This window comes from Mastigoproctus giganteus, chromosome 8 (assembly GCF_048544385.1).
Source record: "Mastigoproctus giganteus isolate SK-2022 chromosome 8, ASM4854438v1, whole genome shotgun sequence".
NCBI classification, from domain to species: Eukaryota; Metazoa; Arthropoda; class Arachnida; order Uropygi; family Thelyphonidae; genus Mastigoproctus; species Mastigoproctus giganteus.
Window position 1 is genome coordinate 143,181,632 of NC_143582.1, and position 144,179 is coordinate 143,325,810.

The 144,179-nt window shown below is 36.6% G+C and overlaps 1 protein-coding gene across 2 annotated transcripts; it reads left to right on the plus strand.

Annotated features, from left to right (window-relative positions):
* Positions 1 to 15,504: 15,504 nt before the first annotated feature.
* On the plus strand, positions 15,505 to 100,428 carry LOC150081878 (ubiquitin-like protein 7). 2 transcript variants are annotated; one of them, XM_090379786.1, is made up of 8 exons: positions 15,505 to 15,654; positions 40,736 to 40,858; positions 41,954 to 42,033; positions 50,903 to 50,984; positions 62,679 to 62,736; positions 74,571 to 74,742; positions 86,062 to 86,373; positions 100,228 to 100,427. In XM_090379786.1, the coding sequence occupies exons 1-8, from the start codon at positions 15,507 to 15,509 to the stop codon at positions 100,366 to 100,368; spliced, it is 1,116 nt and encodes a 371-aa protein (XP_090235912.1). In that variant the 5' UTR covers positions 15,505 to 15,506; the 3' UTR covers positions 100,369 to 100,427. The 2 variants fall into 2 exon arrangements, with proteins under 2 accessions (XP_090235912.1, XP_090235913.1); XM_090379787.1 differs by lacking the exon at positions 15,505 to 15,654 and adding an exon at positions 27,273 to 27,298 and having other exon boundaries at positions 100,228 to 100,428.
* The last annotated feature ends 43,751 nt before the right edge of the window (positions 100,429 to 144,179 follow it).

The following is a 144,179-nucleotide window of genomic DNA, read 5'->3' on the forward strand; positions in this document are numbered from 1 at the left end:
ACATCGAACCCTGGGGGACTCCACTAATAACATTAGTCCACGAACAGCAACGTCCGTTGATTACCAAAGGGCCGCCGTAGCCTAGTGGTCAGGCGCGCGGGTGCATAAGTACACGTGCCTTGAGTGACCGGGGTTCAAGCCCGTGAGTACTGAATACGGTGCTGCTTCTTGTATTCTGTCTATCTTGTGAACTCCTCTGACCGATTGGTCGTCCCGGAGTATAAACAGAAAATTTATTTACCATTGTCTTCTCCCACTCAACTACCCTTTTATTCATTGTAGCAGCTTAATGTTTTTTTTTTTTTTTTTTTGGTTTTTAAGGCCATATTGCTCCGGGGATATGCGGTGGTCATTCCCTGATCTTTCCGTATTTGGTGGTCACGGGCTCGAACCCCAGTCTAATCAAGAAGCGTGTGCTACGTACTGCTACTCCTGCCCACTTGGCTACGGAGGTGCCAGCAACTTAATGATGGTTGTTCATTATCGCATAGTGAATTGGGAAGGGGTAGTCAGTGTTCCCAACTAGATGATTTCCCTATTACAGAATCAGTTGCAAAAATAGTAATGCCATATTGTAACAGCAATTAGCAACAGTACCCAATTTTATATATTCCAAATATTGAAAGGAATATTTATTATTGTTTTAAGAAAAAGTTGTGTTATTAAAAATATTGCAAGTTAGTTTGTTTTTATAAATTACAATTCAAATTTCCATTTCAATAAAATTTATCACCTTGTTCATTTTCAAGTAAGAAAATATAGTAATCCTAAATATTATTAATTAATGTCGTAAATAGTTTCCAAATAATAATAAAAAAAGATATACGAGAAAAAAAAATTAACTGAGAACTGATTAGTAATGAACCGGAATGGCACCACTATTTGTTGTAATAGGCGTTATCGTATTTTCGAATTTCGTTGTGAAAGTGATTGTCATGCAGAATATTATTATTATTAGCCATATGGTGCAAAGAAGCCAGAGGCTTATGCTGCACCAGCCAAAAAAAAAAAAAAAAAAAAAAACTATTTCTGAATTACCGTGAGAAAGAGAGAGAGAGAGAGAAAATAAGAGTCAGAAGTAGAAAGCAATCACCAAGAAAGAGAAGAATGATGATATCCAGCTCAGGACCCTGGATTTGCCAAGCCCATACTCACAAGATATGACCCCCGGGGTTAAACTGTGTTTAAAGAAAAAGTAATTGAAAGTGAATGGTATCCCTATAATTATTTATTTAATTATTATTATTTTTTTTTTTACTCATCTGTATAACTCTGAAACCGACTTTGTTTTTAATTTCTCCCCTGGTCTACAAAAGAAGGAATCTAGAGCAGTGACGCGTTATCGTATAGTCAAAAAAGACATCTCCCTAGGGGCCCCGATCAGAGGGGAGGGTCCCAAAATCAGTTTCAAAATTCATTGTTATTTTTCACTAATATCTTTTAAATGATTTTTATGGGAAACTGAATTTTCTACCTGCCAGGGTCAAGGAACTTTACTTACTTGAAGATTAATTGGAGGATTACGTTTTTAAAAAATGGTTTTACCGATTTTGTTTTGTTGCCACAATAAAATGAACTTGAAAATGTTCTTTATTAGAATATTTTCAATTTCAAATTCCATTTTGCCCGGGCCCCATGAAGGTATAGATGAGGCCCCCCAAATTCCGTTTTGCCTTGGATCCCATGAAGGTATAGATGGGGCCTCCAAATTCCGTTCTGCCTTGGGTCCCATGAAAGTATAACGCACCACTGATCTAGAGTCACATTTTCTTTTCCTTGATCGACAATGATGGACAATATTTTTTTTTTTTTGCGGTTCCAAAATTTTATGATCAAAACTTCGATGACCAATTTTTTTAAAATTATATATTTGCTATAATTACATTACCCTTTTATTTCCAAAGTGGAAATAAAAGGGTAATGTAATGTAATTTTATTTCCAAAGTGAAAATAAAATTCTCCTGATTATCACAGCTACTAAAAATAAGTGAAATAAATTACAATATAAGAATATGTCACTTATTTTTACTCAACTTAATAAATTTATCTTGCGATTTTAATTGTATAAGGGGAAATCGATAAATTCGCGTATAGGTGCGAGACCAAGATTTTTCACTTGTGGTGGGAGGAGAAAGGACTAGAGCTGCTGCTTTAATCTAGAAAATATGATTCGGTTTTCGTTTGGATCGAATCTCTTTCAAAGAGGCCGAAGCTCGCAGTTAACTGCTCCCCCCACCTTGATATATTCATGCAGAATTTCGCCATCTGTTTGGAAAGTTTGGGTTCGAATTCCGTCACAGACTGGAAGACTTTCTAAAGAGCTTATCCCCCATATCCCCGGACTATAGTTAGCTAATCTCGGGTGAAGGGAACAGGATTTATCGACCGTGAGGTATTCCAAACTTTTCAGTCCGGGCAATATGCGAATCAACATGTGAATACGGAACGCGAAATCTGCATATTTAGATTGCATACTGCATATCATTGCTAAATATTTGCGTTCCTCCAGATTGCCTGATTAGGGGTATGAACGCTAGTTACACTGCCTCAGTCAATACTCTCATTCCAGTAAAAATAAAATTTCTAACTCTGTGGCATCACTATCCAATAAAGTAAAAATAACAAAAATTATTCTTTTTTATTTTACGAAGTTGTCGATGACTGGAGAAATCTCTATGGGAGTTTTCACAACGTGGCTGAGTTAATCAGGCTCAAGCAGAATGGTTTTTTCTCCTGGAAACTCGGATATTTCATTCAGCAAACAGAAAATCTAACTCAGGACACACGCAATGCACAGACAATATACACGTACATTGTCTGTGCATTGTATGGACTTAATCGCTGAAGCTCCTGAAACCCAACAACAACTAGAGCATTACTTTGGTTCTAGTTCATCTATCCTTATTACAAAAATATTTCCTTGACATAGTGTTTGGGGGTGAAGCACTATGTCAAATTTGATTGACACTGGAATTGCGCAATAAAACATATCCATCTGAACCAGAAGTCTCCACTTGAACATTATCTATTGAGGCCTGAATCCAAAGTGAGCCACCTGACAGGTGTGCTCGTGGGCAGAACAGTGCGTATAATCACCGTCCTCACCACAATGAGTTGAAAAGACCTGAGTTCGAATTCCTTAAATAACGCGCGAGGAATTTTTATGGACCTATTTCACAATATGGCTGAGTTAGTCGGTCTCAGACGAGGGTAACATGGTCTTTCTTGAAAATCGGCTATTTAGTCTGGCAAAGAGCAATCGACCACAGAACACTCTCAATTTGGTCATATTATATATGGAGCAATATGGCCTAAGTTGCTGATGTGCCTAAAACCTTACAACAACCAACCTGGAAGGTTATTAGATAGTGTGTTTAGGGTTTAACGGCACCAGGGGTTTCCCCATCTCCGCGTAGTATACATTGTGGTGTGATAAAGAACACTGTAGAGGCCAGAGGTTTAAAAGTGTATGGATATTGTGGTTATTAGATAATTGAATCTGTAATAAGTACCCAATTTTATTTGTTTCTAAATCATCGACTGGCTTCTTCAGCGATTTAGTTTCATCTGGTAATGCACCAAGTTTTTGTTTTTAGTTGTCAGTCGCTACACCCGTTACATCTACCACAACAAGGCAGTCATCGGTTGAACTAGGATTGTCCACTATACTGACTTGGAATACACGCTGTAAGCTGTACAAGAGATGAATTCTTAACGCACGTGGAACTACCATTACCCAGGGCCATTATCGTGCGCATAATTATATCGTTGGATGAAGTATTTGAAGCGGATATGGCAGCCAACGTACTTATGGTACACGATTTTAACTTACAAAATTTTACAAGGCTAGGAACTGCAGCCATTATTGCTTGCCCTCATGGGTAACATGAGGGCAAGCAATTGGTAGGTAGGATCGCTGTTCTCCCCACACTGGATACAAAAGACCTGAGTCCGGGTCTCTTCGATGACGGGAAGAATTTTTATGGTCTTTTTCACAACATGGCTGAGTCAGTCGGTCTCTGATGAGGGTAGCATGGCTTTTCTCCCGAAAACTCGGGTTTTTCGTCCAGCAAACAGAAAATTGACCTGAGAACCCACGCAATTTACCGCCAATATGGTGCACTATGGCAACAGATGCTGATGCGCCTAATAAATCCCCAAACAAACAAATACCGACAATATACACGGGACAATATGGCCTTACTCGTTGATGCTCCTAAAACCCTATAACAAGAATATTGTTCTGGCTCATTTACTCATTGTATGGGATGGTAAGGAAGAGTTCCATAGGATCGTTTTGTGCATGCATGGGTAATTCGCTATATCTTCAATGTGTTGTTGTTGAAGGGTTTGCCACAAGGGCTACAGCGGCCATATTGCGCCTTTCAAATTCTACCGAGTAGACAGAAATCATGGAATGCCTACCTAGTAACGGGTAAGCCCACCTTTCGTCCGGATAAGGCCAGTCACACGGAGAGGCATTTAGTTCATGAAAGTGTTCCACAGGTATTTCCATCCATGCTTGATGCACCACTGTCCATAATTCATTCGCATTCCTGAGTGGAGGATCGAAAGCTCGAACGGAACTTTTCACAGCATCCCAAAGATGCATCACGGGGAGGCCATTCCATGGTGATAAAATCTGCGGAATGCTCTTCGAACTATAATATTGTCACCACGGCTCTGTGAGGAGGCTCATTGTCCTGTTGGAAGAGTCCATTGCCCTGTGGATGCACAATGTCCATAAAGGGATGCAGATGGTCTGGAAAGATGAACACATAACCTGGACCGTTCAGAGATGCATCTAGACGTACCAGAGGTCCCAAGGTGTGACAGTTGAACATATTCCAGACCATTACCGACCGTTCACCTGCCTGAACAGTTCCTTGTTGACATGACGGGTGCATAGCTTCGTGTGGTTTCCGCCAGATACGCACACTCCCATATGATCGAAATAACTGGAAACAGGACTCATCAAAACAAAAGACCCGTCTCCAGTCATCCACAGTCCAGTGCCGATGTTCTTTCTCCCAGTTGAGGCGTAGAGTCCTATGTCCTGGTGTTAGCAATGGCATTCTGGTGGATTGGCGGCTCCCATAACCTATTGCAGCTAATGATCGCCTGATGGTCTTGGTGGAGACGTTTTTGGCACTACTCTCGTTGAAGTCGGCGGTGATTTGTGCCACTACCGCTCTATGGTTGGCTTAACCAATGCGAGACAGACGTCGTCGGCCATGTTCATCCATCACCTTTCTCCGTGTCCACAATGAGATGTTATTCCGAAAATGGCATATTCCCGATACACTCTTGATACTGTCGAACGGAACAGTGCAATTTCTGTTTGATTTCCGCGATAGAATGACCCATACGTCGGGCACCCACTATCATCCCTCTTTCAAAGTCGGTTAACTCAGGACGTTTATCCATGCTGACATCGAATTATCGTCTACGTGAATGCAGTGTACCTGTATACCTAACAAGCACGTGTTCCTCCACTAGCGAGAAGGGTGACAGCGTAGCGTTGCCCAGGAACCAAGTTACCCATGAATTCTGTCCTTTCAGTGTATTAATCACTGGTGTGCAAAACTTAAGGACCAGTCAGGTTTTAACCTGTAGTTCCTCATACGAGTGGCCTGGATATGGGAAAAGCATAACAAAGGAACCTCGTGAGGTACAGAAATGATGAAGAAAACAACACCGACACAACAACGGAAACAAAACGGTACAGAGGGACTTTATTCAAAAATGGCAAAATAACCCTGGCTGCCATGATACAGCTGCATCACTGCCAAAGATGGAACAAAGGGAAGAGGTGGTCCTCAGTAGGAGATATGGCCACCCTTAATGTCGATGCAGGCTTTGCACTGCCTGTTGTTGATAAGTTCTTGCGATAATGTCGTTCATTCCTCTGTCAGCACCATCTTCAGCTGGTGAACATTTTCTAGTGGCTGTGGACGTGCCGCTAGGCGTCTCCCCAGAGCGTCCCATGTGTGTTCGATGGGATTTGAATCGGTAGAACGGGCAGGCCAATCAATACCAACAATGTCTTCGCTTTCCAAAAGTATACCAACAGCCGCAGTGTGATGGGGTGTGGCGTTATCATCCATAAACACGAACTCGGGGCCAATGTCACCTCGGAACAGACGCACATGGGGAAGAATTACCTCAGTACAGTAGCGTGCACCAGTTACAGTACCGCCTTCCAGTATCTGGAGTTTTGTACATCAATTCAAGATAACGCCTCCCCAGACGAGAACACATCGACCGCCATATCGATCCCTTTCAGTGAAAGTTGGGGGGTGATACCGTGTGCCAACCTCTCGCCAGATTAGCTGATGTTCAGAATCGCTGCTGAGACTGAATCTACTCTCATTAGTAAACAGTACCTTACCCCATTGCGCTGCTGTCCAGTCCTTGTGTTTGATGCACCATTCTAATCGATATCTCCGATGCGCAGGTGTTAAAGAGACACAACGTACTGGCCGTCGGGCAAACAGTCCACCTTTGTGGAGTCGCCTAGTCACAGCAAACCGCGATATCCTGCGTCCTGTGCAAATGGTTTGCAATGGATCCCGCTGTCCGGTGTCGGTCCCTCTTGGCCTGTAGGAGTATATAGCGGTCATCATCGGGCATTGTTTTTTGTGGACGACCACCACTGCTCCTTCTAACAGCTGTACCTGTCGTTCTGAAGGCCGATCACGCACGTGAGACGATGCTATGGGCGATATGGAACTCTGCAGCCACCCTTCTTGCACTTTGACCTTCCCAATTATTCGACCCCCGGGTAAAGTCATCCAGATGTTGTCTACTGGCCATTTCGTTGTCTGCAGCACTGTATGAAACCAATCGAACGTCTTTAACAATCGTGCTCACCATTCGGTAATTTGTACATAACTGCTGAACTTCTGCTTTTACCTGTTTATGTGGGTCGTGTCATCACGATTCAAATTTTTGCATGTGCACCAGCTTTCTACTGAACGGCCACAGTTATGTAAATCGCCACAGGCTGTTTCGTTTGATTTTGTGGTTGTAACCTTTAGAAATAGTGTTGGTTCTTAAGTTTTGCACACAAGTGTAATAATTTCAAGTTTGTATGCTTTTAGAGGTCAGAGAGCATCTTTATCTTCAGAAAAGAGAAATTTCATCTAGGTTTGCTTCATTTCCAAGATGCTTCATTGTTATGGCTCCTGTAAACTTTGGTGAGATATGAATATTTCTATTCTTTCTTGCTGATAATAGGAGCAGTCAAGTGAAATATGTGAAAGTCACTTTTAGACTGTAGCTTTAGTTGACTTTTTTCTATTGCATTAAGAATACGAAAACATTACATAGCATAAAAATTTTTACATCAGCTTTAAATGCAAAATGATGACAAATCAACAATAAACCAAATAAATGTAAATCTACAAGAAAATCAAAAAATACAAAAAGGTATTTAGTCCTGTTTGTTTTTTTAGTGATACTGCATCAGTTCTATGGCTCAATGTCACTTAATGACTTGTTGTTGCCTCTGCTTAAAAATGTGATGAACAGTGGCAAGCCAGGATTTCCTGATAGGAGGACGAAGTAGTGTCCTTGGGAATCACTGAACTTTAATCATCAGGTAGCAAATTATCGAATTCTTATATTAGGGTTCGGATAATTCATTACATAAATCAGTCTTTGTGTCTGTAAATTTCTTGTGTTTTCTGGTCGATTTGCCTGTTTTGCCGGGTGGAAAAAAACTCCAGTTTTTTTGTTGGGGCAAACCATGCTATCTACGTCTGAGACCGACTAACTCAGCTACGTAGTGAAAAATGCTCATTAAAGTTCTCCCGTCATCGACGGATTCGAACCCGGGCCTTTTCCAACCGGTGTGGGGGAGGGGGACAGTGACGAAACTACTGTGCTACGCGCGCAGACATCATCATGTAAAAAAAAAAAAAAAAAACTACTGTATTATATTTAGGCCACCCGAATAATTAAATTCATCTGCTGTGCAGTGTCTTATGTCTGTTAATTGCGTGTGTTCTATGGTCGATTTGTCTGTTGCTGGACGAAAACCCCCAGTTTCTGTGGAAAATAACCTTGCTATCTACGCCTGAGACTAACTTACTCAGCCACGGAGGACATCATCATGTAGAAATTAAAAAAAAAAAAAAAAAGCAATCCTCGTTATTTTAACATAAGAGAGACTGTAGCCTCTTTGGTCCTAACTGGGATCGCCACATTGTGCATGGACCTTCGAATTAAAGTGATGTTTTGCCTTAAATATTCGAGTGAATAGTCACTCAAATATTCTCAATAAGCACAATTATTTATGGGCATTTTACATAATGGGGAGAAAATAAAATATTAGATGCTTTTTTAAATCGATAATATGATTTAGTTTCAGGAATGAAAACAGCACAACACGGTGTCACATTGAACAGCTGTGATCATGCGGGAACATACATTTCGTATTGATGCTCTATTACACAGTCTCGCACTTCGACAATGTAAGATGTGAAATTCACACGTTTATATACAGTGTCTCAAAAATATTGGTACAAACGTTTAGGGGAGGTAGGTAACATCCAAAGGAATGTGAATCACATAGGAACCAATAACCGGAAACGTCACCATAAGTCGGTACACGGCGCTGTTCATCAGTTCACGAGAGGGAAAATTTCTGGTTTACTCATTCAAGCAGTAGTCGCCGCAAGAAGGGCATGCATCGATATGTAGACATGTAGACCTGTATAGTATCTTATGTAGGACGGCACCTGAACGAAAGTTCAACTCCGTCTTTGTACACTGTGATGGTTACAGAAAGCACTGTAACAGGCCAGAAATGTGTGTAACGTTATGTTCGTGCAGTGTGTGTGTTGTTGTGTTGTTTAGTTGTTTCTGGCCGTTTTGTCACCAGGCAGGCGATCACCTGGAAAGCCTGCCCAGTGTCCGTCTACACCACGGGGAGGTAGGCCACAACTGCGCAAGAACCATGGCCAACCTCAATAGTCACGTACTGAATGTCCAAAGAGGGTTTGGAGCCATTCAAAAGAACCCCGCGCCAGCAAGCCGGCAACAACACACACACACACACACACACACTCCCAGGAGACAGGACAGCAGAAGACGAAGAAATAAGGATGAGAATAGCATAAAGTAAAAAAAAAAGAAAAAAAAAAAGAAAAATAAAATCTTTATCCATTTCTTGCCCACATCTGTATGCAGTGCTGCCCAAAGTGGTCCACAAAGAGAAAAGGTGTATTGTCAAACAGAAGTTGTAATGTCATTCAATCATGATCGGCAGGAACAAGTTCTAGATATAATTCTGAATTCTGTTAAACTGGAGTGGTGTCAGAAGTCTCTGGTAGATGACGGTATCACTGAGCAGAGGTTTAGTTGAAGAGAGTCTTGATAAAGGATGAGTCAGAGAAGTGCAGCATCTGTTAAAATCTTTGCGTGTTCTTGAAAGCCACAACAATTTTGTATATGACGTCATCAGGACGACGAGGCAGCGCACAGTTGTATTATGATTTATGATGCATTTTCAGTTTCATTTCTTGAATTAACATTGAGGTTGAGAGCCTTCCTGCGATTAAAAGCAGCATTGCAGAAGGTTTGAAGGGCCTGGAAACTGTTGACAGAAATGAGTATCTTCTCACCTCCGGGACACAAGTTTGGTACTGTTGCCTTAAGAGCCGATCTTAGATCCTCGTAAATGGAGCATTCAAAAATTACGTGAGGAGAGTCTTCCGGTAGCCCACATCGACAGGAGACTGTATTGGAAAGTCTGAATTGGTAGAGTTTTGCGTTAAGCGAACCATGCCCAGTTAGTATGTAGGAGGTAAACAGTGAGGGTGAAAACCATTTTCTGGTGGATGATGAGAGTAGTGCAGTTACGTCGGGAACGAAGTTTTTGGTGATAGCTCCTTTTTCGGTAGAATTCCATCTATTCTGCCAGGTATTCACTAACAAATTCCAGCATCTGGTTCGCTCAGTTTTGGGATCAGTCTGATGGTTAACAATGATTCCCTGAAATTCCACAGAAATGCCTTTGCGGATGTAAAAGCAAAGCCCTCTAAACACAACATGCAAGTCAAGTGGTATGGTGCCTGCAAGAGTCTGTAAAGCTGGAGTTGATACTGTTCGGCAAACGTGAAGTAGGCTGAGGAGAAAGCAACGTTGAATAGTGGATAACTTGGTTTGTACTGTTTTGAGTGCAGTACGTCTAAACCAAAGGCTGGCAGCGTAGGTTGTAATTGGGATTGTGGCAGCATTATAAAATAGATGCATCGATATACGAACTGTGAGCTGGCAGACATGTACCTAGTGTATGGATTAGCAGAGGGCAATGGACGAGCCGCTCAACGAATTTATGGAGAACGCTTCCCAGACAGACATGTACCGGGCCACCGTTGGTTTCCGCGTATGCATCAAAATTTGTGCGATTATGGTTCATTTAGAGGTAACGGGAGTAGTGCGGGCAGACCACGTTCGACGCGAACGCCCACCATGGAAGAAATTGTGTTGAATGCCATCTAGAACAATCCTACTACCAGCACACGTGCTGTTGATTCTGCCTTAGGAGTGTCTCGTTGCAGTGTACAGCGTGTCTGGCACGACGATTCCTTACACCTCTTTCATCTCCAAGGGTTCAGTTACTGCTCCCTCAAGATCATCCTGCACGTATGGTTTTGCGCAGTGATTTCTCCAAGAAAGTGTTCAAGATTTGAATTTTCCAGTCTATGTTTTGTTCACGGATGAGGCTTATTTCACTCGGGAAGGCTTATTCAATCAGCACAACGCTCATGTGTGGGCTCACGACAGCCCACACGGTGTGCGCCCACATGCGGCACATTTTTCCATTTTTTTCTTGCGCCCACATGCGGCACAACATTGCTTCGCAATAAATGTGTGGGCAGGTACGGACGGTGACTGCTTAGGCGGCCCATACCTGTTACCATCCCGCATGAACTCCGCTAAATATCGGATCTTTCTTGAACAAATTCTACCAGGGTTACTTGACGATGTTCCAGCAAATGTGAGACGCCACATTTGGTTTCAACATAATGGGGCGCCTGCCCATTATGGAAGGTATTTTCATGACCATTTGAACAGGCGTTTTGGACGTCGATGGATTGGCTGTGGTGGACCCGTTTCCTGGGCCCCAAGCTCACCTGATTTATCGAGCCTTCATTTCTTTCTGTGGGGCCCTCAAATCTATCGTGTATGAATCACCTGTGGAGACAGAAATGGATCTCGTGGCAAGACTCGTCTGCGCTGCTGCTACTGTAAAAGAAACTCCAGGTGTGTTCAACCTTGTCCGCCAATCTATGCTGCGTCGGTGTCACGCATGCATCGAATATCAAGGTAGACCCTTCGAGCATCTGTTGTAACATCATGAAATGCATTCATCTCGTACTCCTTTGTTAATATTATGTCAAATAAATGTTTGCCACTAATAACTGTCTTGTGTCATTTCTGCTTCTTGTGCCTCTGCTACTACTTTCCCATGACGTTTCCGGTTATGGATTCCTATGCGATTCACATTCCTTTGAGACTGCTTCTACAGGGATGGGATACACTTAAATAGAAAGGGGGCTAAAACATTTTCTGATGCTATCGAGGCAGTGTTAGGTGGGTCGAAAAACTGCTAGCGTGGGGGTTACAAGGACTAATAGATTAACAGTAGTCACTGGCAGAGGTGAAAGTGATTATTGCACTGCTTCTATTGGAGTGAGCAGCAGCCTGGAAAACAAGATGCAGGATATTTCAGAGACTGCTGGGAGTCATTGTGGTACAAGTAAACACATGGGTTGTGTTAGGGTAGCTAAGAATAGGAACAGGTGCATGTATACTTGCATGTACACCAATGCTAGGAGTTTGGTAAATAAATTTGAACGAATTTGTGGTATTGCTCAAAACATCAAAGGCAGATATTGCTGGGACATCAGAGACGTGTCACACAGATATAAGGAATGCAGAACTGGAATTTGGGGAGTACAATGTGTACAGAAAGGATAGACAGTATAGGAAGGGAGGAGGGGGTTATGCTATTAGTTAAGAAACATATAAAATACAAGGAAGTGAAGCCAGTCGACATCGCTGGACAGTGCAGTGTCGAGTCAGTTTGGTGTGACATAAGCACAGGGAAATCAAAATTGAGAGTAGGAGTGTGCTATAGGCCTAATGACTCTGATGAGTATAATAAGATACTGTACAGGGAAATAGAGTGGGCCAGTAAATCAGAGTCTTATAATGGGGGATTTTAATTTCCCAGATATTGTCTAGAATTTGTGGGTTGGTCACTCACACACTAGCAAGGCTTTTGTGGATTTATTGGATGATTGTTTTCTACATTAGCATGTTCGGAAGGCAACTAGAGGGAGCAATACTCTTGATCTGATTATCAGTAGTGATTCTTCATACATCAAAAATCTGCAGATAAAGGAACCACTAGGTGGCAGTGATCACAGTGTGCTGAAGTGGGATTTACTCAAAGAGGTAACTACCATCAGAGGTAAAGGGAAGGGTTTTTGCTTTCGTAAAGGCGACTATGATGGTCTGAGATAGTATTTAAATTCTATACAGGGGGACCAACTGATGATGTTACCAACAGCAAATTCAAAATGGGAAGCATTCAAAGAACTAATCTTGGAAGCTACCAGGCTTTACATACCAACTAAGAAATATTGTTCAAGGTTCAGGCCTAAATGGATGTCAGATGAACTAATGAGACATATGGCAGAGAAGAAAAATGCATGGGATACATACAAATTAATGGGTGACATGGAAGCCTATGATAGATATAAGTTGGTCTGTAACCAAGTCACAAAGGAAATTAGGCAGGCAAAGGCAGATTATGAGAAATATTTGGCAAAGGATGCAAAGAAAAACAGCAAAGAGTTCTTTACTTATGTAAAATCTAGAAGGAAGGGGATGAATCAGATTGGTCCACTTGATATCGATGGTTCAACTGTTGATGATCCAGCTCAGGTAGCTAACAAACTAAATGAATATTTTGCATCGACATTCACACATGAAGAGATATTCAGCAAGGGGAATGCCAAAGGTGTTTTCGACTCTGGCAGTAAGCTAGATAATCTTATAATAACTGAGAGTAAAGTAGAAGATAAATTGTTGAAGATAAACAGAAGAAAGGCACCTGGGGTGGATGGGATCTATCCAGTTATATTAAAGGAGGCAGCAAAGGAATTGAGCAAACCCTTAGCCATAATTATGAGAGCTTCCTTGGACTCAGGGGAGGTACCCATAGACTGGAGATGTGCAAATATGACCCCAATTCACAAAGGAGGATCAAAGGCTGGCACAAGTAATTATAGACCTGTGAGTTTAACTTCAGTTCCAGGAAAATTAATGGAGGCACTGGTTAAAGGAGCACTGCAGGATCATCTAGACAAGACTTCGATTATAGCTCAAACACAGCATGGGTTTGTTAAGGGAAAGTCTTGCCTGACCAATTTCATTGGATACTATGATGCAGTCACAAAAGAACTGGATGCAGGGAATAACTTTGATATTATATATTTGGATCCTAGAAAGGCTTTTGATACTGTTGCACATGGAAGACGTCTGCACAAATTGGAGCAGTGTGGCATTGGAGGCAAATTGCTGCTATGGAAAAAGGGATTGTTGAGTGGCAGAAGACAAAGAGTGGTAATCAACGGGCACTGCTCATCGTGGACTAATGTTATTAGTGGAGTCCCTCAGGGTTCAGTGTTGGGTCCGTTGTTGTTTTCTGTATTTATAAATGATATTGATGATGGTATATCAAGTTTAATGTCCAAGTTTGCAGAAGATACAAAGGTTGGCAGGGTTGTTAAGGACACTACTGACACTATGCTGCTGCAACAGGATCTGGAAAGGTTGAGCAGATGGGCTGAGAGGTGGCAAGTGAAGTTTAACATTCACAAATGTAAATAAAGCACTACATATGGGAAACAGCAACTCCAGAGCAAAGTTTCGACTCTGTGGTAGTACACTGACAGTAGTAGAGAATGAAAAGGACCTCGGGGTAATTGTGCAGCCAGATGTGAAGTTCTGTGAGGAGTGCAGACGGGCTGCAAGAGTAGCTTATGGTGCCTTGTCAATGATATACAGGAATTTTTCTAGCAGGGATAAGGAGGTGATTATTCCCTTGTATAAGGCATTGGTCAGGCCACACCTTGAGTACTGTATACTGGTCTGGAGGCCTCATTTCAAGAAGGATGTAGAGCTGCTGGAACGAGTACAGAGAAGGGCAACAAGATTAGTGAATGGAACAAAGGGTTGCTCTTATGAAGAAAGGCTTAAACTTTGCAAATTACAGTGTCTGGGGACTAGACACCGGCGAGGTGACCTGATAGAGATGTATAAAGCCTTGAATGGTTTGAGCATGCTCAATGCCGATGGGATTCTTCCTCTTGCTCAGAATAATCGGCTGAGAGGGCATAAATTCAAATTGAGGAAAGACAGATGTAGGATAGTTGTAAGGAAATTTGGCTTTAGCCAGCGGTTAGTTAGTTGGTGGAACAGACGTCCATCGTTTGTTGTGGAAGTTAATAGCCTAAATAAATTTAAGGCTCAGCTGGACAGGTATTTCGAACGAACGGAGGGGTGAAAGGGAAGTGTTTTTTTTTTTTTTTTTTTTTTTGGCTGATGCTGAATAAGCTTGCTGTCTTGCATGTTATGCCTCTACTAATGATAATGCTAATGCTAATGCTTCTGCTACTACTTTCCCGTGACTTTTTCGGTTATAGGTTCCTATGCGATTCACATTCGTTTAGATGTTACCTACCTCCCCTAAACGTTTGTACCAATATTTTTGAGACATCCTGTATATTATGATAATATTAAGTTTAATGCTAAATTAATAACTGTCAACCCGCACTGGAAGAGCGTGGCAGTTTATGGTCCATTTTTCTCAATATGAGGAGGCTTCCATCCTGCAGTGGATTGATAATAGTTGCAGTTTACCTTTAAATTAACATTATACAGTATACAGTATATTCGTATTGCGACGCTAGAGATGAAATTCTTGGACCGTCGCAAGACGAACTACCTCGAAAGCATTTGCCAAGAATGTTTTCATTAATCAAGAACGAAAGTTAGAGGTTCGAAGGCGATCCGATACCGCCCTAGTTCTAACCATAAACGATGCCAACCAGCGATCCGCCTGAGTTCCTCAACTGACTTGGCGGGCAGCTTCCTGGAAACCAAAGTGTTTGGGTTCCGTGGGAAGTATAGTTGCAAAGCTGAAACATTATACAGTATATTATTAATTTAGCTGTTTATTTCATTCAGAAAAATATCGTCCCATAAAAAATTGGAAAAATCGGAACATCACTTTAAAATGGAATGTCTGATCGCCTCGCTACTCACTTTTTGAGTTATGTAATTTGAATGTGGCAATTACACTAATACATGTCTGAAACAAATTTACCACCAACTACCGTAATAATGGGTTGAAGTTTGTGCTCAATTTTTGTCGCGTTCGAACACTAGGTAGCGCGGAATTGTATTCAGAAGCAAGATTCATCATGGCAGCTGTTTATGTTGCTGTAAATCTTGATCCTCTTGTAAATAAAGCCGAACGACACAGGATTAGTGGTATTAATTTAGCGGGATCTGTTAAAGAATTACGGAAAAAAATAGGAGAAGAACTTAATTTACCAACCGATGACCTTGGTAAATTTAAATATTTAGAAAATAGCTGATTAACTACTAAAATAATTGATTTTTTTTCTCTCTCTCTACATTACCATAGCTACGGGTTGAAGGACCAGTTTCAAAATTCCCTAGTTGCTATTATATTTGTTTTTTGTATTTAAAATTAAATCATTACATTATAAATGTCCTTAATGACATAAGTTACATCATGTCTATACGCAGTAAATTAACCGACGTTATTATAATGGCATCGTTTCGTTAAAATCATATTGTGAATGTTTCACAACTAGTTGCCTATTTGGTTATAAACAGACAATTCCCAAATGGAGAAAGCTATTGTTACTTATTCTCTGTGGATACCATTACCCAGATGACCGTATTAGGGCTGTTTAGCCCTTCATCGGTGGGTGGGTATGCAGCCTGATGGTATACAAACGATAACCCAAAATATGAGAGATGCGAAATGGTGTTTAGTAACTGCTAGGAAAAAATAAACGCACAAGTAGTAGTGGTGTTTAGTAATTTAATACTTATTAGAAATCTGAGGCCCTTAATTTCTGTTAAATATGCCCTTAATGATTAAAAACAAGAAGAAGAAAAAAAAACAAACTAACAGCCTTGAGGGAGAGTCTGACCTCTCCACAACCACTGATTCATTGGAACTGCTAAATAGAATTGAAGGCTAAGAATAATTGAATTTATAATGTATTTTACTACTGTTAAACTACTGTTTTTAATAATAACTGTTATTAATAATAAATGTTGTTAATAATAATACCGTTATTTTTAAAATCGATTATTATAAAAGCCTGGCTCATATGAATGTACCATCATTTGGATAGTGATTATTTTTATAATTTAATTATATCATTAATATTATAATTTAATTCCATTTATGAAAATGAAGGCGCACTACTGATATTTGGTAATAAGTGTAAAAATCCCTTGTTAATCTTCTGGCTGTGAGCAAATAATTTATTGCAATATAGCTTGTGAGTTTACTGTAGAAACTTTCTTATTGTATGCATGATGAAAAATAACCTGGCGCCCGATGGACCCTGTCCTCTATTTAGTTATGTTCGGAACAAAGGTGGAATTAGCAATAGCAAAGGCACATGATACAAGAAAGCAAGCTTATATAGCATCAGCCAAAAAAAAAAAACACCCTTCTCATTTCACCCATTTACTCGCTCCAAATGTTTATCTAGTTCTGCCTTGAATCTATTTAATCTATCAACTTCTACAATTACAGATGGAAGTTTGTTCCAGCAATCAACCACCTGCTGGCTAAAGGCAAACTTCCGCACATCTATCTTAAAACTGTCTTTCCTCAATTTGAATTTATGCCCTCTCAGGCGATTATTCTGAGTAAGAAGAAGAATCTGATCAGCATTGAGCATGCTCAAACCATTCAAGGCTTTATACACCTCAATCAGATCGTCTCACAGGTGCCTAGTCTCCAGACACTGTAAACTTAAGCTTTTCTTCGTAAGAGCAACCCTTTTTTCCATTCACTAATCTTATTGCCCTTCTCTGTACTCGTTCCAACAGCTCTATATCCTTCTTAAAATGAGGCCTCCAGACCTGTATACAGTACCCAAGATGTGGCCTGACCATTGACAAGGGGATAAACACCTTATCCCTGCTAGAAAAATCCTGTATATCATTGACAAGACACCATGAGCTACTCTTGCAGACCGTCTGCACTGCTCAGAAAACTTCATATCTGCTTGCACAATTACCCCCATGTCCTTTTCACTCTCTACCACTGTCAGTGTAGTACCACACAGTTGATATGTTACTCTGGGGTTACTGCTGAAGTAATCAAAAAATTACTTCAGCATTTACTCCAATTTGCTGTATAGTTTATTATAAAACAGAGTGGCGCCTCCGTAGTCAGGTGGGAAGGAGCAGCAGTGCGTAGCACACGCTTCTTGATTAGACTGGGGTTCGAGCCCGTCACCACCAAATACGGAAGATGCAGAAAGGTCAGGGAATGACCACCGCATTTCCCGGAGCAATATGGCCTTAGTTGCTAATGCTCCTAAAAACCAAAACAAAACATAAAAAATAAAACAGAGTTACGATGCTCAATACAGTCTACATTTTATTTCAATATTTGTAGAAGAATAAGAGAAATTTGCCTCAATATGATATGTAGAACACATTCTAATGACATTCTCCAGAAAATAAACAAATATATAAAATTAATGCAATATTACAGTATTAAAATTAATTAAAAAAAATTAAAACAAGTTCATTGCAAACTTTGAAATAAGACTTTCCTTCCTAAGGAAGGAAAGTCTTTATTTCAAAGTCTTTATTGCATAAAGACTCCTTCCTAAGGAAGGAAAGTCTTTATGCAATATTACAGTAATTTTATTACTGTAATTATTGTTGGAGGCATATTTTAGCCCCAAAAGTTGGAGTGTGGTGGAGGTGGCTCATATGAGGCTCCTTGTTAAATTTTTGCTTAATTGTAATCGGTGATGCATTATCATTTGTAATGTTATTCTTAATTATTACATTACAGTGCATATTGTATTAAAATATTAAAGAAGATAACAAAGAAAAATATGAGTTTTTAGTGTAATATAGCAAGTGATAAATATATATAAAAATTTATATGCATGTTGCACAAAAGGTTATCTTTGCATTTTCTTTACTGATTTTAATCATTTAGATATATTTTAAAATGTATCTGAAATATTTAGTATTGAAATTATTTAAATTAATATGTGATCACTTTAAATGAGAATGCATGAAATTGCATATAATTTGTAACAGAGATTAAAGAATGTTACTTGTAATATTCTTTATTCTCCGACGTTGCTTAATTTTTCACAAAAAATGTTGAAAACAGTTGTTATCATGATTACTATTGAACTGAGCAGGACAAATCATGTTCAGAAATGCTGGCTGTAACATGTTGGTTGGGATGTTGGATATGTTGCTTTTCATTCTTCTGGAGGGTGTGGATTTTTTGTTGTAAGCATTGTTTTTCACTCAGCCCCCCAAAAAAAGCCCTATAATTTCTCAAGGTATATGGCCACCACATGGTGGCCATATACCTTGAGAAATTATGCAACCTCTGAGGAAGACAGATAACTCAACCATAGACATAAATGAAATGTGACTTATTGTAATATCTTACTGAAACCATACATTAATAGTGTCATCCTTGGTGAGGTGTCCTGGAATTTATGGACTATCTCTTGGGTTTTTATCAATGTGCTGCTGAGAGATTATGGTTTCTGTAAAAAAAGATAGGCCCAGCAGTCCTGCAGTGGGTCATTGCACACCACACTCCAATTTTCACAGTGTATGGGAGTTTCATGTGCTTTATGGGAATTTTCCTTACACCATAGAGTATTCTGAGAGTTTATATATTCAGTCAGATGAAACCAAGCCTCATCAGAGCAGAGAGTCTAGTCTAACATCAGAAAGTCTGCACCCATTGGTAACCATCCATAGTAACGAACGGTTACTTTTTTCACAGCTAGGTGGCAAAAGTTGATATATGACATGATTTTTATAGAAGCATTTCTTATTTCCAACCATCCCCTTCCTAACCTTTGCTTTTCAAATTGGATTAGGGTGTCATTAGGGGCAGATTACTATTATGGACAGGGGTTTGTCGGAGGAGGTTTGTGCAAGGCCTCTTGTTAAATTGTTTGGGGATTTGCACCTCTGATGTAGTCCCCATTAAACAAATTAGCTTGATAAAATTTAATAAACTTTTCCTTAGGTATTACCTTCAGCTGAAATTTTTCTTAAGCAAGCCCAATGTTAAAAATTGGTAGCACACCCCTGGCTATGGATAAAGGGAATGAAATGGTAGGTGAGACAGAGTGGTTATTAATGGTCACTGCTCTTCTCGGACGTTTGTTATTAATGGAGTTCATCAGAATTCAGTGTTGGGTCCCTCACTCTGGTCAGTATTAACAGTTTTGATGAAGGCATATCAAGTTTAATGTCTAAGTTGCAGAAGTTAGTCTAATACAGAGGTTAGCAGGGTGGTTGCTGACATCAAATCATACTATTGCAACATGACCTAGAAAAATTAAGTAAATAGATTGAGAAGTAGCAGTTAAGATCTGACATTGATAAATGCAAGTCATACCAATTTGGTATCACACTCGAGGTGACAGAGAACAAAAAAAGATATGGAGATAATTTTACAGTTCCACAGACAGTCTCTGAAAAGTGCAGATAGGCTACTAGGAGACAACTCCCAAGGTTCTATCAGTGATATACAAGAATTTTGCCAGCAGGGACAAGTACATGGTTATCCCATCGTATGAAGTAATGGAGAGGCTGCATCTTGTGTACTAGAGAGGTAATTATCCCACTATATATGCCAGTTGGAAAACTCCACTTGGAATATACAGTATTCATGTTTGCAGACCACATTTAAAGAAACACATCAAGCTTCTTGAGAGAGACAAGCAATTTGCTTGGTGAGATCTGCAGAAGGGCATCCACTGAGGAAGGACTGAATAGCAACCAAATACCGTAGAGGGGATCTTATTTGAGTATATTAGACTTTGAGATGGGCTGGTAAAATGGGGGACAACTTTTCCCTGCCGAGGTGCATTATTTTATTTTAGCTTTAACAATATATTATACACTTTCTTCTCAATTATCATTTATCAAAAAAAAATCATTTAATTCCTGGTAATATTAGTTCTAAATATGTTACTTTGTTGATCACAATGTACACTATGTGTATGTTATATACACATGTCATTTATAATACCAGAGCCCTACTTCATGGGTCAGACAGTTACTCCCCCAGTATCATTGATATGTGCTTTGATCTTCTGTTTATGCCTGTGTGGCATTATATTCTAAATATTTATGCCCCTTGAATTATTAGAGCATTCAAGGAGGATTGGAGTATTATTTCTATCCTATTTCTTCCCTCACTTTGCCTTTTTTTAGTCTCAGATTATTTCTTACTCACTGTTAGCTCCTACATCCTCTCTCATATAATGCATATAATTTGTGTATATCTTTGTTCAATCTGCTCCCTGTTTGGCTAACTGTTATTCTGCCACTATGCCCCTAAATTTTGGATAAATATTAATTTTTATTGCGTCTTTCAAACTCAGGCATTTTTGTATAATAGTGGGTCCTACTATTATTTGCAGGTAGCAGTGGCATATCCAGGTATCAACGTAAAGTGGGCATGGCGACCAGGTGTTTGAATGTTTTTTTTTTTTTTTTTGAGATAGATAGAAATACTTATACACGCACATAAATAATGTTTTATTGATTATTATCTTTATTTGAATATTAGGAAAGCATGTGAATAATAATAAGTATTAATCACAAAAAATGACAATAATATATTATTTCCAACCATTTGGCAATATAACACACTGCACAAACACGTTTATGAAATATATAAGAAAATTATAAAAGGAAAGAATAATAGAAGTACCTGCAGAGGCGGATTTACAGTGAAGCTAATGAAGCTTAAGCTTCAGGGCTGCTCACTTGCACAGGCCCTTTCAACCCTGGTAGGGCCCTAGCAGTATGTTCCCATGGTCATTTGTTTTTGTAAGATTTGCAAAAGTAAGATATTTTAACTACAATCGGTTAACACCGCTGTCTCTTTCCATTCTGATTTCTCCATCACACTGTCATGTTGGGTGGTATTGGAGTCATGGATGCTGGCAGGATATTTTGAAAGGTGGTGCATGTGGGAATAAATTTTTTGTTCACCAAATTTTCGAATACACACAATATTTTAATTAAGTCAAGTTTGGTTGATTTACGTGTACAGCCGAGCCAATGTTTCGTGATCGGTGGGAGAAAGTACTTGTATTTTGAAAGGATGAATTTTTATTGTTTTAGTGTTTCAATAAATTAATGAAAATATTAAAAATTATGTATTATTTCAAAATCCAAAGGTGGTGCACTTGCACCATGCTGCCGGCTCCATGGTTTGAGTGGCCATCAGCTTAAAGAAAAATACAAAGAAATTTTGCATTCTTTTTCTTAGAGGGCCTCAAAAATTATATAAGTTTCAGGCCCCACAAAACCTCCATCCCCTGCTGTGAAAAATGCTGTGCTGCTTTCTGCCATTGCACTTTCTGTATCACCAATTTTCTTGAATGGAAATACTCTCTGATGCAAAAAACTAAAGGGCTCTTTAGCTTTCTTGTGCTTCATTTATATTACGATGCCTTTCAATATCACTTAATTCGGCTGTTAGCATGCATTTACAATATTTACAAAAACATTTTAAATAATCATCGAGGCAGTTCTTATATTTAGCATCTTTGAGCCATTGATCATAAAATTGATCATGACTATATTTTTTGCTCATTTTTTTCAAAATGTGGCAAAATCACACACTATAGTTTAATATGAAAATTCATAAGTGAAAAAAAAAAAAAAAAAAAAAATTAGTTACCTATTCAAAGTAATTGAATCATCATAAACGTAAAAGAACAAGATTTCGTCAGCACTCTGTTAAACCTATTTAGAACAGTGGTTTTGCATGCAGAAACAATTTAAGTTACTGCATCTTTGTTTTGGGCAGTTTACTCCAGTAATTTGAAAAGTGAACCAGCATAAAGTGATGCTCTATATTAGGAAAGTTAGACTGCAGAAAGTTGAATTTCAAAGAAAGGAAGTTGAGTTCTGAGTGATTGGTGGAAATTCATATTATAATATTTTTCTGTGATCTGTAAATGATCCAACAATGAATGTTCAATAAAATAAAAATTAAAAAATTGCTGACATCAGAATAATAAAATTACAGATCGTTCTGTCAAATATAACAAAATGCAAAGCATAGTAAAAAAAAAAATAATAAATAAAAATATATCAATGGGTAACATACATTAATATCCCAAACTGTACAATGTTTGACGATTGCCACCGTCATGACCCGTTCATAATTTGTGGATGGTTCATTATGAAAACTGGAATAATAAATTTACTTACATTTTCAGCTCATCACATGTTAGAAAAGAATGGCTGTAATGGATGAATTTTTTTTGTGCAAATCACTACACTTGAAAATATAGAATCACAGAATAGTATGTGATACTTGATAAGAGCTGCAGAACTTTAAAATTTCTTATTGGCTGAATTTTTTTGTTTCATTTCCCATTCTCGTTTCCCCAGTTCCTCCTTCAAGTAACTTTGCAACAAATTTTCCTACCACAAGCAAAAACAGAATAGATACATATAAAATGGTTAAAAAATGTATTAAAAGCAACAAAGTCTAGTCTTGTTGGTTGTATAGAAAGAAAGCAATAGACAAGGGTAGAATGTTGTTGTGAAAATGGCAATGACCTCTAAACCATACATTTAATGAAACTGAATGCTTTGGAGTGACATGTTGGACAGACAACTTGTGTGATCGAGACCCACTAATTTTGGGGTGACTGAAGAAGACATTTTACTCTTCCTTGTCATTGTTTAATCCTTTGTCTGAGCACTACAGGATAAATGCTAATTACATGAAGGGTTCCTCCCAATGCACCAATAACTTACAGAACGTCATCGACATATATGAGGATCAGGCAATCATCGGCAATTTAGATGTGTCTCTAGTTATCGTAGTAATAACTCGTTCTTAGTCCTTAAAGTTTTTTGTTTCAGATGAACAAAAAAAAAAGGAAAGAAAAAAAGCCAAATCTAAAGCACTAAAATGACAACACTGGTCATAGCTGGACTGTTGTGACAAATTTGTGTATTGTTAATTAAAACTTATTGCCCTCCAACAACACTTAGTGTACCCACACACACAAAAAATGTAAAATAAATTCAACACTAGAATAAAATCAATGTGATGTATATCTATATTTGGCACTGGTTTTGCTGAATATTTCATGACTGTCTTTTATTTGTTACTATTTCTATAAGCGTGGTGCAGCCAAACCCCAGGGGCTCACATCTGGTGAGTATGGGCTTGGCACACCCAGAGTCCTGAGCTGGATATCATCATTCTTCTCTTTCTTGGTGATTCCCTTCTACTTTCTCTCTCTCTCACTCTCTCAGGATAATTCAGAATTTTTTTTTTTGCCTGATGCAGCATAAGCCTCAGGCTTCCTTGCACCATAAGGCTAATAATAATAATAAAACAATACTTGGATGGCTAGTCGTTGTGCTGATAAGAATGTGTTACATTTAATTTTAAAAAAATGTTCGTTTATTAATGAAATTCGTTAATTGTATTGAGAAATGAATCTGTCTTCCAAATTTCATGGGCCTTTTTCAAGCTCAGGCCCAAATGCAGCTGCATTGGCATAGTTATGCCACTAAACAAAATCATTGGTTTTTCTGGAGATTTTTGAAAGACAGCTAACTGTCTTTCAGTTAGCTCTTCGTACACTGAAAACCCCTTGAGGGAATAAAGAAGAAGCAAAACGCCTCCTGCGTTCTTTTTCTTTAATTTCGAATGTTTGGTAAAGGGAGGGCATATGTCTCCCCTGCAGGTAAAAAATCAACCATAAATCATAAAATTCAAGTAATAACTAGAATAGGTATAAACTGATGTTTTGCAAGTCGTAAATAAGCAACAAGAAGTGGCATTATAAGTCGTCATTAGTAGATTAGTGTGCCTATTATCTTGCAATCCCCACTGTCTTCACCCCTGGCTCAAAAAAAAAAAAAAAAAAAACCAGATGTTTAGCTTGTTTTAGTGTGTCACGTCTATTGTTGTGTTCCGTTGCACTGCAAAAGGACAAATTTTGTTTCGTCATTTATGTCAGGGATGTCAGAATTTTTTTTTTTATAGTAACTTTTTTTTTTTTTGTTAGAAATCACAAAAATGATGGGCAAACACAAGAGTTGTGCTTTCAATTAAACAAAACTTGAACCTATTCAAATGTTTGAAAACGGTGCATCCATTAAATCTTCAAAGAACCATTATAATGTTGGTGACTCAACCATACACGACATCATAAAAAATAAAGGGAAGCATCGTATTTGACACGCGAGTAGTGCGTGGTAAGTTCTTTATCGGCATACTTTTTACGTAGGTTGCTGAACATTTTTCGATAAGAAGTCCCCGACTTACATTATGTTATTAGATTCAGACATACATTATGTTATTTATAATTTTTTTATATGACTGAAGATTTTAAGTGAAGGGGACACACATTTCACTATAATGTAACAACTCACAGAATTCCAGCTATCGGTATTATCGCAAATGCAATAAGATTGAGTTTACTACCCATTTATAATTGCTTGCACTAACAGAAAAGCCCGGTAACCTGGAATGCGCTGATTGTTTTTATTGTTTTATGGCAATGACCTCCAGAAATGTGCTTCAGTAAAATGTGAGCTCGGGTGGAGTGATAATAGTGAGTTTTCACCCCCTGTGAAGTTATTTTCAAAAAATTTCATTTTGACTGTTATCATGGTGCCAACTAAGAGAATAAGTGACAGCGGTACTAGGTAAATCTATCAAAAAAAGGAAAGCGATCGAGTTGGATCAGAAAATTAAACTAATAAGGCTGTATGAAAATGGCCAAACATCAAGTATCACACGGGATTTGTCAGTGGTGAAACACAATGAAGGGAAAAGACAGAATACGAAAAGTGGTTGACACCAATGAAGGTCAGCTACAATAATAACCAAGGCTACGAAATACATATCAGTTTTTACAATTCAATAATATGCATTTTTTTTTCCTTTTATATTTTCTTTTCTTATGTGCCACTCTGGCTACTTTACCGCTGTCCCCAGATAAAGTTTTTAATTGAACTAATTAAATATATATAACTATTTTTCTTCACTCTTCTGAGATTATTATGTGTGGCTTTTGTAATTTTGGCATATCAGGGATATAGCAGCAATATTTTATTAATACATTCACAAGTTCGGAACAGGTGAATCGCCTAATCCGCGAAGGAAGATAGGAGTCAAGACATTTTATTAGTCATTCCCAAGTTACACAAATCTCGACTTACGTAAGAAGTTCTGGAACCTATCTCTTACGTATGTCGAGGACTTAAATGTTTTTTGAATTAACCAGGAATCCGGGAATATTTTGTTACCATCCATCCTGGAAAATCAAGAGTCTACTGTATTTGATATTGTATTATTATAATTTTTTTTTAGGCTTCTCTATTGTTTATAGCTTAGGCACACTTACCTTTACTTTCAGTATTAACTAGCCTGTTTTCCATGTTTTTTTTTTTATATATTTATAAAAAAATTATAAATATATAAATTTATAATTTTCTATATTCTATATATTCTAATAACACAATCTTATGTAGTATTTAATCATTTATTCTATGATATTAACAGAATAATTAAGTTTATTTTACGTATCTTTTTAATTTACTCTTAAGTTTTTAAGTTTACTTTATCATTCTTCATTTATATGCCTTTGCTCTATTTCTTGAACTTTTGTTTCATCATTTGTTTCAATTATATATATATATATACACGCACACACATACAAACACACATACACATACCAAGATTTTTTAGGAAAGAAGTCTGAATGTGAATGTACAAAATGAAATTTCAGTAAAATCTCATACAACATTCCATTTCTTTATATACATTGAATAGTTTCTGAACTCCATATTTGTAAGCAGAAGACTTGTTGTTATCCAAAGAATTCCACAAAATCATTTGAAAGCCTGCCATCCTGGTAGTTCTAACACATTTAAGCATTTTTCAACGCTTTCTTCTTGTAGAAGCACTGATTTGAGACCCCACAAAGATTTTCTCTTTCACATTTTTGGCACTGATCATTGGAAATTTCTCACTTAGGTAATGAAATCTTCTCGAATTTATCTTGCCCATTGCTTTCACAAAATACCAAGGTTGAGTTTAATGGCAAAATTAGGCTAGGGTCAATGTGGATGGGTGGAGCGAAAATTTTCATTGTGTAATGAACGTATTGCACACTACTTGTTCCTGGCTCATATGTGCATCTTTGAGGCCAGTCACGTTGGATCTAATGGTTTGTGATAAAAAAGACTGTCCCATGGGCATAGGAAACTACATTATTTTGTGAACCTTCCTTGCATTCTCATTACTTTACCACTGACTTTGAGTCACTGCAGATATTCCACTAATGAGTACTGTATTGAATTTTTTCAATTAATGTTTTCTTTCATGTCATCCTTTAGATGAACACATTGGGGATGGATGACTTTAAGTTGTTTCCATTATGCAAGAGAATAGCCTTCAAACTGATCAATGAAGAGTTAGCATTCAGATTTAATGTACTATATAATATCAGTGTAGTTACACCGTAGTTTACCCATAAATTTAAACTACGCATGTAGTGTAAAAGGCATAGTTTTAATTGTATTTGATATTTAATTGTATCTGGTATCTTGTTGTGGCTGCATTCACAACAAGATAACAGATATTGCACTACTTTGAATAAGTAACACTTCTCTAGTAGAGAAGACTGTTGTTATTTATTCTCAGTGGATATGAGATACAATTAAAACAATGTCTTTTACACTACATACATAGTTTAAATTTATGGGTAAACTATGGTGTAACTACACCGATATTATATAGTTAATTACTTAAAATCCATATATAATTATGCCTTTTGCATTTCATCTTTAAATAGAAGAAGAAATCTTTATTGTACAGTAAAGATACAATAATGTGCCCGCCACAGCCAGGAGAGCAGGGGCTTGACAAGGTTATGAGGTAATATAAAAACATGTACAGTAATTACAAATAGATAACATGACATGAAATTAAATTAAAAACGTGGCGTTAAACCATGCTATAGATATATCCAGATATATAGCTATATAAAACCGTAGCTACGGTTTTAACGCTTTTATTTCTGTTGGTTTTAACGCTTTTATCTCTGTATAATTTATTATATTTTATTGGTTTTAACGCTTTTATTACTGTATAATTTATTGTAAATTGTAAAGTTTTTGTAAATAGTATTTATTTTACATCATTTTATCCGAGTAATATTAAATTATTTAATTGGTTTTTTTGTGTTTATTTCATTTTATTTTAATTCAACATGCTTTAACACGGTTGGTGTCAACTGCTTAATTCACAATTTGGCATCTCTCATATTGTGGAATCGGCGCCTCCGTAGCCAGGTGGGAAGGAGCAGCAGTGCGTAGCACACGCTTCTTGATTAGACCGGGGTTCGAGCCCGTCACCACCAAATACGGAAAGGTCAGGGAATGACCACCACTATCCCGGAGCAATATGGCCTTAGTTGCTAATGCTCCTAAAAAAAAAAAAACAAATAACCAAATAAATAATATTGTGGAATCACTTTGCAACTGTGATGGCATGTTGCATTACCAGGGTACCTGCCCACCCACCAGTGATAGGCCAACAGCATTGAAACGGGGCTGTCTGGGTGGTGGTAACCACTGAGAATAAATAACACCAGTCTTCTCTACTAGAGAAGTGTTACTTATTCAAAGCAGTGCAATACCTGGTATCTCATTGTGAAGGCAGCCACAATATGAGATACAGTTAAAATGATGCATTTTACACTAGATACGTAGTTTAAATTTATGGGTAAACTATGGTGTAACTACACCGATATTATATAGTTAATTACTTAAAACCCATATATAATTATGCCTTGTGCATGTCATTTTTAAATACATTATCAGATTTAATATGTACTTTGACAATTCCTTAAAAACTCCACTGACATCATGGCAGTAGCAGAGAAGGCTATATACTATAAAGATTGTCGCCAAAAATTTGGTTTCCTTTTCGATAGTGAGACACTTTGGCATTTGTCTTTACCAAATGTTTCTGCTTCAGTCTCAGAGTTTGATGTTTTCTTTGGAGAGGATTAGATCTCTAACGAAGTCATTCAGCTCATCTCGGGTTAACACCTCTGGCTCTGATGTTTCTTCTTGATGTGTACTCAGGATTGCCCACAGTTCTTGGGTCTCCACCAGTTGCATTCCATTGAATCTTCTAAAAATATAGTCAGTGCTTTGAGGTGTTGGAACTAGAAAACTGTCATTATGAGGTATTAGTCTCACTGCCTAATCCACGTTTGCATAAACGATTGTGCTTGTTCTTTGCTGCAAATCCAGTGACATTCACGTTACAAACATAACAATCACATCATGGGCTTATGGCTCCCACCATATCATGGGAATGGCAAACAGCATTGACCTTATCCGTTTGTAAAACAAGTCATCAATTCGAACAAGTGGTACAAATAACGTGTGGTGTCCATGCCTTATTCTGGTTACTTAAAGGACAGCTAAAGTATGACATAAAATTTCTGAATATTTGAATATTTATCACGATCATACGCAGTTGTAATTCAGTTAGGAAAGAATACCCACACAGCAGAATTTGTTGCCGTGAATTTTATACTTTTGAGGAATGACAATAAATGTGTTTCAGTAATTCACCAGATCTTACCTGAAACTATAAGTAAATTATGAAATGAAATTACAAGGATATATATATATATTGAAACTTCTATTTATAAACAACAATAATAAATAAATATATTTATGCTGATTGGCTGAATAGGTATGTAAGCAGTATAATGTGTCATCATGTTTGTGTAATTAGTCTTATCACAGAAACTAGATGTGCTGATGGAAAATGGAAAAAGATTTAGATTCCAAAGCTGTTTTCAGTATCCAAAGATCAGAATGGCCACATTTTTTTCTAATGAAAAATACTTGTTGACTTTGTTATTTTAATTCTTTTAATATAATTAGATAGATTATATAAAGTCAATATTCAGTCTCTGGCTGACCTAAAGGAAGTATTAAAAGGTATATTCATAGCTGCCAACTGTCTGGATTTAATGACAGAGATCTTCCTTTTTGACCTGATTTCTCTGTTATATAGTTGGTACCATAAAGTTTCTCTGTATTTTTGGAAAAACTGTTTTTCTCCACCCTTTTTTTTTTTTTCACAAAAAAAGTAAAATACATTGAAATTAGAATTTCATCTTATCATTATTAATTTTTTAATGAATAATCACCTCAGTATAGTTTACTCTAAGTTTTCAGTTAATCATTAAAAAAAAAAAACTCTGTTATCTGCAGGGTTTTCATTTCCAGCATAACACCTGTGTTATAGCCTAGGGATGATACCCTATCTGTCTCTCAATTTACAAAGCATTAAAAATTAATAGAACTTAAAGTTGACTAAAACCAATATTAACTCAGCCGTAGTGTAATTTCTGCTGGCATGGCCAGCAGTAAAATATTTAATCTTGGCGACCCGTTGCTCCTTCCTAATAATAACTTCAGTCTTGTATATGCATTTTTTTTTTTTACATTCGTATTGTTTCTCTTTGTGAAAGCTGAATAACCCTATGAGAGTAGGCAATATAGTTTGTTACCCATTGTCTGGCCAAGTACAGTTTGTCATTGTCATGTAGTGAAATACAACTTTTCATCACAATGGCACGTTTTCCCATATGCAAATGCTTCTTATTGCCTATTTGAGAATTATCATGGAAAATTAGAGAAATTCTGTTATAGTTTGTAAAAGGCCAGAATGTTATTTTGACAGGTAGTGTACTGTACATCATGACAGTAAAATTGTTGCTTCAACAACTATAATATGTGTATACAGGCAATTCTTGCTTTAAGAGTTTTCGCTTTACCGGGTTTAAGAGTTTTTTTCCCCCAAATATCAAGTATCAACAAAATCGAAAATATGAACATTAATTGCAAAAAATGAATGTTAAACATTCCTAAATACCCCATTTCAAACCACGTGCATACCTATACAGTACCGTGTACCCAGCTTTACGATATTAATCCGTTCCAGAGACACCATCCTATCGTTAAAATATCGTAATGTGAATCCAATAACACATTGTTTTTTGGTAATTCGTTTCAAGATCTCGGATGTTGAAATTTTCGCTGTATAACTAAGCTATTTATCTCTCTAAAATGTAATTTTTAAAGTCACAAGCATGACCTTAAGGCCATATAGAAGGTCGTGAGCATGATTTGTAAATTGTATTAGTTACCAGTTCAAATCATTAAAATGCACTACACTTTCATCGTTATATGTTCTGTTATAAGAATCAATTTTAAATGCCTTTGTGATATTTTTCTAAAGCACATTTCAGGAGGTCATGACCATAAAACAATTTGCACTTTCCAGTTTATTGGGCTTTTCTGTTACTGCAAGCAATTATAAATGGGTAATAAACTCGATCTTCTTGCATTTGCTAAAATACCGATAGCTGGAATTGTGTGGTTTTTTACATTATTATGGTGAAATGTGTTTCCCCTTTACTGAAATCTTCAATCATATAAAAAACATAAATTTTCAGAATCTTCTCTTCATTCCTTTTTTTAAAGCTTCGTAAACTTGTTACTCCACGCGGATCATGTTAGTTTCAATTTGTGTGTGCCGTTAAAAAATGCTTATGCATGCAATTGTGAAATTTATAATTAAAAGAGAAGATTATCTTTGAAAAAATATGCCTCTTGAAATATTTCTGAAGAAGACGACTCCTTGTGCAACAAACCAGCGAGTGCTGAGCCAATAATGAGTGATCAACGAGTGTGCATTTAGTCGATGATGATGAAGAATAAACATTCTTTAACATTTGTAAGTTGTAAATAATTTCTCTATTATTTTAATTTGCTTGATTTTACAGGCTATGTTTTCATTTCTTTGGATAAATCAATCATTGTTTAAACATAAACTAATTAGCTAACTATTTTCAACATAGAGAATGTAACCCCTATTTTTAACCTTATGTCTATATGAAATAAATTCCTGCTTTACGAGTTTTTGCTTTACAAGCATGCGCTAGGAACGAATTAACTTGCAAAGTCGAGAACTACCTGTATATGGTGCCTTCGTAGCCAGGTGGGCAGGAGCAGCAGTGCATAGCACACGCTTCTTGATTAGACCGGGATTCGAGCCGATGACCACCAAATACGGGGGATGTGGAAAGGTCAGGGAATGACCACCGCATATCCCCGGAGCAATATGGCCTTAGTTGCTAATGCTCCTAAAAACCAAATAACAACAACAACTCTTAAGGTCATTTGAATCTATGCTCCGTCAGGTTCTTAATCTCATACAGTGAAAGTATCCCATCAGCATTGAGTCTGCTCAAACCATTCAGAGCCTTGTACACCTCAATCAGATAACCTCGCAGGTGCCTAGTCTGCTTAGATTTTGTGTTTCTTAACTAACAGCATAACACCTCATCCTTTCCTACCTTGTCTATCCTTTCTGTACACATTGTACTCCCCAAATTCCAGTTCTGCACTGCTTATATCTGTGTGACACAATGTCTATGATATCCCAGCAATATCTGCCTTTGATGTCTTGACCAGCACTTCAAACTCATCAAATTTATTACCTATACACCTAGCATTGGTGTACATGCAAATAAACATGCACCCTTTTCTACTCTTAGTTACCCTAACCCAGCCCATTTATTTATTTCTTCCATAACGACTCCCAGCAATCCTGGAAATCTCCAGCAGCTTGCTCTCTAGGCTGCTGCTTGTTACAATAGAAGCAGTACAAGAATCACTTTGGCCTCTGCCTGCGGCTACTGTTAATCTTTTAGTCTGTAAATCTCCCAAGCTAGCAGTTTTCTGACCCAACTAACACTGCCTCGATAGCATCAGAAAATATTCTTGCACCCTTTATATTTAAATGTATCTCATCCCTATAGAAGCAGTCTCTCCTGTTAGCAAACACAGACCACGCTGAAAAAAAATTCTACCCCATGAGCCTTGCACAATCTCTCCAGGGCCAAATTATTGACAAGGCTCTCATCATATACACCCTCCTATCGTGTCCTGGCAGAATTGCAGACACTTTCAAATTCAACCCTAGCTCGCGACTTTTTTTCATCATTGGCCTGTACTTGTTAAGTAAATCTACAGATCTCTTACTCTTAAGGTGAACAGGAGCAGCAGTGCGTAGCATATGCTTCTTGATTAGACCAGAGTTCGAGCCCGTGACCACCAAATACGGAGGATGTGGAAAGGCCAGGGAATGACCATTGCATATCCCCGGAGCAATATGGCCTTAGTTGCTAATGCTCCTAAAAACCAAATAACAACAACAACTCTTAAGGTCATTAGTGCCATAAAAGATGTCTGCTGTACGTCATTAACTTTTGCCCCCGGCAGACATGCCCAGGTCCTGTTCCACCTATCAAGTAAAAATTTTTTTTAAAATATTAAAGTTAAAATACACACATACTACTGATTTTTATAAGTTTTTTTTTATAAAATGTGTTTTTTTTATTTGTGCTTTTAGTGTATTATTAATTCTTCACATTTTACAAGTAGTTTGTTAGCAGTGATTATTAATTTTAGTTCATTTTTAATAATAATTGAAAATTTTTCAAATGTTGCATTTTTTTTTGTCCCTAAACGTATTCATTAGTTTTAATGGAATAAAAAGTTTATTAATTAAAATGTCTGGACAAAACAGAAATAAAACATTTAAACTCTGCCAAATATACGTATGTCGAGGCAGTAATTGTACGAAACTTCAACATTACTCCACAAAACAAATTAAACCAATATTCACAAAAAAACAAACTTGAAATTGATGTATTTAGTAAACCCCCAGCAATTTGCCCTCTTCACTCATCAGATCAATGCCTCCATAGCCAGGTGGGCAGGAGCAGCAGTGCGTAGCACTTGCTTCTTGATTAGACAGGGGTTCGAGCCCGTGACCACCAAATACGGAGGATGCAGAAAGGTCAGGGAATGACCACCACATATCCCTGGAGCAATATGGCTTTAGCATTAGCATTAGTAGAGGCACATGATGCAAGAAAGCAAGCTTATTCAGCATCAACCAAAAAAAAAAAAAAAAAAAAAAATACCACTCCCATTTCACCCCTCCATTTGTTCGAAATACCTGTCCAGCTGAACCTTAAATTTGTTTAGGCTATCAACTTCAACAACAAGTGATGGAAATCTGTTCCACCAACCAACCAACTACACGCTGGCTAAAGGCAAATTTCCGCACATCTATCCTACATCTGTCTTTCCTCAATTTGAATTTATGCCCTCTCAGGTGATTATTCTGAGCAAGAGGAAGAATCCCATCGGCATTGAGCATGCTCAAACCATTCAAGGCCTTATACACCTCTATCAGATCACCTCGCCGGTCTCCAGACCCTGTAATTTGCAAAACTTAAGCCTTTCTTCGTAAGAGCAACCCTTTGTTCCATTCACTAATCTCGTTGCCCTTCTCTGTACTCGTTCCAGCAGCTCTACATCCTTCTTGAAATGAGGCCTCCAGACCTGTATACAGTACTCAAGGTGTGGCCTGACCATTGCCTTATACAAGGGAATAATCACCTCCCTATCCCTGCTAGAAAAATTCCTCTATATCATTGACAAGACACCATGAGCTACTCTTGCAGCCTGTCTGCACTGCTCAGAGAACTTCATATCTCCCTGCACAATTATCCCCAGGTCCTTTTCATTCACTACCACTGTCAGTGGCGCCTCCGTAGCCAGGTGGGAAGGAGCAGCAGTGCGTGCACACGTTTCTTGATTAGACCCGGGTTCAAGCCCGTCACCACCAAATACGGAGGATGCAGAAAGGTCAGCGAATGACCACCGCATGTCCCGGAGCAATATGGCCTTAGTTGCTAATGCTACTAAAAACTAAATTAAATAACAAACAAACAAACAAACAAACAAACCACAGTCAGTGTAGTACCGCAGAGTTGATACTTTGCTCTGGGGTTACTGTTTCCCATATGTAGTACTTTACATTTGTGAATGTTAAACTTCATTTGCCACCTCTCAGCCCATCGGCTCAACCTTTCCAGATCCTGTTGCAGCAGCATAGCATCAGTAGTGTCCTTAACAACCCTGCCAACCTTTGTATCATCTGCAAACCTGGACATTAAGCTTGATATACCATCATCAATATCATTTATAAATACAGAAAACAACAACAGACCCAACACTGAACCCTGAGGAACTCCACTAATAACATTAGTCCACGTTGAGCAGTGTCCATTGATTACCACTCTCTGTCTTCTGCCACTCAACCATCCCTTTATCCATAGCAGTAATTTACCTCCAATGCTACACTGCTCCAGTTTGTGCAGCAGTCTTCCATGTGCAACAGTATCAAAAGCCTTTCTAAGATCCAAATATATAATATCAAAGTTATTGCCTGCATCCAGTTCTTTTGTGACTACATCATAGTATCCAATCAAATTGGTCAGGCAAGACCTTCCCTTAACAAAACCATGCTGTGTCTGAGCTATAACTGAATTCTTGTCTAGATGATCCTGCAGTGCTTCTTTAACCAGTGCCTCCATTAATTTTCCTGGAACAGAAGTTAAACTATCAGGTCTATAATTACTTGTGTCAGCCTTTGATCCTCCTTTGTGAATTGGGGTTACATTTGCACATCTCCAGTTTATGGGTACCTCCCCTGAGTCCAAAGAAGCTCTCATAATTATGGCTAGGAGTTTTCTTACTTCCTTTGCTGCCTCCTTTAATATAACTGGATAGATTCCATCCCCCCAGGTGCCTTTTTGACGTTTATCCTCAATTTCTTCTCCACTTTCCTCTCAGTTATTACAAAATCATCTAGCTCACTGCCAATGTTTACTTCACCTACGACATTCCCCTTCCTGAATAACTCCTCATGTGTGAATGTAGATGCAAAATACTCGTTTAGTTTGTTAGCCACCTGAGCAGGAGCCTCAACTGATGAACCATCAATATCCAGTGGAACAATCTGATTTATCCCTTTCCTTCTTGAGTTTAAATAGGTAAAGAACTCTTTTCTGTTTTTCTTTGCATCCTTTGCCAAGGATTTCTCATAATCTGCCTTTGCCTGCCTAATCTCCTTTGTGACTTGGTTACAGACCAACTTATATCTATCATAGGCTTCCATGTCACCCATTAATTTGTATGTATCCCATGCATTTTTCTTCTCTGCCATATGTCTCATTAGTTCATCTGACATCCATTTAGGCCTGAACCTTGAACAATATTTCTTAGTTGGTATGTAAAGCCTGGTAGCTTCCAAGATTAGTTCTTTGAATGCTTCCCATTTTGAATTTGCTGTTGGTAACATCATCAGTTGGCCCCCCTGTATAGAATTTAAATACTATCTCAGACCATCATAGTCACCTTTACGAAAGCAAAAACCCTTCCCTTTACCTCTGATGGTAGTTACCTCTTTGAGTAAATCCCACTTCAGCACACTGTGATCACTGCCACCTAGTGGTTCATTTATCTGCAGATTCTTAATGCATGAAGAATCACTACTGATAATCAGATCAAGAGTATTGCTCCCTCTAGTTGCCTCCTGAACATTCTGATGTAGAAAACAATCATGCAATAAATCCCCAAAAGCCTTGCTAGTGTGTGAGTGACCAACCCACAAATTCCAGTCAATATCTGGGAAATTAAAATCCCCCATTATAAGACTCTCTGATTTACTGGCCCATTCTAAATATATTTCCCTGTACAGTATCTTATTATACTCATCAGAGTCATTAGGCCTATAGTACACTCCTACTCTCAATTTTGATTTCCCTGTGCTTATATCACACCAAACTGACTCGACACTGCCCTGTCCATCAATGTCGACTGGCTTCACTTCCTTGGATTTTATGTGTTTCTTAACTAATAGCATAACCCCGTCCTCCTCTCCTGTCCTGTCTATACACATTGTATTCCCCAAATTCCAGTTCTGCATTCCTTATATCTGTGTAACACCACGTCTCTGATATCCCAACAATATCTGCCTTTGATGTTTTGAGCAATACCTCAAATTCATCAAATTTATTTACCAAACTCCTAGCATTGGTGTACATGCAAGTATACATGCACATGTTCTTATTCTTAGCTGCCCTAATACAACCCATGTGTTTACTTGTTCCGTGATGACTCCCAGCAGTCTCTGAAATATCCTGTATCTTGTATTCCAGGCTGCTGCTCATTTCAATAGAGGCAGTGCAAGAAATCACTTTCACCTCTGCCAGTGGCTACTGTTAATCTATTAGTCCTTGTATTCCCCCAAACTAGCAGTTTTCCGACCCACCTAACAGTGCCTCGACAGCATCAGCAAATATTCTTGCACCCTTTCTATTTAAGTGTATCCCATCCCTGTAGAAGCAGTCTCTCCTGTTAACAAGTACAGACCAGGCTGAAAAAAATTCTCCCGTTGGAGCCTTGCACAAACTTTCCAGGGCCGAATTGATCGACAAGGCTCTCATCATATACTCCCTCCTATCGTGTCTGGGCAGAATTGCAGACACTTTCAAATTCAACCCTACTTCACGGCTTTTTTTCAACAGTGACCTGTACTTGTTAAGTAATTCTGCCGGTCTCCTACTCTTAATATCATTAGTGCTAACGTGTACAACTATATCACCTTTTGTGCCCTTAAAAGATGATATCCGCTCTACAACGTCATCAACCTTTACCCCTGGCAGACATACCCTGGTCCTGTTCCACCTAACCTTTTTACAAAGCATGTTCCCCGTTTCCCTGACAATAGAGTCACCAACAACTACTAGTTCCTGTGGGACCAGCGCATTCTGCCTAGGTGGTTGCCTCTGTGTTGCATGATGACCAAGTGCAAGCTCTGGCGTTTATGTGGCCAGCTGAGAGCTTAATGGGCCCCTCAATTTATATCCTTCGAGGGCATCCGCCCTGTCCTTCAAGCTCTCATATAGGCCCATAACAACGCTGAGTTGTCGCCTGATTTCCTTACACTCCTTACATTGCGCACACACAAAGACATCCCCCATGGCAGTATCATGTCCTGTACCCGATTGTCCGCAAACATCAAGCAAGCAGTACATTTTAAAAGGCTGTGATTCAGAGGGCAACTGCCCCCCCCCTCAGTTCTCCCCTGAGCCACAGCACTCCCATTAGCTTGAGCCTTTTGCTTTGCTGCTTTAGTTGCTAATGCTTTTAAAAACCAAATAATAAACAAACTTATCAGATCGCTTCCTACCCTACCAGATGTTCGGATGAATCCAGGATTATCTCTACAGACTTTAAAAAAATTTGCTGTCAAGCAATGCTATTGACGTGGGATTCTTGGCTCCAAGCATCCCATGGCCCCCAATCACCCAGTCACTCACTGTCAGACTACGGACTGACAGCTGCATCTACCAATATCTAACCCCTTAACTAAAACAGGGACTGATGACCTCCGGAGACCCGCCATCACTAGACAGTGCAGTACAGACCATCACAACTGTCTAGAAATTAGTGAAATCGCCCCTGGTTGCTTCCTGTAAGAAATAGTCAGCGAAGGTCCGGACAGTGTGCAGATGAAAAGCCTTTTCTTCATCACATCCAATTGCAGCACTACCCTTCATTCACCACTTTGATACTTCTGTTAATTAATGAGCATAACAGGGAATAAGCCATGGGGATGTGCATCAACTGCCACTGTTCATGCTGTTCTCTCCAACAAACTGAAGACATTTATCAGTACTTTAAACCGTATATGTATCAATTGTCATTTTGTTCATTTAATTTTAATAATTTAATGTCATGTAACTCCATTTTTATTTAATATACAGGCATACCTCGAATAACGAATAGGATGCGTTCCACGAAATTACTTCGTTAAGCGAAACTTCGTTTTCAGAGGTAAAAATACTATGGCCAGAATAGGGATACGTTCCTACGTAAAGAAAATGAAAAGCTTTTTTTTCGAACAAAGAAAAGTTTTATTAAATAAACAGTCAACTTACATACAAAGTGAAATCACATTTTAAAATATGAGTCTAAAGTTGATTGCTTATGCTTTTTTTCTCTTTCATTTAACAATTGCCTATACGGAGTTATTGCATTTAACACTGATCGCTTAACAATAAAACTTCTTCCTAAATCAGGATCATTTTCACTAAAAAAATTTAAAACGTTTTCAATGTCATTTAAGCACCTTTTTAAATCTTTGGTTGTTAACACTTTTTCAGCAGGAACTTCTTTAACTTCGTCTTCATTATCTTTGTCTTCGTTGCTAACAAGGTTTTCTAAATCTTCCACTGAAAAACCATCATCTTCTGCATTCAATAAATTTCTAACATCCTCTTCATCGATATTTTCGAAACCTATTGATTGAGCCATCTGGATAACTTCATTTCTAATTTCTTGGATGTTATTTTCTTCTTCTAGTACAACTTCTGGCCATATTTTGCGCCAAACTCCATGTAAGCATTTCTTAGTGACTTCTTTCCAAGAACTATCAATGTTTTCAATTGCGTTTTTAATGGTGTAGTTTTTCCAAAAAGTTTTAACTGTCATTTCCTCTTTATCCTCTAGTTCAGTTAAACTGCTTAATGTTCGACGCAGATAATAAGCTTTAAATGATGCTATTACTCCCTGATCCAATGGTTGAATCAGGGAAGTTGTGTTTGCTGGAAGAAACACAACTTTGACAGGAATGCATGTGTCCAACGTGTTAAGATCAGTAGGATGTCCCGGAGCATTGTCTAACAACAAAAGAGCTTTTTCTTCAAAGTTGTTTTTTTGACAATACCGTTTTACTTCAGGACAAAAGTGGTTAACAAACCAATCAGTAAATAACCCCTTGGTAACCCACGCTTTTCTATTTGCTTTCCATATTACAGGTAAATTCATTTTTATGTTACCTTTTAACGGCCTCGGATTTTCTGAATGGTAAACTAATAACAATTTTAATTTATAATCGCCAGAGGCATTTGATCCAAAGAGTAACGTTAAACAGTCTTTGGCTGCTTTGAACCCAGCAGCTGATTTTTCTTCAATAGAAATGAAGCTTTTTGTTGGTAGCCGTTTCCAGAACAAACCGCTTTCGTCAACATTGAACACCAAATTTGGTGTAAAATTTTCACGTTCAATTATTTCCTTTACTTTTTCTGGAAACTTCTCCTGTTAATTTTACACTATGAATCCTGGCCTGTTTTTTAAATTTCTCGAACCAACCACGAGAAGCCCCAAAGGTTTCCGTAATTTCTTCAGTTTGTTTAGATTTCAGGTGATTAAACTGGAATATTTTTTATGTTAAATGGGGCTTGAAATTGCGGACTTCGTTATATCGAAGCTTCGTTATCAGAGGTAACGTTAACCGAGGTATGCCTGTAATTTGTTTTTGTTTTATTTAATATAATTTGTTTTTGTTTTATTTAATATAATTTGTTTATGTCATTGTATTTAATTTTTTAATGTCTTATGTCAGTTTCAGTTTATTTAATTCTTTAATGTATCTGGTTATCATCCTCTCTGTAAGTGTCAGTATAATCAGTACACCTCTTATCTGTTAATCCCTGGCCTTTTGACCATGAAGGGACATTGCAGCACTATCCAATCTTGTAACTGGTTACAGTTGAATGTTGTGCAGTAAAGATTCTCTCTATTTCAATCAAAATAATAATAAATTTCTATTAATTTTGTCTGTATATGTGAAAAATATTATAAACATGAAATCATTCATATCCTTTTTTCCAAGGTTCTTGTGACATTCATTACATAAATTATGCATGACTGAAATTCAGAAACAACTGCAGTATGTTTGTGTGCATATCTTTTATCACAATTATTTTTCTTATGAATAACCTTCATTTATTACCACGTGCCTATCACTTGCAAACTGATGCCAACTAAATTCATTAGGGAAGAAAAATCACCGTGGACCAGCATATAGTATTCCAGCTGATATATGTAGCACACAACTCATCCAACTGTCAGTCTCTCTCCCACCCTTTCATATAATTGCAGAATGTGACTTTGGGGGAGGGGAGCCACAGATTGTCACATTTAGCAATTCTATGAACGAATCAGCTACCATTTAGCTGAGTGCAAATTTCTACGTATGTGTTTTGTAGCCATCCTCTTTTTAATTTAAATTTATGTTTCCTTGTGTATAATGAGATTTGTTACTCATTTTTAGTATTCTTATTGTATCTTTGGTAGGCATAGGAGTAAAAGATTGAAAATTCCATATTTCATTTCATTTAAAAACTTTTCTCTGACATTTCATCTGATGGAGTTTGATAAACCTTATTTCCCTATAAATTTATAATTTTTCAGTAGAAAGCACTGAAAAGAATACACTGTTTTGCATGTCAAGATTTTAAAAATTTCCTGAAAAAAAAAATTGTTTTTATAATTTTTATTATTTTTTTCCTAGAATTAATATGTTTTGGGAAATGTCTCAAAACAGAAAAGACACTTGAATTTTATGGCATTAAACATGGAATGACAGTTCATGTTCTCCAGAGGCATTATCCTGATCATCCTCCAAAGCCACCCGGTGAGCAACTTTTTTCTCCTTTTGCCAAGTCACATGAAAATGCCTATTATATCATATTCTGTCTCATGATTTAAATTTTCTGTAACTTTTTAAATAGACCATTCAAAATACACTATTTAAGTTTTGTTATTTTCTGTGATAGAGCTGATTGATATTTAGGACCCGCTTAAAGATAAAGTGCTTTGAATTTCTGCAAAGTCTGATTCTCTAACATAAATTTTTTGCATCTATTTGCAATTAGAACTGTGTTGGTAATGCTAAGGATGTTTTTCATGTGCAAGGCTTAAAAATACAGTCGAACTTGATTATAACGAGCATCAAGGGACCGACAAAATTTCCTCATTATAACCATTACTCACTATATCAGTGATGAGTTAAATCTACCTCCTATTTTTTTAAATTCTCAATAACTTGATAAAAAGATAGATTCAAAAAGCAAAAAATATTAGAGAGAAAAAAAATAATATTGGTATATACCTACATATTGTTTGTATTAATATGCTTGTATTCAGTTTTCAAATCGATCCAGCCAACCGTTGTTACATACAAAATTGTCGCGTCCAAATTGTTTAGCAAATTTTTCCACTTCAGCCATCAAGTTCGGACAGTCTGTTGAAAATCCAGCACTTTGTATAGTGAACCATTCAAGCAATGCTTCATCAATGTTTGTAATCTTGCACTTGCAAAATTTTATTTATTTATTTTTTTTCAGTTATGTTCTTTAATGTTGATATGTAAACATGTGCTGATATGCAAACATGTTTATTCTTCTATCACGTTGTCAATAATTTTGACTTTTTCGTGATTCACCTGTTTTGAAAGTAGTCGCAACGGTGGCTGTATTTAAATTGGACAGTACTGATGACTACGCGGTTATATCTCTTTATGTAGAGATTTCTACGTTTTTTTATATATCATATCAAATGTATATGATATAGAAAAAAAAAGAATTAACACTTAAGTAATTAGTATCAGTTTGGTTATTATTTTGTGAATATTAAAATGTGGTATGAAAAGTTTATTTGCAAAGTTTAATTTTCACAATTTTAATTTAGACCCATCAACTCAGTGTCTGAAAAATATTTTTGCTTGCAGAAGGACTAAACCAAGCAGAGATTCAACAGCTTGTGATTGCACTGCGAACTGCCTTGCTGAATCCGGCATTTCGAAACATGGTATGATGATGATTCTTTATTAATTTAGATCATATCAGTTGATAAAAATTAAAAAAGCATTGGACTTTATAAGAAATAATTTTTTTTCTATTTTATCTTATTTAATAATATAGATTCATGATAGTTACTCATGTTAGTTACTCATTATATTGTCTTTAGTATAAGTATACATGTTTGTTGAGTTAAAAAGAAATAAAGATGGATGACTTTTATATAACTTCTTTAAATGTTGAAAGATTATCTTGAGGATTTTGCTTGTTATAATGACCACATTTTTTTTTTCCGAGTTAGTTAAATGGTTATTTCAGTAATAGTTTTTTTTTTATTATAGAATAATTAACTACAGCATCCCCTGATTTGCATGGGGATAATGTTCTGGGGAAACACTATGCAGTCCAAATCTGCGCAATGCGAAACAGTTTATATGACATAATGGGGGTTCCATACCTGTACACAAAAAAAAAAGTGTGGAAAAAATTGTCTTCATTTGGAAAGAAAAAAATTAGAAACATGTCCATAAAATTAAACTTGCTAATACTTATGTCTAGATTTTTAATCTAAATTCATTGCTGTTTTCCTGTGATAAACTTGCAACAGTATCCAGCACTTTTTGAAAAAAATTAGTTAAAATTGTTTGCTTAGAAACACGCTGTTTTTCTCTATAAATTTCTTCATAAGGACTAAAGCTAATGATAAAGTTCTGCAAAAATTTAACCTCCTCTCCAAATAAGGATCAATATCCAGAGCTTCTTGGTTCTTGGCTCTGGATATTGATTCTGGATTAAGATTTGCAAGTCTTAAAAACTCAGCTAGTCTCTTTGCGGTCAAATTTTTGTGTGCATCTTCTTCATTTTTATTATTTTTGTAATTTTTGTTATCTTCTTCGTTTTTATCATTTTTGCCATTTTTGTTATCTTCTTCATGTTGCGAAAAAATATTGTCCACTGATAATTGTTCTCTATGAGATTCAATGACCTCTGATATTTGTTGGTTCCATTTCTTCAAATCCCTTTCCGCTAATCATTTTGCCAATTCTCACAATCTCAACTACCTCTGCCATTTTGACCGTGTCTCCTTTAGTGCAGCTTTGTGGCCACAGCTTTTTCCACACTGCATTCATTGTTGAGTTCTTAACTTCGCCCAACATGAATTCATTATTTTTTACAGCATCTGGAATGTTATTATTCTGCCAATAGTATCGAATTGAAAGACTGCCTATTCCATCAGTAACTTCTACCAATTGTAAAAAAAAAAGATCTTCTTAGGTAATAAAGTTTAAAGGAAGCTATAACACATTGGTCCATTGGCTGAATTAACAAACTTGTATTTGTTGGGAGAAAGGTAACTTTCACATTTGGGTGCAGATCAGACAAATGTGCAGGATGACTGGGCACATTGTCAAGAATGAGCAAGATTTTGAATACTATGTTCTTCTTCAGGCAAATATCTTTTTGTTTGGATGTAAAAGCAATTTAAAAACCAATCCTCAAAAATTTTAGCTGTCATCCAGGCTTTTTTGTTTGATTTCCAATGAACTGGTAAGGAGCTTTTTGAATATTCCTTTAAAAGCACGAGGACTTTGTGATATATAAATTAGAAGCGGTTTACACTTAAAGTTACCCTCTGCATTGCCACATAACAAAAGTGTTAACCTACCTTTTGCAGCTTTGAAACCTGGGGTGGTTTTTTCTTCTTTTGAAATGATTGTTCGACTTGGCATACATTTCCAAAATAAACCAGTCTCATCAGCGTTAAACACTTGACTTGCTAGAGAGCCCTCAGTTGCAGTAACATCCTTTAAAGTTTTTGGATACAAAGAAGCAGCTTCCATATCTACACTAAAATTAATGGGCTGTTTTGCCCATTAATTTTAGTTTGTGAAGTCTTTGACATTTTTAAAAATTTTCAAATCAACCCTTACTGGCCTGAAAGACATCTGAATTGGATGGACTGGCTCCTTCTTCTTGTAAATGATTAAAAATTTGCAGAGCTTTGGCATGAATAATATCTCAACTAAGAGGCATTCCTTTTTGATTAAGATCGTCTATCCAGAAAGAAAATAATTTTTCAGTTTTCTCTATTAGAGGATTTCTCACTTTTGTAGTGCTTTTTTGCAGCTTTGGAACAGGTAACTGAACGATGTGGAACAGATAACTGAACTTTTAATTTTCTCAACATTTTCCCTAATTTGTTGAATGCTAGATTCATTTATGCTGTATTTCTTGGCCAATGTCAAAACCTTTTCTAACTCCTTAATGGTTTTTAATTTTTCCTCTAAATTAAAAATTTTTTTTGTTGTAGCTTTCTTCATTTTAGGCACTAATTAAACACACACTTTATACAGACAAGAAATATTAAATCAGCAAAAGCAGTGCTCACCGATTAAAACACTTTACATTGCATGAGCCAGAAAAAGATTCTGTCTGAACACCTAACGTAGGATAACTGATGAAGGGGTCCTGAATGAGGAAGTTGTTTCAAAAATAACTGGACAAACACACCACTGTTCATTGCTATGTTTGATTATAAGAATCAGTTTTGAATGCCTTTGTGATATTTTTCTAAAGCACATTTCTGGAGGTCACAACCATAAATAATAAAAACAATTTGCACTTTCCAGTGTATTGGGATTTTCTGTTAATGCAATCTAATTATAAACTCGTAGTAAACTTGATTTTATTGCATTTGCAATAATACAAACAGCTGGAATTCTCTGGGATTTTATGTTATTATGGTGAAATGTTTTTCTACTTCGGTGAAATCTTCAATCAAGTAAAAAACATAAATTTTCAAAATCTGCTCTTCATTTCTATTCTTGAAGCTTCATAAACAAAAATCGTGCAGGTAGCAAAACTTGCCACGCAATTTAAAATTTTGGTAGTAAATACCTGACCGTGCAATAAAAAAAATGCACAAATCGAGGGATGACTGTACTTTAAAGTTGAAGGCAGTAGCACAGCTCCTTTAAATGCCCACAGAAGGTCTGTTTTTTTAATATTTTCTTAAATTTTTTTACAAGAAAATTATATTTTGCCAATGCTAATTACCAAAGCACCATCATAAAAATTCAATTTTTTAAAATCATTTTCACACAAATGAATTTGACTTGCTCCTTTAAATGCTCACAGGTCTGTTTTTTTTTTTTTTAATGTTTTTAGTTTTTATACAAGAAAATTATATTTTACCAATGCCAATTAAAATAGCACCATTGTAGTAATTCAATTTTTTTTTCTTCTTTTTAATCATTTTCAATGAATGAATTTAACTGTTTTCATAATGGAACCTTTAAATTTGTAGCATTTCCAATACAGAATTTCAAATTACTATTTTTTGTTTAGTTAATAAGGATATGTTCACAATAAAAATAAATCACATTCATAATCCTAAGTACCGTATTTATCGGCTTATAAGACACACTTTTTTTCCTTATAAATACCTTAAAAAATTGCACTCCATCTTAGAAGCCGAAAGTGGCACTGCAGCATATGTGCAAAACCAAGAGTTAACGTAAAGTAGTTAATGGATAGTTAACTACTATACGTTAGTACACTTTCAGTAATTACCAGGCTGTTGTTGGAGTAACAAGTGAATTCCAGGTATACATTTAGGCCCTAATCAATGGCAGATGTGTCAAGAAGGCAAAATTTACTATTGGATTTAAGCTGAAAGTAGTACAGTATGCCAAAGAATGTGGGAACAGAGCAGCAGAACAAAATTTCGGAGACTGAGAAGATGATTCATCAATGGAGGAAGCAGAAGTTTTATTACAAGAAGCTGATAAAACAAAGCACGACCTTCTTAAAATTCCAACTAAATGGCCAAATTTGGAAGAAAACTTGTGTATTGGATAATGGAACTTAGAAACATGGGTATAATAATAATAATAAAATTCTTTATTCACAAAATTTTACAAGGATATGATTACTGTTACAGGCATCCAGAGGAATCTAATTGGAGACATTATATTTACTTACATAAAAACTGCATAGAATACATAGAACATCCATATAGTACATAGAACATCCATATAGTACATAGCATAGAAGATCCATATAATACATAGATCACAGCGAATACATTGCTTTCTCCAACATAAAATTAACCTAAATAGCTTTGAGTTATAGATAATTGCATTTGAACTGGTTCTTCTGAGATACTGATGATTTAGGGCCATACATGGAATACGATGTGGGGTATAACCCGATTGAACAGATTGAGCCAGTCTGGACATCTTTCAGTTAGAGTCAGTATTAGTTTTAATGACAGTTGCAGGAATTCTGATGGCACGTGAATATGGATTTTCTCCATTTTTTTTTTTTTTTCTATAGGCCGAATCACTGGACCACAAATCAAAATCAATGTCGGCGGAGCTCAGTGTGCCAATGATGCTGTTGGGAAAGTGCCACTTGAAGGTCGAGAATTTCTGCTGGTATTGTAGTGAGTACTAAAATGATAATAGTAGAAGCATGGAAACACAGTTACACGACTTTAAAACAAACTAAATCTTGGTGTTATCGCTTCATGAAAAGAAACGGGTTAAGTTTATGCACAAGAACTAGAATAGCCCAGAGAATGCCTGCTGAGTGTGAACAGAAAATAATAGATTTCCATAAATTTGACATTAATGCTAGAAAACAAAGCAACTACTAACTTAAACAAATCGGGAATATGAATGAAATTCCGTTGACTTTTGATATGCCATCCAATAAAATCATAAATCTGAGAGGGAAAAAAGTTATCACTATTAAAACCACTGGACATGAAAAGACACACTACATCACAGTTTTAACTTGTGCTGATGGGACCAAATTTCCGCCAATGTTAATTTTCAAAAGGAAAAATCTTTACCGAAAGATAACTGCCAAATGGAATTCATGTACTTGTTCAAACGAAGGGATGGATAGATAAAGATTGTATCAAGGATTGGTTTGTAAAAGTGTAGTCCAAGTGTCCTGGTGGATGCTTGAATCAAATTTATTGTATGAAAATTTGTTGTATGAGTGTGACAATGATACTAATGATACTAGTGAAGAGGATGATTATGTTGAGGATAATAATGATCAAGACAGTAATGAATCGGAAGTCGAATAATACTAAAATAATAAGAGTAATAATCCTTTCGGGTTTTATTTTTATAGAATTTTAAATTTCCATTTTATTAACAATGCATTTTTTTTCAAAAGGTTTTTTTCTTATATTTACTGTTCCAAAATTAGGGTGTGTCTTCCACGCCGCAGCATCTTATAAGCCGACAAATACAATAAATTTTTTTTTTGATTGATTAGTGATTCTGTGGACTTTGTGAAAATAAAATGCCACTTTTACTGTTACAGTAATTTTATTTTAAAATATATTTTTAAAGACAGAAATTTCCAAATATTTAAATGTGGAGTATTTATTTATTTTTTTAAAATTGTATTTTACACTATTGTGACACTTTGTATGTATATAGTGCTGTTAATAAAGTGGGTATCAGAATTTTGTGGCGCCTCCGTAGCCAGGTGGGCAGGAGCAGCAGTGCGTAGCACACATTTCTTGATTAGACCGGGGTTCGAGCCCGTGACCACCAAATACGGAGGATGCGGAAAGGTCAAAGAATGACCACTGCATATCTCCAGAGCAATATGGCCTTAGTTGCTAATGCTCCTTAAAACCAAACAACAACAACATCAGAATTTTGCCAGAAGGTGCATGGGATTGCCTTGGGTTATGGCTTCTATTTCTCTTTAAAAAAAAAAAAAAATGACTGTGAAGTATGCCAGGACTTCATTTTAGGAACAACTTGAAATAACAAGCGTTTTAAAAAGGACTAAAATGAGAAAGGGTTGTGCAAAATTAAGAATTATTTCTAAGGTTTGGATTTTGTGATGATCTATTCAAAAGTAAAATTTTGATACCATGTCTCAAATTTTAATTTTGAGATAACCAAAATCCCTAACTGTTATTACATTCTCCTTTCTAGACATAAGATAGATTGTTTTAATTTATCATGGTATGCCATGATCACAAGTGATTCTCAATCAGGGTTGTGAAGGACCTTCTTGTTGAGGATTGCTGTCTTGTTGAAATGCCTGAATTTCATTTGGAGAAACTGAGGATAGAGAAACTGTTTTGCAAATTTTTTTTTGCATCATGTCTAAGTTAGTTTGTTATGAGCAAGGGTTTAGTGATTTTTACCTCATGGAAACCTTAGTTTTTAATTCCACATAATGTGCAAACTGACTACAGAATACATACAATTTGCAGACTGTACTAGTGCTTTATTGTCTTTTAACTGTCTTGGCACTTACTCTTAACCTCAAAACATTAGAATTCAACATCCAGCATGTGGTTCCTTATTTCCGAATTCTAATGGAATGGCTTACTGCTTAGTAATGTATGGAAATGAGCATGACCATTAGTGGATTTGGATAGGGCAGGTACTTTTTTTTTCTAGCCCGCCTTTTGCTTGTCACTGTGAATTATTTATTATAGATGTATGGTACCTGCCCCAGTATGTGTTATCAGTAAGCTCACTGTCATATAACAATAAATGATGGAATATTCCATTTATATTTCAGGTCAGTAATTTGCCTGTTGTGGGATGTCTGACTAATATTTTAGTATGGCAATGTACATTGCAGACTGATAATCCTGCAGTAGGCGTGGAAAAAAAAAAGAACAAACTTCACATTCTGGTTGAAAAAGGTGAGAAGCAAATTAAAAGGTATATACTGAATAAGAATCTTATTGGGTAATAGTGACAATACATATTTTCAACAGTCTTGTTATACAATTTTTTTTACTGGGATACTTCACTTGTAATCCATAGAATTGTGGAGTGAGCAAAATGGAAGCAGAAACCAAACTCTCTGGGGGAAAATTACACATGGGCAGGTGCATGGCCAAATTTGTACACCAAAGTGGATTTTTAATGCATAAACTTTTCCAAATCAAAACATGGTCAGCAATGCAGATTGAAGTTGAAATGATTATTCATAGTGACATAATTTTAATATGTTTTAATATTAAAAGTTAATTTAAGGAGGTGTTGTTGATAGCATGAAATAGAGTGCCCACTCAGTTTAAATATTAATAGTCTGCAGTGTACACTTTAAAAGATGGACATAATGATTTGTAATGCTGTGAGGACAACTGTACTGATTGACATATTCATTTTCCATGGTTGACGTCATACCTTATTCACCTGTAATTGCTTAGGGATGTTTATAGTAGGTTCTTTGTCATACAACGAGAATTCAGTAAGAGTGTAGCACTTCTGATGAACGTTAATGGAAGCAACCAAGTATTATGGTAACACCACTTGTAGAAGACTATGTCATTAGCATAATAAATCACAGAATGGATGTACTCATAATTTTGGGTTAGAAGAAAGGAGTAGGAAGGATTTGGGACACATAATGTGTACCAGTGATATTTAGTATATTTTAGTTAACTTATTGAGCAAAGTAACTATTAAAATACACTGTCCAGTCAAAACATTACAACCACTGCTGTATTTTAACAGTTAACCGTTTCTCCCTGCCTGATAGTACACGTTGCAACAAAAACTGGTAAATGTGATATTGTAGGTTCATGGCATGCTGTTGCATACAGAATACTTGATTGACATAGGCAAGGAATTTGACATGACAGACTTCAAAAAAGGGATGATTATCAGGTGTTGGTTTAAGGATGGCAGTATTATGGAAACTGCAAATCATGTGGGCTGTTTTCAAAGTGCTGTAGTTAAGATCCTATCAGGAGTAGAAGGAAGTGAACAAAACAGCATTCACTAGGCCAATGGTGGGTGCCCACACTTCATTGATGGTCGTAATAAATAGGCTGTCCCACCTTATGCGAGTCAATAGATGGAAATGGTGGAGTGGCTGACTATGGTGTTTAACCAGTGGTGTTTCCAAGAACATGATCCAATGAATCCTCCGTACGGGCCTGCAGGTAGGCATCTGGTCACGATACCAATGCTCACGACCACCATCGGTTGCCATGAGCAACCAAAGTTTGCATAAGAATGGCATCATTGGACTGTTGAAGACTGGAAAAATTATTGCCTTTTATGTGAATTATATTTCATACTGTGCTGTGTGGATGGTAGATGGAGGGTAAAGTGACAAACTGAGGAGAGGAATCATTCTGATTTTCTGGTCCAACTGAAACAGGCAGGTGGCAGCAGTATTTTGACATGGTGGCTGTTTTCCTAGGAATTTTGGCACCTCTGTAGCCAGGTGGGCAGGAGCAGCAGTGCGTAGCACATGTTTCTTGATTAGACCGGGGTTCAAGCCCGTGACCACCAAATATGGAGGATGTGGAAAGGTCAGGGAATGACCACCACATATCCCCGGAGCAATATGGCCTTAATCGCTAATGCTCATAAAAACCAAATAACAAACAAACCTAGGAATTTCTTGGAGCCTTTATATTCCTAGATTGCACTCTGAATGTTAAAAATTATCTGTTCAGTTTGGCTAATCAGGTACATCCTTTTAATGGTGACTGTCTTCACAGGTGGTTACAAAGGATAGTGCACCCTGTCATTCCCAGTATTCAAGAATGGTTTGCCGAACACAAAAGTGACTTCCAGGTGCTACCTTCTCTGCTGAATTCACTGGCATCACAGATTATGTGGATTGACTGATCTGGCATTCGGATCCTCTACCATGGATTGTTGCAGATCTGCAAATGCAATGTTTTGCAGCATATCTCCTGTAGCATTCAGAGGCCTTATAGAGGCCTTGCTTCACTGTGTGACAGTGGTACTGGTGGCAAGAAGAGGATATATCCACTGATTGGTAGGTGGTTATAATGTTTTAACTGGACAGTGTAATATAATGTATTCTTGTGCTATAAAATTCCTTTGTCTTTTTTAAAGGTACAACAACTTAGTAAACCTGAAGCCTTAGAAAATATTATTGCTGCAACACCAGGATTAGCTAGTGATCCAGTTGCTCTTGGTATGCTCTTTTCTTATAAAATATATGCAAATTTATGTAATATTTTAGTATGGTATTGTATGTTATGTTGCAGACTGATAATTCTGCTCATAGGGGGAGAAAAGTGCAGTTGTTCTGTTACATCGCATGCAGCTTGATATTTTTGAGAAAAAAGCGAAAAGTAAGTTAATATGAAGTATCGGATAATAACAACAAATTTTTCAATAATAGCTGGACTTCTTTTTTTTCAAAATTTTTCAGTTAATACAATGAAATTAATCACATTTCAAGGTGCTCTTCTTTCAGAAAAAAAAAAATTGTAGTATTCTAGGATTTTTCCTATTCCAGTTTTGAAGAAACCTTTCAATTGATGTTGTTAACTGTATTTTTTACCTCATCATTTGACCTAGATTTCAGAGATATATGTATGATTAAATGATATATCATTAGATCAGTGTGAACTGGTTTCCTCCTAAATACATTTTCCCTGACATAAACCAGTGTCACAGGGTGGCAAATCAGGACTATAACAAGGATGGGAAAAGAATATCCCACCCAAATTTAGTCAGTACATTCACAATCAGATTAGCTATTTGTGGGGTTGGGCATTATCAAAAAGCAGACACTTTTTCAGAAGATCTGATCACTTCTTTTGTAGAGATGGTTTCAGAATATTTTTAGGAGCTAGTAGTAACCAGCATTAATCATATGACTTTGTTCTAGGAATGATCAGTGAGTAGTTCTCCCTTTCTTCCTTCATAATTAACACTATTGCCACTCATAACACAGGTATGTCATTTTTAGCATAAATATCTTTTCTTTATTCCTCCCTTTCCACTTTCTCCTTTCTTCAAAAATCCATTCTCCTACATTACATAGGTAATCTGCCCCTTGATGGTTTTGATTGTCATTTCCCTAGCCATAGCTGTGTATAGCCTCAATGTCAGTCACATGTGTATGTGAGGAAATTAAAAGTGTTTTCTTTGAAATAATGAATGAAAACAAAACTTAATTATTTTATAATTTCAATTAACTCAAAACATATATTAGAATGTTAAAATGCAATGCACAAAAAGTATTAATTTTGCATAAAAATGTTATGAAGTAGAAATAATAATTATAATAGCAGGAGTAAGATTTCTGTTAACCAAGCCGGCTGACCAAAGCAAAAAATGAAACGAGGAAAAAAGACATTTGGATACCAAGATTAGTTGTATATCTGCTCAAATTTTTAATTGTATCTAGATGGCTGAGAGAGAGAGAGAGATTGAGACATCTTTCATGGGTGTCCACTCCTATAAGTTTTGATGATTACTTCTGATAGTATAGAAGAGACTTTACCAAATAGTTAAATTAGACAGATACATGAACCACATTCACATGGTGATGCTAAACTTTCTCAAATGTATATAGATGGCTCTAAAAAAGATTCTGCAGTAGGAGCAGCTGTTGTGCATTCCTCCTTTACAACTTCAGTCTCACTTTCAGATGAATATAGTAATCTGTCTGCAGAATTATATGCAATATCTGAAGCCATTGGATGCATGGAAAATAGTGAAACAGCCAAAACATATAATTTACACTGATTAAGTGCAATATGAGCCTTACAGGCTAAGAAGATGTTCTGTCATCTGCTGTTGAGCGAAATTAAAAATAAACTTTCTAAGGCTCAGCAAAACCACTATTACATCACAATCATGAAAATAACACACCACTTTTACACCACTACAGTCAGTCCTCGTATAACACGTGTTTTTTACACCACTACAGTCAGTCCTCGTATAACACGTGTTTACACTACACGAATTCGATCATACATGATTTATAAATAGGGGAACGATATCGTAAATAACACAAACCAAATTCGCTTATGCACAGTTCGCCTTTGTGTTTACAAGAAATGGCAGTCGAATGCGGAATCACCCCAAACTGAACGCAATACGATAGCAATGAAGAGAAGATTCTGAAAAGGTATTTGTTTTTTATGTCAGTGAAGGGGAAACGCATTTCACCATAATAACGTAAAAACCCACACAATTCCAGCTATTGGTATTATTGCAAATGCAATTAGATCGAGTTCACTACTCGTTTATAACAGATTCTACTAACAGAAACCCATTTGGAAATTGTTTTTATTGTTTTATGGTAGTAACCCCCAGAAATGTGCTTTAGTAAAATGTGAGCTAGTAAGGTGTTAATGGTGTGTCTCTGCATTTATGGTGTTGTTTATTCAGTTTCTACACGCATGCAGCTTTGTTTATGTGTGTCAAGCGTGCCTCCTCATTTTGTAATTGTGCTTTATTCCCTAAAAATGAGTAAAATACTTAAAAGGTGTGAAGAGGAAGTATCTTGGTGAAGACACTACAGGTTCAGAGAGAAAAAGAAAAGCAATATCGATAGGCAGAGGCGGACTGGATCAAAAATTCTTACCGAGAAAAATTCGTATCAGCCTCATACTGGCGTTTATGGCCAAAATCACACTTCTGGCCTCTGGCCCACCTGGATTTCCCTGGTAAGGCTTATGGCCAGTCCGCCTCTGTTAGAGAAACAATATGAAATCGTGAAACACTTTGAGCGAAATGAAAGACCATATGATATTACACATGCTACAGGCCTAAATGAGGCAATGCCGAGAATTAGAAAGAAGGCAGAGAAAATAAAAACTTTCATAGCAGGAACAACTCAAAGTGTAATAAAATCCATTAGATCAAGACACAAAGAATTAGAAGAGATGGAACGACTGTCATCTGTTTGGATAGAAAATCAAACAAAGAAAAAGTTTGCTTATGATAGAAGCAAATGCATTAGCAATATTTTATTACGTAACAGTCGTAATAAAATACGTAAGTATTTTATTATGATTATTTATTGTGTATGGTAATGATTTGGTTACAAATGTGCGTTCAATCTTGGGTGATTGGCACCTAACCCTATTTTTCTCATAGGACCTGTTTATTTATATTGCACGATTTTGCATTGCACGAGGGTTTGTAGAAACACAACTATCGTGCTATACGAGGACTGACTGTACTTACAGAAAATGCACCACAATGTACTACAGAATCTATATATGACAGATATGGTAATTAAAATGGCAGAATATATGAAATGAACACCCATTAAATGAATTAATGCAATCAAAAAGCAACCGTCTCTGTGGCATTTCAGCTCTTGGTGAAGTGGACAAGAAGTTATATTAGGCAGACTATGTATAGGGCACACATGCTTTACACAACACTACTTACAGGAAAAAATGCACCGTAATGTACTACATGCAATACTGATTTTACAATAAAACATATACTGGACTGCACACTTTATTGGAAGGAATGGCAGAATGTTTTTAGCTCTATATCCAAAGTACAAGAACTTATTCATATCACATCACTGGAGATCGTATAAATTTATCTTGAACTGAATGAGATTAGCACACCTAATCTCACTAATATAGAAAAATTGCATAACATGTGATCTGATAGGCACAATATGTTCACAGTAGCCTTTGTGCCAATAATAAACATATCAATACCAAATACTGGCTTCAGTTATGGTAAATTTCAGTTAACATCTATGAATGGTCATCTTAGATGCACATGGATCACATGTTGAATGTTTTTACTTGAATAGTAACCCCTCCCATGACACTAAACTTGCCATTGCCAACATAATACATCAACAGTTAGTTAATGTATGCAGTGTGTTACATTTCAGGGGCTTTAGTAGATAGTTAATAATTCACAGTTGACATGAAAATTTGTTACAATGATTCCTAAGATTTTCTAAATAAGTATTGAGATTCTGACATGGATCAGAGCTTCTTTTTCCAAATTTAGAGTAATATTTCTGTAGGGGAGCTGGGGTGGGAATGCTATGAAATGAGAATTGAACTTAGAACCATCCTGGGGCCAACAGAATATATGTTAAAAATTTGATAGCAGACTGTATTTTTCTTGTCAGTTATTGAGAAAACATACTTTCTTTTATGATGATTTTTGAGGGATGCGGTGGTGAGGGCTGTGGAACTGGACCCGAAATTTTTTCAAGAACCAAGAACATAGGTTGAAAATTTGACCTTGAACCGACTTTTCTTTCTAGAGTAACATGCAAAGCATACTTCCATTTTTTTTAATAGATTTCTGTGGTTGGTGGGGAGGGGTAGCCATGATTGATCTTAAAAGCTTTTCTGGGATCAACAAAACACACTGAAAATGCAATATCAATTGAACTCTTTCTTGTTAAGTAATGTCTAAACATCCGACAACATACTTCCATTACAAGTTAGGTAATGTATGCAGTGCATTACATTTCAGATGCATTAGATTTTTTTCAAAAATTAATTTAATTTTTTTTTCTGTGATTAACTGAAGTGAAAAGTAAATGTAGTTATCTCCTTAAGAATTAATTATTAAGGTTATAACTTTATAGAACACTTAATAAAAATCTATAGTTTTATGTTCTTGAAATTTAGCTCTTCAGTTTAATTACATGTTTAATGTTTATTACTCTTTTCCCATATACTGATTGAGGTGTATAAAGTCTTGAATGGTTTGAGCATGCTCAATGCCGATGGGATTCTTTCTCTTGCTCAGAATAATCACCTGAGAGGGTATAAATTCAGATTGAGGAAAGACTGATGTAGGATAGATGTGCAGAAATTTGCCTTTAGCCAGCGGGTGGTTGATTGCTGGAACAAACTTCCATCTGTCGTAGAAGTTGATAGCTTAAATAGATTCAAGGCAGAACTTGATAAGCATTTGGACGAGTGGATGGGTAAAATAAGGGGTTTTTTTTTTTTTTTTTTGGTTGATGCTATGTAAGCTTGCTTTCTTGTATCATGTGCCTATGCTGATGCTAATATCTTTAACCATTTATCATACTCGTTTTTTTTTTTTTTTAAGTCTCTTTTCTCTCCATATACAGGGTGAGTGGGAAGTCACTCCCTATTTTAAAAATGTTATTGTTATGGGAGTTTAATGGCACATAAGCTACTATGGCTATAATGCTAAAAATGTTATAAAAAATAGCACTACACATTTTTTTTTCTGATTTGTAGCTTATTGTTTGCCATTAGTTCCCTGAAAGTTACAATTCGATGAGACCTCCAGCATTTTCCACACATTTTTTAAACGGGCAGGTACATTTTCTGCAGCCCTCCTTAAGAATTGGACAGGAACACCGGATATGACCTGATGGAACTTGTTTTCAAGTTCATCAGTATTCTTAGGTTTACTCCTATACACTTCTTCCTTGGCCCACCCACATAAAAAGTAATCACATGGGGTTAGGTTTGAATTTCATGCAGGCCATTCTGTGGGTCCCCGACGGCCTATCCAGTGTCCTGGGAAATGCTCATTGAACCACTCCTTAACAGTCAAGGCAAAATGCGGGGGGAGCACCGTCTTGCATAAACATCAACTCTTGAGCATTTCTCCATGCAGAAATTGTAGGCCACAAAATTTTGCGACATTTCTAAGTATTGTTCATGGTGTTGCGTATCAGATATGGTCCAATGATGTGAGAAGTTATACTGCACCATACTGTCACTTTCGGCTTGTTCTGCATTCTTTTAGCCGTCTCCTGGGGATCTTTATCTGCCCAATAATGACTGTTATTAATCCCAGGGACTCACATCTTGGGCTTGGCATACCCAGGAGCTGGATATCATCATTCTTCTCTTTCTTGGTGATTCCTCTCTCTCTCTCTCAGGGTAACTCGGAAATTTTTTTTTGGCTGGTGCAGCATAAGCCTCAAGCTTCCTTGCACTATATGGCTAATAATAATAATGTCAATTAATGAACCCCCCCTACATGAAATACAGCCTCATCTGTCCAAAGAAAGTTTTTGAACAGGTTTGGAAAATCTTCCTCCCATGCAAGCATCATTTCACAAAATTCAACACGTTGAACAATTGTTGCACATAATGTGGTTTCCATGGTCGATATTGTAAGTCTTTATGGAGAACAACACGCACAGCATGATGCATTAAACCACTCTCTCTTGAGGCCTGCCCTTCGGATTTCGAAGGGCTTCAATCGAAAATCTCTTTCAGTTGATTCACATTTTCCTTAGACCTTGATGTCGAAGGTCTACTGGATCTCTTGCTGTCCACTACTTTACCATCATCATCAGCCATTATTAATCCACTACAGGATGAAGGCCTCTCCAGCAACTTTCCAGTTCCTTTCTACTCTACCAGTCATGAATAACTTTTTGTGACAGTTTTTGATTGTTTTTGGATCCAAAACGGCATGCCTGCTATGTTGACTCCTCAACCTCCGTTGCACTTGGACAACTGACTGCCACACCGCATACCTGGTGGAAATTTTAGCTCTTTCCTCAATGGATAGTACACTGGCCATTTCTATTGTGATTTCACAGGGATCTAAAAAATGAAAACAGCATAAGTAATGGCATACAAGACACAATAAAACAACATACAGTTAATTCCAGTACATGCATTACTTTACCGAATATAACAATTTAAAAATAGTGAATGACTTCCCACCCACCCTGTACATATCTCTCTTCACAAGCAACACTACATTCATGAGACTTGTATAACAACAATGCGAATCATGCATGGACTATCTAAATCTAATAATACTGTATTAAAACTATATTTAATCTATGATTTATTTTTTCCATACAATTGATTTCCTGATTTATATATGTATAATTTTAATGAAAGTTGGAATACAAATTTTTCTATATGAACAAATATAAAATTTCACGAAACTCTGTCCACTGGAATAGTTTTTAAATGTGGGCAGATAGACAATAGGTACTATGCTTATATTCCCTAACCCTCCCTTTCCTCTCAGTCTCTTGCACATCATCTTACACTTCCTTTCCTACTCTACCAAGCAGCAGTTAGTTTGTAATTTATTGTTTTTCATGTTTACACTCTTAATATAATCTCCAGTTTTAATTAGTCATAATTTACTTTATTGTTGCCTTCAAAGAAGGAAGCAAAGTAGCTTCTAATATACATAATATTTTGTGAAATCAACCGGGATTACTTTTATTTTTGATATAGGTTTGCTTCTATTTCAACCAACTCTTTAATGACGATATAAAACTTATAAAAATTATTAAACATCTTCCCCACTGTCAGAACAACAGTGAATCAAACCCCACAGTCTCAATAGTGAGTGCTCAATACAACCCTGGTTTTCAACCACCATACCTCTGCCAGTAAGGAAAATATTACATCTATCAACATTAAATTTAAAAATTTTTAAATTTAGATAGTCTAAAAAGCTTAGCTGCATATGGAGCATTTTCTCTTCTTTCCTTAAGTTGGACTAAAACTTTTTGAAACTACATATTCACAGGAATGAGAGCAACGCAAAAATCAACCAGAAGCCTTTGTCTTATGTAGTAATTTTTGTTCTTCACGCATGCATATAAATGACCAATCATCTGATAATAAGAATGGTCTATGGATATTAAGTGAATTTTTACGTAACTTCATCTCTAGGGTTTCCGCAATATGTAATTTATAGTAGTTATGTTGAATATTTATAATTTTTATTTCCTTAATGCCAAATGAATGTTGTTCATTTATTGCATGAAATGAAAGTTCTGAAGCATTTGATCGACTAGCCCGAACTGAAGCTTCATGTTGTTTTGCTCAAAACTGTGCCACCCTCATGGTAGATCCTACATAAACCGTGTTGCAGTTTTTACATGTGATGCTGTATACGAGGTCATGTTGTAATTGGATTGTAGTGTTTAACAGTTGATTTCTAAAAAATTTATATAATTTGTTCATGGGTTTGGCTATAATTTTTATGTCGGTACCCTTGCATATTTGATTAACTTTATTGTACCAATGCACGACATATGGGATGGTAGTGAAATGTTTTTTGTCCAATTCTGATTTTCGTACAATGTGTGTTGCGAAGTTGTTATTGTTTATTTTTTTTTCCCGTGCTAATGCTTTAACTTTATTTATAGAGGCTAAAGAGATAACCCCTATTTATGAATCTTCTGGTTAATTCATTTATCTCTGTTGTATGAAATCTGAGAGGAAGAATATTTAAAAGCATTAAGAAATTGATTCAACAATTCGAAATTTTGAAAAGTTTTAGTCCGACTTAAGGAAAGAAGAGAAAATCCTCCATATGCAGCTAAGCTTTTTAGACTATCTAAATTTAAAAATTTTTAAATTTAACATTGATAGATGTAATATTTTCCTTACTGGCAGAGGTACAGTGGTTGAAAATCGGGGTTGTGTTGAGTGCTCAATATTGAGATTGTGGGGTTTGATTTACTGTTGTTCTGACAGTGGGAAAGATGTTTAATAATTTTTATAAGTTTTATATCATCATTACAATTCATTTTTAATGCGTTGGACTGGGAGAGTTGGTTGAAATAGAAGCAATCCTATATCAAAAATAAAGGTAATTCCTGTTGATTTCACAATATAATAGAATATAGGAATTATTGAGTACTTAATAGCTCTCTATTATCAAATAATATTTTGTAAATTATATTTTAACAAATTTCAAATTAATACATTTTGTTCAGCTAGAATGCAAAGTTATCATATATTTCCAACTTACCCATGTTTGTTATTTGGCAAGCTAACAGATCATTTCATTTGTCCCACTAAGGTTTATAAATATCCTTTATAGATATTGTATATAATGTGAATCTCAGAACTTGACATGTTTTGTACTAATGTAAGGAAATATGTTATAATGTAAATAGCAACACTATTTTAAATATATATTTTAATTAAAGCTCACACACCAGAAAAGTATACATAAACTTAAAAATAAAATAAAACAATTACAATATCTATTCATTATAGCTGTCATTTTGGGGTTTACAGAATTGCAGTCTTTTGAACACAGTTCCTCAGAAATGTTCTCAAATTCTCTGTTGGCTGCTGAAGCTTCAGCAGAGACCTGTGTGCTTATTACTAAGTACCAGCGGTGTAGCTATGGTATTTTGCACCCGGGGCGGATCCTTCTGGTGTCACCCCCTAAATAATGTTATCAACTTAAAAAAAAAAACTTATTCTTAAAACTTAATTGATTTTAAAAGATCACAGAAAATGAAGGAACATTTTGCAAGAAATGTTAAAAATTCAGTGAATGAAGTATAGTGTATTTATATAGTATATAATAAAAAAAAGAGATACAAAATATGAAAATCAATAACAGATGAGATTTATAGTTTTCATTTTCATGTCAGTAAATTTATCGATAACCTCATCAAAATTAATTTTACTGGCTGTTCATTTTCAACAGATAATATAGCTAGATTTGATAATTTAGTCCAGCCTTTCTCAATCTTTTTACCCTTGAAATAATTTTCAGGTCTCAGGGAACTTGTGCATAAAAATTATTATATCTACAGCCCACAGTAGGTTAGTGTTATCCGTAAGTTGTAGATATAGTAATAATTGTCAGTGCTCTTTTGAGTAGAGAATGATATTTTTCTGTGGATATGTTTATTTTAGCCAACTTATTAGCCTACTCTTTTTGTAATTCCCCCCCTCCCTACAAAGGATATCATCTCTAATTCAAGTCAGTAATATAGGTAGAGGAAACTTCAGTTTTTCCTTTTTTTTTTTTTAAACCTTACTTACCTTATCCCAGGAGGTCCTAAAAGTCCCATCACAAATTTGTACCATATGCAAGAGTAATTTTTTCCCCTATTTAAAACTAAAACTGACTTTTTAGCCAACCTTCCTTGAAAAAAAAAAAACAGGTAGTAAATTTAGCATTCCTTTCTTGAAATTAATCTCTTTCTTTCCTTTTCATAAATTTTAAAAACTCATAAGGCAACAATAAATTTCTGTTAAATAACTGGCTTAAGACAAAATGGGATTTAATTTTTGTGAAGGTAGGCTCAGTAGAGTTAAATAAAGATTGTAAATTGATTTTAATTAATGTTATTAACAACATGAAAATTTATTGACAGTGTTGAATAGTAAAGCTACTAAAACCACAAGCCAAAGCACCATGAATAAAAATATAGCCAAAGACACAATTTTATACAAGGATTTGAAAAAACATTTTCTTTCTGAGTGACATGATCAGCCTTTCTGAGTGACATGATCAGCCTAGCAGTTACAAAATTATTATACACATGCATTGGTTCTTGATCTCTTTTATAGGCATAAAAAGTTATTTTTGAAACTAAAAATAAAGAATGAAATTTACCTCTTTAATGTGAAATGGGTCTATTTCTGTCCTTGCTCTTGATGTTTGCTCACACATGTAAGAAGTTGAAAACTGCAGCAAAATGTTCATTGCTATCCGATGAATGGCAGGATACTTTTCTTTCAAAGAAATTCAGAACTTGTCTAGGGGCAGATCAGTAAATCTCATCTTGAGTGTATGATCAGACTACAGCTCACAAAGTTCTTCCTATTCTCTCAAAGTTAGGTTCTCAGGCTGAGCAGAAGATTCAGAGAAAGGGTCCCTCATCCAATCATACACCTGTGTTGAAGAGGAGGGAAATACAGTTCAATTTTTTGTGCAGTTCTTCCAGGTGGTTTCAATAAGACTTGAGACTTGCTGATATCCTTCCTCACTCTAAAGCCCAAGCAGCAATGGAAACATTTCAAAATTTCCTTTTGCAACATGATTTTTCCAAAGATTCGGTTTCTTTTTATATCCAAGAATCTTGTCACTTGAAGTCAAAACATTTTCTGCAGGGCCTTGTAGAGACTTGTTCGGCTGGTTTGTGTGATTTTGCTGTACTTTGAAGATGAACTTAGCAAAATCTGGCCTACTATTTTCTTGAAAGTACTCCTGCAATTCACCTTTCAGCCCAAACACCCTGTTTAGAACCCTTCCTCTGCTAAGCCACCAGATTTCTGTATGTAGCAGGAGATTTATGTGCTCTTTGTCCAGGTTTTCACACAGTTTTTTAAACGTTCTGAAGTGAACTGGTCTTTGTTTAATAAAGTTAACCATTTTTATAGCTTCATCCTTGATTTGGTTTTGTAATGCTTGTGGCCAAAAATCATTTGATAAATTTCGATCTTCTATCTGGGTCTATCCAAATGCTACAGCACATGAAATGATAAACCTTATCTTATTTTGTATTTAAATTCCTTTATGAAATTTATGATTCTGTTAGTTTTAGGTATTTTAAGTTCCAAACTTTGCTTTCTCTAAGACTTTTTAAACTTCTTTCAGTATTCTCAATTCCAGATTGCCAATTGTCTTTGAGATACAAGTTCTACCAACTTTTCATAAATTGTGTGCTGTTCCCACTTCTTCAGACTCCTTCAAAATTTGCTTTATAGTCTTCATCATAGTGGGTAGTTTTTGTTCAAAAAACTTTGACATCATTTTCATATTTTTCATGCCAATTTACAAGTTTGATCCTCTTCTTCATTGTAAGGCCCATGGTATTTTTCTTATGTTCAAATTATTATGAAACAATAAAAAAAAAAATTATAAACTGTTTTTCAAATAATTTATGTATATATTTAGATCAGCAGTTATTCAAAGTAATTTCTTTACTTGTGGACCACCTATATAAAATTTTAAAGAAAAATTTATACAGTTTAAGGAATGTTTTCTAACGTTTGTGTTTGCCATTGATATCTTCTATCAAAATGATAATTATATAGCTATTTTAATTGCTTCTTTCTACTGAATAAACTTGTTTGTTTGGAAAAACAAACGATATCTGTGAATTTTTCAGTTATCATTACTAAAATAATGTATTGCATTTCTATATTAGCTATTCTTCAAGATCCAGATTTGTTATTACTTTTGGCAGATCCCACCCACATTCACAGGTAATTGCCCAATTATGTGTAATAATAGTAATAAATGGTAATAGTTTCAGTAAATATAGTTTTTCAGAAATTCAGTATATACTGAAAATCTGGTTTTGAAATTGAAATCTATTTTTTTTATTAAAATATAGTGCACTCTTTATATAACATACTTGTTCTAATAGAAAGATTTATTTTATTATGTTTTTTGTTTTTTTCTTTTTTTTTTCAAATGACTTAAACAATGAATAAAAGATATGAACAAGCAAGCATTTTTATTGTAAACAAATTTCATCCTGCATATTGTTTTCTTTCTTTTTTATCAGTGAACTGAATAGCTCACCATTTTTAATGACAAATTCAACATTACTGTAGTTTTTTTTTAAAAATAATACCATACTTTAGCATAAAAATATATTTCATTCTAACCAGAAGTTAAATGATTTTATGATAATTACAATTTTACAATAATGATTTTATGATAATCTATCGAATTATATTAAAAGAAGCAGCAAGAGAGATAAGCAAACCTTTAGCCATAATTTTGAGAACATCCTTGGATTTGGGGGATGTCCAGGTCTCTCTCCTATTCACAGAGGGAGATCAAAGGGCAAAGTAATTTATATAGCTCTGTAAGCTTATCTTCTGTGTCAGGGAAAATAATGGAGTAGGTAGGTAAAGAAGTGATGCAGGCTCTTACTCTTATACAAAAATCACAGCATGGATTTTTTAAGGGAGAACTTGTCTGACCAATCTTGATTTACATACTGTGAGGTTAATCACAAAGGAACTGGAAGCAAAAATTAATTTTGACATCATATATTTACATTAGAGTAAAGTTTTTGATACTGTTCTCCGTGAATGACTGATGTACAAATTGGAGCAGCGTTTTGGGCAAGTTATTGCTATGGATTGAAGAGTGGTTCAGTGGCAGTAGACAGAGTGGTTATTAATGATTAATGCTGTCCATGGACTAATTTTATAGTCTTCCAAGGTTAAATCTTGGGCCCCTTATTGTTTTAATATTTATTAATGATGTTGATGTAGGAGAGTTACCAAGTTTAATGTCCAAGCTTGCTGATGATACAAATGTGGGCAGTTTGATTACAATAATCGGAGCAAATGGGTTGAAAAATGGCAGTTCGGATTTAATATTGATAGATTCAAGGTACTGCATTTGAATATCAGTAATCCTTGTATCATATAATTTGGATGATACCAAATGGTATGTAATTTTTCATTCTCCAATACTTAAAGTAGTGGAGAATGAAAAAAGACTTAGAGGTAATTTTACAGTCCAACATGAGATTTTCTGAGCAGTGCAGACTGTTTGCTAGTAGAGGTCTTATGGGTTTCTGTTAATAATATGCAGGGATTATTCCATTGTATCAGAAAATTGATCTCTTCTTGAATACTGTATACAGTATACAGTTTTGGAAGCCTCATTTTAGGTAAGATATATAAATTTTTTATTAATGTTGAGAAGAGCAATAAGATTAGTTGAGGGCATAAGAAGGTAGTCTCTGTAAAATAGACTTGAGTTCTGTAAATTGAAGTAGCTGGAAACTAGGAAACTGCCAGGAGATATGATTGAATTTTTAAAGGCCTCAAATGGTTAGGATAAACTAAATGCTAATACCACTTCACTCTTTCTCGGACAATATTCCAAGGGAATATATATTATTACAGGCGACCCCTGCTTAACGCTGATAATTTGTTCCGGAAAAATAGTGCTAAGTGAATCCACGCTAAGCGAGTGCTGCATTCCCATAAGGTAACATATGTATTTGTGAGTTGCGGTCGGTGCCATAGGATATTTCCTAAACAATAATAAACGGTAGTGAAAAGATGCAGAAATGTCGGTCAAAATATTTAATATTCAAATATTTGTATATATAAAATATTCTGCATTACATATGTATATAATATGTGGTAACTACTTACGTATCAAAATTAAACTTAAAATTCCAATTAAAATCATGAATTTAATTGATCTAAATTGATTTTAATTGATTTAATTTAATTGATGAATTTAATCATGAAAAATGTGTCAATTTTGGGTTGTACTTTAGCCCTCTTCCTGGTAAACTAAAACGGGTTTTAATTTTAAACCCGCACAGTGTTACCACTGAACAGTAAAGTCAACTGATCCTTTGCCATTTTGAAACTTGGTACGTTTTCGTTTCCAAAAAAGTCCTGCTTCATCTATATTAAAAACTTGTTGAGAAGTATAACACATAATACCCCTCTTCAATAATTTTAACAAGTTCTTTTTTGAAAGTTTCGGCTTCTTGATCTGAACTTGCGGCTTCTCCCTGGATTTTAAACCTATTCAACCAGCCCTTACTAGTTTTAAATGGTTCCACATTTTTTTTTTTTTAGGTGAGTTTTCTTTAGCTCATCATATAGACTAATCTCTCTCTCTCTCTCTCTTTATATAATATTTAGCTTAACTGAATTCTGCATTGGATATTATCTTCAATAAAATTAGCTAAAGTCTCTCAGTTTCAAACCTAATAGCCACCTAGCCCTAGTTGCTTGCAGTGGAACAGCTGTCTTTCCCGCTGCTAAAATTAATTCTTTATTTTTTATAATTGGCCTTACAGTTAAACTTGGCAGTGCTAAATTATGGCACGTTTGCTTGTCGTGGACCGGAATCGATTCGCTTCAAAACATCTAGTTTAATTTTCAAATTCAGTCTTTTTCTTACATTTATAGTCTTCATACTGCATCCAGACATTGTTGCTTTTTTATTCTTATCCACCATTATTAACTCTTCGAAAATTTAACTGCATTGGTTGCATTAATTATGATACAACGTTCGAGTAAACTGTCCGTTACACACAATGTCTAATGCTGCACTGAGTGATGATTAGACTTCGGATAACGCAAATATTACAAGCAATATACTTGATAATTTTTTAAAATGTTGATCTGGTAACAAGTCACAGTACTGCAATTAAATTAGCATGCGAGAAAATTTCACTGAGCGTGGGAAAATTTCACAATTCTCGTGGGAAACGTTTTAATGCTGTTTTGCTTTCATTTTCAAGCTATCGACTCAATCAAATGAAACGATTTCGTTAAATATACCAAAAATGCAATCTGTAAAAGAGCATTATAGTGATTTGTGACAGTGTTATTGTCAGATACAGGTTATAATATAAGAACAGCATTATAGCGAATCAGCATAAAGCGAACCGCATATAATAATAATACAGCAGGCCCTTATAACAAGGGCCTGCTGTATTATTATTATTATTAGCAGCTATATGGTGCAAGGAAGCCTGAGGTTTATGCTGCACCAGTCAAAAAGAAATTCCCGAGTTACCCTTAGAGAGAGAGAGAAGTAGAAGGGAATCACCAAGAAAGAGAAGTATGATGATATCTAGTTCAGGACCCTGGGTGTGCCAAGTCCATACTCACTAAATATCAGCCCCTATATATGTATAAACTAAAATAAAGATAAATAAAATATATGCCAGTAGCATGGCAAACCTGTAGAGTAAAAGTAAATTATACATAATAAAACAAAAGGGATGGGATAATCAAGATAAAGGATATTGTAGAAGGAATGCTCCTAAAGTAATTTAGAAAAGACAAAAGATGATACCAAATAACAATAATATTTTAAAATAAGCCAGTTAATTAAAATTTAGCAGCAACCCCCCCCCCCTTGCTAGCACCAGGTCCAAATTATGAAATATCACTAAAAATGGAGACGAAAACTAACTAAACACTGGACCAACAAAAATAAAATAGACTGGCCATTATGCCCCATCTCAACAGAGAACAACAAGGCCAGTAATAATCAGGGAATCACTGCATTTCAAACATTAGACAAATCCATGCAAAGGCGAACGGATACAAAGATCGACCCACTAATGCAATTGATTTGAATAATAGTGGCCCTTATGCAGTAAAAAATTATAATAGAACAAAACCTAGCACTAATGTGGCAACACCATACCACTGACAAAGTCACTGTTGAATCAGAATATATAAGAATAATTAGGCTATAGAGAGCAGTATGAGTTCTGCATTAGCATATCGTCTCACTACTACCATGTACAATAAATTGTGAACTTTAACTAATTACGATAAAAAGAAAAAGAAAATTAGTATTTCAAGCATCAGTGGCCACATTAATACATAATCCACTGCATGCCACTTATAATAAACTAAAATAAAGATAAATAAAACATATGTCAGTAGCATGGCAAACCTGTAGAGTGAAAGTAAAATAAACCATATATAATAAAACAAAAAGGGGAGGGGAAAGATAATCAAGATAATGTGTATTGTAGAAGGAATGCTCGTAAAGTAATTTAGAAAAGTCAAAAAATGATACCAAATAACAATATAAAAATAAATAAAAATTACTTTAGAGCATTCCTTCTACAATTCCCTTTATCTTTTTTATCTTCCCCTTCCCCTTTTGTTTTATTATGTATGATTTACTTTTACTTTTGTTCCACAGGTTTGCAATACTATTGGCATATGTTTTATTTATCTTTATTTTAGTTTATTATAAGCAGCATGCAGTGTGGTGTATTATGCTATAATGCAGCCACTGATGCTTGTGAAACTAATTTTTTTTATCATAATTAAAGTTCACAATTTATATATATATATAATTACTACTGTCAGAGTGTAATGTAATTTGTACCATATAGGTGCTCAAAGTGAGATAGACCCAAAAGAGCAGATGTATGATAAAACTTGAACATAAAAGTACAAAATTGGTCATTAGGCAAAAATAACCTATAAAGACTAAGATAGCCTGTGCAGGTTTACTTTATTATACCCTACAAATAAACATATAATTAGCAATAAAATAATAAAATATAAAATAGAATAAAATAAAATAATGATTATGAAGCTAATTATTGATAATAGGATGGATACCTTGAATGGCACTTTTTCAAGAGCTAGCACCATTCAATATATCCAATCAGTAATTAGCAAGGCCAGTGCTTTTTTTGAGATGGTATGCAACGGTATGGTGTACCGGCACCTTTATTAACAGTGATGTGTGATATTTGGATGCAATACATTTCGAAATTTGTAATATTCCTTAAATTTTTTCGCATGTTTACCTACTTTTCAAATAAGCTAAAAGTTATTTAAGTAAATTTGCATCTCATTATCTATTGTTAAGATATCTTCTATATAAAACTTTATAACCATTTTTAGAATACTATATTACTCAGTCGGACCTCTGTTTAACGAACTTTTTTTTTTTATGTAAACCCCAAACATGAGAGGTATTAGAACCTAAAGTACTTAGTACCGTGCTTGGGTTGGAGGTTGAGAAGATGACAGAAGATATTTTTTGATATTGGACCTGAACTTCTGTAGACTGTGATTTTCAGGAAATACGTACGAAGGAAGGTTGTTCCAGAAAACAGCAGTTGAATGAATAAATGAGGAAGATGAAAAGTTGGTTCTGTGAGTTTGAAGTTGGACAGTAAATGGATGTTGGCTGGTGGCTGCACGTGTTCGGACTGTTTTGAAAGAGAGAGTGGGAATTATAGAAATAAATTCAGAAGAACAGTGTCCATTGAAATATCTGTAGAAGAGGCATGCAGCAGAAACAGTACGTCTATGAGACAGCGAGTGGAGAGACTCTGTTAGAGATGAATCATTAATTAACCTAACTACCTTCTTCTGAATGGAATCAAGAAGCCTGAGAGAGGTTTTGGGGGCACCACCCCAGATGTGGGAACAATATTCCATGGTAGGGCGGATTTGCGATTTATACAGGGTGAGCAGCTGTTTGGAAGAAAAGTAATGCTGAGAGCAAAAGAGAAAACCAAGTTTTTTAGATGCAGAGGAAGCAATATTTGTAATGTGCTTGTGCCAAGAGAGATTAGAAGTCAGGGTAATCCCCAAAAGAGATATATCATTTTGCCTAGAAATTGCAGTGTCACCAAAGATAAGCATAGGAGCAGAAGAATCTATTTTGCGAAATATAAGACAAGACTGAATTTTAGAAGGATTGAAATCAACTAAGCTGTCTCTGATGCACTGGAGAATTACCTGGAGATCGGCATTTAAGGAATTGGTAGCGGATATTCGAGAAGTTGAAGCTGATTGAGCAGGGCGAGGTTTGTCAAACTGAAATGCAATGTGCTATCATCGGCAAAACTGTGGATAGGATTTCCAGTCAAGGGAAGAAGGTCATTAATATACAAGAGGAAAAGAGTGGGGGAAAGAACTGAACTTTGGAGGACACTGGCATTAGTGTAGAAGTTAGAAGACAGCGAGCCATCTACCATCAACCTCAGTGAGTGATTAGAGAGAAAACTGGATAACCAATTACAAAAAACAGCTGGCAAACCATAAGATGAAAGTTTGTTTAGAAGACCTTTATGCCAAACACGATCGAAAGCCTTTGAGATATCAAGAGCAACTACTTGTGTTTCACCCAACCTTTCCATTGAATTAGTCCATAAATGGGTAACATAAGCCAGAATATCACCAGTGGATCGACACTGACGGAATCCATACTGGCGATTGTTGATCAGACAGAAGATTTCTAGGTAGTTTAAGAGTTGACAGTTAATGGATTTCTCCATTACTTTAGAAAGAGTAGAAGTAATTGTAATGGGACGATAATTGAATGGGAGGGATTTGTCATCCCTTTTAGGAACTGGCTGGATATGAGCAAATTTCCAAGCAGAAGGAAAAACACCTTTGGAATCAGAAAGTGAAAAAAGGCGGCAAAGAATAGGAGTAAGTTCAGGAGCACAGATTTTGAGAACAGGTGGAGAAATACCATTGGGACCTGGGGCTTTCTTAGCATCAAGATTCATCAAAATTTTGACGGAAGACCACAGGAAACATTGAATGGAAACATTGAATAATAGTCAGGGAATCGCTGCATTTCAAACGCTAAACAAATCCATGCATCTATAGCCTAATTTGTTTCTATATATTTTCAGTTCAACCCTTGTTTTGTCAGTGGTGTGGTTTAGCCATGCAAATACTAGGCTTTCTGTTTTATTATTTTTCGCTGCATAAGGACCACTGCTATGCAAATCTATTGCATCGGCGGTCTGATCTTAGTATCATTCTGTTGTTGCATGGATTTGTTTAGCATTCGAAATGCAGTGATTCCCTGACTGTTATTGGCCTTGTAGTCCTCTGTCAAGATGGGGCATAATGGTCAGTCTATTTTATTTTATTTCATTTTATTAATTGGTCATGTAATGTTGTTAGTCTACGTTTCCACCTTAGTGAGATTTCACATAATTCGGAAATGGGTGCCTTCAGGGGGCACCACTAAATTTCTTTTAACTGGCTTAATTTTCTAAATTATTTTAGGAACGTTGCTTCGACACTACCCTCATTTCACATAATTCGGAAATGGGTGCCTTCAGGGGGCACCACTAAATTTCTTTTAACTGGCTTAATTTTCTAAATTATTTTAGGAACGTTGCTTCGAAACTACCCTCTTCTTCTTTATCCCTCCCTTATATATATTTTTCCGTTACTGTTATGTTATTTCATTTGATTTAAGTTCTTTTTCACTCTACTGGTTTGCCCTGCTACTGGCAAATATCCTATTTTGATTTAGCTTATTATAAGCAACATGTAGTGGATTGTGCTTTTCTGCTGCCACTGATGTTAGCTTTCCTACTATTCTTCTTATTTATTTTTAATATATATTTTTATTATTTTCTATCTGTTTATTTACTTTTTGGATTAATTGGATTATATTTATATATATATATACAGTTGAACTTGGTTATGATGAGCACAGAAATAACGAGATCATGGCTGTAACGAGCAAAAACCCATGAAGATTTTAATTTACACGTATTCCCAAAAAATTGCTCACTGTTCTAACGAGCGTACTACATGGATATACTGTACAAATTTTGGTAACTATGCAAACATTCTTAATTGCTCAGGGTCAAAAAAACCAATTCTTGGAATAGACAAAAATGAAAAGGGTGACTTAGCTTTTATGACCACCTGCATTGCATCGGATTAGCTGCTGGTTTATGACCTTGTCCTTTTGGGGATGGGAGGCTATAGAATAGTGCATTGGCATTCTATTTGTCGCATTACCCTATTTACAGATTGTCTTGTATTCGCTGAACCATAAATTTATTTCAGGACATCTAAGAATTTTTTCAGTGGGACTTCAAAGAACTTTGTATGCATTTTAGGACTTCAAAGAACTTTGTATGCAGATAACTTTACTGTCATTTTAAATAAAATCAGTTAGAAATGAACCCTTCCTTCGGAAACATGTCTACTAATAAAAAAAAAGTCTCTCTCTCTCGATTTGTGAAAGAGTCAAAATTATTCATGAGTTTGAACATGGTGTAAAAACTTTCTTTGTCCTCTTGAACAATAATGACATTGGGGAAGAATAAACATGTTTATATATCAGCATTAGAAAAGAACATAACCGATTAAAAAAAAAAGAAGAAAATTTGGAAAGTGGGAGGTTACAAACACCACATTGCTTCAATGGTTCACTACAAAAAAGAAGTGCTGGATTTTCAATAGACGGCCCAATCTTGAAGGCCCAAGCAAAACAATTTGCTAAAAAATTTGGATTCAACGATCTTGTATGTAACAGTGGTTGGATGGATCAATCTATTTAAAAATAGAATACAAGCATATTAATATAAATAATATGTATGTATATACTAATATTATTTTTTTCTCTCTAATATTTCTTTTGTTTTTTGAATCTATCTTTTTATCAAGTTATTGAGAATTTAAAAAAAATAGGAGGTAGATTTAACTCATCACTGATATAATGAGTAATGGTTATAACGAGGAAATTTTGTCGGTCCCTTGATGCTCGTTATAAAAAGTTCGACTGTATATATATATATATATATATATACAGGGTGTCTCAAAAATATAGGTACAAACGTTTAGGGGAGGTAGGTAACATCTAAAGGAATGTGAATCGCATAGGAACCCATAACCGGAAATGCCACGGGAAAGTAGTAGCAGAGGCACAAGAAGCAGAAATGACACGAGACAGTAATTAGTGGCAAATATTTATTTGACATAATATTAGCAATGGAGTACGAGATGGGTGCATTTCACAATACAACAGATGCTCGAAGGTTCCACCATGAGACGCGATGCATGCGTGACACCGACGCAGCATGGATTGGCGGACACGGTCGAACCCACCTGGAGTTTCTTTGATAGTAGCAGCAGCGCAGATGAGTCTCGCCACGAGATCCATTTCCGTCTCCCCAGGCGATTCATACACGATAGATTTGAGGGGCTCCCCACAGAAAGAAATCAAGGCTCGATAAATCAGGTGAGCGTGGGGCCCAGGCAACGGGTCCACCACGGCCAATCCATCGACGCCCAAAACTCCTGTTCAAATGATGATGAACACACCTTCCATAATGGACAGGTGCCCCATCATGTTGAAACCAAATGTTGCGTCTCACATTTGCTGGAACGTTGTCAAGTAACCCTGGTAGAATTGTTCAAGAAAGATCCAATATTTAGTGGAGTTCATGCTGGATGGTAACAGGTATGGGCCGACTAAACAGTCACCGACCATACTTGCCCACACATTTATTGCGAAGCGATGCTGTGCCGCAATGGAGCCCACACATGAGCATTGTGCTGATTGAATAAGCCTTCCTGAGTGAAATAAGCCTCATCCGTGAACAAAACATATGCTGGAAAATTCAAGTCCTGAATACTTTTTTGGAGAAACCACTGCGCAAAAGCCATACGTGCAGGATAATCTTGGGGGAGCAGTAACTGAACCCTTTGGAGATGAAAGGGGTGTAAGGAATCGTCGTGCCAGACACATTGTACACTGCAACGAGAAAATCCTAAGGCAGAGGCAACAGCACTTGTGCTGGTAGTAGAATTATTTTGGACGGCATTCAGCACACTTTCTTCCATGGCGGGAGTTTGTGTCGAACGTGGTCTGCCTGCACTACTCCTGTTACCTCTAAATGACCCATAATCGCAAAAATTTTGATGCACACGCCCAAACAAACGTTGGTCCGGTACATGTCTGTCTGGGAAGTGTGTTCTCCATAAATTCGTTGAGCAGCTCGTCCATTGCCCTCTGCTAATCCATACACTAGGTGTATGTCTGCCAGCTCACAGTTCGTATATCGATGCATGCTCTTTGTGCGGTGACTACCGACTTACGGTGATGTTTCCGGTTATGGGTTCCTATGCGATTCACATTCCTTTAGATGTTACCTACCTCCCCTAAACGTTTGTACCAGTATTTTTGAGACACCCTGTATGTTATAACTGATGCTGTATAAGCTTGCTTCCTTGTATTGTTTTATCACTGCTAATATTAAAGACATAGGCACACTTAGATAAGAATGGAATTTCAAAGGGATCAGAGCATGGATTTCTTGGAGGAGAAGTCTTGCATGACAGCCTGAATAATTATTATCATAAAATATTTAAAACAGTTGGATGCAGGAAACAACTCTGACATTATACATCTAAGTTTTTAGTAAATCTTATGATATAGTTCCTCACGAGAAGTTACTATGTGAAGTGGAGTAGTCTGCAATTATGAGGAAGATTTTTAGGTGGATAAGAGGCTGCTTGAAGACAAGAGCCAGAATAATCAGAAATGAGTATACTCTAAAAGTTATTATTTTAATAGGCCCAAGTATATACTTATTTCCATATATATGTTGTCTGTAGAAGTATGTGTTTGAAGGCTAATTTTGGATGTGTGGGCTGAAAAAACTGGAATAATGTGTGAGGAAGAACTACTTCCTCTGCCAAGATTGACTAATTACATTCTTGAAATAAAGAGGACTTCAAAACTTTTTTCAGTTGTCAACAGGAATTGAACCTAGATCTCTTCAAACAAGTGGCAGATTGTAATACGTCAGGGTGACTAAGCTGGCATGGACGAGCGTTTATACTAAGCTTTAAACTAACTAATGTAGCCCATGTCAGCCAATAGTGAGACCATACTTGGATTATTATTATTTTATTATTATTATTAGCTATGTGGTACGAGGAAGCCTGAGGATTATGCTGCACCAGCCAAAAAAAAAAATTCCCAAGTTACCCTAAGAGAGAGAGAGAGAGAGAGAGAGAGAGAGAGAAGGGAATCACCAAGAAATAGAAGAATGATGATACCCAGCTCAGGACCCTGGGTGTGCCAAGCCCATACTCACCAGATGTGAGCTCCTGGGATTGTATTCATCTCTGGAGGATGCAACAAAAAAAAATAATAATAAGTGTACTGTAGACTCTTCGAAGAAAGGAAACTGTATTGGAGATCATTAAGTGTTCTAGCCACAATAGTTATTGATCCACACCTTCTAAGTCATTCCTTCCTAACTGTGAGGAGTGGCTTGGAAGGTGTGGACTGCAAAGCTGGAAACTAGACACTTTAGGGACAGCCTGAATGAGCAGTATAGGCTCCCCCGAAGGGAATGATGGAAGCATATTATCCTGTCCTGGTAAGTGGGAAAAATCTTAGGAAGGGAGGATATGAATCAAAAATCTTAAGGAGAAGGAGAAACAGAACACTGGTCTCAGGAAATTTACTTTTGGGCAGTATGTTACGTATCATGGGAATAAACTATATCTCCAGGTAACATAAGATTATAATTTGGCTGAGGTTGCTGAGGCAGAAAGTTTGGTATAAGTTCAGGGAAGAATCGGATGGCACATACTGGTAATAGAGAATAATTTGACTTACTGATAATAGAGGTTGACGAGTTTTTTTTTTTTTTAAGATGTTGGATAAATCCTTCATTATATAATTTGGACATTCTAATGCTACTACATTTTTTCTTTACATTAATGAATTTTATTCAGAATTTTGCTAAAACTGCAGTGGTATTTGTTTTTGACAGAGTCGTTGAAATGCATCCATCGTTAGCAGAAGCAGCTACTCATGTTGCTGCTGCATTTCATGAAGAGGCATCTTCCTCCCAGAATGCTTCAAATCAGTCAGTACCATCTGTTGTATCTTATTCCTTAGATGCTCTGAGTGATGATGATGATATGGATACAGACAGTGATCAGGTATTTTACAAAATGGATTTTAATTTTTAAAAGAGTTAGTTTTTGAATAAGTTATAGATCATAAAAATTTGCTATTTTTTTTAGCATTAGCATTAGTAGAGGCATTTGATGCAAGAAAGCAAGCTTATGCAGCATCAGCCAAAAAAAAAAAATAAATAAATAAAAAAAATAATAATAAATAAATAAAAAAAAAAAATTAAAAAAATAACCACTTCCACTTCACCCCTCTGTTCGTTCGAAATATCTATCCAGCTGAGCCTTAAACTTATTTAGGCTATCAACTTCCACGACAAGGGATGGAAGTCTGTTCAACCAACCAACCAACCAACCAACCAACCACCCGCTGGCTAAAGGCAAATTTCCGCACGTCTATCCTACATCTGTCTTTCCTCAATTTGAATTTATGCTCTCTCAGGTGATTATTCTGAGCAAGAGGGAGAATCCCATCAGCATTGAGCATGCTCAAATCATTGAAGGCTTTATACACCTCTATCAGATCACCTCGCTGGTGCCTAGTCTCCAGACACTGTAATTTGCAAAACTTAAGCCTTTCTTCATAAGAGCACCCCTTTGTTCCATTCACTAATCTTGTTGCCCTTCTCTGTACTCGTTCCAGCAGCTCTACATCCTTCTTGAAATGAGGCCTCCAGACCTGTATACAGTATTCAAGATGCGGCCTGACCATTGCCTTATACAAGGGAATAATCACCTCCCTATCCCTGCTAGAAAAATTCCTGTATATCATTGACAATACACCATGAGCTACTCTTGCAGCCTGTCTGCACTGCTCAGAGAACTTCATATCTGCCTGCACAACCACCCCCAGGTCCTTTTCACTCTCTACCACTGTCAGTGTCGTACCACAGAGTTGATACGTTGCTCTGGGGTTGCTCTTTCCCATATGTAGTACTTTACATTTGTGAATGTTAAACTTCATTTGCCACCTCTCAGCCCATCTGCTCAACCTTTCCAGATCCTGTTGCAGCAGCATAGTGTCAGTAGTGTCCTTGACAACCCTCCAGTGGGAAGCTTGAATGCTTCCCATTTTGAATTTGCTGTTGGTAACATCATAAGTTGGTCCCACTGTATAGAATTTAAATACTGTGTCAGTCCATCGTAGTCGCCTTTACGAAAGCAATAACCCTTCCCTTTACCCCTAATGGTAGTTACCCCTTTGAGTAAATCCCACTTCAGCACACTGTGATCACTGCCACCTAGTGGTCCATTTATCTTTATCACTAAAAATTTTCTTTATCACTACCAGCAGAATATTTAGGCTATGTACAGTTGTTAACACTTGGATTGAGATGTTAAATTTATAAATATGTTAATGGCATGATCCTTTTATCATGCAACATTAGTATTAGCCGTATGGTGCAAGGAAGCCCCAGGCTTTTACTGCACTGGAGAAAAAAAAAAAAACATGGAATTCAATAATTAACAACTTGTTTGCTAAAAGAGAACTTCCAGCAGTGCAATCTGACCATCCCCCTCCCACTTCCCGTGTAATTTTAATTTATAGCCCCTTAGTTCTGGAATCATTTATAATGATGAAAATTTCAATCTTGTTCATTTTACTTTCATACTTTTACCCCTGAGAATCTTATACACATTAGTAAAATCTCCTTTAAGGTGTTGGGTTTCCAAGCTCTGCAGCCAACATGTTTGAGGTCTTTCTTCACACAGATGTACTTATGTCATCAGGAGCATTGCCCATCTTTGGACCTCTTATTATTTTACAAATAGTAACTATATATATATATATTTTTTTTTTTGGTTTAGAAATCATGAAAATGATGGGCAAATGCAAGAGAATTAAACAAAAACTTGAAATTATTCAAAAGTTTGAAAATAGTGCATAGCTTAAAATTTCTAAAGAACCATTATAATGTTGGTGACCAAACCATATGCAACATTTTAAAAAATAAAGGGAAGCTAAATAAAGGGTTGATTTTAAATCATTACATTTAAAATCAATATTGCAAAAAATAAAGGGAAGCTTCGTATTGGAGTACGTGTTAAGTTTTTCATTTTTTTATCTATTGCCATACTTTTTACATAGGTTGCTGAACATTTTTTGATACAGTAAGTCCTCCGGCTTATGTAGTTCGGACTTACGTTATGTTTTTTATATTTTTTTTAATTTGACTGAAGATTTCAGTGAAGGGGACACACATTTCACTATAATAACTTAAAAATCCACAGAATTCTAGCTATTGGTATTATCGCAAATGCAATAAGATCGAGTTTACTACCTGTTTATAATTATATGCACTAACAGAAAAGCTCAGTAACCCGGAAAGTGCAAATTGTTTTTATTGTTTTATGGCAGTGACCTCCAGAAATGTGTTTTAGTAAAATGTGAGCTCATGTGGGGTGATAATAGTGAGTTTTCGCATTAACCTGTGAAGTTCTTTTCAGAAAATTTAATTTTGACTGTTATCATGGTGCCTCTTAAGAGAATAAGTGACAGGGGTACTAGTAAATCTATCAAGAAAAGGAAAGCGATTGAGTTGGATCAGAAAATTAAAATAATAAGGATGTATGAAAATGGCCAAACATTAACAAGTATCGTGCGGAATTCAGATTTGTCAGTGGCAACAGTGAACATAATAAAGACAGAATTCGAGAAGCGGTGAAGCAATCAGCATCAATGCGGTCAGCTATAATAATCAAGGCTACGAAATACAAATCAGTTTTTACAGTACAATAACATACATTTTTTCTTCCTTTTATGTTTTCTTTTCTTATGTGCCACTCCGACTACTTCACCTCTGTTCCCAGATAGTTTTTAATTGAACTAATTAAAAATTTATATAACAATTTTCTTAATTCTTCTGAGGATATTATGTGGTTTTTGTAATTTTGCATATCAGGGATATAGTAGCAATATTTTTTCAGTCATTCCCAAGTTACGTGCCGACCGGGCTAGCCGAGTGGGTAAAGTACCTGCCCGGCAACCCAAAGGTCGCGGGTTCGATTCCCGCCTCGGGCTTGGATCAAAGTACTGCAAAAACCTTGGGAGGTGCAATATGGCCACAGAAGCCGATGCGCCAACAACTACCAAATCAAAAAAAAGTCTGGGAACGTATCTCTTACGTATGTCGGGAACTTACTGTATTTTTGTATTAACCGGAAAATTGATTATTGAAAGTAATAATAAGAAATATATTTGCAGTTTTAAAACTGAATGGTACCAAAGGAAAAGTTGGCTCTGTGGTTGTGAAGTTAAAAATGCATTGTTTTGTATTCAATGTTTACTGTTCAGAAGTTTCTTAACGTGGACAAAAAGTGGCTTTACAAACATAAACAGAACGAAAGAAAAAACTCTAAAACATGAGAGTTCGAAGAAACATATTGATAATGTGATTTCTCTATCGCTTTTAGGAAGCGTAAATATTAAAGAACAGCTTAGCTCACTAAGCTGTTCTTTAATATTTGCGCTTCCTAAAAGGCCTACAGACTTTCAATCTGCAAACATAACAGACAAGATACCAAGAATTGTGAGGTGTTATCTAAAATAATAGACTGCATTAAATTTTGTGGACAGTTTGAAATTTCTTTATGTGGGCATGACGAAAAAGATGATTCTAAAAATCCAGGTGTATTCAGAGTATTCCATTTGCTATATGAAAATTTTCTTCGCTCAATGGAAACTATTTTAAATGTAACTTCCAAGGGGAAGTCAAAATAATTCGCTACAAAAAGGACTTCGTTAAACAGAGGTCTGACTGAGTAATTTATAATTATAAAAATGGTTATACAGTTTTATATAGTAAATATCTTAACAACAAACAGTAAAAAAATGCAAATTTAGTTAAATAATTTTCAGCTTATTTGAATGACATGTGAAAAAAAATTTATGGAATATTACAAATTTCGAAGTGCATTGCATCCAAATGTTACACATCACTGTTAATAAAGGTGCCGGTACTCTGCACCGTTGCGTACTGTCCCAAAAAAAGCACTGTATGTATATATGTATATATATATATATGTATATATATATGTATATATATATATATATATATATGTATATTTACTGTATAAATAATTAGTTGTAGTGAAAAGTAACAGCTAAAAAAAGGAAAGATAATTTAATACATTGGGATGGTTTATGGACCTGGGGCACTGCTAGTAATAGCAGAAATACCCAGCAACCATAATGGAATGTAGATAAGTAGATTAGAGTGAGTGGGGAATGCTGAACTGTCAGATGTAGTTACAATGGAAAAATTAAATAAGTGCATGAAAATTAAAAGGAGATTAAATAAAATACTATAAATAGTACTTAATGCTGTTGATCCTAAGATTTTAACTTCATCAAGGGTCATCAGCCAAAACCAAAGGAAATACTGCAAGAAGTAAGGCCTCTGTTTCTAATATGAAATATATGTAGCAAGCGGAAAAAGGGAGCTGGTGTATACATCTATACTCTATACAGGTAGCCCTCGATTTACGTCTTGGTTAGGTTCCTAGGGGGACAGGCGAAATGGAATCGATGCAAATGGAACCCTTTATATAATGGAGTCAATCGGAAATCACAGGGTAGGTTCTGGGCACCCAAAATTTTACCGCTTTGCTTCGATTGTTTTATTTTATTAGCATTCTTCATAGTTATAGTAATAGTCAATGGAGACATATTCATAGCCCTACACACATTAGGGTGGCTTTCATCAGATTCTGTCCTCTGAATATTGCACTAGGATTCAATTAACTACTCTTATCAGACACAGTGTGGTGTGTCTTTATTCTATTAAATTAAAAACTTTATAACACGATTTGTTAATAGGACAATTAATAAAAAAAATGTTAGCGTAATAAATTTCCAACACATGTAAATAGCGTAAACAACAACCAACTGAATGCTTCACTGTATGGACCTTTACTACCCGCATCCACGAGTGGTTACTTTGAGGGTGGGAATCTTTCTCATCTCTGATACGAATGTGCTAATTGCTGATTGGCTCAGATTGTCCTAAATCATGTGAACAGTGCACAATACATAACACAGTATGATGCCTATAAATTTTGTCTAACTATTTTAAATTTTCAATTTATAAAAGAATTGCAAAAAAAAAAAAAAAAGCGAAAATAAATAAATAAAAATAAAAATGCCGTTGTGGTTAGTGATCGGCGCTATTGTGACTCGGCCCAAAACGAGGACTACCTGTATATCTATACAACCCTAACGTATATGACTTGAGGATTGGCTGTGATATATACATCAGCTCACTTTTTCTGCTTGCTGTGGGAATTGGTCCCTTCAAAGTTATGTTCTAGACAGCAAATAGATCTGTGCTGCTATGCAGTATGCACTCAGATTTAAGGATGCATGCAGGCTTGAATCACCCTCTGAAAACAGGGCATTTAGCGAAAATTAGTTTTCACACTGCCCTCTGCTCTCATCCTGATGTGACATCATATAGGGATACCATTTCATCAGCTAGCCTCAGGTGTCAAAATAGCTTGGCATGGAACTAATGTGGCCTGTCAGTGTCTCCCTTCTGATACCGGCAACCTTGGCACTTGTCTCAATGCCAAGGGATGCCTATGCTACAGGTACATTCTATGAATTTATTAATTTAAAGAGTTAAAATTTATTAAATTTATTTGACATGTCTGAAATTACACACACACACATACATATATATGAGGCTGTTAGTAAGATACACCATTATATTCCAGCATATAAATCAAATTTTGGAGCACTAAAAAATTGTCTGAAATATTAAGGTGATTTATGCGCTGAGTATAAAATTCTAAACTTGAATTAGAGCATGCACTTGGATTTAGAAAGACATAAATTAATATATTACATTTACAGTTTATTACATGCAGTAGAGTCCCAATTATCTGAAGTGAATTGTTGAAAAGTTTTATATACTTTCTTATCAAAGACAACATTACATAGTTCAGTACAGAACGAGAACTCACACCAGTTGGCTGTTGAGCCGTGCTGATCTTTTACATATGTTGATTTCATGACTTTTTACTCTTTAATTTTAAAGATTTAATAAAAAAGAAATAAAAATTTTACTCTCTAATTTTAAAATTTTTTTATTTGTCATGTTGCATCTATGTTATTAGAGTTGGTGTAGGCACTACGAGTGGAAAATGGAAGCATGTTGTGTCTTTAGATATGAATTTGAATGCCATCAAATGTTTGGATCAAGGAGAAACAATAAACAAAGTGGCTAGTGACTTAGACGTTGGTGAGGTGACTGTAGGAGACTGGAGGAGAAAGAGAGTGGAAATTGAAAAATGATGTTCATAAAGAGCAGCTCTTTGTGATAGTGAAAATTTGAATATAAAAACAGTGAAGAAAGGAGAATTTGAACAAACTTCTGAAACTTTTTTTTGTGGTTCACACAGGTGAAAGACAAAGGAAGCCCGATTTTACAGGCTAAGGCCTTAGAATTTCATAAGCATTTTAATGAAGGGAAAGAACAATTTACCACAGTATTGGTTGATTGGATCATTGGGAAAAAGAGGTTTGGAGTTAGAAATCTGAACTTCGCTGTGAAAAAATTATCAGCTAATATTGAAGAAATAGCAACATTTACTGCTAAATTAACAAAAATTATCAAGGAGAAAATTGGAATTTGGATCAAATTTCAATTATGACAAAATGGGCCTGAAATATAAAATGCTTCCATCCAAAACTCTTGAAGCTAGAAAAGAAAAATCAGCTCCTGTTTGTAAACGAAGCAAGGAGAGAATGAGAGTATGGCATGCTCAGATTTATCAGGGGGCATAAGCTTAAATTAACTCTCATTGGAAAGCCAAAGAACTTTAAAAAATGAAATATGTTTGCCTGTTAACTATGCAAATCAAAAAAATATATGGATGGATTCAAGTTTGTTTAAAACATAGTTTTATAAACAATTTATCCCTAGCACAAAAAAAATTTGAACGAAAAGAAACTTTCCCATAAAGCACTTTTAATTTTAGACAATGCTCCATCCCATCTAGACGAAAGCCAACTAGTTTTTGCCACCTAATGTGACATCTCTACTTCAACCTCTAGATCATGGTGTTTCGTAGACTTTGAAACACACTTATAGGCAACATCTCTTAAAAAATCTTTTTAAAAATTATGAAACAGCAACCATTGTTGTTGAGAATCTTAAAAAAATAAACATCAAGGACATTATTTACTGGTTGGCAGAAGCATGGAACGATGTTAAAACATCTCTTAATCCTGGAAAAAAATTTTATGCTCTCAAAATGAAGCCAGTAAGAACAAGATGGCAAATGAGGTTGAAACAGGCAACTAGCCAATAACCAGCCAATAACTAGCCAATAACCTTCCTGTTTCGGACACTTACTATAGAGGATATTAAAGAGTGGATGAATTCTGATGAACAGCTGGAAATGAGTTAGGACATGATTACGCAGCTAAAAAGTGAAGCTAAAAATTAGCAGCTAAAAAGTGAAGTGCTTCTATGAAACAGAAAACCATTAAAGAATTTTTTGTATGATATTAAGATTGATTTGGTGCATTATGGCCACAGCTGCCAATGTGCCACTAAAAACTAAATCATTCATTGTATGATATTAAGGTGTAGTGCTAACAACTATAAGTGTACGTTTTTCTTGTCTATGACTTGTAATTTTTATACAGGTACTATATATATTTTTTAATATTTGTAATTTTTGTAATAAAACAGTTGTGAATAAAATTAAAAGTGTTTTATTGTATAATTTAAAAGTCATTGTGTTCAATAAGTAGGTCTAACCTGAAAATAGTGTACATCATCACATTAATGTATTCAAATCCAGTTTATTTAATAATAATATATCAAACCATCCATGTTATCTAAGTTTTTGATTATCCGAGGTTCCCTCGGCCCACATTACGTTAGATAATCGGGACTCTATTGTATATGTTTACACAAATATACATTCTTTCTTGCATTATAAAAGCTTAGAATTTCTTCATTTTGTTTATCCAGTGAAAATGGTTCTTGGAATTGGTTGGGGTTTATGTTTTCAGACGATACGGGGGTTATGTTTTGCAGATGATACAAAGGTTGGCAGGGTTGTCAAGGACACTACTGACACTATGCTGCTGCAACAGGATCTGGAAAGGTTGAGCAGATGGGGCTGAGAGGTGGCAAATGAAGTTTAACATTGACAAATGTAAAGTACTACCTATGGGAAACAGCAACCCCAGAGCAGCGTATGAACTCTGTGGTCCTACACTGACAGTGGTGGAGAATGAAAGGGACCTGGGGGTGGTTGTGCAGGCAGATATGAAGTTCTCTGAGCAGTGCAGACAGCCTGCAAGAGTAGCTCATGGTGTATTGTCAATGATATATAGGAATTTTTCTAGCAGGGATAAGGAGGTGATTATTCTCTTGTATAAGGCAATGGTCAGGCCACACCTAGAGTACTGTATACAGGTCTGGAGGCCTCATTCCAAGAAGGATGTAGAGCTGCTGGAACGAGTACAGAGAAGGGCAACAAGATTAGTGAATGGAACAAAGGGGTGCTCTTACGAAGAAAGGCTTAAGTTTTGCAAATTACAGTGTCTGGAGATTAGGCACCAGCGAGGTGATCTGATAGAGGTGTATGAAGCCTTCAATGGTTTGAGCATGCTCAATGCTGATGGGATTCTTCACAATCAAAGTATACCTGAGAGGACATAAATTCAAATTGAGGAAAGGCAGATGTAGGATAGACGTGCGGAAATTTGCCTTTAGCCATCGGGTGGCTGGTTGGTGGAACAGACTTCCATCCCTTGTCGTGGAAGTTGATAGCCTAAATAAGTTTAAGACTCAGCTGGACAGGTATTTCGAACGAACAGAGGGGTGAAGTGGAAGTGTTTTTTTTTTTTTTTTTTTTTTTGGCTGATGCTGCATAAGCTTGCTTTCTTGCATCAAATGCCTCTACTAATGCTAATGATTTATGTTTATAGTTCTTAAAAAGTAAACTTTTTGAAGTTTACTTTTTAAGAACTATAAACATTATTTTCTTATAGCAAATAATGCCTCAATATGGAAATGTTGAAGTATTGTTTACAGAGAAGCCAATTTGTAGTACAGAAACCAAATGCCAACAAGGAACTGCTCAGTTACACAATCAAATTATACCAACTGCTCAGTTACACAATCAAAGTTTACCATGTACACATATATATGTTTGTTATTTGGTTTTTAGGAGCATTAGCAACTAAGGCCATATTGCTCTGGGGATATGCGGTGGTCATTCCCTGACCTTTCCCCATCCTCCGTATTTGGTGGTCACGGGCTCGAACCCCTGTCTAATCAAGAAGCAAGTGCTACGCACTGCTGCTCCTACCCACCTGGCTATGGAGGCGCCACACATATATATGTAGCATCAATAAGAGTGATGTTCACCTATTTTTCCTATTCCTGTAGGTTTTGATTTTGGGACCTTATAAAGGGGAAACTGTACACTCACTACCACATCACACTCACTCACAGCAGTTTGCTGTGCAGGGTAATAAAACATTGCTATGTAAAATTTAAAAGAAGGAGCACAGGTTCTTAATGTAAGTTTTAGTGTAATGTAACACCGTGCATGATGTGGAAAGTGACCTTAAAAAGGGTTGACTTACACAGTGAATATATAATTAAGCAGGATTTTTAATTTGTCTCATGATAAGATCAGGAGGAAAAAGAGAAATAACTAACACCATTAAGGAGAGGAAACTAAAATATTTAGGACATATGATGAGGTATGGCAAATATGAGATGTTGCAAATGATAATCCAGGGCAAGATCAATGGAAAAAGAAGTCGAGGGAAAAGAAGGAAATCTCGGTTGGCCAACCTCAGAGAGTGGTTTGATCAGAGTAACGAGTGCTTGTTTCGGGTTTTTACCTCATTTATGTCCATTGCGAAGATAATAGCCAACCTCTGCAAAGAGACAGCACATTGAAGAAAAGGAATTTTCAAGGCAAAAAATAAGTTGAACTTATATGGTGAGTTGACTTATGCTTCATAATATACAGTATTTTGTATTGCATAGTTTTTGAATATATTAAAATGTATTTATAAGCCATTTCAGTCTCTTATGTATATTTTTAAGGATTTAAAAGTAACATATATATATATATATATATATACAGTAAACCCTCGCTAATCCGGATTAAGTGGGGAGAGAGGTCATCCGGTTTAAGTGATAATCTGGATTAGTGAAGCAAAAGATAGCCCTAAAAGACAAAAAAAAAACTTGGAACACAAATAAATGGAAAATTTGACGATATAGGTAGTGCTGATGAAAATAAATAAAAAAAAAATATCACTGTAGAGTCTTTATTTAAAAACTATAAAAAGACAATGCATTTATCCACTGATAGTGGATAAATGTATTGTGTTTTGTCTTTTTGCATTTATCAGGTGGCGTTGGCATGCGACGCCAATGTCATTTGATCATTGCTGTGAATACCGCTTAAATACAGCTTCTTCCAGCAACACTTCTTTTGGCTTTTTTTGATGTCTGTCTATATTTTATTTTATTGTCCTGCCTACACCGGGTGGAAAAGATCTGGGTTCGAATCCTGTTGATGACGCAAGGAACTTTAATTGGCTTTTTTCACTCCATGGCCGAGTTAGTCGGTCTCAGGCATAGATAGCAAGATTCCCCCCAGAAACTGGGGTTTTTCGTCCAGCAAAACAGGCAAATCGACCAGAGAATACACACAATTTACAGACATGATAAATAAATAAATGGGTATATGTAAGAAATTATGGGTGGCCCTAAATATAATAGTTTGGGTTTAGTTAGTTTTGAGTTTGTTTGTCTATTTGATACACTGCTTTTATCACTCCCCATATCAAACATTAAAGAAAGGTCTTTATAGATTCTTTTTGTTTTTTATTATCTGTTGGCCAGTACCAAATTCTTCAGCAATTTGTTTTTTCACGAATACCATTTCCACGTTGTTCTGTCACTTTGAGTTTGTTAATGTTAGTTAAAGTAGTATGTTTTCTTTTTATTCGACTTTTTCATTGTATAGTACCCATAATTATAAAAAAATATGTTGACATATGTACATACACATCTGAGTCGGACACCTGTCTGACTTAGTCACCAACGATACTGAACAACACACAAGATAATTTAGTGTATGTTCCATCTCTCTCTCTCTGCGCAGTTAATCAGTGCTCAGTCAGAGTTACTCATCTGCCTTCCTGAATTCTCTGTGTCTTTCATAGTACTCAGCTGTGAACAGAATTTTTCATATTTCGATCCGGATTAACTGTAACCAGATCAGCGAGGGTTTACTGTATATATATTTTTTTCATTAAATGTAGTGAAATTTTTAATATATGCTTTATACTTACAGGGAATGGCAGCGGCTATGGCAGCAGCCATGGCTGCCGAAGGTGTGCAAGGTGGAGGGTTATCTCCAGGCCATATAACTCCTGCACAATTGGCCTCTGCACTTGCTGCTGTAGTGTCAGGAGCTACAAGTAGTGTTGCTGCTGCCGCCACCTCTTCTAATCAGGATGGTACATCAGCACCAAGTCAACCTCAAGCTCCATCGTCTCCTCAGCTTCATGCTCCTCCTCCCACACCAAGGGGACTGATAACATCAGAAATGTTCACACAAGCCATGCAGCATGCACTTGGAGTTGTAGGACACAGTAATATCCAGGTAATATTTAGAGTGGCATTTAATAACAGAAAGGGTTTTTAAGGACTCTGCTTAGATAAAGAAATGTCGGGCATGCCATTTGACAGCATTTTGCTTGGTCAGCTCCATAGATAAGGTAATTTAAGGCATGGAAGATTATGAACAGTGGCACTTGAGAGTTTCTTGAAACATTATGATTCAAAGTGAATGCTTTGTCTTCTTTTAACCGAAAATTAAAAATATAAATTTTATTTACTTATCTCCATTTTCATAACCCAACTTAGGAAAAGTAAGAAATGAATGAAACACTTTACACCCTTTTCTGTAGCTCTTCCATGATTGGGCGTGTGACATAAGCTGTTATTAGTTTTTGTTGGCTTTCACTGATTTGGAGTGACAGTTTAGCATCTGCCATTCTAGCTGTTGATCCATAGTGGCCATGTGAACTCATAATCTTGCTAAGTATCTTAGTAGTGGAGGGGTGATAAATGAATTCACTAAGTGGCATTTAGAAATAAATAAAAATACACTTTCCCAGGAATCAATCTTGCCATGCATTCTAGGTTGTGGGGGCAGTTCAATGAGTGATGTTTAGAGCATTTTTGAAATAGTAACCAAAATGCTGATTCTTTAAATATTAAGCAAAAATAAGAAAAATACACAAACTATCTGAAATTAAAGGTCTGGGATATGCTGAGTTTACCGATAGTGATAAATTAGTGGCAAAAGGCATGCTGTCACTTTCTCAAGGATCGATAATTAGAATGGGAGCATTAACAGTATTAGTATTAATAGTGGCAAATGATGTAAGAAGGAAAATATATCCAGCATCAGCAAAAAAAAAAAAAAAAAAACTTCCCGCATCACCTGTCCTGAAGTACTTTATCTAGTTCTTCCACGAATTTATTCAAACTACCCACTTCTCAGCATCTGTATACTGCCACGGTCTTTCAGGGATTGAGATCTGTTGATTGGATTGGCCAGAACTGCAGAAAGTCTCTAGAAATGATGCGATCATTTCCGAATGTTGAACGGAGCAGTTCCTTCACTTGTCGACCAATGTGGGTGGGAAGGGGCACAATCTTTAGCATTAGCATTAGTAGAGGCATATGATGCAAGAAAGCAAACTTATGCAGCATCAGCCAAAAAAAAAAAAAAACCATTTCCCATTTCACCCCTCCATTCGTTCCAAATGCCTGTCCCACTCAGCCTTAAATTTATTTAGGCTATCAACTTCCACAACAAAAGATGGAAATCTGTTCCACCAATCAACTACCTGCTGGCTAAAGGCAAATTTCCGCACATCTATACTACAGCTGTCTTTCCTCATTTAGAAACTGTGCCCCATTGGGTTCTTAATCTGAGCAAGAGGAAGAATCCCATCAGCATTCAACTTGCTCAACCCATTCAAGGCCTTATACACCTCAATCAGATCACCTTGCAGGTGCCTACTCTCCAGGTGCTGCAATTTGCAGAACTTAAGCCTTTCTTGGTAAGAGCACCCCTTTGTTCCCCTCACCAATCTTGTTGTCCTTATTTGTACTCGTTCTAGCAACTCTACATCCTTTCTAAAATGAAGCCTCCAGACCGTTTTAGAATTTTTTTATTTCTTCGTTTGTAGAACGAAGAAAATTTTCCATATAACGACTGCACTATGAGACTTAACTGGGTACACATTGTTCGCACCCATGGTCTTCAAGCAAGCAATAGTGCTGTTGTAACACCCGAATGAAAAGATAAAGAGCTTGAAACTCTTTAGTGGTAGCCGTAAAACCTATTTGACTACCTATTCCACATACCGAGAAGTCCAGCTGGTCAACTACTTTCTGTGTATTCATAGCCAGTGGGCAGACCAAGGTGTATTAAACATTCGGACAGTAGGCTCTGGTCAACCTATTGTTGTTGTTGTTATTTTGGTTTTTAGGAGCATTAGCAACTAAGGCCATATTGCTCTGGGGATATGTGGTGGTCATTCCCTGACCTTTCCGCATCCTCCGTATTTGGTGGTCACGGGCTCGAACCCCAGTCTAATCAAGAAGCATGTGCTATGCACTGTTGCTCCTGCCCACCTGGCTACGGAGGTGCCACCTTCTATTGTAAGCACTCTGTTAGAGATTTAGAAGAGAGTGGCTTTCCTTTATCCCGACAAGCGGTTATCTGTTGTTTCGTGGAAGTGAAATGGCACCGTTTCAAAGCTATTGGCCTATCGTCGAGCACAATATGAGATACAGAGGAAATTTTGCCTCCCACGCTACTATCGTAGTTTTTTCTTAAGAGTTATCTATGGTGTATCCACACCGATATTATGTAGATATAAAACTCTTACTCTTGACCTATTATGCCTTGTTGTATTTAGTTATTTTAAATATTACTATACAAACCTTTTGGTATCTCTCATATTGTGTGATTATCTTCACAACTGGGTCATCGTGTCTGCAATACCAGGGTACTTGCCCACCCACCGATGAAATGCCAACAAGCTTTGAAACGATCATGAGGGGGAGCCTGATATTCACGGAGTTTTAGAATAGGTAACAACAGTCTTTTCTACTGGGGAAGCGTTGCCTATTTGAGGAGTTTTTGAGTGGTGTGAGTAGAAGGAGTTAATGTCCCTTTCATTCTTCTGCACCGTTTCTTTTATTCTTCCACTCCTACTATAACTTTCCCTCTACTTTTTGCTTTTCTAAGTCTAATAGGGACTTAGAAAAGTGGATAGTAGAGTTATTATCCCACACATATATAAACAAGCTTTGAAACGGTGCCATCTGGGTGATGGTGTCCAACAAGACTTTGACTTCAACATTTTTTCTTAAGAGTTATCTATGGTGTATCCACTTTGTACTTTTGTTGCTAACAAATTAATAAGTTCATTCTGAATTTCTGGAGATAAATAATTAGTGTGGTGTTTAATATGAGATTCCAGAACATTTTTCATACCAACGTCAAATTGGCTGACAAATTTTATCAAGTTTAAAAATACCCCACAATTTTTTTCTTCGGTATCGATATTACTAGCATGTCCACGAAATGCCAAATTATTTTCAGCACAGAACAATATACATTTCAATATATGATGCCATTTCAAAATTTTGCTTCTTAGTGCTGCTTGTGCAGCATCGTCAATTAGTCCACCTTTTTGAAGACCCTTTTTTAATAATTTCCATTTCGTGAAATTGTTTATGCATTGTATTGAATTCTCATGAAAAAGAACGTTTGGATTTAGATGTTTCCAATCCGTAAATCCATCTGAGCTGCAGAATGGAACATTATTTGTGCCAGATACAAATAAGAGGCAAGAAAAACAATATATTGCATCTTTGTTTTTGCAATAAAATAACCATTTCCTCTCTTTTTTTTTTTCAATACCTTCATTTTTGTATTTCCACGAATTATTGAAACATCCACCATTAGTGACAGGATACGTATTTAAGACTATATGTTCGGGACCGTGTTGCACCATAATATAAAAAATATAAAAAATAATATAAAAAATACTGTTCAGAAGAATCATAGAAATTCTCATACAGGATTGATTGTGTGAATACCCTTTTTGTTCGTTGGTCAACAGCAGAACGATGAGACCGCAACCAAGTTCGGATATAAAAATTTGGATTCCATAATTCTAATGGTGGACCATGTGGTTTAATGAACAACAAACTTGCCACATGTTCGACAAGAATACGGGATCTTTTCTCAGTTAATATTAAATTCATACTGCTGAAGCCATGCTCACATTCAGAAGAACTGCAAGCTATAATTTTGGAATAAGTTTTTAAATGTTCCAAATCTGTGGGCATGCTGTGACCACCATTAGCCAAGTAACCCCTGTAGACATTCAAACATTTTGTGAAAGATAAATTAAAATGTTTACAGAGAGAGATTCTATTTTGTTTTCTCCAAATCCAAGATCAATTTCAGATGCCCATTCACTTGGTTCAAGAATTTGTAACTCTTTTACTGTTACTCTTTTAATGTCTGAAGTTGAAATTCCTTCAGTAAATTCAGTAGAATCTGTACTAATGTTCAGCCTATGCTTCATATTATTAATAATATTGTTTAGAAATTGATTTCTATGAATTAATGTTATTTTGTTATTGATCGTTAATGTTACTGAAAATAATTGCAATTTTTTCAATGGCATCTGAGGCTTCTTACAACTTTTTTTCCTTTTTGAGGATCTTTTAAAAATTCCAAGTAACGAATTGTACGACTAATCAATTTGTTTGCATATACTATTGTCGTATCTCTTTTTTGCAATGACTCTGAAAGAATCGATATCTCAAACAATACGTCGTACATCAGGGCTAAATTTAGAACTGTTTGGATGAAATTTGTTTATATAATCCGTTGAACATGGATTGTTCAATTTTGTTTCGGTTGTTATCTTTACTGGAATTTTCAAAATGATGGCATAAAGTTGCAGAATTTTGCCAAACTGCTGATACGATCCTAAAGGAACTGGCCGCCCACCTTACATTAAATACCCATCCAATCTTTTTAATTTCATTTGCATCGCAACATGCTGTATTATATTATTAGCACTTAATCTTGAATGCAAACCGTGAGCAATAACAGTGCCATTCAATTCTCGAAGTTGTAACAACTCAAATGGTCAGAATATGGTCGATCGTGTTTTTGCAATATAATATGCAGTTCTAAAAACCTTACAGGTGCTAGAAATTTCGGAGTCATTCATTTGATCGATTACCGCTTCTAAATGTTGTTCATTTGTAGCTTGCAAGATTTTTTCAGCCTATATATGAGAAGTACTTTTTGAATGTTCATAAATTTTCTTATGCAAATATGTCAATTGTGCACTTCTATCTTTGCCATAAGATGATACCACTACCAAACTCCATTCCTTTGAAATGCTAACTCCCTGCATTTTAGACGGCCCTATTTTTTTTACAGCAGCACAAGCCAAACATCCTAATTTTCCAGCGTCGCATGTAAGCCAAGGATATGCTTTTTTCTTCTCAGTCCACATGTCAGCATTCCAAATGTGGGGCCAATTAAATTTTAATTCTGTGTCACTGTTTCGTTCATCTTTAGATCTTGATGAAAAAGAAGAGGTCATGTCATTATCATTTCCACATGTTTGTACATTTTCTTGCAGTTTTCAGTTTTTTATCAAGAAATCTATTTAATGTTGCTTGCTTGCATTTTTCGCTCATTTTGTATTTAATGAATTCTTCTTTTAATTTTTAAATATTTTTGTTTCATTTTTAAATACTGAAATTGCGTAAATTTAAATTTATATATTTAATGCCGTAAAAATTAATTTTTCCAATAATAAATAAATTAATTAATCTAAGTAGTAGAGATCAATCATAAACTCACATGTACATATTATATATATATAACACATATATGAATGACAAAAAAAAATCCTGTACGTCATTCTCCAGAAGGCTATATGATCAATCCACATCGACTGTACAGTAACTGAATCAGACTTCAGACTCACGGTTCATAGAACAACCAGTGCCGACCGGGCTAGCCGAGTGGGTAAAGTACCTGCCCGGCAACCCAAAGGTCGCGGGTTCGATTCCCGCCTCGGGCTTGGATCAAAGTACTGCAAAAACCTTGGGAGGTGCAATATGGCCACAGAAGCCGATGCGCCAACAACTACCAAATCAAAAAAAAAAAAAAGAACAACCAGTTCTAGCATTCAGTTCATGGCGAATCAAAATGCAGCATTCGAATGCATCCCATTATATCTCATTTGTTGGATCTCTTTATCTAATGCACTGTACTTTAGTAAGAAACGTTCGTTTCATTGAGGAATTTATATTTTTGTTTTTAAATAAATTTTTAAAGAAATCTATTAATTTTAAAGATTACTATTAATATATATTTTTAGTAGCAGTGAGTAAGATAAATATTATTTCTCCCTCTCCTTTGATTATGCCATTGTTTCATAATATTAGGTGTATAAATTTAATGATTTTCTATTATGACATTTAGAAAAATGTACCGGAATGTTCTTCTGGTGCATTCCGGCCCGAATACACCACTGGTGGTTCCTTTATCTGCAAATTCTTAATGCATGAATAATCACTGCTGATAATCAGATCAAGAGTATTACTCCCTCTGATTGCCTCTCGAACAATGTCAATGTAGAAAACAGTCATCCATTAAATCCACAGAAGTCTTGCTAGTGTGCGAGTGACCAACTCACAAATTCCAGTCAGTATCTGGAAAGTTAAAATCCCCCATTATAAGACATTCTGATTTACTGGCCCACTGTTTTTCTGCACAATTGCTCATTATACTCATCAGATTCATTAAGCCTATAACACACACCTGCTCTTATTTTTCCTTTCCCATTGCTTATGTTACACCAAACAGATGCAACATTGCATTGTCCACCATCATCAGTTGGATGCACTTCCTTAGATTTTGTGTGTCTCTTGACTAACAGTATAACCTCCCCTCCCTTCCTGTCCTGTCTATCCTTTCTGTATACATTGTACTCCCCAAATTCTAATTCTGCACTGCTTATATCTGTGTGACACCACTTCTCTGATATTCCAACAATATCTGCTTTTGATGTCTTGACTAGCACTTCAAGCTCATCAAATTTATTAACTATACTCCTGGGATTGGTGTGCATGCACCTGCTCCTACTCTTAGTTACCCTAACACAGCCCATGTATTTACTTGTTCCACTATGACTCCCAGCAGTCCTGGAAATCTCCATTACTTTGCTTTCCAGGCTGCTGCTCATTCTAATAGAAGCAGTGCAAGAATCATTTTTGGCTCTACCTGTGGCCACTGTTAACCTTTTAGTCTGTGTAAAAGGTTAATCTTGCATGAATACTATGGTCTCCAAGCATTGCCTTTCCTGCAGAGCGGGAATAATGTGTTCTCTTAGAAGAGTGCAGTACCATGCACTACACCTTTAGACTTCAAAGAAAAATGGTCCGATTGTAAACTCTACTATGAATCTACACCATATTGTAACGGATGGACTTTGTAGTGGTCTTTCATGCACAGCAGATGGATGAGAAGTTCCCCAAATTCGGTAGATATGTGCATTTACAGCCCCATGAAGAGTGAAATGTGGCTCATCAGACCATAAGATCATTCGAGCCCATATATGAAGTTCCACACGAGCCAGAAATCCTAGATCAAAGTCTGTTCATTGTTGCTGATCACAAGACTAGTTCTTGCACTACGTGAATTGTGTATGGGAACCAGCATAAAATTATTCAAAGCACTTTATGTACAGTAGACCAAGGAAGGTTCAAATCTCTTGGCACACTTTTGGCACTACTGACTGGTAGTGTTTCGCATTCTCACCTGGAGGCCATTGCAACTGCCACTTCATCCACTACCTCTGTTCCAATACATGGTCGTCTCGTCCCCTACCTGGAATTACACCTAACTCCCCAGTCAGTCACTTCAAATTTCTTTATTAGTTTTTGAAGCCCCACTGACTTCAAAGATCCTTAAAGTGAACCTTTAAGTTTCTAATATTCACGTAGTGCTGCATTAGCATTACTGTTATTCTGGTAGAACAGTTTTACTAAAAGAGCATGTTTTTTGTAAGAGCCATAATGGTTATTGAATGGTGGCATTGACCTTTCTGCTCTTACCTAACAGGATGTCATTTGTGTAAGCAGCATGTCTTGAAGTAAATGACAACTTTTACATATGTGCGGTGCCGTTTTTCCCCCGGTGGCGAAAATTTGAACTATTTTTTTTATCTTTTTTAAATCACTTCCCTATACCCTAAGTAACATACCCACCAATTTTCAAAGCGCTAACTCTAACCATTTTGACACTAGGGTCTTCTGAATAGGGAAACTTATTGTATAACCATCCAGTATGTATTATTATTATTATTCATATGGTGCAAGGAAGCCTGAGGCTTATGCTGCACCAGCCAAAAAAAAAAAAATTGAGTTACCCTGAGAGAGAGAGAGAGAGAGAGAGAGAGAGAGAGAGAGAGAGAGAGAGAGAGAACAAGAGTCAGAAGTAGAAAATGATATCTAGCTCAGAACCCTGGGTGTATATATATATATATATATATATATATATACAGGCTGGCCTCGATTAATGCAATTAATTCACCCCATGAGCGCATCGCGCAAAACGGAAATGTGTTAATCGAATATAATAATCAATAGGAAAAATTATAATTAGTCTTTGACCTTAAGGAATGTCCATAAAGAATTATAAAAATACCTTTTAAATATCTTTTTAACTATATACCATGTAAAAGATAATGAAAATAATTATAGAATTAAATGTTTATTGCATAAAACAGACTGGGCACCACAGAATATTTTAAATTTTAGAGGGAAACACAGCGATACTCGACATCTGTCGGACACAGCGCAAACTATTAGCTCTAGGTAGTTCACAGTTTCAACATTACTTATTAAGTTGTTTGGACCTAACTAAAGTGGAACTGTTAGGTATTTCTTTTGGACTAGGGGTGCCGTGAAAAAATGACTGAGACACTAAGGGTGCCGTGAACCGAGAAAGTTTTGGGAACCTCTGGCATAAAATACACAATGAAGAAACTATTTGTTACGGAAATATTTGAACAGTGTTGGCTTTCTTTTTTTCATCAATCATTTCCGATAGCTGACAACGATCTTCTCTAGGCCCTGGCGAAATAAATATCACTGAGAACCTCAAACCTTTTGTTTGAGGCTCTCTGCGATACGAAAGATTTCATTTAGTTCTTTTACCATTATCTCCTTTGTGGTAACATTTTCATCTGGCTCATTTTTTTGCATTAGAAAATTAGAATTTTTAAATGCAAGTCTGCAAGTGACTTTATTAGCAGGAGACAAACAAGTAACGTCTTCATCCGATGATTGATGGGACACACTGAGGCAGGCAGCGGGTGAATGCTTGTTTATTGCCCGTCCGACGCATGGTAAGCTTAGCAATGCAATTCAAATCTTTTTCAACTTTCACATAAAAAAGATCGCATTAACTAGAAATTTGTATTATGTAAAGTGAAAAGTGGTATAATTTTTTCAAATAGCGGTAACTGAAAAACACGTTAATCGAACTTGCATTATGCAAGGCCTGGCTGTATATATATGTGTATATATATATTTAATTTCATTTTCACTTTAGCTCTTCTTCTATGAATGTGTGAGTTATTTTCACCTCTGGTGTCTAAAGGAATGACCCTCAGAGTTTAGTGATGATCTCAGTAGCATCCCTTATACCACAAATTTAGACTCTCCTGTATTTCCCATTTGGTTAAAATATACTTTCAGTTGTAAAAATGGATGCAAAGTTTATTTGCAGTTTTTGCTGGATTGTCTATGATTTAGATCTGGAGAGGGAGCCTGTAAGATTTGCTGCATCCACATACAAGAAGAATTTTTCTTGTTTTTAGCTCATTTCACCATCAGTTTCTCATATTGAACTTTTGCTTTTCTCACCTGATCTGTAGTATTCTTATATATTTGCTTTTAGTCCTTATATTTGGTAATATTATGTGATCTGTCCCATTTTCCCTTCTTCTTTAGCTGTATCTGATCTTTTCAATGGATGACAAGTATCAGTATCTTTGGAATCCATCTTTTGTGATACTTTACTGCTGAAACAAATGCACATTTGTATGTTTGTGACTAATGGAGTAAGTCACTTAAGTTTTTCCCACTGAGCTTTCACTGACCTGAAATTGCAACCTGAAACTGAGTATTCACTGACCTGAAATTGCAACCCTTGTTGAGAGAGCCTAAAGAGTCCTTCAACCTGCTTTAGTGCATCCCCCCCACTCAGATTGGAGCAGTGGGGCATTAGGGACAAGTTACAACAGTGGGAGAAAGAGTGGTTATCAGTGAGTACTGCTCCTCTTGGACTAATGTTATTAGCAGAGTGCTCCAGGGTTAAGTGCTGGGCCCATTATTGTTTTCAATATTTATTAATTATATTGATGATGACATATCAGGCTTAATGTCTTAAGTTTTAAGATGATACAGCAGGAGTGGCATAGTGGCTTATGACAGTAATTGGAGTATGCTTCTGGAACAGATCTGGAAAAATTTAGGCTGATGGGTTGAGAAGTGGCAATTGTAGTTTTAACATTGATAAATGCAAGGTACTGCATATGGGTAGCAGTAATCCCAGATTAACATTCTATGTTGTATCACACTGAAGGTAGTAGAGATTGAAAAAGACCTAGAGGGTAACTGCATTCAGATGTGAAATTCTCTGAACAGTGCAGATGGGCTGCTAGGACAGCTCAGAGGTTTTTGTCAATGGTATACAGAAATTTTGCCAGCAAAGATAAGTAGGTAATTATTACACTGTATAAAGCAATATGAAGACAACATTGTGAGTATTATATACAGGTCTGGAAGCCTAATTTTAGGAAGAATGAAGTTGTTGGAATGGGTGCAGGAAGAGTAATGATATCAGTGAAGAGAACAAAAAGGGTACTATTACCAAGAAAGAGGCTCGGTTCTGCAAATTGCAGCATCTGGAGATCAGGCACCTCCCGAGATCTGATTGAGGTGCTTAAGGCTGTGAATGGATTGATTAAGCTAAACTGAGTAAGCAACCTTACTCAAACCTAGGCAACACACATAATGGGACACGAATTTAAATTAAGGAAGGATGTTGCAAGATAGAAATGCAGAAATTTGCTTTCAGCAGAGGATAGGTGATTGTTGAAGCAAACTTCCATCTGGTGTTGTAGAAGTGGGTAGTTTGAATAAATGTAGTGAAGAATTAGACATGCTATTAGAGGGGATAGACAGGTGATTTGGGAGGGAGGGTTTTTTCTTTTTGGCTGATGCTGTATAAGCTTGCTTCCATTCTAGTTTCTCGGATAAATTGAAGTATGAGGATAAAGCTTGCTTTGGCTGTCCTGACCATTGTGAATTTGTCTCTTTTATAGTGCTTATTGATCTTTTGTGACATATAAATAAGAAATTGCTGGAGAGTGAGCAATATGGGAAATATTTCTCAGAACTGGTGACAGGATTTCAATGAATAAGTTGAGTCATTAAAAGTCTAATATTAAAAGGAATTATAGCATAACTTCTAGTTACAAACAATCAATGAGAAATAGATTAAATGATTTAGCAGTGTTTTTTTTAATAATTTACCTTAGTATTTTATGCTAAGTTTGAATTTTACCACATAATTGATAACACTACCTCACAATTCCCTGTTTTTTTTTCATGTTACTCAACAATCGTTATAAGATGTCTACATCTTAATAGGTGGCGTTATTTTTATTTTTTACTTTATTCTTTTCCCATGTACTTTTAAACTCAATAGAAAATAATTTACCCCCGGGGACTCACATCTGGTGAGTATGGGCTTGGCACATCCAGGGTCCTGAGCTGGATATCATCATTCTTCTCTTTCTTGGTGATTCCTTTCTACTTTTGTTTCTCTCTCTCTCTCTCTCAGGGTAACTTGGGGAATTTTTTTTCGCTGGTGCAGTATAAGCCTCAGGCTTCCTTGCACCATATGGCTAATAATAATAATAATGAATAATTGTGGGGGTAGGGTTTTTAATCTTTATTTTTATATTTATTTATTTTTTTTTTTTTATTATTGTATATTTTATTTATATATCCCCTTATTAACCCCTCCCACTTTAACACCTGACTTGTCTGGGATTTTCTGAAATCAATCACGGGGACCCCAAATATAATAGGTATTCTTCCACTGGACTGGCTGAGGTTCGGAATGACAGACAAACACATAAGTGTAGAATAATACAATGTTTATTGGCATATCATACATAAGAAAACTTGTAACAACATCTAACTGAATACCATATTTAGTGGGAACTTGTTATCCTACCGACGTTTAAATGTGTAAATATCGTGTAATCAAATGTCAAATTGTTTCATCAGCAAATACCAAATTCTAAAACATATATTTATATATATATATATATATATATCGTTGTGTCTCTTCGTGTTCCACATAGGTTTCAGTAGGTCATGGTATTCACCACACACAATCCGTCACTCTTTACTTCTTAACAGTCCGTATGAATGAATGATCAACTATCAGCTATTGAACAGGTTAATAAAATTCATTGTGTTCGTTTCCCAAAATTGTTAGGAAAATACATATATATAATCAGACCTTTCCTAGTAGCCAGGTCAACAGTCAACAATAATCAACTAAATTAATTAGTTACCTTCCCGTTCAGCCAATCAACAATCCCTTAATGGTCTACCTGTTTAATCAATCTCCACTCCAATAAGGTATACTCCTTATAAATCAACATTCACAATAATTCAAATTGCAACTTCTAACTCCACACTAGTTAGAAATCCATTACCCAATTGTTAACAATTCTTAGTTACTTATTAGATCATTTCTTTCAATCAAATATTAATACAGAACTCCACTTCCAACTTACAGACTAACTTACACCTTGACTACTTTACTCTTATTCTCTCCACTAGACTGATTATCTTTCTTTATGTATTACATCTTTACATCTATATATATATTTATTACTTAGACATTCCCTCCTAAATTTTATATCGTTCTCCTATAGTCCTTTTCCTTATTAATTTAGGTTCTTTTATTTTCAGTAAATTTCTTAACACTTACGTAATTGATTGGGCATTTCTCCCTGCTCGGTCTCCTTTCTTGTCTGCCCTCGGCGTGGACTGGAATGCGGAAAGTTGCCCATCCGGGGAACACTGTAATCTATCTGATGTTTCCCTACCGGGTACTGCACTGCTGGACTTAAATCAGGATCCTATATTCTTTCTTAGTCAGCATAGCGTCCGTTGACTGAGGTATTTTCCGAGTCGGCCAGTCGCTCAACAGCTCATTTAATTAAATTTGCCTCTAGGATTCTCTGCTTTTCTCCTTTCTTCCTCCATACTGCCTTACCTTCTACAAGTGAACATTCCTCCCTCCTCTAGTCTTACACAAAGTTCTTATCACAAATTCTCCCCACTACAACTTCCATCTACCCCAGGACTGCAGCCACCACCCAAACTAGACCACGACTCTCTCGAATATCTCCTTCGAAAAACTCCCTTTTCGACCCTTCTCTACGCTCTCTCCAAATTTCCCTCCGCTTTCTTCCTGGCCAATCGTTGACATCCACATCCCTTCCTTCGTGATTCTTATTCGTCCCCTCTCCTCTCCCGTGGGCGTCTTCCATCCCTTATGTCAGAACTTCCGTTTGTCTAGCAATTTCTGGAACCTTCGCGAAAAACCAAGCGGAAGTTCCGGTCATCTAAGAAAGTTCCAGGCCTTCCTGTGACCTCACTCTCACATCCATTACTACGTCGCCCACACCTGCTAGAGTCGCACCGTGAAATTTTTAAGAGGGTGCGTCCGTACTCAGTACCCTTTCTAATGAGTATATGCCCCTGTCTTAAGTGGGATTTGTTTCGGTCTATTATACTTAAAGACTCACTAAGGAATCCTTTACAAACAAGGGATATAACTTAAGCTGGGAGTGTCTGGAATAACTTTCAAATTCCAGTGTTTCCTAACACATGATATTTGAGCTGAAAACTGACTGTTTACACTACAATTAACTCTCTCAATATTTAACAAGACTTTATTAATTATTATTGTAAGGATGGGTCCTTACATAATTTAATCATCTAATGTAATAATATTTATCTTCATTTAATTTATTGATATTATCACCCAGTATTGTATTCTGTGAATAATTTAGCAAGATAAATACAGGAAACTAAATATGGAAAAATCATTATTTTTATTTTTTGCCTGTTTAATGATTATGTTCAGTGAAAATGCTTAATGAAAATAAACTCCTTACACAATATTGAGGAATTATTAATAACCAGTAAAAAATAACATTAAGAAAATTGTGGCATGGTAAAAAATTCATATTACTTTATTCACGTATAATAAGTATAAATATTTTTCTAGTCACAGCTTCAGCAGTTACGTGATATGGGTATAACAGATGATAACGTGAGCCTTCGAGCACTGCAAGCTACAGGTGGAGATGTTCATGCTGCTTTGGAGCTCATTTTTGGGGATTTCACAAGAGATAATCAGAATTCCTAGCTTTCAGTCATAGAATATTTTAAAAATCATTGTAACTTATTAATTAGTGTGTTATATATTTCATAGAAATGTTTTGTAAACTTATGCCAAAAGACATATACAGTTATCTCTATTCTGAGAGTTAAAATCAGATAAGTTATTTGTATCTATCAATTTTCACTTTAAGTGAAATAAAGATTTGTTAAAAAAATGTATTTTTATTTTTTGTGATAAAGTTGGTTTTTTTTGTCTTTTTAGTTTCTCCTAATTAAGAATGGATTTATTTATATTAAAAACGAACTAGATTTATGAATGCATCTTTACACCACAATTTTATTCTAAGTTACCAGAAGCGAAGTTAATTTGTGATTTTGTTAGAGAAAATTACTCAGCATGGAAGGTATTTCAATATCAGTTTCCTTCATATCTATCTTATTCAGCTTATTTGAGGATTAATCATTGTGACATTAGCATTAGCAAAGGCACATGATGCAAGAAAGCAAGCTTATATAGCATCAGCCAAAAAAAAAAAAAAATCATCCCTTATTTCACCCATCCACTCGCTTCAAATGTTTGTCAAGTTCTGCCTTGAATCTATTTAAGCTATCAACTTCTACGACAGATGGAAGTTTGTTCCACCAATCAACCAACTGCTGGCTAAAGGCAAACTTCCGCACATCTGTCCTACAACCATCTTTCCTCAATTTGAATTTATGCCCTTTCAGGCGATTATTCTGAGCAAGAGGTAGATTCCCATCCGCATTGAGCATGCTCAAACCATTCAAGGCTTTATACACTTTAATCAGATCACCTCGCAGGTGCCTAATCTCCAGACACTGTAATTTTCAAAACTTAAGCCTTTCTTTGTAAGAGCAATCCTTTGTTCCATTCACTAATCTTGTTGCCCTTCTCTGTACTCATTCCAACAGCTCTACATCCTTCTTAAAATGAGGCCTCCAGACCTGTATACAGTACTCAAGGTGTGGCCTGACCATTGCCTTATACAAGGGGATAATCACCTCCTTATCCCTGCTAGAAAAAAAATTCCTGTATATCATTGACAAGACACCATGCGGTACTCTTAGAGACCGTCTGCACTGTGCATAAAACTTCATATCTGCCCACACAATTACCCCCAGGTCCTTTTCATTCTCTACCACTGTCAGTGTGGTACCACAGAGTTGATACGTTACTCTGGTATTACTGCTTCCCATATGTAGTACTTTACATTTGTCAATGTTAAACTTGATTTGCTACCTCTCAGCCTTGAATGCCCATCTCAGCCCATCTGCTCAACTTTTCTAGATCCTGTTGCAGCAGTGTACTGTCATTAGAGTCATTAACAACCCTGCCAACCTTTGTATTGTCTTCAGACGTGGACATTAAGCCTGATATACCATCATCAATATCATTTATAAATACAGAAAACAACAATGGACCCAATACTGAACCCTGAGGTACCCCACTAATAACATTAGTCCATGAAGAGCAGTTTCCATTGATCACTACTCTCTGTCTTCTCCCACTCAGCCATCCCTTTATCCATAGCAGCAATTTGCCTCCAATGCCACACTGCTCCAATTTGTGCAGCAGTCTTCCATGTGCAACAGTATCAAAAGCCTTTCTAAGGTCCAAATATATATCAAAATTATCCTTTGCTTCCAGTTCCTTTGTGACCACATCATAGTATCCAATCAAATTGGTCAGACAAGATTTTCCCTTAATAAACCCATGCTCTGTCTGAGCTATAACTGAAGTCTGGTCTAGATGATCCTGCAATGCTTCTTTAACCAGTTTCTCTATTAATTTCCCTGGAACAGAAGTTAAACTAAAGTTCTGTAATTACTCACGTCACCCTTTGATCCTCCTTTGTGGATTGGGGTCACATTTGCACATCTCCAGTCCATGGGTACCTCCCCTGAGTCTAAGGAAGCTCTCATAATTATTGCTAAGGGTTTGCTTACTTCCTTTGCTGCCTCCTTTAATATAACTGGATAGATTCCATCCACCACAGGTGCCTTTCTTGTGATTATCTTCAACAATTTCCCTTACACTTTACTCTCAGTTATTACAAGATTATCTAGCTTACTGCCACAGTTGATTACACCTCTGGCATTCCCCTCCCTGAATAACTCCTCATGTGTGAATTTTGATGCAAAATATTCATTTAGTTTGTTAGCTACCTGAGCAGATCATCAACAGTTGAGCCATCGATATCAAGTGGACCAATCTGATTCATCCCCTTCCTTCTAGAGTTTACATAAGTAAAGAACTGTTTGCTGTTTTTCTTTGCATCCTTTGCTAAAGGGGCACCTCCGTAGCCAAGTGGGCAGGAGCAACAGTGCGTAGCACACGCTTCTTGATTAGACCGGGGTTCGAGCCCGTGCCCACCAAATACGGAGGATGCGGAAAGGTCAGGGAATGACCACCGCATATCCCCGGAGCAATATGGCCTTAGTTGCTAATGCTCCTAAAAACCAAATAACTAACTAACTAACTTTGCTAAAGATTTCTCATAATCTGCCTTTGCCTGCCTAACCTCCTTTGTAACTTGGTTACAGACCAGCTTATATCTATCATAGGCTTCTGTGTCACATGTTAATTTATGTGTATCCCATGCATTTTCCTTCTGACTCTAGTATTCATATGTCAATTAGTTCATCTGACATCCATTTAGGCCTAAATCTTGAACAATATTTCTTTGTTGGTATGTAAAGCCTAGTAGCTTCCAAGATTAATTATTTGAATGATTCCAATTTTGAATTTGCTGTTGGTAACATCATCAGTTGGTTCTACCGCATAGAATTTAAATACTGCCTCAGACCACCGTAGTCACCTTTACGAAAGCAAAAACCCTTCCCTTTACCCTTGATGGTAGTTACCTCTTTGAGTAAATCCCACTTCAGCACACTGTGATCACTGCCACCTAGTGGTTCCTTTATTTGCAGATTTTTGATGCATGAAGAATCAGTATTGATAATCAGATCAAGGGTATTGCTCCCTGTAGTTCCCTCACGAACATGCTGCTGTAGAAAACAATTATCCAATAAATCCATAGAAGCCTTGCTAGCGTGCGAGTGACCAACCCACAAATTCCAGCCAATATCCGGTAAATTAAAATCCCCATTATAAGACACTCTAATTTACTGGCCCACTCTATTTCTCTGCAGAATTGCTCATTATACTCATCAGATTCATTTGGCCTATAACACAAGCCTACTCTCATTTTTCGTTTTCCACTGCTTATGTCACACCAAACAGACTCAACATTGCATTGTCCACCCACATCAATTGGATGCAATTCCTTAGATTTTATGTGTTTCTTAATTAACTAACAGCATAACTCCTCCTCCCTTCCTGTCCTGTCTATCGTTTCTGTACACATTGTACTTCCCCTGATTCCAGTTCTGCACTGCTTATGTCGTGTGACACTGTGTTTCTGATATCCCAACAATATCTGCCTTTGATGTCTTGACTAGCACTTCAAGCTCATCGAATTTATTAACTATACTCCTAGCATTGGTGTACATGCAAGTATACATGCACCTGTTTCTACTCTTAGTTACCCTAACACATCCCATGTATTTACTTGTTCCACTATGATTCCCAGCAGTCCTGGAAATTCCCATTGCCTTGCTTTCCAGGCTGCTGCTCAATTGCATTTCAATAGAAGTAGTGCAAGAATCACTTTTACCTCTGCCAGTGGCTGCTGTTAATCTATTAGTCCGTGTATCCCCCCAAGCTAGCAGTTTTCCACCCACCTAACTCTGCCTCAATAGCATCAGCAAATATTCTTGCACCCTTTCTATATAAGTGTATCCAATCCCTGTAGAAGCAGTCTCTCCTGTTAATAAGCACAGACCATGCTGAGAAAAATTCTACCCCTTGAACCTTTCACAATCTCTCCAGGACAGAATTGATCGAAAAGGCTCTCATCATATACTCCCTCCTAGTCTGGGCAGAAGTGCAGACACTGTCAAATTAAGAATTCTTAAGTAATTCTGCCAGTCTCCTACTCTTAATATCATTAATGCCAACGTGTACAACAATATCACCCTTTGTGCCCTTAAAGGATGATATCTGCCATACAACATCATCAACCTTTGCCCCTGCAGACATACCCTGGTCCTGTTCCATCTATCCTTTTGCACAATATGTTCCCCATTTCCCTGACAATAGAGTCACCTACAACAACTAGTTCCTTTGGGAGCAGCGTATTGTGCCTTGGGGGTTGCCGCTGTGTTGCATGATGTTCAAGTGCAAGCTTTGGCATTGATGTGGGCAGCTGAGAGCTCGATGGGCCCCTCAATTTAAATCCTCCAAGGGCATCCACCCTGTCCTTCAAGCTCTCATATAAGCTCATAACAATGCCGAGTTGGTGCCTGATTTCCTCGCACTCCTTACATCGTGCACACACAAAGACATTTCCCTTGGCAATATCATGTCCCGTTCCTGATTTCTCCACAAACAGCAAACAAGCAGTGCATTTCAATAGACTATGATTCAGAGGACAACCACCCCCCTCAGTTCTCCTCTGAGCCACAGCACTTCCACTAGTTTGAGCCTTTTGCTTTGCTGCTCTGGTCTGAGTCATGATTTCTATTCAAGTTCAGTAAAATTCCAATACAAAATATAACCCTAAACCTATATTCCAATGCAGTTATAACACTATATATATGTATTTCAGTATTGAATATTATCTCCGAGTTACGTTATATGACTTTCTTATCCCCTGTCAACTTATGTATTAATTTTATGATGTTACGTTTGTAATAACTAGGTCGCTATATTTTTTTTAGTTAAAAAAGTACAATACAATTGACAATGAAATTTAATATGATTAATAAATTTTACTGATTAATTGATACTACTATACTTGCTGTCTAGTTTTCCGTTAAACCTTACGCTGGCACATGTATCGTATAACAGTGGCGGCAAGTTACGAACGGTTAATCTACAGACACAAGGTATTATTTACTTTCCAAATTGCGCTATCTAAATTCAAAATAAACCACAGAGCTTGACTAGGTCTATAAGCTACTTATAGAAAATAATTTAATCTAACAATTAAGTCGATAAAGTTGCTAAGTATAATTAAAAACTTTTTGTTTGCAGGAGCTGCAAAACCTGTCCACACGTGGATTTGATACCCTTACTGATACTAAGTAATAACCTACAAAATCTCTTATCTAAATTTAATTTGAACTAAAGTATTGTTACTAGGAATATAAAGCAACTCTAAAAAATAAATTATTGTGCCAATTTAAGTCAATAAAAAAGCAAAAACTTCTCTATTTGCTGGAGCAATAAAAACTTCGCCTGTTCACATGTGGTGCCTCCGTAGCCAGGTGGGCAGGAGCAGCAGTGCATAGCACACGCTTCTTGATTAGACCGGGGTTCGAGCCCGTGAGCCACCAAATATGGAAGATGCGGAAAGGTCAGGGAATGATCACGGCATATCCCCAGAGCAATATGGCCTTAGTTGCTAATGCTCCTAAAAAAAAAACCAAATAACAAGCAAATAATAATGTTCACATGTACTCTTGCACCCACTTATTGTATTTAATTAGGAGAGGTAAGCATGGTATAAGGGTAGTTTATCACATGTTAGTTTTTTTGTTATAGTCCTTAAGTTGTTTCAGTTAGTCCTGTCAAATGAGTATATTTTTTATTTTTTTTCAGAAGTCATTAATAAAGCAGATTCTCAGTTTGACATTTCATCCAGTTTCTGATATGATTTTGTTGCCATAGTTGAGACATGGTTGTCAGACATGAATAATCTTTCAGGGTTTACTTTCAGGGCACAGTTTTCATTCAAACTGACTATTTTTGAATCTGTTGTTGTGTATTATCTAATTAGAAATGGGTATGATAGCCAGGGCTGCTATCTGGGAGTCTAAAACTGATGGAAGTATTATTGAGGTCCACACTTAGTGTTTAGGTTTAGATAACTTAGAAGGCACTTTTATTAAAAGAATGCACAAACTGTTTCTTTCCATCCTAGTGGTTCTGTTCAACAAATGTATAATTGAACAGTTTTTCCCACTGTTTGGAAAACTGTTCCCTAAACCAGGTTCTCCCTCTACTGCAAAAGTTTATCATCCAATTTCTTTACTGTAAAATCTGGGTAAAACTTTAGAATGTCTTATTGCTGTTTGCCTGGACTCTTTTTACATACCTTATTAAAATCACTAGATCAGTTTGGGTTCCATGCTGGTTGTGGTACTGAATAAGCTCTGGTTGAACTCCTTTCCTGTGTATATGCACTTTCAATTATGTAATGGCTATATTTGTTGATTTCTCTGAGGCATGTGACTTCCTGTGGTGGGACAGCTTGTTTGTTCGCCTTAGAGCTGTTAACTGTTTATCACAGCTTTACAGTCTTATCCATAGTTACTTTTTTCATCGCTCAGTTCAAGTAATTTCTTGTACTCAGAAAATCTGCCATACTGTTTCATGAAGATACCTTCAAGGTTCTGTTCTTGGCCCACTCATCGGATTTTGTTCTGAATGAATGGCTGCTTCGCTCTACTCCTAATACTCCAAGAGTCACTTATGCTAATGATCGTACCCTTTTCATTTATGGGAACTCAGGTTCCTCACTAGAAATATCTGCTAACAAAATTATGGCTGATTTATATTCTTGAGGTACCTCTAATAACTATCCATTTCTTCAGAAAAAGACAGCTTCTATATCTCAATGGTACTCTGTTTACATCTAGAACTCCTGTTGTATGGCTTTATGGTTGTTCCCTATTTATGGTTGATTCTTATAAATTTCTGAGCGTTATATTAGACTGTAGACTTAGTTTCCAAAAGCATATTTCTCACTTGCATGATAAAATTATGAAATACAAATCTATGATTGTGCGACTCTCTGACCAATCTTGGGTCTTAATTGTCATGCACTGTGCCTTATATATAAAGTGTTGTTTCTCTTTCTCTTACCTATGGTGCTGACTTCTGGTTCTAGTACATTAAGAGATATGGTTCATCAGAAAAACTTATCATATACAGCCACTCCCCGACTTGCATAAGGGTTGTGTTCCGTGGAACTCTATGTAAGTCAGAATTTTACGTAAGTCGGAATTTCCCTAAATGCTTATGCAGCACTTGCAAATTTGATTGAAGCAAAAAATAAATGTTCGACGAACATGTAAATAGAATTATTTATTAAATTTTTTTATTTCATGCGCAGAAAAAATGACAAAAGTGTACAAAATTACAAAAATTATAAAATTACAAAAAGAAAGAGAAGACAGGCATAACGTTAGTAGGTTTTACCTTTCAAGCATCGTTACCAGAATTAACTCTCCAGCTAATAAGCATGCCGCTACAGAAGTTGAGGGCTGTTGAGATTTAGAAGGGGTTTTTTCCAACACAAAATTTCTCTACAGCTGCAGAATCGGCACTGATGACGTCACTGCATGCTTTGATGTTTTGGAAACCAACGCAGTGCTTGAACCTATTAAACCACCCATTGCTTGCCACAAACTTGGCTTGGGGTTCTCCATACTTATCCTTAATATCTTCATAAATACCTCTTGCTTTTGCTTGAATGGCCATTGGACTCGGGGCAGTTGTTTCTGAATCTGATTTTCCATCCATATTAATAGCTTTTCCATCTTCGATATAGCACCTGAACACTGTTTTGTGATCACTGTTGATCTTAAATGCATTGATTCTTTAACATGTTCTTTTATATGCACACTGTCCCTTAAAATAGTATTCAATATTGAAGCAGCGAGATAATCCATGCAATAGATGACAAACTTTTTCCTGCTTTGTACTTCTTAATTAATCATCTTCATTTCTTAATCAATTTTGTTTCGTTTCCTAGCACTGCCAGCACTTGCACTTTCTGGGGCCCTTTCCCTTCACCATTGTAATAAGTAAATAGGAACGAAGAGAAGATTCTGAAAATGTATATATGTTTTTTATATGATTGAAGATTTCAGTGAAGGGGAACTCATTTCACCATAATACCGTAACGTAAAAACCCACAGAATTTGAGTTATTGGTATTATCACAAATGCAATAAGATTGAGTTTACTACTTGTTTATAATAGACTGCTTTAACAGAAAAGCCCAATAAACAGTAAAGTGCAAATTGTTTTATGGTAGTGACCTCCAGAAATGTGTTTTAGAAAATATCAAAAAGGCATTCAAAATTGATTCTTAAAACGGAACATATGATAAAAATGAAAGTGTAGTGCAATTTCCATTATAAAAATGACCTTTTAGAGAGATAAATAGCTTAGTTATATAGCGAAAAATTTCAACTTCCGGGGTCTTGAAACGAATTACCAAAAAAAAAAAAAACAACGTGTTATTGGGTTCATGTTACGATATTTTTACGATACGTCCATTTATTCCTACTGAATGAAAAATAAGCTTTCACGATTTTTTTAAGTTTTCACTGGCCAGCAAAAACTTACATAAAAGTCGAATTTCCATAAGTCGAGTATTACGTTAGCCGGGGAGTAACTGTATTTAGCGATACATGATTTTAATGATGAATCAAACATGTCGAACAGCTTCAACAGTTGCGTTTCAAGTCATAAATGGCTATCTTCCATTGGGCCTCTAGATAATCTTCCGCTGATTTTGTTTCCATCCTCATCACTCAAGAACAATTACATTTCTTGGATACACTTTAAACACTCAGTGTGACCCTAAAATTGAAAAGAATCACTGTTGTGCTACTCTGTTCAACTTTGGCAAGATTGATGGGCCAGTACTTCCAAAGGTCTGGTCACACAAAAAATTTATTTTATTGGTTACTTTGCTTTGCAAGAAAATGTACCAAAATGGTTTTCTCCAAGTTTAAACACGCATTTCTTGTTGACTGGGCATCTGAATATCTGAATCACCTTTGTTTCTGTGGCCTACCTGAGGATTGGGAACTTGTCCTCTTTAATTGCCCACTCTGTAATGATTTTTTTCAGCCTCATCTTATCTCTTGCAGTTCATTTTCTCCTGGGAAAAAATCTTATCTTCTGATATCAGAAAAAATTATTTAATCTTCTTCAGAACTTTGCTTGAAAGATCCACCATAAACAGATTGCACTTTCTCGAGACTCCAGTGTTTCCTCTGCTCCGGTTTCCATCTACCCTAAAGGTCCCATCTGACGAAATTTTCTAGACTGCAAATTTACACTGCTGTCTGCTGCCAAGCTACAACTGTCTTCTGAATTCTGCTGAATCCTTTCTGGGCCTTCTCTCCACCGTCACTTCTAGTCTGAGGTGCACTATAGCCCCAGCAGCTCGTGCGGAATTAAACCTCCAACACACACTGCTAGTCTGACTGGCTCTGAGACAGCATTATTACCAAAAATAATCCTGCCTCTTCGTTTTGCTTTTTTTAACCTTGTAGGTGTGGTGCAGAAACTGTTTCTGTTTTTTTTTTAGGTTTTCCAGGTGATTGCCTTTCTAGTGAAGTAGGGTTGAATTTGAAAGTGTCTGCAATTCTGCCCAGACACGATAGGAGGGAGTATATGATGAGAGCCTTGTCGATCAATTCGGCCCTGGAAAGATTGTGCAAGGCTCAAGGGGTAAAATTTTTTTCAGCCTGGAATGTACTTGTTAACAGGAGAGATTGCTTCTACAGGGATGGGATACACTTAAATAGAAAGGGTGCAAGAATATTTGCTGATGCTATCGAGGCAGTGTTAGGTGGGTCGGAAAACTGCTAGCTTGGGGGGAGACAAAGACTAATGGATTAACAGTAGCCACTGGTGAAAGAGATTCTTGCACTGCTTCTATTGGAATGAGCAGAAGCCTGAAAAACAAGATGCAGCATATTTCAGAGACTGCTGGAAGTCATTGCGGTACAAGTAAACACATGGGTTGTGTTAGGGTAGCTAAGATTAGAAACAGGTGCATGTATACTTGCGTGTACACCAATGCTAGGAGTTTAGTAAATAAATTTGATGAATTTGAGGTATTGCTTAAAACATCAAAGGCAGATATTGTTGGGATATCAGAGACGTGGTGTCACACAGATATAAGGAATGCAGAACTGGAATTTGGGGAGTACAATGTGTATAGAAAGGATAGACAGGACAGGAGGGGAGGAGGGGTTATGCTATTAGTTAAAAAACACATAAAATCCAAGGAAGTGAAGCCAGTCGACATTGATGGACAGGGCAGTGTTGAGTCAGTTTGGTGTGACATAAGCATAGGTAAATCAAAATTGAGAGTAGGAGTGTGCTATAGGCCTAATGACTCTGATGAGTATAATAAGATACTGTACAGGGAAATAGAATGGGCCAGTAAATCAGAGAGTCTTATAATGGGGGATTTTAATTTCCCAAATATTGACTGGAATTTGTGGGTTGGTCACTCACACACTAGCAAGGCTTTTGTGGATTTATTGGATGATTGTTTTCTACACCAGCATGTTCGGGAGGCAACTACAGGGAGTAATACTCTTGATCTGATTATCAGTAGTGATTCTTCATGCATTAGGAATCTGCAGATAAAGGAACCACTGGGTGGCAGTGATCACAGTGTGCTGAAGTGGGATTTACTCAAGGAGGTAACTACCATCAGAGGTAAAGGGAAGGGTTTTTGCTTTCGTAAAGGCGACTATGATGGTCTGAGACAGTATTTAAATTCTATACAGTGGGACCAACTGATGATGTTACCAACAGCAAATTCAAAATGGGAAGCATTCAATGAACTAATCTTGGAAGCTACCAGGCTTTACATACCAACCAAGAAATATTGTTCAAGGTTCAGGCCTCAATGGTTGTCAGATGAACTAATGAGACATATGGCAGAGAAGAAAAATGCATGGGATACATACAAATTAATGGGTGACATGGAAGCCTATGATAGATATAAGTTGGTCTGTAACCAAGTCACAAAGGAGATTAGGCAGGCAAAGGCAGATTATGAGAAATCCTTGGCAAAGGATGCAAAGAAAAACAGAAAAGAGTTCTTTACCTATTTAAACTCAAGAAGGAAAGGGATGAATCAGATTGGTCCACTGGATGTTGATGGTTGAACAGTTGAGGATCCAGCTCAGGTGGCTAACAATCTAAACGAGTATTTTGCATCTACATTCACACATGAGGAGTTATTCAGGAAGGGGAATGTCCTAGGTGAAGTAAACATTGGCAGCGAGCTAGATGATTTTCTAATAACTGAGAGGAAAGTGGAGGAGAAATTGTTGAGGATAAACATAAAAAAGGCACCCGGGGTGGATGGGATCTATCCAGTTATATTAAAGGAGGCAGCAAACCCCTAGCGATAATTATGAGAGCTTCTTTGGACTCAGGGGAGGTACCCATGGACTGGAGATGTGCAAATGTAACCCCAATTCACAAAGGAGGATCAAAGGCTGACACAAGTAATTATAGACCTGTTAGTTTAACTTCGGTTCCAGGAAAATTAATGGAGACACTGGTTAAAGAAGCACTGCAGGATCATCTGGACACGAATTCAGTTATAGCTCAGACACAGCATGGTTTTGTTAAGGGCAGGTCTTGTCTTACCAATTTGATTGGATACTATGATGTAGTCACAAAAGAACTGGATGCAGGGAATAACTTTGATATTATATATTTGGATCTTAGAAAGGCTTTTGATACTGTTGCGCATGGAAGACTGCTGCACAAATTGGAGAAGTGTGGCATTGGAGGCAAATTGCTGCTATGGATAAAGGGATGGTTGAGTGGCAGAAGACAGAGAGTGGTAATCAATGGACACTGCTCAACGTGGACTAATGTTATTAGTGGAGTTCCTCAGGGTTCAGTGTTGGGTCCATTGTTGTTTTCTGTATTTATAAATGATATTGATGATGGTGTATCAGGCTTAATGTCCAAGTTTGCAGAAGATACCAAGGTTGGCAGGGTTGTTAAGGACACTACTGATACTGTGCTGCTGCAACAGGATCTGGAAAGGTTGAGCAGATGGGCTGAGAGGTGGCAAATGAAGTTTAACATTGACAAATGTAAAGTACTACATATGGGAAACAGTAACCCCAGATCAACGTATCAACTCTGTGGTACTACGCTGACAGTGGTAGAGAATGAAAAGGACCTGGGGGTAATTGTGCAGGCAGATATGAAGTTCTCTGAGCAGTCCAGACGAGCTGCAAGAGTAGCTCATGGTGTCTTGTCAATGAGATACAGGAATTTTTCTAGCAGGGACAGGGATGTGATTATTCCCTTGTATAAGGCATTGGTCAGGCCACACCTTGAGTACTGTATAGAGGTCTGGAGGCCTCATTTCAAGAAGGATGTAGCGCTGCTGGAACGAGTACAGAGAAGGGCAACAAGATTAGTGAATGGAACAAAGGGTTGCTCTTACGAAGAAAGGCTTAAGTTTTGCAAATTACAGAGCCTGGAGACTAGGCATCGGCGAGGTGATCTGATAGAGGTGTATAAGGCTTTGAATGGCTCAATGCCGATGGGATTCTTCCTCTTGCTCAGAATAATCACCTGAGAGGGCATAAATTCAAATTGAGGAAGGACGGATGTCGGATAGATGTGCGGAAATTTGCCTTTAGCCAGCGGGCAGTTGGTTTGTGGAATAGACTCCCATCGCTTGTTGTTGAAGTTGATAGCCTAAACAAATTTAAGGCTCAGCTGGACAAGTATTTCGAACGAACGGAGGGGTGAAATGGGAGTAGTGGTTGTTTTTTTTTTTTTTGTTTTTTTTTGGCTGATGCTGAATAAGCTTGCTTTCTTGCATCATATGCCTCTGCTAATGCTAATGCTAGTGAAAAAGTGGCCTGAAACAACTGAGCAACACTGCACAAACACAACGTTACACACACACACACACACACACACACACACTTGTGGCTCTTTACAGAGTTCTGTATCATCAGTGTTCCATGGCAGAGTTGAACTAAAGTTCTGGAGCCACCCTACATAAGATACTATACATGTCTACGTACATGGTTAGGCCATTTTGTCACACTACTGGGTATATTCTTGCTATATATATGCTTATCCAAAAATTTCATTAATTCTCACATGTTCATTGTCCTCTGTGTATCAGTTCACACATTTGCATTAATTCACACATGTTCACATGTCCTTAGTGTATCAATAATAGGCAAAAAAAAAAAAAAACTTACCTGCCAAAAGGTAACTTACCTCTCTAAAAACCCTCCCTATTTATTTATTTCGCAAATATATGTCATCTTGGTGATGTCCTTTTCTACCTACAACTGCCAAGTCCCACTTTTTCTGACCAAGTTTCAATTATCAGTTACTTCAATCACCACTCATTTCAGTTGCTGTAATTATTTTCTGTATGATTCGTTTTGCTTTAAAGGTGGTACTCATACATGTGTCTTCTCTGTTTTCCCTTGCCGGAGACTTCCTAATCTGGAATCTAATCTTCTCTGGCTTGAAATCTCTATACCCTATTATGTTAAATTCATTTGTTGCCTCTATTTATAGTCTAACTCTACAAACAACTGATAAATTGACTTCCTTTCTTTGACACTACTTTCTCCACTCTAACTTTCTAACAGTAAAATAATTATCCTTTGTGAATTTAATGATCATGACTCTAGTTGCTACTACTCAAATTAAATCATCCTTGGAGTAGTGAAACCCGTTATTTTGCACTCAACTCTAAAATTTCATCCTGTATCTAAAAATTGGTTTTCCAAGAAATGTGCTAAGCTGTTCAAGGTAAGAATGTACTATATCAATTAGTTTGTATCCAAATCTGTAGCTTCGTTTTCTGTCTACACTAAAGCTCATAACATTTGTAAAGCAGTTATTAAACAATCCAAACTCAATTTTGAACAGACTGAAAGTGAAAACCCTGCTTCATGCCGAAGTGGTAGTTAAGTCTTCTGGTGTCTTACCAAAGTTGGCCACAGCTTCTGTCCATCTACACTTTCACCTCTGTTACATTATGCTGGTTCTGGTGCATCATCAGTTTAAGTTAAAACTGACTTATTAGCATCCTACTTGTCTTTTGACTCTTGTATTAATGATTTTGACAAACCATGTACTGTATCCAATACACCCACTCACTGCATTTTGTGGCCTCTGACAGAAGAATGTTAAAAGAATTCCTGACAGTCTTGATGCAAAAAAGCTCTAGGTTCTCCTGACATCCATTTAGGTTAGGTGTTACAGAGATTTCAAGGTGACAAGCAAAAAAAAAAAAAAAGCCTTAAACAGTATCTCTTGGTATAAAAATTCTAACACTTCACTGAATGATTAACAACTAGAATTTGCAGTAGTCCACCTGAATAGAATTTAAATTTTTCTGAGACCATTATAAAAGTAAAATCTCTCCATTTTACTTTTGATATTAATATTTTTAAGTAGATCCCACTGAATATAATTTAGAAACTCTGAGATCATTGTAGTCACTTTCACGAAAGCAGCATACCTCTCCTTTACCTGTCATAGTTATATCTTTAAATATAATTCCACATCAATACACTGAACACTGCAACCTTTATCTGGAGCTTCATAATATATAGTCACTGCTGATAATGAGATCAAGTGTATTGAACTCATTGTTGCTCTCTAGTGTGCTGCTATGGGAATGATCAGTGCACATGTTCCAGTCAATATCTGGAAAGTTAACATCCCTCATTATAAGATTCTGAATTATATTAGCCCACTATATTTGTCTGTATGAGGTGGGGGGTAAAAAAGATTTGTATTTGCCCAGTAGTAGTTGTGGTAAAAAGATGAAAATTTTTTTGCTTGTTACCTTGAAATCTCTGTAACAACCACACAAATTTTGGCTTTGATCTGACATTTTTTTTTTATTTGCAGTGTTAAATGAGGTGAAGTGTCACTGGATAAAGTGGAATACAGATCAGTGATTTGGTTCGTCTTTCTGCAAAGGAAAAAATCCACAAAGGAATGGTTGCTGTTTACGGAGAAGACAGCCCAGTTACAGTGTTGTTGCACATTGGTATAAACGGTGGAAGTGTGGAAGAACTTCAGTGCATGATGAATAAACCCCAGGATGACCAGCAACTGCTGTAACAGAAGAGAGTATTGAAAAATTTGAGGCATTAATCCCGGAAGATCACCATATTAGCATCGAAGAACTAGGCAGAGATCCAAATTTTTGCAGAGTCTGTGGACAACATCAGTCAACAGTTGTATATAAGTAAAGTGTCTGCTAGATGGGTTCCCAGACTTTTGACCCCTACCAGAAGAAGAAAGAAAGAACCGGCGCAATGTCGATGTGCCAGGTAAAGCAAGAGAAGTTATCTCAGGGCTACTTACCATGAATGAAACTTGGATCCTTCATTGTGATCCCAAAATGAAATGTCAAAAGAATGAAAACATGCAGAATCACCACCTCTCCCCAAAAAGGCAAAGGTGCAACCAAGTTTTTTTGGCATTAGCATGGTGTAATACTAACACATTACCTTTGAAACGGCTGTATAGTGACAGTGAAGCATTCCAACCTCCTCATAAAGTTACATGCTGCTATAAAAGAAAAGACAGGGAAGCTGTCAAAAGGTGTGCACCTGCTTCATGAATGTGGGTTTGAAATGTTACAACATCCTGCTTATTTCCCCGACCTTGCACCTAGGATTTTTTCCTCTTTTCTGCCTCGCAAGTCCTTTCTTTTTGAAAAATCTCCTCCAGCTCGGTTGGTTCAATCTATGATCTCGAAGGAGTATGTTAGTACTGTGGCTGCATATGTGTTTATGGCTCTGACCATGTTCCGCATTCAGGTTTGTTTTTAGCAGGCATTAGCATTAGTAGAGGCATATGATGCAATAAAGCAAGTTTATACAGTATCGGCCAAAAAAAAATACAACCCTTCCCATTTCACCAATCCATTCGCTCCAAATGTTTGTCTAGTTCTGTCTTGCATTTATATAAGCTGTGAACTTCTACAATGACAAATCGAAGTTTGTTCCAGCAATCAACCACCCACTACTGGCCAAAGGCAAATTTCCACACACATGTTCTACAACTGTCTTTCCTCAATTTGAATTTATGTCCCTTCAGATGATTAATCTGGGCTAGAAGAAGAATTCCATCAGCATTGAGCTTGCTCAAACCATTCAAGGCCTTATACACCTTAACCAGATCACCTCGCAGGTGCGTAGTCACTAGACACTAATTTGAAAATCTTAAGCCTTTCTTCATAAGAAGAAAGGCTTAAGATTTGTTCCATTCACTAACTGTTGCTCCTCTCTGTACTCGTTCCAGCAGCTCTACAGCCTTCTTAAAATGAGGCTTCCAGACTTGTATACAGTACTCAAGGTGTGCCCTGACCATTACCTTATACAAGGAGATAATCACCTTATCCCTGCTAGAAAAATTTCTGTTTATCACTGACAAGACACCCTGAGCTACTCTTGCAGACTGTCTGCACTGCTCAGAAAACTTCATATCTGACTGCACAACTACCTCCAGGTCCTTTTCATTCTCTACCATGCTGAGTGTAGACCACACAGTTACTCTGGGGTTACTGCTACCCATATGCAGTACTTTACAATTGTCAATGTTAAACTTCAATTGCCGCAACTCAGCCCTTCTGCGCTACTTTTCTAGATCCTGTTGCAGTAGCGTACTGTCATTAGTGTCATTAACAACCTTGCCAACCTTCGTATCATCTGCAAACTTAGACATTAAGCCTGATGATATACCTTCATTAATAAAACAGAAAACAACAATGGACCCAACACATAGGCTCCTCAGTCTCTGATGGTATTTCTAGGTGTAGGTGTTTCTATTTGTAGGTGTTTTGTTTTGCTTTGTCTTGGCTTCAATCTCTTCTACTGGTAGTTCCAGCTGACTGGATTTTCCCTGATGTAATCTGTGGGTCTTTCATTTATGTAGGCCACATTGCATCCTGATGTCAAATGCTGAACTCTTCAGTGATCTAGAGCAGTAGTTGGAGTTGATTCTTGGTTGAAGCATATATTTATATATTATCCGTGTACATCCCTATCGCAAGTGAGAGAGTGTACAGGTTTTCCCCTTCTTTTAATGTATTCTTAATTTATTCTAATTAAGAACCCTTCTGAACACTTGCTATTATTTGTATGTTGAACAATGGGTTGAGTGCTAGACAGAACTACTCCACTATGCGTATGTGTGTGTGGAGCAGCTGGACTGGCACAAGTTATCTATTCCTCTGGTTTGCCAGGTGTGACTCTTCCTGATGGACTGTGTGTGTGTGTGTGTGTGTGTGTGTGTGTGTGTGTGTGTGTGTGTGTGTGTGTGTGTGTGTGTGTGTGTGTGTACTGTGTCGGGGTGGTTCCCAGGCATATGCTCATCTCCACCTAATTCATTTATAAAACAAAAAAATCTGTAAAGTGGGCCTGATAAATAGCTAAGAAATAGAATATCCAAAACAAGAGAAATTTTAAGATGGTTACGATTTTAAGCGAAGATCAAAAGTAAAAATTTACAATTTTGTATAGAAAAGATTAAAAATGTGTTAAAGAAATGTTTGTGTGTGTAGTGTGTTGTTAATGTCAGGTCACTTTGCCATCAGAAAGCAGCTGACATCCACAGCTGCAATCTGATGCCCGTCCCCGGCACGTAGAGCGGGACCTGTTTCTACTATTATTAGCTGTAGTGCCAAAACACAAATTCTACACCCAACAGAGGAAGTGCAATACCATTGGGTGCCAGCTTTCCAGTCTTGGGCTGCCCAAACCCAAGTACTGGGAAAAAAAAAAAAAAAAAAAACCACAGTAGTGGTACATGCTCAGAAGCCCCAGACCCGGCATGTACTTGGGCTCCTGATGGACTGTGTGTGTGTGTATACTGGTTCAGGGTGGTTCCCAGGCAAATGCCCATCTCCACCTAAATCATTTAAAACAGAAAATCTGTAAAGTGGACCTGATAAATAAAAAGATAGCTAAGAAATAAGAAGACAAAACATATTTTTGAAAAGAGAAGTAAAGTAAAAAAAAAAAAAAAAAATTTTAAGTTAAGTTCATAATCTAAGCCAAGTTAAGTGTATAAACAAGAAATTTTGAATAGGAAAGAATAAAAGTAAATATAAGAGAGATGTTTGTGAGTGTAGTATGTTGTTTATGTCAGGTCACTTTGCCATCAGAAAGCAGCTGAACTCTTCAACTGCAATCTGATGTCCGTCCCTGGCATGTGGAGCCGGACCTGGTTCTATCTTTAAAAGCTGATCAACAGAGAGAGTGCTAGACTGTTGAGTGCCAGCTGTCCAGTCTTGGGCCGCCCAAACCCAAGAACTGAACAACAGCCGAACAAAAAAAAAAAAAAAAAAATCTGTCATCTTTTGTATGTCCTTGGTTTTCTTCTGTTCTAGGTCTATCCAAGGGGCATGGCCATTATAGCTAACTTTGCTGCTCTACAGGTTACCTCAGAACTCATTGAGTGCCTTCTAGTCCATTGCCTCTTGTTAAATGTTCCTGTAGAAGGCTTTGTTTTTCATCCAATATCTGGTTGTCTGTTTTCTTTTGGACTCTCACAATATCAATGAAGTCTGAGTGAAAGGAGTTTGAGGGTGTTCAGGTATTCTTAGATGTTCTAATTATTGGTTTTGTGTTTGCTGTGGATGTTGTCTTTCTTGAGAATGGTTTTCACTTTTCTGATAAACTTTTCTGTTATCTTGTTGGTACTGGGTCAGTTGGCCTATCTTCACTTAGCTCTTGTATCACCTACCACCAGCCTTCTTTCCCAGGCTGGTTGTTCCTTATCTTTGCATTTTGTTTTCTGTTGGTCTCTTAGTTTCTCTTACATTCGATATCCTGGTGGCTGCTACAGCACACAGTAAATGGCTGTGCAGATGGTATCTAGTGTTACTTCATTGTTGTTGAGGTAAAGAGGTATTATTCGTTGGTGAGGTTGTCTGTGACACCCCAGGATTCACTGGTGTGAACGGGACTGACTTTATTTTGTGCTACAGCGGATGTAATATGATCAATATTATACTTGTCATCTTCATCCAGCTGTGGAGGTTGACCTGTTTAACTTTGGTTTTTGCATCTAGTGATGGGTGGTATTGTCTGCACTGGTAGCACAGTGGTATCGTCACCATCCTCCCAACACTGGGTGGAAAACACCAGGGTTCGAATCCCATCAATGATGCGAGGAACTTTAATGGGCTTTTTTTCACTCTGGTTGAGTTAGTCGGTCTCGGACATAGATTGAGGTGTATAAGGCTTTGAATGGGCTGAGCACGCTGAATTCTAATGGGATCCTTCCACTTGTTCAGATTACGAACCTAAGGGGCCACAAATTCAAATTAAGAAAGGACAGATGTAGAATAGATGTGCGGAAATTTGCCTTTAGCCAGCGGATGGTTAATTGCTGGAACAAACTTCCATCTGTCGTTGTGGAAGTTGACAGATTAAATAAATTTAAGGAGGAACTGGACAGGCATTTGGAGGGAATGGTATGTTTTTTTTTTTTTTTGGCTGATGCCATAAGCTCATACACTTGCTTTCTTGCATCACATGCCACTACTACTACTACTATAGCAAGCTTCCCCCCCTCCCCGGAAACGTGGGTATTTCTTGGGAGCTACGTTAGATGGTGTTACTCTCTGCCTCTATCACTTTGACCTCTGGGGAGGTATATTCGTTGAAGCGACTTTAATAATTTCCTTTTTCTGTTTTTTTTTTTTTTTTTATGGCGTTGGGAATCCAGCTTGGATCCTTTGCATTGGTAGTCTGGCATTGTCTCTTGGCTAATCATGCCCCTTATTATTATTAAAGTGTTAAATGTATTCATGTCTGACAGCACCAGGGGTTTCCCCATCTCCGCGTAGTTTACATTGTCATGTGATACAGTACGCTGTAAAGGCCAGAGATTTAAAAGTATGGATATTGTAGTGTGTAATGTCATGTACTGTTGTTCTGACCATATAGCTGCCAGACCTCTGCTGAGGCCCGATGTTGCCCGCAGGCGCCATTTTATTCTGGCAGGTTTTGCCACTTAGTTTCCTGAGATTTCGGTGGCTAGGACCTAAAAAAAAAATCGAGAAGTGATCGCGTGGGGGTAGCGCTAGGATTTGAGTGGCCGAAAATTGTAGGCAAATGTAATTTGGATCTGTGGGGCTTTCGCTTATGTGCAGGTAGAGTGGGGGAGAGACTGAAGGCTGGGGGGTGATAGACAGAAGAATGGAGTCAATAGTGAGGGTGACTCCAAGGTTTGGTGGAGCATGCCCATGCCCCACCAGAAGGGAAAGTGTGGGTGGCGAGGAGGGGAGGAGACAGAAGGACCGCTACCTCCTCCACCAGGGAAAGGGAAGAAAAAGTGAGCCAGACAAGGGCATCTGCTCAGATCGCCAATAATGCTACTGTGCAGTTTCTTCAGGCAGTGCAATGTCATTTCTGGGACTTTGTCCTGTCCGTGGTTTCCAAAAGTCCAATTTATTTTGTAGCCACTCATGGGTTAGGGTCCTGTCCACTCAGTTGGGTGTGCATTTGTGATTTTATTTTTGGTCCTGCTATGAGACCAGGTCCCTGCATGTTTGATTTGTTCTGGTGGTCCTTGGTGTGAAATTGTTTTTCAGATTATGGGTAGCTTTGATTCTTTTCATTGCGTTGGTTGCGGCTGCGGGAAGGTCCACCTTTTGCTGAAGAGGTCCTGAGTGAATTTTGTTAGCGCTTTGTAACCTCCTTCTTCCAGGATGAGATGTTCCCGGTTGGTTTTGCAGTGTGAATTGAGTTTAAGTGATGAGCCGGCAGAGTAGATTTTCATACAGGTGGCAGTGATACATGAAGTGTTCCCATGTTTCTGTTTGGCCGCAGTGGCAGAGAGGAGTGTCACTGGCGTGTGTTAGTCAGAAGCCTTATAACTTGTGTCTGAATGCACCATGTCCGGTGAGTAGGTATGTGACCAGGAGTTCTGGAGAGAGCCAGTGTGGGTATTTTGGATATACTGTCTGAATTGTTGGCACGAATTTCCTGGTGATTTCACCTTTGAGTTTTCCCAGTGGATTTGCCAGTTCTTGGAGATGCAGTGCAAGTCACTTCTTTTCTATTTTAGTGTTATTGACGAAATCAATCGTGTAGTTCAGGCAGGTGGACGTTTTTCCTTTGGTGAGGTGGTAGAGGAGTCGGCGACGAACAATCTCCAGGTCCGGGGGGGGGGGGGCACCCATAAGGACCTGCAGCGCGTGAGTACTGACCGACTGTCTTGCAGGCTCTGGAAATCGTTAACAGGGTTATCTTTGTATCGTCTCGAGTTTTCTTCTGTTGACTGCGGTGGTCGTTTTGTCGTACCAGACCCCGGAGGCATATGAAATGGCTGGCAGGAATACTGTCGTGTAGAAGAGGGCGAGGGTCCTTTTCCTCAAGCCCCAGATTATGGTGTCCTTACAGGCGACTTGCAAAGAGTGCAGAATAGTTTCTGATTTTATTCCAGAAGAGTGTCAGATGTGGTGTGAAGGATCGATTCCCGTCCAGCATGACCCAGCTGTTTTAATTCCGTTGCGAGTTTGACGGTTTTTCCCTGGAATTTGATTTGGGGAGGCCTCCTAATATCTAGGCTCCCCTGAGTAGGATTGAACATGTCTTGATTGGAGAAATTGTGAGGTTGTTGTCAGCACAGTGCAAAATCTATTGCGATGACGAGGAAGTACTTTCGGTCAGTTGTGGTTGCGGTGTTAACAATATTTTTAATGCATCTACGGTGGAATGTCCTTTTCTGAAACCGAACTGATTTCGGGATTGAAGTCATGCGTTTGAGTTGTGAGTGTCTATCCGGTTTCGTAGGTGTTCCATCAGTTTGCTCAGTATGGACCGACAGCGCATGTAATTTACCCAACGAACTACCCTAGAATGTGACAATCACCATATGCAGGAGTGACAACACTGCATCGACGCCCAGATAACAGAACAAACAGTGAACAACCCCAGGAGGTCCTGCCGCTTTGTTGGATTTCTGAGGACGAGCCGAAGCTTTGCCGTTTTCCAGATGTGTGGGAAATAGCCTTTTAGGCACTGGTTAAATAAGTGTAGTATTTTTTCTGGGACAGTCTCAACTGGCTTTTTTACAATTTCCTGTTCTAGTAAGTCTGCGCCTGGTGATTTCCTGTTTCTTAGTTTGGCGGCTGCAATGTCTAGTTGGATCCTGGTGATGGGATCCTCTTCCTCGGTTGTTGTGTAGGTAATATTTCTTAGGCAGAGCAATGGTTGTTCTGGGGTGGTTGGGTCTAGGTGTTTCTGGAACATGGCATCTAGGATATTATTGATGGATTACTGCCACATTTTGGTGTACTCCCCTTGTTGGTTGTGGGGATGACTTCGCCTCTGGGGAGTTTATTTGTTGTCACTCTATAGACTACTCCCCAGGGTTTGTCATTTCCAACTGTGGATACTATGTGCTCCCAGGAGAGTTGTTTTCGTTCACTGATCTTTGCTGCATATTATTATTATTAGTGAGCGAATACTTGCTAAGGACAGTGTACCTGCCTAAGCTAACTAATTACATGACAAACAATTTACGTGAATATTATAACAACTCAGCATGTGGCTTCTTTTAATATTGAAGACGGTGTGATTGGATGCATTGTCCCTACTTGGGAAAAGCATAATTGAAATTTCTGTCGAATGAGACAACTGAGTTATGCAGCAATGCACATACTTCCATAAACTAAGGGTACCTATACGTATTCGTTAAGGTAGTTAAGGTACTATCCCTATTCGTTAAGGTACTATCCCTATTCGTTAAGGTACTATCCCTATTCGTTAAGGTACTATTCCTATTAGTTAAGGTACTATCCCTATTCGTTAAGGTAGTTAAGGTACTTTGTGGTTATAGTACACAAACAAATGTAAATGCACTACATTTGTTTGTGTACTATAGATGGATCAAAATATCAACACCAAACTGAAAAACGGAAACGCGTAAAATATTAAATCACATGAAATAAAAAAAAAAATCAAATGCATAAGAATTACTATTATTTTTACTTAAGAAACCTGAACACTAAAAATTAAAGCCCGAAGTAGTGAAAATTGTCTGTCACCTAAACAGAATCCAGAAAAATGATGGAAGAAGTTGGAAGTCTCTTCAGTACACACACTTAGTTTCACAATTTTTTCTTAGATCGTGCGCACAGCAGACACATACGTGCGTAAGCCCGCACACGCAGAAACAAGCAGGCTATCAAAATCAGTCGACTAGCGAAGTACATCGGCTGGTTTACTTACAAAACTTCAGCAGCTCCCCGCTGGAGAGTGGGATCTGATGATCTGTTATTATGCCGGTTCCGTCTTCTCTTACAGCCGTCTGTTGAACTCTGGGTTCAGGTTTCAGCCTCACTTTCCCGCCTGCATCGGAAGATCTCCGATTACATCCACCATCAGCACTGTTCTCTCCTGTTGACGTGGCAAACGAGGGGATGTTGTCTTTGTTGACACTGGCTACTATCAATACTGCCAACACCTTGTCAACGACTGGAATTATTATACTCACCCCCTCTTTATTTACAGTCGTGTATGTGTTTATAACTTTTTTTTTTTTTTTTGTCGTTATTTTACCTTGAATAACGTCTTAGTAAAATTTTATTTATCTGATTTGCATTTATTAGAGTATTTCTAGCCGATTAAATTGCATTTCTTCTCTAAGAAACTTTTCCTATAAAAAAAAAGAAAAGGGGGAAAGAAAAAAGAAACAAAACGCGAGGGTTTTCGTGGATATATAACTCCCATCGGATTACATTTTAGGGAGAAGCCGTAAGTTTCGTGAATAACTAAGAAAAGTTTTAATAAATTAGAGATAGCTTCATTTTTCAAAAACCTGTACTTTTTGTTATTTTTTATGGATGTAAGACGATTAAAAAGTTTAAACTGTTCAATTTTTAAGAGAGAAGTTTCTCATGTCTTAGTAAAAAAAAAAAAAAAAAAAGAAGAGATAAACAGTGTCGAAAAAGGAGGAGCAGCTTCTAGCTGTCACCCGTCTCAGACAAACACCTTCCGCTAATTAATGGATTAAGAAAAACGTTTGAAGTTATAAAAGGGATTGATGACCAAAAATGCAATGATTGATCAGATAGACTGTGGGATTTAATTTCGAAAAACTCGGGAGGTAGCTTAGATGTTTAATTTTCCGATGTTAGTAGGAAGGTTACAATCAGAAAAGCTTTATATGTACAAATAGCTTATTTTTAACATCCTGTATATTTGAATTATAATTTCTTTTAAAATGATCAAACATGCAATTCAGTTTATATGAGCAGAAATGTAAAAATTAATTTTTTTAGTTAAACTTCATTAGAACCCTGGTGTATTCACGACATTATTTGTATTATTATTATTATTATTATTATTTCAGTTTTGTTTTTCTTAATCCTTATAAAATAAAATTTCTCTTTTTATTCCGAGACGGCCACATAGAGTCAGAAGAGTGTACAAAATACAGAATACAAGATGGTTACTGGCCACGTGCTCTCAAGCCACGGTCAACTCAAAAGCGTGTACTACGTTATCTACCCGAATTGACCACTAAGCTACGCAGGACGATGCAATGATATTCAGGGTTCCGGGCACATGGCTAGTTTTGGGGTTTCTCTCTTTTGTTGTAATTATGTTATATTATATCCTTGCGGAGAGTACAGTGGTTATAATTACTGTCATCTCCACACCGTGTGTAAAAGGTCTCAGTTCGAATCCCGTCAATAACGCGAGGAGCTTTAATGGCTTTTGTTAGCTCCACAGCCAAGGAAAACAAGGTTTTTTTCCTCCCGGAATCCCTGGTTTTGCCGTCCAGCAAAACAGGCAGACTGACCATAGAGTACATGTAAGTAGTTTACAGACATACTACACGTTGGTGGATGAGTTGATTCTTTCGCGTAACCCTAATATGAAATATTTCTTAAATGGTCACAACTATGTTGTAACTATTTGAGAAATGTTTTGTGAGCTATCTTCTAGGGCAGAGTGCGTCGCGTCCGATGCATCTCCCCTTTTCACGACCTCAGTGAATCCTCCCCTGCGGCTACATCCAACTTTTTTTTTTTATCTCCGTCGTCCCCCAAATATGCGGATTTACTCATTCGTATCAGTTACATTACTGTATATTATTATTATTTATTATTATTATTAGCTATATGGTGCAAGGAAGCCTGAGGCTTATGCTGCACCAGCCAAAAAATATTCTCGAGTTACCCTGAGAGAGAGAGAAAAGTAGAAGGAAATCACCAAGAAAGGGAAGAATGATGATATCCAGCTCAGGACCCTGGGTGTGCCAAGCCCATACCAGATGTGAGTCCCTGGGATAAGCATTAAATATACTCAGTTCTTAACCGGGTGTTATATTATACGTGATATAGCCGGCGTTGTTTTTGTATTGCTCCAAAGCAACTAAGGCTATGAAACGTCAGTGTAATCTGTTTGCAAATTGCGTTCATTATAAGGTCGGTTTGCCTGTTTTGTTGGATGAAAATCGTGAATTTCCGGAGTGATAATAACCAGACAATTCTCGGTTGAGACTGATTGACTCGGTTTCTGTGTGAAAAAAAAAAAAAAAAACAAAACAAAACAAAAAAAAAAAGAAAACCTCAAACCCAAACCTGCACACAGTGTGGTATAACAGCGATTGTAACCATTGTGCTAACCAACGGTGGGGGGGGGGGGGATGTAATACATCGCATAGAATTCTTTACATTTATTGTTTACTTAGGCAACTTGATAGGAGGCGGGAGCATTGGCGAATGATATTTATATATTTTATGTTTACGAGCAAAGGGTTCAGACTTTGCAGTGTCATTTTCAAAATTTGATTTGCAATGTTTAGAAAATTACTCGTGCTATTCTACTTAGAGCAAAAAAGTTGTCCTAATAGACAGAATTAACAAATTACGCTAAATGGCCAAAATATTAGGAACTTAGTCCTTCAATTAATCAGTATCTGCTAGTCCGCCTTTTGTCCGAATTATAGCCCTTAAATATTGTGGAATTGATTCCATTAGGCTCCAGATTTGACCATTCTTTCATTAGGATATTTGCCATATTGCGGTCGAAAAAGAACTGCCAAGCCGAACTACCTTTCCGACGTGTCCCAGACATTCTCAATTGGACTCAGAGCTGAAGAATTAGGCCGCCAGGGTAGATGTTTGTTAGAAATCTTAGGAATGTTCCTGAAACCATTCAGGTACAGCTTTTGCGCTGTGGATAGTTGCGTTAAAAATAAAACATTGCAGGACGAAGTTGGTCCAATATGACAAAAAGATATACACTGGAGGTAACACGACTTTCTAACATTATGAGCAGACCCAGTTTGTACCAACAGAACATATCCCATATCGTGATGTCATCTCCAGCTGCTTGAGCGATGGATACGAGATAGTCTGGGTGCATGATTTCATGGGGTTAACCCCACACATTCACCCTATCATTGGTAAAAAAAAGTGCAAATCGAGATTCATCAGACGATATGATCGTTTTTCACTGTTCCACAGTCCAATCTGCTCTTGGCAGCAGCACTGCTACAGTCGAATCATTTGATTTTTTACCGAAAGAAGTAGCTTTCATATTGTCACACGATTAGAATTCCTGCTTCGTAGTTCGGTTGTAAATGGGTGTTCCTTTGCCTAAACTGAGTTTTCTGTAATTTACTACGTACTGGACCTCCTATTCTGACACTTTAAATTCTTACTGTCTCTTGTTCTTGGAGAACAGGCTTTCTGCCGCTTTCTTCCTTGGATGAAGACGAAAAGAGAGTGCAGAAAGGAGAATTCTCATTTCGTCTTCCATTCATTGTATACTTTGAGATGGTTGCTTTCGATACACCGGTCATTTCTTTTGTTTACTGAATCTTACTGTATGCTAAACGTGTTGTGGCGTACTGTATGCTAAACGTGCTGTAACAATAACATCTTTCTGAAACTGGGAAAGATCATCTGCCTTCCCCATGACTTGATTAACTAAGAAGCTTCAGAAAAGCATACCTACAGTATTTATTTGATACCTAAAAACTTGTGATTGTACCATGTGACAACTTACATTTGAATGCCGTAAGTTTAATTTTCTTCTGTAATTGTAATTAGAAACCTTCTGTAATTGGTTGAAACTAATTATAGCAGGTGTCTAATTTTTCTCTCACTATGTGTATGTAGTGTTAGTAGTTGCAGGTAAAGCAAGGAAACATAAGGCAAATGAAATACGCACAAATACGCAAAGTGAATGAGAGTTTATTTATAACTTTTAATAATGAATATTTAACTATACACATCATATCTCTTCTACGAGGGAAAATCAGAAAAAACTAAGGTTAAAGGAGTTAGTATCTAAAGGGTAAGAATTTGAATGATAAATTTTTTATTGTAATTTTTATCAGCACAAAATACTCCAAGATCCACATTAAGCCGATTAATAACTATGATGGAGGGATAGGTAGATGCCATTCATTCATATCACAAATGGAAGGGGTCTGGATGGAATGAACAAACTATTTAGTTAAAGTGCATTGTGATTTTATCTGTATAGTTTTGGTGATTGGGGTCAAATTAAGATGGCAGTACATAATTGACCATAAGATGGTATAGGGCAGGAATTCCCAACCTTTTTCAGTCTCTGCACCCCCTTGGGTTTCAGTAAACCTTCCCATACTCCCTATTCAATATGAAAGGAAATAAATTCTAGAGTTTACTTCTCTAGTAAACATAATTCTAGAGTTTATGCGTATGCACATAAGAAAATAAATAAGCAGATTAATAAATTTTTCATTAACTTTATTCGGTACATAACAGGTTTTTAGTATCATAAAGTTGTTAAATGTTTATCAGAACACAGTCAAATAAATTAGTGAGACCCTTGATTCTGTTTCTTGTCAGACAACAGTTTTATTTTTGGTACAGTATTTGAAAGAGATACCCACGTTCGTGTTCAGGCTCCAATTTGTTTCTTGCTTTGGATTTGATTGAAAATTCTGATTTACAGTTGTTGTGAATAAAACAACTTAACTCTGTTAATTAGAATTAGTTAATTAGCCTTGTAAGCACATTTAGTTAGAATGGTATTTGCTTCTACAAATAATTCTGTGACTACAATGACTGGAAATTCGGAGTTTCTGGTTATTGCGGAGACCAGTTAGTTCGTCCTTCACTGGGTTGTTGTCGCTGATTTTTTTCTACCTAATGTGAAAAGGGTTGAATCCCCGAAGGTGCCGTTATTCTGAACGTCTAGTGTATAATGCTTTCGCGAACTTTCGATTCTAGTTGATATACTGGATCTGAAGTGATTTTTCAAAGCTACCAGACTCCAACCTTCTTCTCCAAAGAGTTAATTTTTCTTGAAATGATTTAAGCTTTTCTTTGGCATCCGAGATAATAATAATGTTTGTACTGCAGTGAAGTGTTAACTGCATTAAGAATTCCAAAAAAAAAAATAAAATAAATAATAAAATAATAATATATATATATATATATATATCAGAAAGATATGCCAGAGAAATCACAAAGTTCGAATCTTTGAAATGTTAAGCAAAAGTGGATTATTCTTCATATAAAATTATTTCAATTAAATTTCTACGTTCAAAAACTCTTGCTAAAACATTTCCTTTGGATAGCCATCGTACTCTTGTACAAATGAAGCAGCAGTACGGTGTGATTTGATCCAAACTCTTCAGACAAAGACTTAAACATTGGGATCCTCTTACCTAGAGAGGCTTAAGTTCTGCAAATTCTTAAATTTGGGATCTTCTTTCCAAGAGAGAGAGAGGCTTAAGTTCTGCAAATTGCAGCGGCTGGAGACTAGGCACCTGCGAGGTGATCTGATTGACATGTATAAGGCCTTAAATGTGTTGAGCACGCTGAATTTTGATGGGATTCTTCCACTTGCTCAGATTACGAACCTAAGGGGACATAAATTCAAACTGAGGAAAGACAGTTGTAGACTAGATGTGCGGAAATTTGCCTTTAGCCATCGGGTGGTTAATTGCAGGAACAAACTTCCATCTGTTGTTGTGGAAGTTGATAGCTTAAATAAATTCAAGGAGGAACTGAACAAATATTTAGAAGGAATGGTTGTGTGAATTTTTTTTTTTTTTTTTTTTTTTGGCTGATGCTACATACGATTGCTTTCTTGCATCGCATGCCTCTATTTCTATTACTATTACATACTGTATTTCAATGCTTTCTTGATGATAAGATTCACAGTTTGAACAACAACAACACCTCAAACGGCTTTCAAATTGCATGGAAGTATATTTAATGATGAAGCATAGTGATAAAGGATGCAATGGCTGGTAATTACATTTGGGTTCACTTTTTCAACTAGAGCAGTGAAACGTGGATTTTTTTCCCAACATAGCATGAGCACCGTCGGTACAAATTGCTTCTACTAGTCAAAGACCATTTGATTCAAAAATGATTCATTATATCCATAATGTCCACCGCTTCTGTTGTTTTCAAGGGTTTACAAAAAATAAATAATTTTTTAATTCCATTTTGATGCAGATATTTAGCAAAAACAAGAAACTATGCATAGTTGGAAATAATAGTTGATTCATCCAATTGTAAACCAATTTTTGTAGGACTTTTCTAGATTTTTTTTAATCCCGTTTCCGCCTCCTCGCTGTTCTTCTTCATTTCACAACAGTTTTTCATTAACACTACTATTTTTTTTTAATATTTTTTATTATTATTATTATCTGTTTATTTCTTCAATGGGATAATATAGTTATTTATGAAATATTCTACCCCCTTGGGGTAAGCATATCAGGTTGTGAACCCCTGTTATAAGGGAAACCACATATTAAATTTACACACTTCAGCGTGTGATATTCAACTTTTAGAAGCTCTAAAATTTGACTCTGCAACTTTTCAGCACCATAAAACATGGAGGTGAATAGGCGAACTGTTATGCATTTCAAGAGGTAGCTGAATCAGAAACATGCAATCGATTTTGTCTTAGTTATTTCAAGTTATTTCATTGCATTAATATTTACCTGATATGAAACGAAAAAAAAAAAAATGCTTAGAGTCGAATAATACTCCTATTTCCTTTTGAAAATCAACAAACAGGTTGAATGAATTTAGTGTGAATAGCATAGGCTCAGAAGAAATTGCCTAGATTTTAATGTCGTTAGCATAAAATATTAACAGAATGCTTAAAAGAAGGATAGGAGGAATTAAGGTAGAAATTACCAGGTATCCCCCCTTGAGAAATGCAAGAACAAATTTTTTTGATGGTAAACAGCCTGAAGGCTGAGAGTACAGGTTAGTAATTTTGAATGAATAAAGTTCAAGATGTCTCCTGAAATACCATAGAAGTGTTCAAGGAGAGCTATCAAGATTGAGGTACGGACCATCAAAACGGTTGAAAGATCTAGTAAACTAGGTCGAAGTGGCTATTTCGATTAAAGCACCAGAGGCTAAATATAGAAACTATCAGATTGAACGTAGTCAAAACTCGTTTTTTCTCCATCGTAATGATTATGAAAAAAGTTAGTTTGTTTTTTTCAGGAGCATTAGCAACTATGGCCATATTGCTCCGGGATATGCGGTGGTCATTCACTGACCTTTCCGCATCCTCCGTATTTGGTGGTGACGGGCTCGAACCCCGGTCTAATCAAGAAGCGTGTGCTACGCACTGCTGCTGCTCCTTCCCACCTGGCTACGGAGGCGCCTGAATGAAAGAAAGAAGTTAGATGGAAAATCTGTTAAGCGAGGGAAGAAAGAAGAAGTCTCTGAAATAACTTTAGTAATGAGAAAGGAAATCTGGCGCTATTACTTAACCAATTAGTTACATTAATTAATTTCATTATTAATTACATTACATTAGTTACATAACTAACAAATCGGTACGCAGTGCTTTTCACGCATTCGATTTTTTTCCTTACATTTATTGATTTTTTTTTTTGTCTTTTTCTGTAATTAATAGAAATGATATTAAATGAAAACTAAAGTAAATATAGTTATCTCCTTATAAATCAATTACTAAGACTATAACTTTACAAAATACTTCAAATTCTATAGTTTTACAGTTCTATTACAATTACTACTTTTATTACTTTTACAATTCTATAGTTATAGTTAAAATTCTATTCTATAATTTTAGAGCTCTCTCTAAACTTAGCCATTTAGTTTATTTACAACTATATATTTGTTACTCTCCTACCATATTACTCTTTTTTTTTTTAAGTATTGTATGTATTTTCTCTCTGTATGTATATATGTATCTCTTCATAAGTAACATCACGTTCATGAAGTAAGCAAACCCTTAGCCATAATTATGAGAGCTTCCTTAGACTCAGGGAGGTACTCATAAACTGGAGATGTGCAAATGTGACCCCAATTCACAAAGGAGGATCAAAGGCTGACACAAGTAATTACAGACCTGTTAGTTTAACTTCTGTTCCAGGGAAATTAACGTAGGCACTGGTTAAAGAAGGACTGCAGGATCATCTAGACAAGACTGCAGTTATAGCTCGGACACAGCATGTGTTTGTTAAGGGAAGTCTTGTCTGACCAATTTGATTGGATACTATGATGTGGTCACAAAGGAACTGGAAGCAAAGAATAATTTTGATATATATTTGGATCTTAGAAAGGCTTTTGATACTATTGTACGTGGAAGACTGCTGCACAAATTGGAGCAGTGTGGCATTGGAGGCAAATTGCTGCTATGGATAAAGGGATGATTGAGTGGGAGAAGACAGAGCGTGGTAATCAATGGACACTGCTCTTCGTGGACTAATGTTAATAGTGGGGTCCCTCAGGGTTCAGTGTTGGGTCCATTGTTGTTTTCTGTATTTATTGATGATGATATTGACATTGATGATCAATATAATGATATTGATGATGGTATATCAGGCTTAATGTCCAAGTTTGAAGACAATACAAAGGTTGGTAGGGTTGTTAATGACTCTAATGACAGTATACTGCTGCAACAGGATCTAGAAAAGTTGAGCAGATGGGCTGAGAGGTGGCAAATGAAGTTTAACATTGACAAATGTAAAATACTGCATATGATAAGAGTAACGTATCAACTGTATGATACTACAATGACAGTGGTAGAGAATGAAAAGGACCTGGAGGTAATTGTGCAGGCAGATATGAAGTTTTCTGAGCAGTGCAAACGGTCTGCAAGAGTAGCTCATGGTCTCTTGTCAATGATATACAGGAATTTTTCTAGTAGGGATAAGGAGGTGATTATCCCCTTGTATAAGGCAATGGTCAGGCGACACCTTGAGTATTGTATACAGGTCTGGTGGATGTAGAGCTGCTGGAACGAGTACAGGATTTCAGAAGGATGTAGAGCTGCTGGAACGAGTACAGAGGGCAACAAGATTAGTGAATGGAACAAAGGGTTTCTCTTACGAAGAAAGGCTTCAGTTTTGCAAATTACAGTGTCAGAAGCCTAGGCACCTGCGAGGTGAACTGGTTGAGGTGTATAAAGCCTAGAATGGTTTGAGCATGCTGAATACTGATGGGAATCCTCTTGCTCAGAATAATCGTCTAAGAGGGCATAAATTCAAATTAAGGAAAAACAGTTGTAGGATAGATGTGCGGAAGTTTGCCTTTAGCCAGCGGGTGATTGATTGCTGGAACAAACTTACATCTGTCATTGTAGAAGTTGGTACCTTAAGTAGATTCAAGACAAAACTAGACAAAAATTTGGAGCGAGCGGATGAGTGAAATGAAAAGGTTTTTTCTTCTTTTTTTTGGCTGATGCTATATAAGCTTGCTTTCTTACATCATGTGCCTTTACTAATGCTAATGAGTCTTGCCTAACAGTACACGCAAAGCGTGCGCGAACTGTCTAAAGCTAACAGAACTGCATTAAAACTACATTTCGTACTGTATATGAATTTCTACTTGTCCGATTTTAATAAAATTTGGAATGGCTGGACAAATATTTTTAAATTGTCTAAATATAAAATTTGATGAAAATCCATTGATTGGTAGTCTCTCTGTTACACGCGGACGGACGGACTGACATGGTTAAGATAATAGGCTTGCATATGCATACTGTATACAGGGTGTCTCAAAAATATTGGTACAAACGTTTAGGGGAGGTAGGTAACATCTAAAGGAATGTGAATCGCATAGGAACCCATAATCCGAAACGTCATGGGAAGGTAGTAGCAGAGGCACAAGAAGCAGGAATGACACAAGACAGTAATTAGTGGCAAACATTTATTTGACATAATATTAACAATGGAGTACGAGATGGATTCATTTCATGGTGTTACAACAGATGCTCGAAGGTTCCACCATGAGACGCGATGCATGCGTGACACCGACGCAGCATGGATTGGCGGACACGGTCGAACACACCTGGAGTTTCTTTGACAGTAGCAGCAGCGCAGACGAATCTCGCCACGAGATTCGTCCATTTCCGTCTCCACAGGCGATTCATACACGATAGATTAGAGAGCCCCCCCCCACACAGAAAGATCTGAAGGCTCGATAAAGCAAGTGAGCGTGGGGGCCAGGCAACGGGTCCACTACGGCCAATCCATCGACGCCAGTAGGAGGGGAGGCACTTTGAACCAAACTGACCAGGGGGGGCGGTCTGTCAAGCCTCCCTTCCCCCACCCCGCCAACCCTCCCCTCTCAGAGCTTGCGGTCTGCCTCCCCCCTCCCTCCCCTACCCCCGAAACACTTTGAACAGAATTGCACAGCGGGTGGTCTGGCGACTTCCCCCTCCCTCCCCCACCCCAAAACACTTTGAACAGATTTTGTCAGCGGGTGGTCCGTCGCCCCACCCCCGAAACATTTTGAACCGATTTTGGTTGCGACGGTCGCCGCTAGGTGGCACTGCCATAGAAACACTTTTAAGCTAGCTGACCAAGGGCTGTATTCCACCCTCCCCACCCCCACATGTTGAATCTTTGATTGTGATGACATCACCAATCACGTGAATCCTTCCCATGATAATGTTATTTTTAGGCAATAAATTAATTAGTGCTATTTTGAATTGTTTTTACTTTAAAGTATTCATGAACAAATCAATGGTATTTTTAAAGTATTCATGAACAAATCAATGGTATTTTTAAAGTATTCATGACCAATATTTTTAACCAATGGTATTTTTTAAAGTATTCATGAACAAATCAATGGCATTATTTGAACATAATTAAAGTATTCATGAAGAAATCAATGGTATTATTTGAACGTCGATGGTATTTTTTAAAGTATTCATGAACAAATCAATGGTATTTTGTGATTTGAAAGTGATTTTCAATATAATTTTTAATGAAGACAGATTTTAACGGATGACCTTTTTTGTTTGGAATACTGAACTACAGTTGCTTTCGAATAGATTTGAATAAATTTGTACATGAACATCCTTGTGAATATTGTTGTTTGCCGTATAACGAACAGTCAAACTCATTCATGGCAAGATTTCACTGGTTCTCTTTATTTCGAACACAGTTATAATTTGATTAGTGTTATTACTTGAATGCAATTAATGTGTTTTTTCATAATTATAAAGTTCGAAATTAATTTAAAATGGTTGAAGTTTAAGGGGAAATTTAAAAAGTTAAAATAAATTAAGGGGAAATTTAAAAAGTTAAAATAAATTTACCACAGGTTGTGTGAAAATTACAAGGTAAACATCGTAACTCCCAAGCTGTATAACATTCTTACTATTCTGGTTAAAATTCTAAAATCTTCATTGCAGACACGGGTTAAACGAGCTTTTATCGGAATTCTAAAGAGACCGCACAGGTCTTTACTAATAATAAAATCTCAATTCAGATTGCATACTGTTATGAGAACAATCCATTTTTTTGTTTTCCCGTATGAAGTTTTCAATCATAGTTCCAGAAAGTGTTCAGCATTTACAGTATGGAAAAAATTTTGAGCTCCACAAAAATAGACCGGTGATGCTAAGTTTAAGTACTTAGCAATTAAATTTAACTTATTTACATAGTTTTCCGCTCATCTAGTTTTATTAGAGTTCACATTTTGTCTTTCCAGTGAGCGAAATTTTTACCCACACATAGCTGAACGAGAATGGTTTGAATTTGAAATTGTACGTTACCCAGAGCCACAATCCTTGACACGTTGTCTTCCTTTTGCTGCGAATATTTTATCAATTCAGGACGTTTCTTCTCCACTTTAATAACAACAACACAAGAATCTGAATGGAGGGTTGAAAATTCACAAAACCAACACGAGCAATCCATTTGAAGATACAGAAATTGTAATGATATCAACCCCACGGCTAAAAGGCAACTGAAATGCTATAATTATCACGTGGGAGTTTAACCAATCATAAACCAGCTTTGCACGATAACAAGCAAAAAATTAAGTGATATCCACAATATTTTTTCAAAAATGTTTCCAACATTTGTGCGAAACGTAATCTGTATACTGATATGTCCATAAGCCTGGAAAACGCAAAATAGGTAGAACTCTGAGAAAAAACCCCCAAAACAGCAGTGCCATAAACCTCCGTTTACGTCATAATCCTTTGGTTTAATTCCAGGAACACAATTCCCAATTAAACAACGTAGTTTTACATAATTGTAACATGTCTCTGTAGCCAATAGAAAATAATTGCATGTCTATATGAACGAAATAATATTTATTGTGATCCAGCGATTGTGTTTTTACCAAAACACTAAGACGTTAGTATGAACTTATTTTCTCTCTCTCTCAATAATAGTACTAAGACACAGATAAAATTCGCAAAAGAATAAAAACTTATTTCTCTATCAATAATAATGTTAAGGAACCACAAAGACACAGATAAAAGTTACAAAAGAATATTCTATTTTATTCTTAAAAAAACTAAAGAAAGATACAAAATACTTACAACTAAAGATTCCCTAATCTAAATAAATCAAGCTACTGTAACCACCATCTGTTGTTAAAACATCGTTACTCCGATCGTGCCAGATGATGGGCATGGTGGAAGCACCGGACGTGGAAAAACCGCTCTCGTCAACGGCATAGGGATTCCGAGGACCACCAACATTTACTTCTTCTTCTTCATACTCCCTGACAATAATTATGTCCGGTGAATGAACCTCACGATCAACGTATGCCGATCCTATTGACACTTCCGATGCCGACCGTGAGGAGTTGGATGCGGATATATCACCATCGTATGAAAGATGCAAACTTGCAGAGGTTGAAAATTTCATGGACACTTCCCATGAACAGAGGCTATCATCCAGCGATAGAGATGAAAATTGGTGTAATCGATACAGGACTGCCCCGTACTAATGGGAGTTGAGCTCCGTGTTTTTGGAAAATATGTCGAGGCATTCCAGTCAAAGACCTCATAACGGTTAGCAACGTCCGAAAGGTCTTCGCAGGAATCCAAGGGAGTTGAACTCCGTATTTTCGGAAAATATGTCGAGGCGTTCCAGTCAAAGGTCTCACAACAGTCGGCAACTTCCAAAAGGTCTACGTCGTTGCAGGAAACCCACGGGTCACAACACTCTGAACTTTTATCATAACAGACAACTGACCCTGAACACATGCACAAACTGTACCTACACAACATTGTAAGGATGGAAAAAACGTGAGAGTAGCATGAAGAAATAAACAAAAAACTAGCCCTTTTAAACTCAAGCAGGTTCAAATGTTAACCCAATACAACCAATCAGATTGGTAGGGAAAGCTGAAAAATACTGTTGCTAAAAACAACTTATTAGTTAACGTGCTACTTTTTACATAATTTGTTAACACACATTTTGTTGGATCTGTGAACTGCAAAGATTTAGAACATATTTTTCTGATATAATTTAAAACTTCATAAATGAACGTTCTGTTATGGTAATAGAAATGAGAAAATACAGATATATACACCTAAAAATTAACAGATTTTCTAATTTTCACAACCTATTTGTAGGTGTCAAATGTATATTTTAGCCGTTAGGGGATAGCACAGCTTGGAACTCCACAAAGTTTACGAAAGATAGCCTTTGTTTGTCCATAAGATCTTCACTGAAAATGGGGAAGTTTGAGAAAATCACATGTCACCTTTAGATATTTTGCGTGTCCAACCGGAAAAAATTTGTCCCGTTATATTATTTTCAATTGCTAGAATTTGTACGAAATCGAACTTTTTGTGGCAGTTTCTCTTTCGAGATAGAGAAATTGTCCTTAAACGATTTCGCCCACCTTTCAATCCAACCCTCAGGTTTTTTATGCATTCCAACTCAAAAAAATCACGCAAAACGACTGTAAAACGGTTCGCAACCGACTAGTCGGAATTATTGAAATCATGAAAAATAAATATCATAAAGCTACATTGACTGGTAGTTTAAAATCAACACTTGTTGACAAGCTGATGGAGGGGAAAAAATAACGTTCAATCTCAGCAACTGCGAATAGATCCAAAACAGTTAAAAGCTGAGATTTTTAATAAATTTTCAGTTATCCATCAACACTTTGTAATCTTTTCAAAACAAACGTGAAAAAATCAACTTAAAATTCTTAATTTTAAGCATTTTCCGTGTACTATAAGATAAATTTGAACTTGAACAGCTCATTCAAATCATAAAAAACATCCCCAAATAGCGTAAAACCCCAACAAATACAGCCAAACCTCGGAAAATCTAAGAAAAATTATGTAAAAAATCTTAACATGTTTTTCAACATTTATTTGCGATTGAGACCCACACAAGAGGATTACGGTGTCACAGCAGATTAAAGCCTCATGATTCAAAAATATATAACTCAAGGGGATTAATAATGATTATAACGTTCTTGGGTTTTTTTCTCAGAATTCCAATAAGCTTACACATTAACATGAAAAAACAACGGAAACTGTGTACATGTAATTAATGGACCCTTTAAAATTAGAGAAAATGATCAGAAAGAGAGAAAATAATCGGCTTTTCCCCATGTACCCAAAGGATGTGTTTGTGAGATTTTTACACATCATTAGTGATGTGTAAGCAAATTAAAATTTGCTTACACATCATGTGTAAGCAAAAATGTTGTGATGTGTAAGCAAATTAAAATTTGCTTACACATCACAACATTTTTGTGCTGTCAAAACATGAAATTCATTCATCACAGTAAAAATCAGGGTGGAAACACACAAAACACTGTCAAGAGACAGAAATATAAGAAAATTATGTAAAAATATCTTAAAAATACAGCTTCAACATTTATTCAACCCTCAGACCCCAGCCACAACTTCACAGGTTCTTAGAAACCCCCCTCAAAACGATTATGGTGTTAAGACACGCCTAAGGTTAAAAAAATATTAACCGTTATCATTGAAATAATCACATTTTAGATCTTTTGTGTACTGTAAAATTAACAATGACAACAGAAACTATACTTTTATGAATCTATCGGCATAACAACTGATGAATTTTCATATGCACACACTCATACAAAAGATGAGCAAAGGTAATTTGAGACAAAAATCTTGATTTAACACAAAAACAACATAATAGATGATGGGCAAAACACCATACATGTGTTCATACAATTCTAAACTACCATATTTAAAGTGCATGTTACAATAAGAAAAACAAGCAGTGTGTTACAATAGGAAAACTCACCACAATGTTCCAGAAACATAAGTAATTTTGAATCTCAAAGCCAACAAGAGTTCTGAAACCATGGTAATAGCAGTAATAATCACCGCTGTTACAATCATATCCTTATTGATGTACCGTGTTTATTATATAATTCGTCATTTACCAATGTAACGCCTTACTTTATATTTGAAAAAGGAAAAATTCGAAGCAAACACATGAAAATTTAAGATAATTTTAACTGGAAGCGTATACATTTCAAGCGTCACACTTTAAATTTCATTATTTCGACCGAAAATAGCCGATGCCTGCAGAAATAGTACCCACCGAAGGCAATTAGGCTAAGACTGCATGCTATTTTCACATTCACATTGAACCAAAATAAACCTGAAAAATAAAATAACCGCTGCAGATCACCGACTATTTTACACACGATAAGACCGAACAACACCAACCTAAGTCAAAGATTTCACTAAATCAAATAATAGTCGGTGATCTGCAGCGGTTATTTTATTTTTCAGGTTTATTTTGGTTCAATGTGAATGTGAAAATAGCATGCAGTCTTAGCCTAATTGCCTTCGGTGGGTACTATTTCTGCAGGCATCGGCTATTTTCGGTCGAAATAATGAAATTTAAAGTGTGACGCTTGAAATGTATACGCTTCCAGTTAAAATTATCTTAAATTTTCATGTGTTTGCTTCGAATTTTTCCTTTTTCAAATATAAAGTAAGGCGTTACATTGGTAAATGACGAATTATATAATAAACACGGTACATCAATAAGGATATGATTGTAACAGCGGTGATTATTACTGCTATTACCATGGTTTCAGAACTCTTGTTGGCTTTGAGATTCAAAATTACTTATGTTTCTGGAACATTGTGGTGAGTTTTCCTATTGTAACACACTGCTTGTTTTTCTTATTGTAACATGCACTTTAAATATGGTAGTTTAGAATTGTATGAACACATGTATGGTGTTTTGCCCATCATCTATTATGTTGTTTTTGTGTTAAATCAAGATTTTTGTCTCAAATTACCTTTGCTCATCTTTTGTATGAGTGTGTGCATATGAAAATTCATCAGTTGTTATGCCGATAGATTCATAAAAGTATAGTTTCTGTTGTCATTGTTAATTTTACAGTACACAAAAGATCTAAAATGTGATTATTTCAATGATAACGGTTAATATTTTTTTAACCTTAGGCGTGTCTTAACACCATAATCGTTTTGAGGGGGGTTTCTAAGAACCTGTGAAGTTGTGGCTGGGGTCTGAGGGTTGAATAAATGTTGAAGCTGTATTTTTAAGATATTTTTACATAATTTTCTTATATTTCTGTCTCTTGACAGTGTTTTGTGTGTTTCCACCCTGATTTTTACTGTGATGAATGAATTTCATGTTTTGACAGCACAAAAATGTTGTGATGTGTAAGCAAATTTTAATTTGCTTACACATCACAACATTTTTGCTTACACATGATGTGTAAGCAAATTTTAATTTGCTTACACATCACTAATGATGTGTAAAAATCTCACAAACACATCCTTTGGGTACATGGGGAAAAGCCGATTATTTTCTCTCTTTCTGATCATTTTCTCTAATTTTAAAGGGTCCATTAATTACATGTACACAGTTTCCGTTGTTTTTTCATGTTAATGTGTAAGCTTATTGGAATTCTGAGAAAAAAACCCAAGAACGTTATAATCATTATTAATCCCCTTGAGTTATATATTTTTGAATCATGAGGCTTTAATCTGCTGTGACACCGTAATCCTCTTGTGTGGGTCTCAATCGCAAAAATAAATGTTGAAAAACATGTTAAGATTTTTTACATAATTTTTCTTAGATTTTCCGAGGTTTGGCTGTATTTGTTGGGGTTTTACGCTATTTGGGGATGTTTTTTATGATTTGAATGAGCTGTTCAAGTTCAAATTTATCTTATAGTACACGGAAAATGCTTAAAATTAAGAATTTTAAGTTGATTTTTTCACGTTTGTTTTGAAAAGATTACAAAGTGTTGATGGATAACTGAAAATTTATTAAAAATCTCAGCTTTTAACTGTTTTGGATCTATTCGCAGTTGCTGAGATTGAACGTTATTTTTTCCCCTCCATCAGCTTGTCAACAAGTGTTGATTTTAAACTACCAGTCAATGTAGCTTTATGATATTTATTTTTCATGATTTCAATAATTCCGACTAGTCGGTTGCGAACCGTTTTACAGTCGTTTTGCGTGATTTTTTTGAGTTGGAATGCATAAAAAACCTGAGGGTTGGATTGAAAGGTGGGCGAAATCGTTTAAGGACAATTTCTCTATCTCGAAAGAGAAACTGCCACAAAAAGTTCGATTTCGTACAAATTCTAGCAATTGAAAATAATATAACGGGACAAATTTTTTCCGGTTGGACACGCAAAATATCTAAAGGTGACATGTGATTTTCTCAAACTTCCCCATTTTCAGTGAAGATCTTATGGACAAACAAAGGCTATCTTTCGTAAACTTTGTGGAGTTCCAAGCTGTGCTATCCCCTAACGGCTAAAATATACATTTGACACCTACAAATAGGTTGTGAAAATTAGAAAATCTGTTAATTTTTAGGTGTATATATCTGTATTTTCTCATTTCTATTACCATAACAGAACGTTCATTTATGAAGTTTTAAATTATATCAGAAAAATATGTTCTAAATCTTTGCAGTTCACAGATCCAACAAAATGTGTGTTAACAAATTATGTAAAAAGTAGCACGTTAACTAATAAGTTGTTTTTAGCAACAGTATTTTTCAGCTTTCCCTACCAATCTGATTGGTTGTATTGGGTTAACATTTGAACCTGCTTGAGTTTAAAAGGGCTAGTTTTTTGTTTATTTCTTCATGCTACTCTCACGTTTTTTCCATCCTTACAATGTTGTGTAGGTACAGTTTGTGCATGTGTTCAGGGTCAGTTGTCTGTTATGATAAAAGTTCAGAGTGTTGTGACCCGTGGGTTTCCTGCAACGACGTAGACCTTTTGGAAGTTGCCGACTGTTGTGAGACCTTTGACTGGAACGCCTCGACATATTTTTCCGAAAATACGGAGTTCAACACCCTTGGATTCCTGCGAAGACCTTTCGGACGTTGCTAACCGTTATGAGGTCTTTGACTGGAATGCCTCGACATATTTTCCAAAAACACGGAGCTCAACTCCCATTAGTACGGGGCAGTCCTGTATCGATTACACCAATTTTCATCTCTATCGCTGGATGATAGCCTCTGTTCATGGGAAGTGTCCATGAAATTTTCAACCTCTGCAAGTTTGCATCTTTCATACGATGGTGATATATCCGCATCCAACTCCTCACGGTCGGCATCGGAAGTGTCAATAGGATCGGCATACGTTGATCGTGAGGTTCATTCACCGGACATAATTATTGTCAGGGAGTATGAAGAAGAAGAAGTAAATGTTGGTGGTCCTCGGAATCCCTATGCCGTTGACGAGAGCGGTTTTTCCACGTCCGGTGCTTCCACCATGCCCATCATCTGGCACGATCGGAGTAACGATGTTTTAACAACAGATGGTGGTTACAGTAGCTTGATTTATTTAGATTAGGGAATCTTTAGTTGTAAGTATTTTGTATCTTTCTTTAGTTTTTTTAAGAATAAAATAGAATATTCTTTTGTAACTTTTATCTGTGTCTTTGTGGTTCCTTAACATTATTATTGATAGAGAAATAAGTTTTTATTCTTTTGCGAATTTTATCTGTGTCTTAGTACTATTATTGAGAGAGAGAGAAAATAAGTTCATACTAACGTCTTAGTGTTTTGGTAAAAACACAATCGCTGGATCACAATAAATATTATTTCGTTCATATAGACATGCAATTATTTTCTATTGGCTACAGAGACATGTTACAATTATGTAAAACTACGTTGTTTAATTGGGAATTGTGTTCCTGGAATTAAACCAAAGGATTATGACGTAAACGGAGGTTTATGGCACTGCTGTTTTGGGGGTTTTTTCTCAGAGTTCTACCTATTTTGCGTTTTCCAGGCTTATGGACATATCAGTATACAGATTACGTTTCGCACAAATGTTGGAAACATTTTTGAAAAAATATTGTGGATATCACTTAATTTTTTGCTTGTTATCGTGCAAAGCTGGTTTATGATTGGTTAAACTCCCACGTGATAATTATAGCATTTCAGTTGCCTTTTAGCCGTGGGGTTGATATCATTACAATTTCTGTATCTTCAAATGGATTGCTCGTGTTGGTTTTGTGAATTTTCAACCCTCCATTCAGATTCTTGTGTTGTTGTTATTAAAGTGGAGAAGAAACGTCCTGAATTGATAAAATATTCGCAGCAAAAGGAAGACAACGTGTCAAGGATTGTGGCTCTGGGTAACGTACAATTTCAAATTCAAACCATTCTCGTTCAGCTATGTGTGGGTAAAAATTTCGCTCACTGGAAAGACAAAATGTGAACTCTAATAAAACTAGATGAGCGGAAAACTATGTAAATAAGTTAAATTTAATTGCTAAGTACTTAAACTTAGCATCACCGGTCTATTTTTGTGGAGCTCAAAATTTTTTCCATACTGTAAATGCTGAACACTTTCTGGAACTATGATTGAAAACTTCATACGGGAAAACAAAAAAATGGATTGTTCTCATAACAGTATGCAATCTGAATTGAGATTTTATTATTAGTAAAGACCTGTGCGGTCTCTTTAGAATTCCGATAAAAGCTCGTTTAACCCGTGTCTGCAATGAAGATTTTAGAATTTTAACCAGAATAGTAAGAATGTTATACAGCTTGGGAGTTACGATGTTTACCTTGTAATTTTCACACAACCTGTGGTAAATTTATTTTAACTTTTTAAATTTCCCCTTAATTTATTTTAACTTTTTAAATTTCCCCTTAAACTTCAACCATTTTAAATTAATTTCGAACTTTATAATTATGAAAAAACACATTAATTGCATTCAAGTAATAACACTAATCAAATTATAACTGTGTTCGAAATAAAGAGAACCAGTGAAATCTTGCCATGAATGAGTTTGACTGTTCGTTATACGGCAAACAACAATATTCACAAGGATGTTCATGTACAAATTTATTCAAATCTATTCGAAAGCAACTGTAGTTCAGTATTCCAAACAAAAAAGGTCATCCGTTAAAATCTGTCTTCATTAAAAATTATATTGAAAATCACTTTCAAATCACAAAATACCATTGATTTGTTCATGAATACTTTAAAAAATACCATCGACGTTCAAATAATACCATTGATTTCTTCATGAATACTTTAATTATGTTCAAATAATGCCATTGATTTGTTCATGAATACTTTAAAAAATACCATTGGTTAAAAATATTGGTCATGAATACTTTAAAAATACCATTGATTTGTTCATGAATACTTTAAAAATACCATTGATTTGTTCATGAATACTTTAAAGTAAAAACAATTCAAAATAGCACTAATT

Excerpts from the sequence above, each read along its gene's own strand:
- LOC150081878 (XM_090379786.1), top strand. The coding sequence starts at position 15,507 with ATGGCAGCTGTTTATGTTGCTGTAAATCTTGATCCTCTTGTAAATAAA. Across the intron at positions 15,655-40,735 it reads TTTACCAACCGATGACCTTG|AATTAATATGTTTTGGGAAA; the intron begins GTAAATTTAAAT and ends TTTTTTTCCTAG. Across the intron at positions 50,985-62,678 it reads TAGTGATCCAGTTGCTCTTG|CTATTCTTCAAGATCCAGAT; the intron begins GTATGCTCTTTT and ends TTTCTATATTAG.